Here is a 134,679-nt window from a genome sequence, read left to right as displayed (position 1 = left end):
GGCCTGATTCAGGGTCTCGGGTAGGGAATGTAGCAGATGCGGCCCAGCACATTGTGTCACCTGCAGTCAAGGTCTGTGTCAGGAGACTTGGGAGTCAAGTTGAATGAACTTCTACTGGTCATAGGAAGTTTGGCTTTCAATTGGGTTGCTACCTGTCTTTGGGGAGCGCACTCAAATGCTTTAATAACTACAAACTTTATTGTATCATTAACGGATCCATGCGCTGGATGAAATAAACCATTCAAGTGACTGGAGAGTTTGAACAAAGGAGCTGGAGAGGGAGACCAGCAGAAACTCCTTTGCTGCAGGGAGACTGGGGAGGGGTCCACAGGGATCTGATGGGACTGTTAGGGGCTTGGGAATGAGGGACCCAGCTCTGTACACACGCTGCATGTGAGAGGAGGCAGATGGCCCATAGGGATTCAGCACCTCGAGAGACAAGATTTTTCTAATTAAAGTGACTTAAAAAATAGGCTCTGACAATGATGGAAACTGAGCATTAAAAAAAAAATCCCTGGCATTTGTGAGGTGTGGGCTTGGAAAATGTCTGCTTTCCCTTGATTCAGAGGAGTGAGTTGGGGGGAAATAGAGCTGGAAAGGCAATAAGATGCAAATCAGCCGATGGTGACTTTGGCCTTAGGACACCAGGAATTGCCTGTCTCATTGAAGTGCATGTCCCCAGTCCTTGTCCCTGCAGCGGCAACCGGTGAATTATTTGGTTTTCAATCCAACTCTTATTTGTCAGCTTCTGTATTTTTCACCTTTAAAGAAAGTGGTTTTTGTTTTGTTTTGCTTGATGTTCATGATCTGTAGGAAGAGAGAAGGCAGAAGTAGAGGTGACTCTGGAAATGTGACTGCTTGGCATGGTGGGGTTCTCAGGGCTGGGCAGGGCCAATGATTTTGTCCATAAAATGGTTTAGCTATAAGTGGTTCATTTCATTTACACTTAGCTGTTACTTCCTGGCAATACTGGCATACTTGTGAATTCTTGTAACGTGAGAAGATCGAGCTTTATAAATGGTTTACAAATGTAGTGGGATTTTGATGTATAGTCAATTTAACAACTAATGAAGAATGAATATATAAATTAATCATTGGGTTTGATTTTGCTGTTTTCTAATTTGCAGCTTATGATGTTTTTTCAACCCTTATACATTGCATAGGTCCTTGAAACCCTGGGTAGGCCTCAGGCTCTGAGCCTCAGCATTTAAAAAATGAAAGGCATTCAGGCTCTCCCTAAGGAAAATCCCAACTCCATTATGTTGCTTTGCAGAATTCATTCTCCTTGGTGCTCGAAGTGGATTCTCACCAGAGGCCCAGGAGGTGGCGGCAGAAGTATAATTAATCCACTTTTCTAGGGGACTGACCAGAACTGAGGGGCCAGGAGCAGCATCCTGGGCCCCGTGCTGCCCCAGAGCTCGGGCCACCCACCTAACTGGCTCTCCGTGGGGTCAGAAGACCCAACCAGGGAAGTAGACTGAGTGGGTCTTGATGCGCTAATGTGCAGACTTCCCTGGAATGGTTGGGTTTTTCCAGAAGCCTTGTGGAGAGTTGGTATGTGACCCCACTAAGATGGAGCAGGGGTCCCCTACTTCCCCGTACTGAGATGGAGACAGCTGACCTGGGATAGAGGGTGGCTCCCTTCTGGGCACATGTTCCACTCAGTCACCACCCCACACCTCAGCTCCGTGCTCGAACCTAACCTGAAGAGGAGTTACCAGGGACACGACCAAGATGTCCAGACAATGGCACAAGGTGCCCTGGCTACGCAGTTCAGTGGGGCCTCGGGGACTCTGAGGTTGGGGTAACATTCTGGCTTAGATAAAAATGCATTTATCCAGTGCCTATTAAGCATGGGCCCTGTGGTGAGGGCTTTACAGCTCATTCAATTCTCACACCAACCTCACTCAGGGTATATCGTTACCTGCCTTTTACAGGTGAAGACACAGTACCTTGCCCAAGGTCACTCAGGTAGAAAGTGGCTGGGCTGAGCCTGAACCCGGGCAGCCTGACTCCAGAGCCTGGGGAGCATCTACTCTAATAAAAGGTAAAGAGGAATGTGGCCCTTGGGGATAGGACAGTAATGAGAGGGAGAATTCAGTTTTTGATTTTCAAGTGGAAATTGTATAGAATGGGCCACCTGCGTGGGACACTTGTACAGTGTTTGAGAGGAAGGTTTCATAAAAGAGTCTTTACCCAAGTGTGAGAGGGCTAAGGGGAACCCAGGAGAGAGGGTGCAGGGCTCTGGGCCAGCCGTGTGGGGGCTATATGACTGTAGGCCTGAAGGGGTAAGGGGAGCAGTCACTGGGGTTCAGAGAGACGGCTGGAGCTGGGAGAGGGCCCCTGGCAGGAGCTGAGGATTTGGTAGAGAGGTAGACACGCCTCCCCGCCCTGGGACCCCACAGGGAGGCAGCTGGGGGAAGAAATCAGGCCCCTCTCACTTGCCTCCGCCCTCTGAGATCCTGCCAGGGCCTCCTGTTGGCCAAGCACAACCCGAAGCGAAGGGCCTGATACAGAGGTCAGCTGCCTCAGGCTGGGGCAGGGTGGAGCAAGGAGAGGAATGCTTCGGGCAAAGAAGTGGAAAATATTCAGCACACAATCATCTGTGTGAAAGCAGGTGGGGAGATCCATATCTGTATCTCTACATATTCATACGTTCACTTATAGATGGGCAAGTTATATCTGGAATGATAGGCATACAAAAACTGGTAGAAACTTCTGAGAAGTGTCCTACTTTCCATTGTGTAACTTTATCTACTCTTTGATCTTTACCTCCTGCATTTATTATATATACAATCCATCCATCCAATAGGGACATACATGTGATCTAAGCTAGACCAATCATGAAGCCCCCCTCCTGGCCACAGTGATTTGTCCAAGGGGTGGGCACATGACCCACACTCAAGCCAATCAGAGCCTTGCCTGAGCTTATCAGTCTGGAGCTGGGAGGAAGAGAGGTCCTTTCCTGTGGTTGAGGATCCAGGATGTGGGTCTAGAGATGTACCTGATAATAGTAGCTAAACAGTTGTTTGATACTTACATTCCATTGAAACACATAAGTTAGTGTCAGTCTCCGTTTTTCATCCCCCAAAGGAAATTTCATCTAGTTCAACCTATACATGCCAGACTCTCAAGGAGAGGGGTTTGTACAGGGCATGTTCACCAGCAGGGTGGGAATTTGGGGGCTGTCTTAGAATTCTACCTACTTTATAGCAACCCCATAAAGCAGGTATTATTGTTATGAACCCCATACTATAAATGTCACAGTTGAGGAAGAGGGAAGTGAAGTAACTTGTCCAATATTGCACAGCGGGCTACAGAGGCCCCCAGTGTGCACCCAAGTTCCCCTCTGCCGTGTGCCCTGGTGTGGAGGAGCCTCACTACACTGGGGGTGGGGCATGCAGAGGAGAGGCGGAGCAGCAGGGACCGCAGGGGTTAGGATCCTGGTCCTAAAGGCAGTACCACCTCAGCTGGGCTCTCTAGTTACACTTAGCAGTCAAGGCCTCCGCCATGCTTTTGCAAGGTCAAGGAGAATATCGGGTCTTTCCAAGGATGTAACTGGATTTCTACGTCAATTCTTTCCCATGTGTAATTAATCCCTTCAAAAGATATGTCCAAGTCTTAACCTTGAAGCTATGACTGTGGCTTTGTTTGGAAAAAAATTCCTTTGCATATGTAATTAAGAATCTTGAGATGGAATTATCTTGGATTCAGGGTGGGCCCTAAATCCAATGGCTGGTATCCTTACAAGAGAAAGACAAAGGGAGATTTGAGATGTAGACATAAACACAGGGGAGAAGGCCATATGAAGATGGAGATGGAGTGTGGAGTGATGCTGCCACAACCCAAGGAACCTGGGAAGCCACTAGGAACTGGAAGAGGCAAAGACGGATCCTCTATTAGATCCTAACACCAGAATTGTGAGAGAGTAAATTGTTTTAAGTCACCCAGTTTGTGATAATTTGTTATAGCATCTCTCAGAGACTAATACACCCCCCTTTCCTCTTTTCTTGCAAACTGAGTACAAAGGGGAATAAAAAATGGAGTAGAGCTCTGGTTTGATCCAAAACAAGATATAGAGTTGGTTTTCTGTTGATCCCAAAGATGAAAACCCTTTGAGGATTCCATAGGTGAGGAAGGAGGGTTTGAGGATGTTGGAAGTTGAGGGGCAGCAAGGGAATCTTGGCTCATTTAGAAGATCAGAGAGATTTCTAGAATGGGAAGAAGATAGACGAGCTCTCAATACATTTTCTAATTTCCACAGACTTTCTGAGTTTCTATGGCAGGCAGAATTCTGAGACGGCTTCCAAGATTCTGCCCCTGCTTTGGCACCCTGTAGAATCTCCTGTCCTTGAGTGTGGGTAGACCTGTGAATATAATGGGATCGTTACACCTGTGACTGTGTACATTATATATGATCCAGCAGTGGCAGACTAGAGAGAGACTTTTCTGCTGGCTTTGAAGGACCCAGCTGTCATCCATCATGAGAGGCCAGGTGTCAGGACCAGTGGGTGGCCTCTGTGAGTTGAGAGCCACCTCTAGCTCATAGCCAGCAAAGAAATAGGAACCTCAGCACTATGACTGCGAGGACCTGAATCCTGCCAACAACCTGGTTGACTTGGAAGTGAAGCCTGAGTGTCAGATGAGCTTGCAGCCTCAGCCCACACCTTGATGTGGTGCCTCTGCCACGTGGGCAGAGGACTCGGCTTGGCCTCCCGACCACAGAAACTTTGAGATAATGAATGTGGAGTGTCTTAAGCCACCAAGTTTGTGGTAATGTGGTATGTGACAGTTGCTGAGCAAAGGTTCTCCCATATTGTAAATGAATGTAGACCACTGAGCTTGATTTTGTGACCCAATAATAAAAATTTGTGTATATTTTTGAGTTGTATTTTTAGATGAATCACACATTAGTTCAAAAAAGTTTTTGAAAGTCTCTAAAGAAAATAGACCCCTGGCTGATTTGGCTCAATGGATAGAGCGTCAGCCTGCAGACTGAAAGGTCCCAGGTTTGAATCTGATCAAGGGCACATGCCCGGGTTGTGGGCTCGATCCCCAGTAGGGGGCGTGCAGGAGGCAGCCAATCAATGATTTTCTCTCATCATTGATGTTTCTATCTCTCTCTCCCTCTCCCTTCCTCTCTGAAATCAATAAAAATATATTTAAAAAAAAAGAAAATAGAGAAGCCTGGCCAGAGTGGCTCAGTGGTTGAGCGTCAACCTATGAGCCAGGAGGTTGAGGTTCGATTCTCTGTCAGGGCACATGCCTGAGGTTGCAGGCTTGGTCCCCAGTAGGGGGTTGTGCAGGAGGCAGCCAATCAATGATTCTCTCTCATCACTGATGTTTCTATATCTCTCTCCCTTCCTCTCTAAAATCAATAAAGGTATGTTAAAAAAAAAAAAAGAAAATAGAGAAAAGATGAGCAAACGTTAATCGTTGTGCATAGATAAATGTGTCCTAAATGTCCTTGGTAATTGCCTGCTCATTGTTCTTTGTGTGGCCAGCAGCTTCCCCCATAAGCCCTCTGTGGTTGCACAAAGAGTGCCTCCAGTGTGATGTCTTTCCACAAACAGCTTTTCCTGACACCGCATGGGCAGATTCCCAGCAAGCCCTGCTGGCACAGCACCTCAGCCACTCCTCTGCCATCCCATTGACCACAGTCACACCCTCCCCAGTGAGATCTGGATCTCAGCTCTGGGGTGCACCATCCCAGTCCTTGGGAGTCATGGCTGCTCCTTAGGTATCTATCAGATGGTCTTAGAGTTCTCTTTACTTCTGAGCAGCCCATTCCTCGTACCCCAGCGCTGTTAGTTACTGATTCCTACTTTAAACTTTCCCCGTGTGACTTCCTGAGTGGTTTCTCTCTTGGACCGGATCCAGACTGAGGCAATGTTCCCAGCAGCATGTGGGCACCAAGTGCTAAGCACTGAGTGGATAACTGCAGAGACCTGAGGTGACACAGCCTGTCTCCAAAGGGCAAACGTGGTGGCCACATGAAGTGGACAGAGCATAGGACTCTGAGGTGAAAGGCTGTTTCCAGACCTGGTTCTACAGATGACTGTGGGATTAGGGGGATCGCCCAGCAACTCAGTTCCCTCCATCTGTGACCTGAAGGTACTGGACTCTATTGCCTAGTGTTAGTGTCCAAGCTAAGCTTCTGTGACCAAGTGACTTAAAGAACATAGCTGTTTAGTCTTTCTCAAATAAGTGTCTTTTCATGTTGGGTCCAAGGTGACAGGTTGCTCTGCTCCACATAGTCATTCAGGGACCCAGGTTCTGTCCATCTTGTTGCTTTGCTATCACTTAGGTATCTCCCTTATCCATGTGGTTGCAGTTCTGGGGAAGGTGGAGGCATGGAGGAGCATGAGCTCAATGCCTTAAGGCTCAGACTGAGAAGTGGTGCCTGCCACCTGCATTTGTATTCCAGCAGGGTGCACTTAGTCACATGACCACGCCACACTGCACAGGAGGTTGGGATATGGAGTCATGCCCAGCACAATCGATTACATGGAAGAAGTGAGAGGATGGAGGGGGATAACGATCAATGCCGACCATGCCTGCGCCAGCTCTACCAGACGCCTCCACACATCACCCCAGCCACCGGCAGTTGAAGAAGGAAAATATCCTTGTCCACATGGAAAATCCTGGCCTCATTGTTCTGCTTTTGCTTTTAGAGTCAAGATTCTTAGAACTTGCAGAAATGTCTTTAATGCTGAAAAGTGAGGAAGGACGTGGCAGGTGTGACTAACAACACAGTCCTCGTGCATCTGCTAGGGAATACAATTTTTTTCCTCCAACGTAACAAATTAGAACCCAACTGGGATTTGAGAAGTCTGAGCTAAGGTTTCCTGGGTCTGTTTGCCTATGAAGCAATAATGAAAAGTGAAGGAGATGAAGAAAAGTGAAGAAAATGATGAGTTTAAAGAACCCTTGTGTGTCAAGTGGAACAAAGGCTTGTGAATTTTTATACATTTTACTCTGGTGTAGTACAATGCTTTTTAAGGATTTGGGGAGACAGAGGATTAAAATAAAGACCTGAAAATAATTGGACTCACCTCTAGAGCTTCTATTCTAAAACATTAAATATGATAATTCCTCTAATCCCCACAAAAATATTTTGAGATAAAGACTATAATACCCATCTTGGATTTGTGGAAATGGAGGCAGAAGGAGGAAAAATAACTTACCCCAAATCTCACAGCTAGTGGATGTAGGATTTGAAGTCAGGTAATTTGGCTCCAGAGCCTGTGCCAGGGCCACCAACCTTTTTCAGTAAATCATCAGCTAAATCTTTAGGCTCTGTGGGTTGTGCAGTCTCTGTCACAGCTGGTCAACCCTGCTGTTGAAGGGTGAATTCAGGCAGCCACAGACAATGCGGAAACGAATGGGCTGCCAGCAGTTTCCTTGGCTTGTGGCTGCATCACTCCCATCTTGGTCTCTCTTCACATGGCCTTTTCTCTCCTCTGTGTGTATTGGTGTGTCCTCTCCTCTTCTGACAAGGACACCAGTCATTGGATTTAGGGCCCACCTATTCCAGGATGACCTCACCTTAACTAACTATATCTGCAAAGACCCTATTTCCAAATAAGGTCACATTCAGAGGTTTTGGATAAATGTGCATTTGGGGTGATGGGACACTATTCAATTCATATATCTCTCAACTCAAATATTACTAGGTTTTCATGCCTTAAAAAGTATTAATTGTCTCCCTGGCTAGTGTGACTTAGTTGGTTGAGCGTCATCCTATGCACCGAGAGGTCGCCAGTTCAATTCCTGGTCAGGGGCATACCCAGCTTTGGGCTCGATTACCAGTGGGGGGCATGCAGGAAGCAGCTGATGACGATGGTTCTCTCTCATCAATGTTTCTCTCTCTCCCTCTTCCTTCTTCTCTCTCTCAAATCAATAAAAACATTTTTTTAAAAAAAGTTATTGATTGGGAAAAATAAGAACAGTTTTTTTACTTATTTCATGAGTGAGAAAAGATGATAAAATGACATATTCAATTTTGTAAAGACAACACAGTGCATATTAAAAATACGTGATGAAATTTATATTTACACTAATATCAGCCACTCCCTGTTCTCACAGAGGCATTAGGAAGATGAATGCCTTGGAAATCTATATATTTTAGTAGAGCATTATTATTGTCATTATTATGCTTATCCTGGTGTTTCTATTTTGAGGTGGCTGCTATCATTATAGTAACTTGTATGGATATATTAGATTTCCCAAATGATTAAGCTATAAATTACTCACTCGGAGTGTGCAAAGGTTTTTCAAGTCCCAGGAGTATATGTGTGTGTGTGTGTGTGTGTGTGTTACACTTACGATTCCTGCGTCGATCATGGAGAAATGGAGACCTAGAGAATTCAGACTTGCCCATGTTCCTCCAGTGAGTCAGAGCTTGGAAAGTCTGGAGCCCCGGACCCCAGTTGTGCGGGTGATCCTATTTCAGCTGTTTTTACAGGAGTACAGTGAGGGCTCGTGCTCAGCTCACATGCCCCACATTTTCAGTGAGTGACCTACTAACGAGCACTTGGTCAAGTTCACTTGGCAGAGGTGCAAAGGCAGGGAGGAGACTAGAGTCCACACCCAGGCGTTCCTCTCTGGAAGTGGAGAGAGCACAGGGTGGGTGGAGGTGGGGCCCTTCCTTCCTGCTCCCCAGGGACAGCAGACTATCCACAAAGGCCGGAAGCGCTGGGGCTTGTGGGGGGGCTGCTAGGGGACGGCCTTGCTGACTCAGGAGCTCTTGTTCCCATTTCTCCTTGTGGATATTTCCTGGGGAGGGAAGGCCTCTCCCCTGAGCCGCTGCCCGCACTGTCTCCTCCGTTGAATGCATGAAGTGATATGATTGGGTTTTGCAGTTTAAAGGTGGGAAATGTCAATTACTTTTTTAAAAAAAATTTTTATTGACTTTATTGGGGTGACATTAGTTAATACAGTTACATAGGTTTCAGGTGTACAATTCTATAATATACCATCTGAATATTGTACTGTGTGTTCACCACCCCAAGTCAAGTCTCCTCCCATCACCATTTATCCCCCCTTTACTCCCTTGTACCCCCCCTACTCCCCTTTCCCTCTGGTAAAATAGCTGAAATGGTAAATTTTATGTTATGTGTATTTTACCACAATTAAAAATAAAAACACATTTGTGAAAGACAGACTTTTCTAATGCTTGTTATTCTCTTCTGTTATCTGGTAATCACTATACTGTTGTCTGTGTCTACCAGTTTTTTCTTTGCTTAATCCTCTCCCTTTTCACCCAGCCCCCCAACCCCCTCCCCTCTGACAGTGTCAGTCTGTTCTCTGGATTTATGAGTCTGTTTCTATTTTGTTTGCTAGTTTATTTTGTTCATTAGATTCCACATATAAGTGAAATCATATGGTACTGGTCTTTCTCTGACTGGCTTATTTCACTTAGCATAATATTCCCCAGATCCGTTCATGTTCTTACAAAAGGTAAAAGTTTCTTTTTTTTCCACAGCTGAGTAATATTCCATTGCGTAAATGTAAATGTCAAGTTTTGAAGAGAGCTTGAAGGAAAAAAAAAAAATCCATGCTTGCGTATGGGAGGTGCCCCAAATAGAAACTTCTTAGCTTCCAGAAGAGCAGATAAATGAACAAATAGACCATAAACAAATGTGGTTATTCTGCTGGGAGTTTTCTTTCAATTGTCCCTGGGAGCTACAAAATGCACAGATACAGATAGATTTTTTTTTTAATTCAGAAAAACATTTCTTAGACCCCATCTACGTGCAAGGCGGTTGATGCAGCAGCCAGATCTCGGAGAGGCTGGAGGTTGCTTGTGGCACACGCTCCTGGGAATGGAGACAAGGCCACTCGAGAGCCCCACCTTCTGTTCTGGGAAATTCCCGAGGTCCCCTGCGAGTCATAGCCTCCAGCGGCCCATTTTGGTTGCTGAATTAATCCACACTTTGGGACTTCTGACCTCCAGTCTGTAAAAGAATAAATTCCTGCTGCTTGAAGCCCCCCGGTCTGTGGTAATGTGCTAGGGCGGCTCTGGGAGACCAATACAGGCAAGCGGACAAAGTGCGGATCGTGGGCCAGGGTCCGGGGAGACAGGAAGGCGTGAAGAAGGGGAGGTGGCTTGTTGCACGGTCAGGAATCCTGGCCTAGCCAGTTGTGCAAAACAGGGAATTTGTTGGCTCCTGTACCTGATCTGGCCAGCGGGTGACAGCTTCAGAAGCGGCTGGAACTGGCCATTCCGGAAAAGTCATCTAGAACCTTCTTTTCTCCATTTCTTAGCTCAGCTGGAGGGTCTGGTCAGCTCAGGAGCCGCTCTGTAGCCTAACTTTGGGGACCTGCTCTCCAGGGTGATCACAGCAGGCAGGAGGCGGGGCCTTTCGAATGGCCAGACGTGGGTCCCACTCACATCCTTGGATGGACACAGGGACAGAGGCCTCCCCAAGGGAAATTAGGATGCTGTTACTAAGAGAAGCATATAGGAATAAGGGCAGGCAAAAATGCCACAAGCATGTAACCAGGAGGTTCTCCATATCTCCGCTGCCTGCCTCTCCCGATGGCAGCCCTTTGCCTCCCCGAGTGACAGCGCTAAGTGTTGTTTTCAGTGCTCAGTGTGGTGACATTCAGCAGAATGGCCCAGCTGTGTAAAGCAATGTTCTAGGTGTGCTGTCTGCTGCTGACCTCGGGGTCCACCGGGAGGGACCCCGCCCGGCCCAGTGCCCTGACTCAGGGGTCCCGGGGTGACAAGTCAATGACCCATCTGGCCTCTCAGAGAGCAAATCCAGATGGTAGCAGTGACTACTCACATGGAAATGCTTACTAAGTGGATCTGTCTGGGGGGTACAGTCATCAGAGCAAAAAGATACTGTGCAGAAGAAAACACATCTTTTCACCTTTCCAGGGAAGATCTCACGCAGGGGCCAGGAGGGCATCCTGAGCTGACTCCCGTGGACACCGCAGCTGCTGAGCTTCTGCCACAGCGTCTTAGCCTGGCCGTCGCGGGGATAGACCAGGATTACGTCTAGAGGATAAGGGCATCAGCACCCCAGGCCACCTGGCTGGAAATAGGCTCTAAATAAGGATCATGGGGTGGGGATGGACTGAAGCATGCAGAATGGACAAATAGAGTGTGGGGGTGCTTTTTCCTACTTGGGGAGCATCTCAGCAGATCTCAGCTGCCAAACAGGCAGCCCCCAGCATTGCCTGTGGCAGGGACAGGTGCTCATGGTGCTAGTAACCTCCTCTGCTGAGAGACAGGGAACGGGCGTGAAGAAATAATAGGAGAGGTGAGAAAAAGGAAGAGGAATTGTGGGGAAGAGAGAAAATGTAAATAATCAAGACAATTCCGAGGGGCTTACAATGGATGCCAGACAGCATCCTGAGGCTTCATGGGCACATGCTGACGAGCCCATGATGTGGAACGGTGAGCTCCCCTATTTATAGATGTGGAGACTGAGGCACAGAGGCTTTTAGAGCCTGAGAGTATTCATGAATGTTCACTGAAACGCAGTGTGTTCACAGACATGGAGTTCAAAAGCCACACCTGGAGTTCAGCTGTTCCATCCACAATATTTGCTAAGCATGTTCTGTGATTCCAAAGTCCATTGGCTCTCAGGGCTACAAGGCCCAGTGTTCCTCTGGGATGTCACAGCCTCGGGAGAGGAAACACAAGTGCAAATTACTGCAAATCTGCTGTCCAGGTGCAGACACTGCAAGACTGGGAGGAACAGAGGGCCTGCAATTTCCCTTCACATGCCTGAGTTCCACGTGCAGGAGCTTAGCTTTCATGGGAGGAAGTGACGGGCATGGAGGTAGATGGGAGGGTCTCTGACTGCCAACATGAGGGCTGTGATGGGAATGTGTTAGGTCTCTTTCAGTTGCAAAGTACAGAAACCAATTCAAGCCAGTTTAGACAGAAAAACGAATGTGGCTGAAACCAGTTTGGCTGCCGAAACCGGTTTGGCTCAGTGGATAGAGCGTCGGCCTGCGGACTGAAGGGTCCCGGGTTCAATTCCGGTCAAGGGCACGTACCTTGGTTGCGGGCACATCCCCAGTGGGAGGTGTGCAGGAAGGCAGCTGATCGATGTTTCTCTCTCATTGATGTTTCTAACTCTCTATCCCTCTCCCTTCCCCTCTATAAAAAATCAATAAAATATATTAAAAAAAAAAAGAAAAAAAAGAAAAACGAATGTGGTAGAAGGACTCTGGGGAAGTGACTCCAGTGACCTCAGGACTAGAAGGGGGCTTTGGATGGAGCCAGGAATCCCTCTTCTGTTCTGACTCAGACCCAGACTTCTCTGTGCCTGCCGCACTGCAGGTGGGCACTTTCCACGTGGCAGGGACCCTCTGTGAGGCAGGGTACCACAAGGCAGGCAGACCCATGTGGCTAGGTGCCAGGCGACAGGTACCTCCCCATGGCAGGCTGCCATGAAGGAGCACCTCAGTGTGGCAGTACTGACCGACATCATTCCAGTTTAAAGATCCCTGAAGAGCAGAGAGAAACTCTTTCTCAGCTTCAGCATGAAAAGCCCCAGGGAAGGACTTTGATTGGTCTAGTTTTTGTCACATGACCAATGCTGGACCAATCACTGTGGCCAGGGTTACAGGGTACTTTACATCGGCAGGCCTGAGTCATATGACTACCATGTGACCTGCGTCATGTGATGGGTGGAGGGAGGGGGGTGAGCATACTGTAACTGGCAGCTCCCTCCCATAGTGGGAGATCTTTTCTAGAGAAAAGAAAAGAGATACTTGTGGATAAACAACAGATGTTCCCAGCAGGGAGGCTGGAATCAGATTGCGCAGGCGGGAGGCTGAGTCTGCTGCTCCCAGAGCCTGCATGCACGCAGTCAGGAGAAACTTCTCTCAACTTGGTTAAACACAGGCACACCTGCCTCACCCCTCCCTAAGAATAACCACCCAAGCCAAGTTTTAGAATGCAATTTGACATTCAAAGTGTCAGGAAGACAAACCAAGTGAGCACCGCTTTGCTTCCAAACCCCACACCACTTCCCGAGGGAGCCAGCAGTCCACACGCTCCCGCTCTGAGAGAAAAGACCTGGAACTTGTGAGAAGGGAACAATCCCAGGGTTTACACCAGTGCTTCTCTCGCTGTAACTTGCTCAGGAATCCCCTGGGAATCCTGTTAAATCGCAGATTCTGACTCAGGCTGTCTGGGGCAGGCCTGAGATTCTGCTTTTCTAGCCAGCTCCCAGGCGATGGGCCCCACCCCTCACGGTGAGCCTGAGGACTTGGAGTGTAGCATCATGGGCCTGAATGAGAGTTGGATGAAGCTGTGAGCTGGCTCTCCTGGAAGCCACCAAGATGGCCAGCTCGTGGTCCACCTGATGGGGGGAGATGGGAGTGCTGGATCCAGGCGATGGGTGGACTTTCTCTGAGCATGTGCCAGTCTGAGCCTGCTGGGCCACTCAGACCCCCTCCTAGACACGTGGAGAGCTTCTGGAGAGCTGGCTGGGAAGGAAGGTGATCTACTCTCACTCTTGGATTAGAGTCTCAGTGGCCCCCGCCCCCACCCCAGCTACCTTGGGAGGGTCAGAGCAGCCTGAGCTGCTACCTGTCAGCTCTTCCTGGCATCGAGGATGAGTGCCCATCCCACTGTGGGAGGGTGAATAATGATCCCGAGAGATATCAGGTTTTAATCCTTGGAACAGGTATAAATGTGACTGTATATGGCAAAGACTTTGTAGGTGCAGTTAAATTAAGGATCTTGAGATGGCGAGATAATTCTGGATTATCCAGGTGGGCCCTGCCATCACATGTATTCTTAAAAGAGGAAAGCAGAGGGACATAGGCCTCTATGTTCATAGCAGCACAATTCACCATAGCTAAGATTTGGAAACAGCCTAAGTGCTCATCAGCAGATGAGTGGATTAATAAAACTCTAGTACATCTACACAATGGAATACTACGCTGCTATAAAAAAGAAGGAACTTTTACCATTTGCAACAGCATGGATGGACCTGGAGAGCATTATGCTAAGCAAAATAAGCCAGTTGGAGAAAGATAAATATCACATGAGCTCATTCATTTGTGGAATACAATGAACAACATAAACTGATGAACAAAAATAGACCCAGAGACAGGAAATACCAAACAGACCGTCAAACCTCAGAGGGAAGGCAGGGGAGGGTGTGTGTGGGTAAGAGATCAACCAAAGGACTTGTACGCATGCATATAAGCCTAACCAATGGACACGGACACTGGGGTGATGGGGGCTTGTTTTTTTTTGGGGGGGTGGGAGTGGCTGGGGAGGGGTTGATGGGGGGAAAAAGGAGACATGTAATACTTTAAACAATTAAAAAAATAAAAAAAACAAAAAGGAAAGCAGAGGGAGATTTGATACAGAGGAAGCAGAGATCAGGGTGATGTGGCCACAAGCCAAGGGATGCAGGCAGCCACTCAAAGCTGGAGGAGGCAAGGAACAAGTTAGGTTCTCCGCTAGAGCCTCTGGAGAACCTCTGACACATTGCAGACTTCTGGACTCCAGAATGATGAGAGACTGTATATCTGTTGTTTTAAGCCACTCAATCTGTGGTACTTTGTTATGGCAGCCACAGAAAGCCAATGTGGGTGGTGTCAGCCCCTTTGTTGCCAGCCCTCCACCACTTGCCATAGCCAATGCCCCAGGGGTGACCCTCTCTTCCTCCTTGGCACCCACAACAGCCCCATGTACTGTGCCTGAGAATGAGTGATCACCATTAGCAGATCGAGGTGAGGGTGGGCGTTAGATAAAGGAAACATGATAATTAAGGACCTGCTTTTTGACAGAAACACTTTGCCCTTCGAAAGAGACGCCTGAGAAACTCCAGGCTTTTCTCAATGCTGCTCCCCCTGCTCAAACCCACACTAGGACTTTTGTAAGGAACCGCCTTTAGAACCAGGTGACAACCATGTGAGGAAACCAGGAATGCCACCTTGGGGCCACGTTTTGGATTTGTCTCCTAAAGTGAAACTGAGTTTGGTTACCCACCTCAATCACCTGATTTGACTCTGAGTAACTTTTGACCACTTCCAAAAATCAACTCCAGGCTGCAAAGGTGAAGGGTGCCCTTTAAGAGACATTAAAAAAGTGATCACATTTTTTCCGATGGGAGCCACCACCTCTGACTAATCAGCCTCAGCTCTGTCCTGCACCTCTTTGTGGTCTTAAAAATAGAGGAAATGGGCATTTCTATTTGGTTAACACTTTTCTCCTGGCCAGGCTGACACTAGCCCATCCCCAGGGAGGCAAAAGCAGCCCATGTCTTTTTTTCCTGGGCTGGACTAACTTCCTGATCATGCTTCCAACAGGAATGACCCAAAACTTCCCACTGAGCTTCCCCCCGTCTGTGTTTCTTGAGTCGCCGTACCTGCAGGCCTCCAGTTAACAGGGCTTTGTAATCAGAGATAGGTGAAAAACACACTTTGCTTCCTCCTGTTTTTATGTCTTCCCATCCCGTTTTTGCTCTGTCCTTCCTACATTTTTGGGTTTTGTGCCTGAATTAAGTGCCTATAATAGGAGAGAAAAATTTTATACATTGCCCGAAATCATAGTTGTCAGAGAAGTCAGCACTCCCTATGAGATCATCGCATGCTGGGATGGCAGGCAAGCATGAGTCCCTAGAACATTTTTGCATGACGTAGCTGTGGGGAGTGAGCCCTACCCTCGTCCTCTCTTCCCCATTAGCGAAGACAAGCTTTGGGTTGGAGCAGACTGTCTCGGACTTGAGCGTGCCCTTGACTCACCTGTGCCAGGTTAAATGCAGATTCTGATTCGTAGGTAGGTCCTGAGCAAGGCCTGAGACTCTGCAGGTTTAACCAGCTCTCAGGTGATAACCATCCAAGCATTTCACTTTGCTCCAAGCTCGGGAGCTGTCTAACATGAGGCCCACCCCAACCTCCTGACTCAACTTGCATTTTCACCAGATCCCTGGGCCATTTGAATGCACATTAGAATGTGGGGCTCAGTGCTAGACCACAGAGGAAGAAGATCCCTGCACGGTGACATCCTGGAGAATTGGAATGCTCTGATGCCTGGGTCCCACCACTGGGGTCCTAACTTAATCTGTGAGGAGTGGCTTGGGTGTCAGGAATTGTCCCAGCTCCCAGGTGACTGAGTGGGCAGCAAAGTTTGAGGACCACTGGATTGGAAGGTCCTTAGGCTTCAGCCCATGATGCCTCACTTCAATGAGGCGATTCTGCCGCCCAAAATGGGCCAGGAGGCACCTTGGCCATAGAGAAGTGTCTGTGGAATGCTGCTTCTGAAGTCCCCACTCCCTCAAAATGGGACTGGGTTACAGCAAATAAAGGGCCAGCCCTTGGCAATACCATGAAATACACATGTACTATCCCCAGTTCCCTCTGTCTGTGGTTCCCTTCAACCTTCAGGGGTCCAATGGTCCCTGCTCTGTGCTCTAGCCTGACCTCAGGAGACACTCTAGCAGAAGAGAGTCTCATGTCATCTGTTTACAGGATAGTGAAAATAGAAATTAGTGAGTTATTCTACTGGTGTGTGTGTGTGTGTGTGTGTGTGTGTCCACATTTTATTGTCTCTCATTGTAGAATTAAAGAGGGCAGAGTGGAAATCAAGGGGCTCTGAAACCTGCTACCATTTGGATGTTTATAACATCATTTGGGGGCCATACAGGTCTGGAGATGGCTCTACATCCTTCTCCATGCAGTTCTCCCTTCTTTGTGAAGCAGGTTGGTACAGATTCTTATTCTTCATTGACATCCAATCTTGGAGACACACCCACAGGAGGGTTGCCGGATAGAATGCAAGACATCCAGTTATATTTGCATTCCAGATAACTAATTATGTCACCGATGAATCATGGATTTTTAGTGTAAGTACATCCCAACTATTGTATGGGACATGCTAAAAAAGGATTTATTGTTGATCTGAAATTCACATTTAACAGGTGTCCTACATTTCCAGCTGCTAAATCTGACACTTCTGCCCACAGGGCGTTCCCCCTTCCACAGGCCCCTTCCACAGGCCCAGCAGACACACACATGGGCAGAGGGAAGACTCTGTGCTGGAGGAGCAGCTGGTGTCTGGGCAAGTCTCTGGGGCCTTGGCATTGTGGCTGTGTCAGGTCAGCTCACAGAAGTCACTGGGGCAGGGTGGCCTGTGATTTGGTGGGAACCGCAGCGTCTGTTTAGTTGAATCCTGAGAGGTACGTCCTATTTCCTTTCCAATTTTCAAGTCACTGTAGAGTTGGAAACATTGCCCAGAACAAAAAATGTGCCTGGAGCTCGAGCAAATGATCTGATTTCTAACTGCAGAAGAACCCATTATGTCATTCACATCATGATGATGATAGTATAGGGGTCCAATCCCTTATCCACGGTTCTGAAATCCAAAGCACTCTAAAAAGACATTTTGGTGAGGTTGACGATGAAACCCATCTACTTGCTGCCTGGGCTGACGAATGGGCATCTACTCACTGGATCGGGTTCTCAGAGCAGCCACAGTGAGGAAGAGCAGATGAGTGTGTCTGGCCTTTCATGAAGTTCATCTACCAGGCCATCCCTCCCTCTCACCCACCCCACAGACCACTGCAGAGGGCAGCCAAGCTATCTTCAAGGGCAATCAGACCTCGCTGGTAGCCTGCAGACCTTGGCAGAGAGCTTGTCTGCCCTGGAGTCTCCTGGCAACCCATCCCAAGGGATTTCTCTGGAAGGTTGAGAGGAGGAGGGGTCTGTGTGCACATCCTCCAGCTGGAGGCATAAACTCAGAATGATGGCTTCCTAAGAGAACATGGCTCAGAACTGGGCTAAAAATAGTACAATTTCTTGAAATTTCACGATGCTTTGATTACAGAGTATATTAGTTTACGTGGCTGCCGTAACACAGTACTACAAGCTGCGGGGTTGGGGTGAGGGGGCGCGCTAAAACAACAGAGATTTATTCTGGCACAGTTCTGGAGGCAGATGTTCCCAGTCAAGGTGTTAGCAGAGCCACACTCCCTCTGAGGGGTCTCAGAAAGACCCTCCCTTCCCTCTTTTAATCCTGATGGCCTTGGTAGTGCTTGGTGTTCTTTGGTTTAATCTGCATCAACCAGTCACTGCCTCTGTCTTCCCATGGCCTTGTCTTCTGAGTGTCTGTCTCTGTGTCCACATTTCTCTCTTTTCATAGGGACACCAGTCATGTTAGATTCAGGGCCCGCCCTCATCCAGGAGGAGCTCATCTTAACTTGATTACATCTGCAAAGAATCGATTTCCTAATAAGGTCTTATTCCGAGGTTCCAGGTGGGCATGAACTTTGGGGAGACATTATTCAACTCCATATACAAAGTATCCCCTGTTTTGAAGTAATTTTTTCTCAATTAAATTTGCCACATTGAAGAATCTTCTGCTCCACTGTCTTGAACTTGGATGGTTTAGAAATTCAGGGAACGTATACACATTAGTTGGGGTAATCTCTGTATCCTATGGCTCTACGGAATGTAAGTTTATTTCACACACATGTGAATTTCAAAATGAGTGATCCTGACCAGCAGGTGGTATCCACTTGAGCAGTGACTTGGGGACTCAAGGTCCCTGCAACTCCCACATGGGGTTCCAAGGTCCCTGAGCTCATATGTATCAGTCCACAGAGGGGAGGAGCATGGAGACCATGTGGGCAGTTCTACGGGCCAGGCCTGGAAGCCTTGCCCGTCATGTCCACAAACATCCTCCAGGCCAGAACTCTGGGGCAGGCCACACCAAATAGCAAGGGAAGCTGAAAGTGTGGGGTGGCTGTGGGCCTGGAGGAAGAGGAGAGGGCAGCGAGGAACGATGGCGGGACTGGCAGTTTAAGATGGTGCCCGAGGGAGACTCATCCCAGAAGGAATTTTTCTTTAGCTTCTTCTTTCCTTTGTTCTTCTCTCCATCTTGCTAAGCGCCAGCCATTCTCTAGCCAGACATTTGAGTATTCATCGCCTTAATGCCAAGAAGCAGACAGAAAGGAGCATCTCCATTGTAAGGAGACTCTGAATGGATAAAACCCTGAAGGAACATGTCCTTGGAATTTGAATGAATCTGGATGACCCAGCCCTAGTGAATCAGAGATGGGCTTTATGAGCTTCCTGCTACTGCCTGTGGTCCCCATCTGGAGCCCCATGACTCTGCACCTCAGGACTGGGATCTTGGGGGAAAAGCTGGTGCTGGGGGAGCTGATGCCCAGGTAAGGCGTCCAGGTAACCCAGAGGGAGTGCTGAGGACCACGTCCGGGCAGGGCTGCTCAGAAGGTGACACTCACCCTCTCACTTGCCTGGCCAGTGGTTTTCAACCTGCCACACCAGGCCACATTGAAACCAGCTGTTAAAAATAAAACAAAATAGAACCGAATAGAAAAACACCAGGGGGCATAGACCATAGTAAGAGAAAGTCTTATTTCAGGAAATTTTGACTCCATTTTTATACAAAGATGTTCCAGGTTGTGAGGTAAAATATTTCTAAGCAAGGTTTGCAATAAAAAACATTTGAAAGCCAGTCTTTGTGGAAGACTTGATGAAAACACACCAGGGAGGTAATAAGACGGTCTGGACTTCAGAAAGGCTTTGTGCGGGCGAGATGGTGTGATGAGGAGGAGCCTGGCCCGGTTTGAATGGTGGCCAAACCATGCTCCCTGAGGAGATGCCTGGCAGGGTTACTTCATTTCCCTGAGCCTCCATTTTCTTATCTGTGAAATGGGCCAAATAACTACCTTATGGAGGAAGAGAAAGAGGGTGAAATAGCTGCTCACAGTTATTGAGTGCTTCCCACCAGGCCTTGTTCTGAGCATCTGTGTGTCTTACCTCAGTGCTTCTGATCCTTCTGATTACGGATTAGTGTCACTGGGTTTATTTGTACAGATGGGAAACCGAGGCACGGAGAGGCCAAGTAACTTGCCCAAGTGAACTGCTGTATGCGAAAATGCCTGATCTAGTCCCTGGCACATAGTACTGAACACATTTTAATTCCCTAACCATGAACTTGTTTCAAATGCCTTAAAGGATCCTTAACCATGGGCAGATCGACAAGCTGGTGGATGACAGTGTGAGACGCTGGCGAGCGAACTGGCAGAAAGCAGCAACGAGTGGGTGGTCCCGGAGGTGTGAGTTAGATCTCCCTGGGAGGGATGAGAACAATGTCTGCTCACAGCAGGAGGGCAGAGGGTCCCTGCTGCCTGTGGGAGAAGCCTGGTTTCCAGCATCAGAGGAAACCTGTGGACAACTGGGAGGAGGGGCCCCTCCCCTCTGGCCCTTAGTGGAAGAGTCAGCAGTGGCTACCAGAGGAAAGGCATAGTGGGCATGGCTGTCAATAAACTGGTTTATTGCAGGGTTGTAAGATTGGAGACCCAGTCCTACTCTATGCCCTGAAATCAGCACTTCCTCGAAGAAATCAACACCTCCTCGAGAAGTCAACACTGCCTCTAAGCAAAAGCTTGCATACCAAGGCAGCTTCAGAGGGTCCTTGCCCTCCTCTCGGCCCAGTGGCCACCCCAGCTCTTCCTGGGGAGACTGCAGGCCTCCAAGGGGACATCAGAGTGGGCCTCCCTCTGGGGGCATCAGTGAATAATTAGACCAAACTGCAAGAGCCAATTATGTCTTTGTTCCTCAGAAATTATAAACAGAGAGCAGAGTCCGCATCCAGTGTCCCAGGGGCCCTGGGACATTTGCTCTGAAAGCAGCAGCTGGGTGGCATTTAAATCCAGGCGGGACCGGGAATGGCTCATGGACAGCCACTGGTGCTGTTCAGAAGAAACCTCTGAGTGAAAGGCTTCCATGCAAGCTGGCCCCTCCTTGCCCGGTTCCAACACTGGCTTCTTCCAGATGGTCTTTCTATGTCATTTGATTATAGAAGGCACTTCATGCCATATTTTCATACAGTTGTTGTTTAGTATGTAAGTCATGACTTGGTTTGGCTTCATCAGCAAAACTCAATACTTCACCTTGCTTTAGTGCCTGACAAATATGGGGCATGAAATGAATGTGGAATAAAAAGTGATGATAACTATAATAACATGCATAATAATAATAATAATAATAATAATAATAATAGATCAAAGATAACTAGTTGAGCACATTCTTCTGCCTCCTGTCTTGCCCGTGGGAGCATCCACTGCGTATGCCTGTCTTGAGAGGGCTGCCTCCCCGGTTAACCCGGAAGGAGTATCACTGCAAATAGCACAGCCTGGACACCAGGGCAGGTGGAAGTGGAGGCTGGATGGGGAAGGAAATCTAAGGAGCCTCCTGTGCACCCTGAGTCTGTGTCTCAGGGAAGAGAAGGGCGGGGGTGCTGGGCCCGAGGCCCATGCCCCCTCCGATCCCCATGGAGAAGAGCTTTGCTCCCCAGCCCCCAGGGCCCAGGTGCACACTAGCTGCAGCAAGACCACAGGCTCCAGAGATGGAGCCCAGGGTCCCTAGATGTGGAATGCAATGCACACACTCATCACTGAGGGAAGTGGGCAGGCTCCTTGGGGCCGGACATAGGGACCCAGGCCCGGCTGAGGTCGCAGGAAAACAAGCTCTCCCTCTTTGCTCACCAGGGGCACTGGTCCATCCTGGCTGTGACAGTCCCCTCAGCTGCATCTACCCTCAGATGGGAGTTTATATATCCTTTACCACTTCATGTAATATTATCAATTTACATAACGATAGTCCAATGCTCAAACCCAGGAAATCAACCTTGGTCCAAGGCTATTAACTACGCTACAGACTTATTTGAATTTTACCTGTTTTTATCCCCTTTGCAGTAGAGGGTTAACTCAGCAGGCTTGAATGTGTTCAAGTCCTGTATTTTCCAGAGAAAGGACTGGCCCTTGACCAGGATAAAAGGGTCTTTTGTCCTCCACCACACCCCTCTCACACACACCCCAAATCTCCCAAAAACTGGAATCCCTCACTTCCCTGGGCCCCTCTTGGAAGCCAGTGCCTCATCTTTATCTTCACTACTCAGCTGGGCTGCGAAATCCCAGATGAATCCGTCCTCGTAGCCACGTGGTAAAGACAAGTGCTCACGCTTCCAGCTAACAGAAGGCCTTTGCTTGGCCTGTCACTCCTCACATTGCTAATCCAACTCCCTCCCCAGGCAGGCGGGGAGGTTGCTGGAGCAGGGCCCGGTTGGCATCGGCTCTTTTTCTACTGGGAACAATATGCACCTTCTGAGAAATGTGCCTTCTTTCTACCATAACTACGAGGTACCAGTGGGAGTTATCACAATCTTAACAGACTCCACCCACATGACTACCACTGATGGGTCAAAATTGGACACCTGATCCCAGCTGGGCCAATCAGAGTCCTTCCCTGGGACCGTCTGGTGGTGAGCACAGTGTCCTGGTTGGTGGAAGAGCCTGGCCTGGGGTAGGAGAGTGACCTTGGAGGCTGAGATAAACCCTGGAGAGAGAGTCTCAGCTTAGTTTTAGATGCCTGGGAAGTCTAGCTACACCCCTATACCCTTCCTGGGTGATGATATGAGCCTTCCCTTGGTTTTCTTTTATGTTTAAGACCATATTTCTTCCTCTCCACATCTCCAACTGGTGACAAAAGGCCTGGCACACATTACATCTCATATGATTATCAAATGAATGAAATTCTAAGAGATACATTGGCAACACCACAGTTTTTCTCAGGGCTATTCCTGCCTTTATATCCCCATATATGGAACTTGGTAGACCAGAACCCAATCACACTTTTTTGCTTATGAGTCATTTCAAACGTATTGAGTGATATTCATTTGAACCGGCACCTTCAAGAGACTGTTTAGGTGATTTGCAAAAACAGTCTGCTGGCCTAATGAAATCAGAACAGCCTGTGTTTTCCACCCTGAACTCAGGGATTAGCGAGGAAAAGCCTGTGTAAGCAGGGCACTGGGTTCGCACAGCTGTGGAGATGCGCAGCGAGCAGATTGCAGGGCTCAGCACAGCCCAGGTTCAGGCAAGTCAGCTAGGACACAACCCCAAACGGAAAAACAGAAAACAATGAAGTCCAGATTTTATTTCCCAAACTCATCTTAATTTTATTTTTCAGTTCATCTTAAAAACGATAAAAAATTCTAGACAGAATAAATTGGTTGGACAACAACCTTATTCCTACTCTATGGCTACGGCCACCAGGGATAGAAATTGGCAACTGGTGTATATTTTGGCAAAATAAGAATATATGGTTTGTTCATTTAAAATAATTTTTTGTGTGTGTGTGTGTGTGTGTGATTATAAAACATAGAAGTGCATTTATGGAAAATTTACAAAATATGGGAAAATACAGTGTCCAGGACTGGGGCATGTGAGGAGGGTTAGGGCAGGAAGCTGTGTGAGGACCGTGTCCATGGGGACTGGTAGGGTGGTCAGAGGGGGTGATAGGTGGAGGGTCCTGGGGAAGAGAGCCTTACACAAAAGTCTGGTCCTTAACTTCCCTCTCATTGGAGCAGTGAAGAGGCCTCGGTGAGCCTGTAGAGCAGAGGGCAGCAAGATGCCATCATGGGAAGGGGATTCCAGCTCTGGTGGTGGAGAGTAGTCCTATGGGACCTCACCAGGGGATCAGGGCAGCACCCATGTGGCAGTCCCTCAGAGGAGAGACCTGGGGCTGTTGTTTTATTTATTTTATTTATTTATTTTTAATTTAATAAATCTTTATTGTTCAGATTATTACAATTGTTTCTCCTTTTCCTCCCCATAGCTCCCCTCCACCCGGTTCCTACCCCACCCTCTGCCCTTACCTCCCCACCACTGTCCTCATCCATAGGTGTATGATTTTTGTCCAGTCTCTTCTTTAATATTCTCTCTTTGTCTTTTGCTCTTGGCATTTTAATTATGATGTGTCTTGGTGTGGTCCTCTTTGGATTCCTTTTATTTGGGGTTCTGTGCACTTCCTGGACTTGTAAGTCTATTTCTTTCATCAGGTGGGGGAAGTTTTCTGTCATTATTTCTTCAAATAGGTTTTCAGTATCTTGCTCTCTCTCTTCTTCTGGCGCCCCCATAATTCTGATGTTGGTACGCTTGAAGTTGTCCCAGAGGCTTCTTACACTAACTTCAAATTTTTGGATTCTTTTTTCTTTTTGCTCTCCCAGTTGAGTGATTTTTGCTTCTTTGTATTTCAAATCTTTGACTTGATTCTTGCATTCCTCTAGTCTGCTGTTGGGTCTCTGTATAATATTTTTTATTTCAGTCAGTGTATGTTTAATTTCTAGTTGGTCCTTTTTCATATCCTCGAGGGTCTCATTGAATTTATTGGCCTTTTCTAGGAAATTCTTGAAAAACCTTATAACCGTGGTTTTGAACTCTATATCCAGTCATTTGTTTTCCTCCATTTCTTTCATTTGTGATCTGTTTCTTTGTCTCCGCATTTTCGCTGCTTCCCTGAGTTGGTAGGGTGACTTTGTGTGCTAGGTGTCCTATATGGGCCAGTGGGTCGGCCTCCCAGTTACCTGAGGTGGACACTCTTGGTGCACCCCTTTGTGGACTGTGTATACAGTCTTGTTGTAGTTAAGTCTTGATTGTTGTTGGTGTCACTGGGAGGAATTGACCTCCAGGCCAATTGGCTGTGATGACCTGCTGTGTCTATAATGGAAGAACTGCTGCCCTGGAGACATGCTTATGGGGCAGAACTTGCTTCAGTGGGGCTTTGGTGCTCACCGAGTCTGCGTCTTGAATGTGTCACTTATGGATGTGAGTAGTTGAAATCTGGTGTCATCTCACACTGACCACTAGATACACTAGCTTCTGGATCTCTAATGGAGTGCAGGTCAGCTACTGTCTGAAGCCACCCAATAGGAGCTACGGTGAGAACTACAGTTTTCTCCTCTTTGCTTGGGGTTTGAAGGTTTTGGAGCTGTCTGACCAGAGCTGCAGTTTGTTTGGTTAAGCTGTGATAGGGCAGGCCATTTATGTGCAAAAGCTGCTGTGTGGAGCTTGGGTGGGTTTGTAGATTGTGCAGGGCGGGGTCTCAAGGAGTCACTAGGCTAGGGCGTGGCAAACAGCGATGGCTGCCAGTCAGCCATCTCTGCATCTCCATGTTTCCAAGTCCCCGTGCCCCACGCCCCAGTGCAGTAAACAGTGATTTCTGGGCACACCTCTGCAAGAAAGCCGCCCTCACTTTCCAACCCGATGGCAGACAGTCCAGCTTCTTCCCGTAGGAGTTTGGGTCCCCAGTTTTGAAATTGTTGTGCAAGGCAGCAGTTTAGGTGTTTACCTATGCCGCCATCTTGGTTTCTCTCTGGAGGGGCTGTTGTTTTAGATTATCACCCAGCTTTGGCACATTAAGGCTCTGGCCCAGGTCCTAGCAACCACAGGTCTTGAGGTTCCAGGCCCTGGTGGCCCTAGAAGGCAGTGTCGGTCCCCAGAGTGGTTCTGTGGGGGCACCAGAGGCAGCGGTTTGGCGTGGGGGTGTGTGTGTGTTGCTGAGTATACAGCCCTCCATTAGGAGTCTCACGGCACCTTTATCTCTCCCTCACAGCACTGACCACAATTCAAATGAGTGATTAACTGTAAATTCATTGTTTAGTATCTGTCTCAGTAATAGGGTGACCAACTGTCTGTGACTAATCTGTCTAGTTTGTCTAGGACTTCCACAATTTTACACTGAATACTTCATCACAGGAACCCTCAGTCCCAGGCAAACCAGGAAGGACATTTGGTGACACTACTTAGCAGACAGATGGAAATCTCTATGGCAGGACCCAGTATCTGTCTTTATCCACCTCTGCTGTCCCTACTCACACACAGTGCCTTGCACAGATCTGCATCCAATAAATATTTGCTGAACATTAATTCTTATTATTACTGGAAATATTCAGCAAGTATTTGCTGAATAAATGACCCCCTGCCAATAGGTGGATTGTTTTTTATAGACTATTCCAAAAAGCACTAAAGGTTTTTGTGCTAAGTTTAGCAGAGAGAAATCCTATAAGAAAGGTCAGCAAATGGCCTTGAGGGGTTTGGTGCTGATTCTTGAATCAGTCAAGTGGGGTTTGATTTCCAGATCCTCTCAGATATGAGAGGCCAGCAAAGACAGATGTTGGATAAATGTGACAATTAGTAAGAGTAAGAACTTATATGGCATGTCACTTAACAGTCATCTCACAAACATTCCCTTGGTTGGGACACATAAGACTGTTGGCCTGGAGAGGTGACATGCTTTTCTTAAGGACACACACATAGTAAAAATTTGAAACCACGCCATCTATGTGCTGTTTTGGTGTTGTTCTCCCATTTTCTATGGTCCAATGGCCAGTAAATGTTTCCTGAGGCTCTCCAACCCATCTAGATGCACCTGTAGCTGTAGGCTGATGACCACGCAGACAATGTTAAATGTGTGGAAAGGTCTGGTTGCTCGCTCCTTACATGTCTCCAAGGAAACTAGGAGGCATGACCGACCCCTGGCCAACCCTTGGGAATGTGGCTCGAGGAAGGTTTATTACGTCAGTGATTGATGGTTTTGTTGTGTACACCTGGGCAATGGGCCACGCCCTACTAGCTTGCAGGATGGCTCAGCACAAGTGGCAAGACTGATAACGTGCACTGGTTCCATTGTTGGGGTCTTGAGTTTTGGGTGCTGTGGTTGATTGATAGCGGATGTGTCTATATGACCAACTCCCCATAAACACCTGGGACTTTGAGACTCACGTGAGTTTCCCTGGGCAGAGGCCTTCCACCCATGACCTTGTAGTTGTCTGCCAGAGAAAAAGCACATCTGATGGGCTCAGATGTGGGGGCACAGCAGGGGAGCCTGGGCTGGGCTGCTCTGCATTGCACCGACACATACCTTTTCCTGCTGCTTTTACTCTGCATCCTTTGCTGTTATAAATCTTAGCCCTGAGTACAACTCACAATGGGGTCTTGTCAATCATTCTAGCAAATCACCAAAACTTATACATAAAAGGAAATGATGTAACCTAGTTCCTCTTGAATCCTGCTGGCTGCTGTCCAACCCCAAGATCCAGACCATCCACACGCTCTCTGAGCCCAACTCCTTCCAGGTTTGAATGACAGCTGTGAGAAACAAGTGTTAGAATAGCTACAGGCGAGCAAGGCGCTCAAATTATAATCCCATTTGGAGGGGATATGTGGCAGAGAAGCAAGATGTGTGGACAGAGAGGGGCAGGGAGGGTGAAGGTCCCTGGAGGGCAGAATTCAGGGTTGAGTGCCTTTTGGAATCTCTGGGATTTGTGCACTCAGTTTAATTTACATAACCGAAGTCAAAGCCATGAGGGCTTCCCTAGGCCTCTGTTACTTATTACTGATTCAACCAGGCAAGCAGTTTGGCTCAAAGCATTCTCCAGCCCTGTAAACCCCTCCGTGTATGCACATCTCTGTTACACAGTCCAGAAGCACATTATATATCTTCTATCTGTTATCTATCTATCTATCTATCTATCTATCTATCTATCTATCTATCTATCATCTATCTATCATCTATCTATCCATCTATCTAAACTGATGAGTACAATCATAGACACAAACACCAATCAAGTAATTAAAAAGTAAAATACCTGAACAATTACACATACACTTGTTATTCAAAGAAAGTTTGTTTTGCATAAAAAATGAATGGTAATCTAGGATAGCCAAAGCAATCTTAAAAAAGATCAAAATAGGAGGACTCACACTTTCGTATTTCAAAACATACCATAAAGAATGGTGATCAAGGCAGTGTGATTCTTGCGTAGAATAAACACAGAGACCAATAGAATAGAACTGAGAGTCAAGAAATAAACCTATGTGTCTATGTCAACTGATTTTCAAGAGCATTCAATGGGAGAAAGAATGTCTTTTCAACAAATGGTGTTGAAACAAATGAATACTCACATGTAAAGGAATACATTTGATCCTTACCTATACAAAAAATTAACTTAGAATGGATCAAAGCTCTAACCCTCTAACACTCTTAAGAGAAAACATATAGGAAGATCTTCATGATATTGAGTTTGGCAATATTTTCTTAAATGACACCTAAAGCACAAGCAACCACAGGGAAAAATTAGATCCATTGCACTTTATCACAATGAAAAAGGACATCACAGAGAAAGTGAAATAACCCACAGAACGAGAGAAAATATTTGCAAATCATATGTCTGAGATGAGTCCAATATCGAGACTATATAAATTTAAAAATGGGCAAAGGGTTTGCATAGACATTAACCCAGAGATAACATACAAATAGCCAACAAACACATGAAAAGATGTGACAAACTTAAGTCAACATTATAATAAATGGGACAAAATTCACATAATGTGCCACCAGATGGGGGTACTGAGACTGTCACATAGGTGTATATTCTTACCCAAAATGCATAACCTGAATCTAGTGAGGAGGAAACCTCAGATAAACCCAAACTTCAGGGAATTTGGGTGAAGGGTATATGAAAGTTTTTATATTATTCTCTTACAACTCTTTGGTAACAACTTTTGTGTCCCTTTCAAAAATATCAATGTCACTCAAGACAAACAAGCAAACAAAAGTGAATAAAAGATGTCAGATTGTAGGAGACCAAAGAGAACTGGCAGATAAATAGGATGTGTGCTCTAGGTGTGGATCTTGGACTGGGAGAAAATGCAATAGAGTCATCATTGAGGCATTTGGTAATTAGTAATTGGCAATACATTTTGGCTCAGATAACTGCACTGTGGTTACGTGAGAGAATGTTCTTGTTCTTAAGAGATACATGTGGGAATATTTAGAGGTAAAGGGGCCTGGTGTCAGCAACCTACTCTTAAGTGGGCCAGGCAAAAATTGATATGTATATTTATCTAGAGAAAGAAAGATATGTGGCAAAATAGAGCAAAATGTTAACAATGAATATATGAGAATTTTAAAAATACAATTCTTGCAATTCTTCCGTATGCTTGCTATAATTTAAAAATAAAAAGTTAAAACAAATTAATATAGCCCTGGCTAATGTGGCTCAGTTGGCTGGGCATTGTCCCATGAACCAAAAGGTTGCTGGTTTGATTCCTAATTAGGGCACATGCCTGGGTTGTAGGCCCGATGATCCCTAGTGGTGGATGTGCAGGAAGCAGCAGATCAATGTTCAGCTCTTACATAGATGTTTCTCTCTCCCTTTCCCTTCCTCTCTCTCTCTAAAAATAAAAGATAAAAATAAAACAAGTTAATATGTTATACTACAAAAATAATTTTAAATCTTTTAATAAAAATAAAATGACAGAAAAACAAAAGAACCTCTAGGTGATGTGGGGTGGAGGAAAGGTGAAATGGGTAAAGTGGTTGACTGTAGGGTGATGGATGTAAACTAGACTCTTGGTGGTGAGCGCAGTAGTAGTATATACAGATGTCAAGTTATAATGTTGCACATCTGAAACTTATCCCACAGCCAATAATGAGGAAATATGCTAATTGACTGTCCCACCCTCAAAGATGGTGGTGCCCACAGCCAATAAGGAGGGAATATGCTAATTACTGCCCCACCCTCAAATATGGCAGTGCCCATAGCCACAAGATGGCAGTGCCCAGTCTCCTCAGCTCTGCCTGGGCTGCAGGCTTGCGGCGCGGCAAGGCCAGGTCCACCCCCAGGTGGGCTCGTCTGCTCCGCACACCTGCCTCCAGAGTCTCCCAGATCCCTCAGCCCCCCAGCCACCCAGGGCCGCCCAAGGCTCAGGTAACCAGGGCTGGCCAAGGCTTGCTCTGCCAGCAGTGGCAGCAGCAGAGGTGTGATGGGGCATCGCCTTCCCCTGATCTCTGGGTTGCCTCTCACTCCTGAGGGCTCCCAGACTGTGAGAGGGGGCAGGCCAGGCTGAGGGACCCCCTCCAGTGCATGAATTTTCATGCACTGGGCCTCTAGTATAATATTAAAAACCAGTGTTACCTCAATTTAAAAAACAAAACCACAAAACTTTAGGGACAAAATCAGCCCCTAGGAGGTAGTGCAGTTCCCAGCTGTCACTCAACCCTGCCAGGTGGGCTGTGAATGGAACAAACAGCTGGTTGGCATCAAGTGACAGTCCCTGAGGCCTAGAGTCTGTCTAGGAGAGAAGAGCATCACTTACTGGAAGAAGATGAGGAGGAGCAGAAAATCACTTCTGGGAATCCAAGATCCCAGAGGCTCCACATGTGTCCTCAGTGTTAGCAGGCCAGCTATGACCTTTCCTGCCTCCAGGTCAGACAGGGCCCCCAGAACACTCCTTCCTGCCTAAGTGATCAGAGCCACAGTATCTCAAGCCAAGGCACATGGGTTGAGCACCCACTGTGTGTAAGAGCCTGTGGGAGTGAGGAGCCCACCAGTGGAGGCCCATGTATGTGTGCGTGCTAAAGGTGGGGTGTGGGAAGCTGCCAGAGCTTTATAGCAATGCCGTGGATTATTACTCAGTTGGTGGTGACATACAACCTCATTACCCTGAAGAACCCATGTAATGGTCATTTCCATTGCAAAACATGGGAGGGTTGTTAATTTCACCCACAGTAACTCTTTTTTTAAAATTTGATAAATCTTTATTGTTCAGATTATTGCAATTGTTCCTCTTTTTTCCCCCATAGCTCCCCTCCACCCAGTTCCCACTCCCCCCTTTGCCTTTACCCCCCCCCGCAACTGTCCTCATCCATAGGTGTATGATTTTTGTCCAGTCTCTTCCCCCACCCCCCACACCCTTTCCCCCTGAGAATTATCAATCCACTCCCATTCTATGCCCCTGATTCTATTATATTCACCAGTTTATTCTGTTCCTCAGATTTTTAATTCACTTGATTTTTAGATTCACTTGTTGATAAATATGTATTTGTTGTTCATAATTTTTATCTTTACCTTTTTCTTCTTCTTCCTCTTCTTAAAGAATACCTTTCAGCATTTCATATAATACTGGTATACTGGTTTGGTGGTGATGAACTCCTTTAGCTTTTACTTATATGTGAAGCTCTTTATCTGCCCTTCAATTCTGAATGATAGCTTTGCTGGGTAGAGTAATCTTGGTTGTAGGTTCTTGCTATTCACCACTTTGAATATTTCTTTCCACTCCCTTCTGGCCTGCATAGTTTCTGTTGAGAAATCAGCTGACAGTTGTATGGGTGCTCCCTTGTAGGTAACTAACTGTTTTTCTCTTGCTGCTTTTAAGATTCTCTCTTTGTCTTTTGCTCTTGGCATTTTAATTATGATGTGTCTTGGTGTGGTCCTCTTTGGATTCCTTTTGATTGGGGTTCTGTGTGCTTCCTGGACTTGTAAGTCTATTTCTTTTGCCAGGTGGGGGAAGTTTTCTGTCATTATTTCTTCAAATAGGTTTTCAGTCATTATTTCTTCAAATAGGTTTTCAGTATCTTGCTCTCTCTCTTCTTCTGGCACCCCCATAATTTGGATGTTGGTACGCTTGAAGTTGTCCCAGAGGCTCCTTGCACTATCTTCATATTTTTGGATTCTTTTTTCTTTTTGCTCTTCTGGTTGAGTGTTTTTTGCTTCTTTGTAATTCAAATCTTTGACCTGATTCTTGCGATCCTCTAGTCTGTTGTTGGGTCTCTGTATAATATTTTTTATTTCAGTCAGTGTATGCTTAATTTCTAGTTGGTCCTTTTTCATATCCTCGAGGGTCTCATTGAATTTATTGGCCTTTTCTAGGAAATTCTTGAAAAACCTTATAACCGTGGTTTTGAACTCTATATCCAGTCATTTGTTTTCCTCCATTTCTTTCATTTGTGATCTGTTTCTTTGTCTCTGCATTTTGGCTGCTTCCCTGAGTTGATAGAGTGGCTTTGTGTGCTAGGTGTCCTATAGGGCCCAGTGGCTCAGCCTCCCCAGTTACCTGAGGTGGACACTCTTGGTGCACCCCTTTGTGGGCTGTGTGCACAGTCTTGTTGTACCCACAGTAACTCTTAACCCGCACAAGAACCCAGGGGTAAGTATCCTCATGGTCTCCTATTTTACAGATAAGAGGTTGCATAACTTGCCTAAGGCCACACAGCCAGTGACAGCTGCAATCAAGATCTGACACTCTTGGTCAAAGCTTAGATGGCCTGCCTAGCACTTGAACACACAACTCTTTCTGATCTTCTGGAACATAAGTTGAGTTACTCATAGGCAGCTGCTCTCAGGAAACAATGAGGGTGTTCTTATCAGGCTGGGCAGCAAGCCAACAGTTTTGAAACAACATGGTGTGTTCGTACACGAGTTATGGCCCCATCCTTTCTTGTGCAGTGGGCTTCTCTTGATATGGTTTATTGCTCAGTTATGAATAAAGTGCTTCAACTTGGCATTTGTGAGCTTCACACAAAATTGGAAAAAAAAGATTGGTTCAGCCAGTTGGCATTTTAGGAGTATCTAAAATATTTAAATGTACTGGTTCAAGCTTTTGTGCGTTCTCATTAAAAAAAAAAAAAAAAGGTGTTGCCAAACATAGTTTCAGCACCATTTGTGAGGACAAATTGTCCTGCCCATGCTGCCTAGGGCCAGGGAAAAGAAGTCAGAGGGGACTTCCTGCTGGAGCATCATCTGAAGGCAAGTAGTCCTTTGGGAAATGCTCTGACCCCCTTTCTTGAGTTATTATAAAGAATCATAGCCACATCATGAGTCTGCATCTTGGCCCATCTCCTACTGGCCACCATAAAGGAACATAACACCTTAACAAGTTAAATGTACTCCCCCACCCCCCAGCACAAATAGCTACTTGTCCTTGATCGATGGGCGAGTGATAACCTGGATGCCCAAATTCTTTAGAAAGAGCATGTTGCATCCAGGAGCCAGTGAAAGCATGATTCACCTGCTTGGCTTCTGGAGATGGAAGGTAGTCTAGCCCAGTGGTCACAAAGGTCTTCATCAAATGCAGGTGTCCTCAGACTCAGATGCACGATACCTGGGGACCCCGTGAAAAATACCAATGCTGCCCAACCTCAGACCAATCCAACTGAACTTTGTGGGCAGGATCCTGGAACCTGTGTTCTCAACAAGCCTCCCAAGCAATGGCAGTTGGAGAATGGATTTGGATCAGAAATGCAGTGTTTGTGAAAGGCAGTGGCATTGATGTCTCCCATCACCCAACTACTAGGAAAGACGCCAGGACAACGCAAAAAAGAAGCCACTGCCAGGAGCAGTTGGACCCTCTGATTAGGACCCACTTTTGTTCCCAGAAGATAGTCCACCAGAAAGTGCTCATATGTGACCCTTCAGTGGTGGTTTCCCATCACAGGGACAATGAGATAATAGAAGTGAGAAGTTAATACCTTGGGAGCTGAAGGTGAACTATAATTAGAGTAGGCAGGTGTGTGACAGGTTGTGTTTTCTAAAGATGGCCATAATGCTCCCTCCCAATCCTTATGCTCTTCTGCAATGTGATCTTGTCACTCCCCTTGTCAAGAAGTGAAGTCTCTTTCTCCATTCCCTGGAACCTGGGCTGCCTATGACTCACTTGTGACTAATAAGATGTGGCAGAATTGAGGTCACATGACTTCTGAGACTAGGTCAGAAGCTTCTGATCAGTTCTCTTGGAATGTTTCCTTTCAAGACGCTCCTGCTCAGATCCCAGCTTTTATGCTGGGAGAAGCCCAAGCCACATGCAGGTGCTCCCTACACAGATGGCTTTCAAGTCATCCTCACCCAGGTGTTGAGAGTGGAGAAGCCTGCAGATGACCCCAGCCCCAAGCCATTATGTCTTCCCTGCTGAGGCTTCAAACAATCTCAACTCTGCCATGCCCAAATTCCCGACCCACAGAATCACTGGGCATGATAAAATGGTTCTTATTTGATGCCATGAAGGTGGGGATCTTTGTTACCCAGCATAAATAACTAGAACAGCAGGGCATATCCAGTGTCGTGATGTTTATTGGGTCATGGAGGCCTGGGAATGGGGACTCTTGGTAAGGCAAGGCCCACCAGGGTCTGGTTAAGAGACTAGGCTCTAGAGCTGCCTGGGTTTAAATCCAGTTTTTGCCAACAGCTCTGTGACCTCAGGAAAGTTACTTAACCTCTCTGTGCCACTCAGTTCTTCATCTTCGTAGTGGAAATAGTAGTATCCACTTGAGTGAGTTGTTATGAAAATTAAATGTGCTAATATATGAACAGCACTTGGCTCACTGGAGTACTCTGTAAGGTTTTATGATCATTTCTGATTTGCTCATGCCTCTGCCCAAATTTGATCACAGAGGATTTTGTTCTAATCTAGAGGGCACTTATACTTAGAAAGCAATCCCGTTTCTTTGGCGCAGTGCCTCAGGGTTGAAGAAAGACAGGTTACTGTCTCCCATTGTCTATGTGTTAGGAACTTGGGGCACAAAGAAAGGTGCTGTATTTGACTGGAAGGAGCTGGAGGATTCCTAGGAAAAAGCATGCTGGAAAACGTGAGAATAAAATCAAGCAGTACACAAGCAGGTGAAGAAGCTAGAGAGGAAGAGAGCCTGGCCTCGGCCAGTGGTTGGTGTTGTTTTAGTAGTGAGTGTGTGTGTGTGTGTGTGTGTGTGTGTGAGTGTGTGTGTGTGTGTGTGTGTGTGTGAGTGTGTGTGTATGTGAGTGTGTGTGTGTGTGTGTGTGTGTGTGTGTGTGTAGAGGACCCCAGGACCAGGTGGGAGATTCCCCTGAGGAAGTGAGCAGGCTTAGGCAATGAAGGGCCATGTAGGGCATGCTAGGTGTTAGGGATGCCCCCTGAAGTTTATCAGTAAGGGATTTGGAGCGAGGCTGTGGCAGGGATTGTGGTCAAAAGCCCATCTAGAAAGGGTCTCAGGCAGCGGGGTGGAGGAGGCAGGGGAAAGGCACAGAACGAAGCGGAGGCAGGACAACCAAGATTGTTCCCAAGAGCACGGTGGCCTCCTAGTCCTCCACTCATGCCAGGAGGACCCTCTCCATGTCTTGCAAGATGAAGGACCGAATCCAATTCTCTGTACATGGATATACACGAACAAGTGACTCAGTTTCCAGGTTAATTTTTCTCTTGGCCTCTCTTCTGAGTGAGTGAGCTGGCTTCACTTTCCTGGTTACCAAATCACAACAGTCCCTGTAGCCCAGGGCTCCTTTAACATCTGCTCATGGCTGACTGCACTGGGCACCACGCAAGCCTTATTCAGGTATGCGAGCTGCTGAACCAGGGGCTGTTGCAATCGTTTTAAAGACCTCAAAATTCCTTGGATGCCAGTGCTGCTTATGATAAACTCATTATCAGGCTGCAAATCTGTCCGTGTCATCTGCCTTTGTTAAAGGCGGGCGTTCGATGGTATTCCCATAAAGGTCCCCGGCTGCACTCTGTCTCAGCCCGAAAGGAGATTTATGTTACCATCACATTGGTTCCCAAATGGGTACACATCACTGTGCTAGTGGTTGGCACATAGTGTGTACTTAATAAATGTTTGTGAGAGGAGAGTGAATAAATAACTGAATAAGAGGCACTGGCAGTTATGAAGACTAATTAAAATCTTTCTAATTTGGCTCTCTCCGCCTGGAGCAGCTGTGACTTCCAACGCACCCATGCAAGGCGCATGCTTGCTCAGTACCCAGATTTTTACAAAAAGGAGGAAAAAGACCAGAACAAGGAACAGAGGAATGCTGGCCATCTCCCTTAACAACCAAACCTGCCTGTCCTGGCCGGCAACTGCCAACCTCATCATTATCATTGGCAGGTCCCCGTGTGTGGGCCAGGGACTCTGATGGTCTCGGAACGTGACTGTGGAACAACAGAGAGAACTCATGCACCTGAGACAGCACGAGAGTGGCAGACATGGCGTCTTGGGGGTGCTACCATGGTTGACCTTTCCAGGTCATTGGCCCCATGCGCTGGCAGCCTCCGACACCAGGTGGGCCGTGTTGCCCAGCCCCATTGTACAGTGAAGCAGTGTAGTCATCATTTTCCACCTTGGCGCCAGTCAGCACACAGCCTGCTGACAAGGGTGCTCACTTCTTTCAGGTTTCATTTGGGAATACTTTTGAGCCTCCAGGCACCGATTCACGCTCTGACTGCTTCTCCTGAGAGAGTGCGAGGCCTCCTCTGCAGGACAGGCAGCCGCCTCCTCCAGACCGGAGGAGAAATCCTAGTTACGCAAGGATTCCTCACTGCCTCCGGGTCTCCGGGTCCCCAAAGGCGTCACCTTGTGAGGCAAGATGCATGTTTCAGTGTCTTTAATACTTGAACTGCTTTCGAACGTTAAGGCAGGTTGTTTTGAATATATCTCCATTAAAAATATAATAAAAAACCTCCAAACTCTGAGAGTTGATTTGAATGCTAGAAAAAGCTGTGTCATTCAGGCTGGGTCTGGAGAGGAGTGGTCAAATTTAGATAAACAAGGCATTTTTAGGTGAAAAATCAGGGCTGCCTTTAAAGCAATCAAACTTACTTTCATATATGAATATTGACCTGAATTTTGTAAGCACCACATAGATATCCTGGGCAAAGGCAGCTGAGTTATTGTGAAGTATTTTTTCCTAAGATAGCCATGATGACCTTCATTTAATTGGACAAATCTAGGCATGTTTTTTTTTTAAACAAAAACCAGTTGAATTCATTTATTTTAACAACTAATACTGTTTAAAACACAAACATGAACACACCAGAATGACCAAGGTAACATCCCCCACAAAGACATCAGACTATTTTGTGAAGATGTCTTTGCTTTAGAGAGTAATAGATTTTTTTTATGTGTATGATGACTATAAGGACAGAAAAAGGGCCTTTCTTTTTCTTTGCTGTGGTCTTCCACAATTTATGAGAAGCATCTGGTAATTAAGCCCCAAAATTGTTAGCTCCTCTGATTCAAACTGCTTGGAGGTGGGGTGGGGTGGGTGGGTGAGGGACAAAATAAGCTACTCTCAAGGCTACATTCTTGCATCCCCCTCCTTCCTGCTGTTTTCACAATTCTGGGATAATTCTCACCAAGGAGTCTCTAGTTAGTAGAAAGTTCCCTTCCACCATCCTCTTCAAACAAACCTCTTTTGAACTCTTCATGATTTTTGCTCTAAGCATGTTTTACAGGTTTGGGAAAAATACTGATAAGACACCTCCTTAGGACATCTGCCAGACTGTCTCCTGGAAGGCAAACAAACTGTGACTTTTCAAGACAACCCCAGATATCTACTCAGCTTCAACAGAATTCCTCCACCCCCTTCATTGTCCCTTAGCAACAGCTTCTGCTTAAAAGAGCAGGCTACTCTTTATTGCCTGCCCTGTATTGACTAGCATACAGCCCTTTCCTGTTTTGGAAAGTAAAATAAACTCCCTCTCTCTGCGTCTCTTCTTTTAGCTGTGAATTCTTTCTCAGCCTGAGTCACCAGCCAAATACTAACAATGACTATTTCCCACTTTCACAAAGACACCAAATTAGACTATTTACGACCTCTCTCTAAAATGGCTGTACTCAGGTCACTCTGAGTTCTATGGCAGACTCATTAGCAGCCCACCTAACATCCACCTCTCCCCTCTCCCCTATTAGCGGAGATCCACCATTCAACCCCGTTAAATAATATTCCTTGCAGTTGGAGGGCTGGCAACGGCAAAATCTTTAGCTTTCCTGACAAAAGGCACAGATGTGGCCATGACCTCCTTTTCTCACCCTTCTTGCTGTCTTGAAGGTAAACATGATGTCTGGAGCTGCAGCAGCCCCTTTGAAACCAAGAGGAAACAAGACTGAGCAGGAAGGGCCAACCTGACAAGGGCAGGGATGACCCTGGGTCCCTGGGGGCGCTGGCCAGCAGTGGAAGCAGGCCAGAAATCTCAGACTTCTGGGCTTCTTAGCAGAGGGGAACCAAGACCATTTGCTAAGGCAGTCAGGCTCTCTGCGCTAAGCGGCAGACACAACCTGACCCCACACACCGGCCATTCCTTTATTCAGCAAATACATGGCAAGCACCGCTGTGCAGCAGGCAGTCAGGGTAGGAAGAACCATGGATGGAACTTTGAGGCAGATGAGTCTTGTCTTGAAAAAATTCTGGAATCAATAGTTGTAACAATTTTTAGTTTCTTATGTAAAATGCACTAAAGCAATTATATATGAAGAGTTGGAAATTTTCAAATAACTCATGTGCTTGGGAGGCCACAGTCTTCTCATGGGTAGCTGGGCAGTGAAAGGACGTTGATGTTTAGCATTTGCCAGCTCTGTGCCCATGCTGAACAAGAGACTCCACCTACATCACCTCATTTAATTCCCACATCCACCTTGATAAGGAGGTCTTAGTCTCTCTCTTTTATATATTTTGAATATGAGTCTCAGAGACGTTGAGTAATTTGCTCAAAGCCACACAGCAGGTAGAGTAGATCTCGCCAATGGCCCCAAACCCATGCCTCCTGCATGACTAGACTTGAGTCATAATTTTTTGATTGAAATCTATCAGAGAAGAGCCCAATCCCAACCTTAGAAGCATTTTTGGAGAATAAGGGGCAAAATTCATAACTTTAGAGGCTTTTCTCCTGGATGTATTAGCTTACAGAAATTGCTGTGTTGCTCTCTAGAATATTTAGGGAGACTGTGAATTAGCAATGGTTGAAAGAGACATTAATAGATGTGAAAATTTCATCATGATTACACTAATGCTGTGTTCATGAGAAACAGACCAAAGGGCCCATCTGTTTAATCCCCCTCTCTTCTTGAGAGGCTGTAGCAGAATTACGATTAAGTCACACGAGGACAGTTCCTCCATAGTTTTTCTTGTGGTAAATGTATGGCAAGATAGCTGAAAGCCAGAGTCTCAGCTACTGCATATAAATACCCATGACCCTGTCTTTTAAATTAGCTTCATTCTCTCTCTCTCTCTCTCCCTCCCTCTCTCTCTCTCTCTCTCTCTCTCTCTCTCTCTCTCTCTCAATCCTGCAACCTATAATGTGGCCAAGGGAATGGACTTGGAGTGTGTCTGTAAGATAGTTGTCGAGCAGATAAGAGCTGAGCAAGTCTAAACTGGCATCTTCTTAAGTTATTATCTCAAATGGCATGCCTCAGCAGCAGCAGCAGGAGAAATCAGACTAGATTGTTTCGTGTTATGGGTTGAACTATGTCTCCCCCAAATTTATATGTTGAAGTCCTGACCCCCAGGACCTAACTCCCAGACATGACATTTGGAAACAGGATTTTCGCAGGTGTAATTAATTCAGATGAGGTTCTACTGGAGCAGGGTTGGCCCCTTAGCCGGTAAGACTGGTATCCTTACAAAAAAGGGTATTTGGACACAGACATACACACATACACAGGGAGACTGTCATGTGAAGATGAAGATGGAATTTGGGGTGGTGTCCACATGCCGGGGAACATCAAATATGGCCAGCGAACCCCTAGAAACTGGGAGAGTGTGGACAGGTTCTCCCTCACAGCCCCGGAAGGCAGGAACCAGCCCTGCTGAGAATTTGCATGGAAAACGAACCCTTTCAAACCAATGTGGCAGGCCACCCTGATAACAGGTGATCCCCTCAACTCACTGCACAAAAGAGGAAGAAGGAGAAAGAAAAGAAGCTTAATTCGAGAAGCAAGATGCTAACTTAGCAGGTCTTTGCTTGGGTCAGTGGGAGGATGGCTGGGCTGGCGGTGCCCACCTGCCTCTCTGAGGCCAGTCTCTGTCTCCCCAAGTTCTCCCCCTCCGCTCCCCCGGCTGGTCAGGGATGATCCGGACACTGACGTGAAGCCCTAGCCCAGCAGCTTAGTAGTCACTTCAGAACTAGACCAGCGTGAGATTAAGGGTTGCTAATTTGGAACCAGGGACTGATGTTCTATAAAAAGCAGAGGCTTTGAGATCTGTTTAGCTTTTTAAGAGTAAGCCATTTTAGAAACTCTTCCTACACAAAAATGATGAAGTCAGTGAAATCGTTTGCTTTGCTCACCGGTTCTTCTTTTGTGAATCCTCTTTTCCAGCTCCCTCCCCCACCCCTTCCCCAGATGCCCCTGCCTGGAGCTCAGGCTGCAGCAGGGACAGCCAGACACTTCCAGGCCGCTCCCAGTGCTCTCAACAGGTCAATGTCCTTAAAGAGATGCGCCCAGTCCTTCTAGGAGTCTAGGGGCCAACGGAGAGAAGGAGATGGGAGGAGGAGTGGGGCCAGGGTTCCTGCAGGGACAGAAGGTGACCAGCCCAAGGGCCTCTGTGAGTCACAGCTTCCCTGCCAGGAGTGTCTGTATTTCAGAAAAGGCTGAGGGAGAACCTGGGCATCAACCGCTCATGCTGGAAGCTGAGCCCAGCGTGGGGAGAACCTGTGGCCGGGAGCCTTCCTGGGACCCCTGGCGTTGTGCTGCAGAGGCCTGGAGAAATCACCCTCAATTCTGGCTCAGGATGCACAGGGGATCTATGCCTTTCCAGGGGTGACGAGGCCTGGGCGGCACCCCAAATCCTCCCTGACTTCCCTTGCTACTGAAATCTGAAGCGGAGGCAGCTCCATGCTGCAAAAATTCAGAATGTGGAAGCTGGTTAGGAAAAGCAGCTTTCCTGACTTTCTCATCCGTAGCCACTTGCAGGGGTCCTCAAACTACGGCCCGCGGGCCACATGCGGCCCGCCGAGGACATTGATCCGGCCCGCCGGGTGCCGCTGCCTGTCCTGCTTAGCAGCCGACTCGTCCTGGGCCCGCAGTGCACATAGGAATTTGTTCATAGTTTTTTTTTTTTTAAACTATAGTCCGGCCCTCCAACGGTCTGAGGGACAGTGAACTGGCCCCTGTTTAAAAAGTTTGAGGACCCCTCTCTAGTGACTAGAGAGCACGTCAGAAGCAAGGCAACTCTGGAAAGCAGCTGTGGGAACACGCGGCACACACACGCACATGCCTCTGAGAGAAAATGCGTGGTTTGCTCAGCCCCAAAGTGAGCAGGTGAGGGAGAATCCGGAGCCCCAAGTGAGCCAGTTTCAGCTCCTCTCTGCTGGCAGAAACGATGAAGAGTCATTTTTTTTCCTTCTTGTTTTTGAGAGTCACAGGGAACTTGTTTGTCTGCCCCATCATAAGACAATTCACACATAAGCCAAACCTCCCCCTGTTAGGCTCAGCCACGGTGAGGAGGCCTTCGTTTTCTCCGTGATAAATCCCAGGAAGTTTTTTGGGGGCATAACTTCTGCTGTGTAGCTACTGAGAGAAAATATGAAATTATGAAAAGCCCTCAGGGCCGGAGGAAGCAAAGGCGAGTGAGGAGGGAAGCCGAGGCACAGAATTCCGACAGATCCTTCCAGGTTTACTCCAGGGTAGTCCTCAGCATCATCGTAGCTAGGAGCAGGGACTTGGGCTGGGGCCTCTGTGCTCCCAGACCTCATTGTGGTAGAAGCGCAGCTGCAGGATCACCCTGCCCCGGGCCAGCCCGAGACTTGAGGCTGTGCTTTACTCTCCCACCACAGGGTGGGCACAGGAGGCCACAGAACCAGGACAGGAACCCAGCACAGTGTTTGACTCTCAGAAAAGGCGCCACGCTGTGCCAGCCCACCTTCAGCTTCTCATGTCTGAATTTAAAAACATTTAAAAAATATTTTTATTGATGTCAGAGAGGAAGGAAGAGGGAAAGAGATAGAAACATCAATGATGAGAGCATCGTTGATTGGCTGCCCCCTGTGCATCCCCTACTAGGGATCAAGCCTGAAACCCGGGCATTTGCCCTGACTAGGAATCAAACTGTGACCTCCTGGTTCATAGGTCGATGCTCAACCACTGAGCCACACCAGTCGGGCCTGATGTCTGAATTTACTAAGTCAGTTCATTGAGTTCAATCTAGTTATTCTTTGTGTGATATCATGGAATTTATAGAATCCTAATAGTATTCTCTAGTGTTGTGCATGGTATAATAATTACATAGTATAATTTATAAATATACAACACATATTTATATGTAGCATAAATATAGAGTATAATAATTACATAGTCTAGGGTAATTATAGTATTATATAATGTATGTCATAAGCTAGTCTATGATTTTTGACAAATGTGTATAATAAAGTAATCACCATCGTAATCAAGCTATAGAACAGCCCCCTCACTTCCCAACCCCCTGCATAGTTACCCCATTGGAGGGCGGTCTTCCCCACCCCATCCTCCCAGCCCCTGCTCAGTTTCTGCCCCATCCGAACCGCCTTGGGAGTCTGCTTCCTTCACCGCCTGGAGGCAAGCGAGGTCGCCCTGCTGGTGTGCCCGCTCTCCAGCGTGTGGCTTTCTCAGTGCACCTGTCCCTCCCCTAGTGGATTTTTAAGAAAAAGTTTAAACATATTATTTATACCCCAAACCAGATTTTATTTAAATTTTACTTCATAGGCTTTAAGAGAAGCAAACTTAACCATATTTGAAAATATACATCTGAGCTTATCGAGTTTTCAAGTGGGAGAACTGCCATGTTTGACAATTTGTCATAACCTGGTGACCATCTTAAATAATTGCTAATGCCTTTCAGTTGGCGGAAATGTGTTTTGCAGGGCTGTTCCGTGAATGGGATAATGAACACCATTGAAGTCCACTTCAAATTTAGATCAGACCACACTACACAAAATTCCCGAGTGGCCTATTGTCTTTTCATCCCAGACCTGACACCCATCACAGGAATTTGTCCGCCCCAGTAACCATTGCTGTAACGGAACAACCCCCTCCTGGAGAAGGGCCCCCTCAGCCACGTGGCGAATGTGGGGAGACCGGGAGGGATGAGGGTGCATTACTGCTAATTAAAGATTCCACATGTCACACCAACTGTACCCGAAAGGCATGGCACATCCATCCCCGCTGATGCTTCCCTCCCTGTCCTTTTTAAGCAAAAGCTTATATAACGCAGCCTGCTCTGCGCCCGGCCCTGTTCTGAGCTTTTCTCAGCTCAGTCATGAGTCCCCATCAGCGAAGCAGGTGACAGCTCTCCGGGGCTCCAGGAGGGACGGAGGGAAGCACACAGCCTCTGGGATTCTGACTTGGCTGTGGCCTCATACAAGGTCCCAGTGGGAAGTTCTTTTTAGTCCAAAGTCTCCTCCTGGGCACCCTAGGCTGCCACTCCTGCTGCGCCCAGGCCTGGGAGGGGTCGCTGGTTGTGGGGTGGAGCCAAGCCCATCTGCTGAAGGAGGGGCCAGCCCGAGATGTGCTGGGCCGGTCCCTGGCTCTGTGCTGCTGCTCTGGGTGAGGACACCCACATCCCAGGATCTGGCCCGAGCCCCTCCTGCAGCTTTCCCACCCCAACCGGCCTGCTGCTGGAGTCCTTCCCTGGCGTCCTGCTGTCTTTGCAAACCTGAGCTCAGCCTCTTCCTGTCCCCTCCATGTCCCTCCTGGAGCCCGGAGCTGGGCCGACAGGAGGGTCGAATTTTGGGTAGTGAAGCCTAGAAAGAGAAATTCCAGGTGGAAGGAATGACAGACGGGATTGTGGGGGGCGGGGGAGCGGGGGGAGAGAAAAGACACAATATGTTCAGATGCTTGTGACTCAGGAAGTTTGGCGGGAGCAGCCTGAGGAGGAGAGGGGAAGGGAGGTGAGGGGACAGGAGGCCATTGCTGTGAGCTGGGCTAAGTGGGAGGGAGCTCTGGGGTGGGCTGAAGAGTTGGGGTGTTGATCACCTCTGTCCCCTACTCCCGAGGCTTCCTTTATTTTCTATTTTCTAATGAACTCAGTGGTGTTTTCAAGAGGTGGAAGGGTTACAGGGGAAGAGCCCAGACCCTCGAAGTCCAGTGCAGAAGGGCTCAGACCAGGTGGTGGCCATGAGAATGTTCCAGAAGGATCAGAATGTTCCAGAAGGAAGCATTGACCCACCTGGTGATTGCCTGTGATCCTGCATACAAGATCCTAGAGACAGGGTCTCAGCCGTGTGTGTGTGTGTGTGTGTGTGTGTGTGTGTGTGTGTGTATGGGTGTGTGTCCAGTGCATGGATTGTGAGTGTGGGGTTCTCCAGGCCTGGGTCAGGGTCAGGCGTTGGGCTGTCCTCACCCCCCGGGTCAGGGTCAGGCATTCGGCTGTCCCCACGTTGATTTGGGAGAGCTGGCTGCTCTCTAGCACTTTCCAGGTCTCTCTCCAAGGGGAGGGAGCAGGAGGTGGGCACACTGACTCCACTGCTGCCCCCACAATGATCCCTGTTCTAAGATGGGAATAAATTACTTGTGGGAGAACATGCTGTGCAAGGTGGAAAGGAACAAAGAGGCGCTCCCCCGCCCACACGGCACTGCGGGGCCTCTGGCAGGGAAGGGGGTGACGGAGGCTGAGGCGGAGGCATAGGCGGGCGCTGAACAGCCCCCATCCACCACCGCACCGCATGTCACTGAATCAACGTGTTACTTATTACTTTCTATCTGTGCCACCTCCGAGGAGTCTCTGTAAACAGTGACTTCAGGGTTGCTTTGTGTCCCCCACCCCCACAACATGTAAAACAACTCACTTAAAAATAGACGGATAAAACCAGTCTGGAGAAAGACAGTTGACAATGAGCATTGGTTAACTTTATAAAAGCTTACTCTGGTGAATAAGGCTGCCCTGAAGTTGAAGTTTACATACGGAAAGCTGAGTGGGGACGGGACTGGAGGGGAGGCATTTGCAGGCAGGACCTCAGCAGGTCCCATCTGTGCTGCTCCGAGATTCCTTCCTGGCCGGGTTTCAGCTGCAAGTTAGGCAAGCCTGTTCCCATGTCTTTGGGGTGACACCCAGATCCTGCTGCTGGGCGTGCCACTGCCCCATCTTAGGAACTTACTCCACTCCCAGGCCTGCTGGCTGCTCTCTGGGCCTCAGCTGAGATAGCCAAGGGTGGCTGGACTCCCAACCCAAGAGACATCCATACAGTAGCCTGCAAAAGGGTCTGGCACAGAGCTTCTTGACCAGTAAGGAGAGTACTGGGCCAATCCTTGTCCTAGTTTGCAGAATTCATCAGGTAAGAGCAGAAGGTAAAGTCAAAGGCATCATTTGCAGGTAAAGCAGGGGCCACGATGGTCACTGGCTTGTCGGGGTTCTGTGAGTGGAAGATTTGGTGACCAAGATCAAGGACATAGGGTAGAGGGCAATGCAGCCAGCCATTGGGCAGCCACAGAGAGACCAGACAGAGGTGGCCTAACGTTTAGCAGAGAACTCCCCTAGTCCAGATCACGATGTCCTAGCCTAGACCCATGGGATGCTCAGTTCCAGTTTTGCCAAGACCTGGCCCAACCACGTGTCATGGTCTTGAACTTCCAGGACATCCTGTCATCCTAACACTGCTGTGACAATAAATTCCACCCCCCTAACTTGAAGGCCCTGGGAGAACCTCTGCCACTTGGAGGAAAAAAAATCCCAAAAAAAACCCATGTGACTGAGTCAGCCTCTGCCAAGTAGATTTTTAACATTCAGAATGAGACAAGGTCAAGATCAGATCCCTGGGACCTGGCCACTCCTGGGGGTGGGTGTTTAGCAGCCAAGCCACTCTCCCTTCTATAGCCTTTATTTACCCCCACTCTCCTACCAGCATCCCACGGCTAAGTTAGTTAACTATCAGGTGAATCTCAACTCTATTCCAAGTCCTTAAAAAGTTACCAGGTGCCTCCTGCGTGCAGGGCACTGTGTGTGGCTGTGGAGGATGCATGCATGAGGGAGATAAGATGCCCACCTTCCAGGGAGGAGGCAGCAGGGGACGACCAGGAGTCCCTGGGGCTGTTAGTGATCACGACCGCATGATCTCTGCAGTTCTCTGATCTGCCACTCGGGAAATAGACTAAATAAAAACCTGGCAGCGCACGGTGGAAAGGGGACGGCAGTCACATTACAGTGGAAAGACCTGGCAAGTGCTATCTTCGCCCAATGATCAAGGTCAACATCAACAGGGGTAAGTCATGTTGGTAAGGTGGACCCTTGGTAGGATGTGATGGACATAGAATTTACCTCTATGGTCTTCCTCCCCAAAGCCATCATCCTCATCTAATCACGAGAAAAGCAGCAGGCAAATTCTGACAGAAGGGCGTCCTGCAATATACCTGACATTTTCCTCAAGGCTGTCAAGGTCATTAAGAACAAGGAGAGTCTGAGAAACTGTCACAACCAAGAGGAGCCTAAGGAGACATGACAGCTAAATGCAGCGTGGAGGCCTGGTGGGAACCCGAAACAGAAAATGAATGTTAGGCGAAAACTGAGGCACTCTGAACAATCTAGGGACTTTATGACAATAAAGTTAATAACAAGGGATCAATTTGGGTTCATCGTGTGTAACAAATGTACCACACTAATGTCAGATATTAATAATCAGGGAAGCTGGGCACTGGACGTATAGAAACTCTCTGTACTGTCTGCTCAATATTTCTGTAAATCTAAAACTGTTCTAAAAATAAAGTCTATTAAAAAACTCCCTGCAGCAATGAGGTTTGGGGTGGCCAGCCTGTGAACCCAACTCTCTCCGGCTCCCAGGCATTTTGGTGAGCCATTCTATGCCTTTTAACTACTCCCTTTTCTGCTTCATCTAGCTGCAGTGGGAGTTCTGTTGTTTGCAAGCAAGAGCCCAGATGGATACACCACACACCTATTTACATACAGCATTTAGAGAAAGAGCTGCAGGAGATTTGGTGTCATTGTCATTTTCCATTTTGAGTTCTAACCATTTTACAAATGCAGGATAGCTCGCACCAAGTATCTGGGGGATAGAATCAAGAATAATGAGACAATATGTGGAAAATGCTTTGAGCTCCCTGGAGCTCCTGAAAAGCAAGGTACACGCATTATCCTCATTAGACAAAATACGCTTTGAAAACTTTGGCAGGAAGAAGGATATAAGTGGAAATCAGTTCAATTACTTTTGCCTTTCAAAATAGACAAGTTCTATAGAAGTTAGTGATTTTTTTTTTTTGGTAAATTAAATTCCTCCTTACTTTCCCTGTCAAACATTACTGTTCTGTAGTCTTTCAATTATTTTCAGTTGGGGTCCCTTTGACAATATATCCCAGTAGCTTCCAGATGCTCCAGAAGAATATTCTCAAACTTCAAAATCTATCCCAATTTTTTTTTAAAATATATTTTATTGATATTTTACAGAGAGGAAGGGAGAGGGATAGAGAGCTAGAAACATCGATGAGAGAGAAACATCAATCAGCTGCCTCCTGCACACCTCCCACTGGGGATGTGCCCGCAACCAAGGTACATGCCCTTGACCGGAATCGAACCCGGGACCCTTCAGTCCGCAGGCCGACGCTCTATCCACTGAGCCAAACCGGTTTCGGCTCTATCCCCATTTTGAGGAAAAAAAAAACCCACGCTTGTCTTTAATGTTAGCGGGGCATTTCAAAAACAAATAACATGGTAAAAAAACAGGTCAATAATAGAAGAAAATGATTTTTTATTGTTAAAGATACATTTAAAAAACTGTCAGCTCATAGAAACACTGACTGAGCTGGAAGTTGACATCTGTCCCTTGTAAAGAGAAGGCAGGATGGAGGCTACCATGACCCTTCCAACATCTGGTTTGTTCGGCTGTTTTGTTTTCAAAGTTGTTTTAAGATGAGGTATTTTGCCTAGAAAGTCTCCAAAGTGATTGTATCCGTTAAGGCTCTGTCACGGCAACAGGGATTATTAGCTCTGGTTTCTCCTGGCCACCTTTTTTTGGTTTTTGCTTTTTCTTTTAAAACTTTACACAAGACTATAAAAATTGGCCAACATATTGCAGAACATTTCCTACAAAGTCCCCAATACTGTCTTGGTGGATACATGGCCTGTTTCCTAAGATGTCGTTGAAGACAGCTAAATTCATCATTTTGCAGGCATGTAGCAAGAACTGCCAGTTTCAAAACTGGGCTAATGGGGTCCTCACTGTTCTCCAGGTAGGTCAGCATTTTAGGGTTTTTTGATTCGCCACACGCACCTCTGGGCACCAAATTCAGATTCAGCAAAGATTTCTTATGTGGCAAGTAATTAGCAATCCAGCTTCAATGACAGAGAGGGTGCAGTGGCTTCCACGATGGGAGTCTGGAGGTGGGCAGAGTCCCCAGAAGGTCGGTGCAATGACTCAGATGGATGATGCAGGAACTCTGGCTGTCTACCTTTTGTATGGAGAGTTTTACCCTGACGCCTGTTCCACTTCACATCCAGTAGGAGACAGAGAGGAGGTCTGTCTGCAAATCCCTGAGAAGTCGGAGGGTCACTTGATTGGCCTGCTTCCATCATAACATCATCGCTGGACTAGTGCTGTGACCAGGGCACTGTGCTGAGTGGATGAGCAAAGGCAACTGCAGCCCACCACTGACACTGGAGGTGGTGCCTCCCCCTCCAACACTGGTTCCCCAGGGCAGAGGGTGTGCACCCACGGAGAATTTGCTTGCCCCTAGGCAGCGGGAACCATCAATAGCTATGCTCAGCAGGAATTCTGCAGTGATTTTCTAGAAGTTTCTTTGGCAAAAGCTTGAACTGTAAAATTTCTTTTTGGAGACGTTTTCCGGCACAGATTGAGTATTAGGGGGAAGGAGTTTCTTGATAAGCTCTGAATAAGATTTTCCAGCCACGGCATCTAGGAAATAGGTCCTAAATTCAGCCTGTGCCACACTGGATACACACTTGTTTTTTTCCATGAAATTCATTGTAAGGACCCTGTCTTTGAAAGTTTTAATTGAAAAAATGTACAAAAAGACAATGAATGTTAGCAATTTAATTTGGGCTCTAAATATTTTAATAAAGGGTAGTTTATATTTAAAGTTTCAAATATAGCTGTCAACTATGGAAAGCTTTGCTGAAAGAGATCATTTTAGGACTTTTAACGCTGTATGTCTTTTTTCTAGTTTCCAAGAAAACTACCTCATGCTGCAGGGAAAAATGCTTATTTCCCTTTGCCAATCAACACATCTCAGGGCAGTGGAACCTTCTGGTGGGCATTCAGATCTCACACACAGCAAGTGGGTGGGGTGACCCACAATAGCCTTTCTCACAATTACCATTAGTTGAGGTTTTTCTTATCAATTCCCAGGCAGAGTTTTCAAAGGTACCACTGATGAGGCATGGCAAAGCAAGTTCCAGAAATGAGTATTTTCCTTTGATTTTTCACTCAGTACCTGCAAAGCCCAACATGTTTGGAACACCACAGGCACAACCCCATCACTCCTTTTCTCCTATCCGCCAATTAACTTTGAAGAATTTTCACATGGTTTCTAAAATACCATCAGCTTTGGTGATGCTCTCTGAGACCTGAGAAAACCACATTTCTTTTCTGCCAGTATCTTAACCATTGTGCTCAGTCAGATTATTAGGCTTAGTTTCTTCAACTGGTTTATTACAAGTAACAGAGAAAAGAGGGGTGTTAAACCTTTTTTTTTTTTTTTTTTTTTTTTTGCAAAACTGGAAGTTTGATGTCCTAAGCTAATTTAGCTAATCATTATTTGATTGATTGAAAAATTGGACTGGCTTAAACAACAACCTGGGTTTTTTTTTCTTTCTTTTTCTTAGATTCTTCTCCAAAGGAAACTTTGGCAGTTGGTGAATGCAAATTTTCACATGAGTTTCTCCACCATGAGAAAGGTTGGCTTTTGCTGGTGTCTTAATCATGCTGATGGAAAAAGCTGACTCATACAAAACCTTCAGCACTTGGTAGATTTCTGATATTCTGCCCCATCCTATAGGCAGGAAAAACAAATATATAAACATACAAAAGTGCTGTAAAAATATTTTGACTAAAATGTCATTTAAATCAAGAATTTCTGTCATGATTCCAAAATAGTTTTGGAACTTCAACATACTGAAAAGTAAACACACCATCTTTTTTGGCATGGATCCATATATGACATTGTCAAAAAATTTTGATGCCATTTTTAACCACCCCGAAAGAAAAACAAGGTAACTCAAAATGAAAGGTTTTGACATAAACACTTGGTCCCACACTTGTGGAGTATGAAGGCTGTGGTGGCTGGTCCAGGCCCCCAGGTGTGTCTGAAACTCGGAAGGCTGAGACCACCTTTGACTTCCAAACACCGTGTCTTTGGCCTAACTTCAACACATTCTGGGAAGATTTACATCATCTTTCTTGACAACAGTCTAATGCCACCCATACAGGGTAAAGGACAAATGCTAACCTATGCAGACAGAAGACAGCCCCTGCTGTCTACTTTTATACTTTATTACAGTATATATAAAATTCAATGTTATTTTAAAAATATATGCATATTTTTATTTAAACAGAAAGCTCATATACTGTGCAGTAGGACACAGCAGAACAAATTAGACTTTATAGCCCAGGAGAACATAATGCATTACCTTAATGTATGCTTCCACGAAAGGCTTTCTTGCTTTATTTTCTGCCTATACCTACCATTTAGGGGACTTGTTATTTATCTTCTGGAGTTTGCATTATAAAAGAAATACATGTTTTTAATTTTCCAAATATAACGTTAGAATAGGATAATTAATGTTTCAAATTTTTACACACCTGCTATCCATATTCTACCATCCTCTCTTGCCAAATCTATAATAATAAAAGGGTAATATGCTGATTAGACCAAACGTCCTTCCGGGCATCATTCCGGACATCATTCCAGACGAAGCCGGGGCCAGAGCAAAGCCTGGGTCCCACGTGCCGGAGGGAAGCTGGTGCCGGCAGCTGGAGGAAGGAAGGCCTACTCTTGCATGAATTTTTGTGCATTGGGCCTCTAGTACTTTCATAAGAAGAGGTGCTTAACATGAAATGATCCAGTAATGAATCTCAAAGAAGCAGGAGTTATTTTGTGAATTTCATCTACGCTGACTTCCTTAAATGAATGTAAAACCAAAATATTAAAATAGGCAGTCCTCAGGTTATGAATGAAGATGTGTGTTAAAATGCTGTTTGTCAGTCATTTAGAATTGCGATTTTCAACTCTTTTCATCTCATGGCACACATAAACTAATTACTAAAATTCTGTGTCACACCAAAAAATTTATTTTTTTGCTGATCTGACAAAAACAATAAATAAAATTTTGATTCATTCACACTGGATGGCTATTGTGTTGGCTGTTGTAATTTTTTTTATTTGACAATCTAAGGGAAAAGAGGGCAGTGCCTCTGACTAAATAGTCATATATTACATGTCTTAAATTCTTGTGGCACAACAGTAATCTGTTATAATTGGAGGCCATACAGAGCAAAGGAGGACCATAGCGCATCCATCAAGACAGTTGCACTGGAGAACAATGTGCTGTTTTCTAAAGTAATGCCAATTACTACACTTCTGTAATGCTTATTATGTGCCAGCCTCTCTCTTAAGCATTTTACATAAATTAGCTAATTTAACCCTCATTAACCAAACTATGAAGAAGGCACCATTACTTTTCCCATCTTTACAGAGAAACAGGAACAGAAAGAGGTTAAACAGTGGCTGAAACACTATTCTACTGGCCAAGAAAAGTCCATGTGTTCCCTATGAATTGGAGTGGAAGATGGGCATGAGGGTTAATAATAACCCTAAAGAAGGCTTGTTGGGGATTGGATCTCCTGGGCACATTCTTCATCATTCTTTGGGTTAAAATGTTCAGTAATAAGTCTGAGGGACACACAGGGTGGGCATTCCCCAGCCAGTGACATGGCCAAGGGGAATTTGGGATAAACAATGGTATGTGTAATTGTTAAGCTCCTGAGCCAACAAGAAATGCCTGAACCATGAGTAGTACTGGAAACAGTCCTGAATTCCAGGGCAGTGGTAGAGGGGGATGGGCTCTAGTACAGAGGGTTCCCAGGATGCCTTTGGTAAGGGAGGAGCCACAGATACAGAGATTAAAGGAATTTCTGGGGTAGGGAGAAAGCTGGGACTCTGGGGTTAGCCTTTTTTCCACAGACATTTACTGAGTGCCAATCCTATCTAATAAAAGAGTAATATGCAGATAGACCGTACCTCCACTACACCCATAAGCCACGCCCACAAGCCAATCAGGAGCGAATATGCAAATAAACCCAACCAAGATGGCTGTGGCCACTGAGAGAGCAGGAGGGAGGCTTGGGTTTCCCCGGCAATGGAGGAAGCCAAGTTTTCCACCTGCCCTTGCTGGCTTAGGCCTCCACTCAAGGCTACAAAGTTTCAATGATAGAAGATACATAAACCCAAACAGATATGGCGGCAGCCACGGAGCTGGAGAGACCAGGGGGCTAGGGTTGCCCCCCACTATGGAGGAGCCAAACTTCTGCAGCGCTGGCCTGCCTTGGCCTCCGCTTAAGGCTACAAAGTTTCAATTATAGAAGATAAATAAATCCCAACAGAAATGGCTTCGGCCACGGAGCGAGCAGGAGGCTTGGCTCTGCTCCAGGCTACAAAGTTTCAATTGTAGAAGATAAATAAATCCCAGATACCAGGGCCTCCTCTTGGGTCGCCGGGGGGCGTGGCCAGCCTGCAAACCACCACAGGCTCCTCGTCCAGGGCACCCCATTCCCCAAGGGAACCTCCACCCTGATCTGGGACACCCTTTAGGGCAAACCAGCTGGCCCCCACCCATGCACCAGGCCTCTATCCTATCTAATAAAAGAGTAATATGCAAATTGACCATCACTCCAACACACAAGATTGCTGCCCCCACGTGGTCTAAGATGGCTGCCCCCATGTGGACACAAGATGACCACCACAAAATGGCCAGCAGGGGAGAGCAGTTGGGGGGGACCAGGCCTGCAAGGGAGGGAAGTTGGGGGTGACCAGGCCTGCAAGGGAGGGCAGTTAGGGGCAATCAGGCTGGCAGGGGAGCAGTTAGGCATCCATCAGGCTGGCAGGGGAGTGGTTAGGGGGTGATCAGGCTGGCAGGCAGAAGCGGTTAGGGGCAAATCAGGAAGGGAAGCAGGCAAGCAGTTGGGAGCCAGCAGTCCTGGATTGTGAGAGGGATCAGGCCTAAACAGGCAGTCAGACATCCCTCGAGGGGTCCCAGATTGGAGAGGGTGCAGGCTGGGCTGAGGGACACACATGCCCCGTGCACGAATTTTGTGCACCGGGCCTCTAGTCTATATATAAAAGCCTAAGTGACCATTATGACCGAACAACACAAACAACCAGTCAACCAAGTCGACCAGTCGCTATGATGCACACTGATCACTAAGGGGCAGACGCTCATCGCAGGAGCTGCCCCGTGGTGGTCAGTGTGCTCCCACAGGGGGAGCGCCGCTCAGCCAGAAGCCGTGTTCACTGCAGCGGTGGCGGGAGCCTCTCCCAACTCCATAGCAGTGCTTCCAAGCTGCAGCAGCAGGCACAACAGGCCTGGGTGGTGCCTGGCCCAGCTCGGGCTCCTCCCTGGCTGCCAGCTACATCCCTCGGGAGATGTCTGACTGCTGGTTTAGGCCCGATCCCCGCGGCAGCTGGGCATCTCCCAAGGAGTCCCGGATTGCAAGAGGGCACAGGCCAGGCTGAGGGATGCCCCCTCCTGTGCACAAATCCATGCACCAGGCCTCTAGTTAATAATAATAGCTAATATTGACTAAGTGCTTATTCAATTACAGGTTCCATGTTAAACTTTTCCGTGTGTTGTTTTTCGAAATCTTCTCTTACAACTTTGTAAGGCGGATGTTGCTATCCCTAGAGAGGGATATTTAGTCCTAGAGAAGTTGTATCTTACCCAAGCTAAAAAGAGCTGAGCTTCTAAAACACTTTAAGCAAAGGGCCTCCAGGTAGTGTTATCCAGGGCGCTGTCTTGTTGTGCCCTTAGAGCTTAACTCAGGAACGCTGCATGTGACGAAGGCCAGAGATAGGATGAGAGGGCCAGGGGAGGATGGACACAGAGAGAAGGGCCCTGTGGAACACTGAAATTGGAGTCAGGTTGCCTGCTAAGACCAAGTGGGGTGGGAGGAGGTCAAAGTGGCGAGTGTCTAGAACGGCAAGAACCAAGAGCAGGTACCAGACTTTCTGACTAGGTCTAAGAACCCCTGAGTGTGGAGATCACACCCATCTTTTTAGGAAGTTCTTTGTTAACAGACATTACTTTCCAGGGCAATAGTCAGTAGCCTGGGTAATAGTGCCAAGGAGTGGAGTCGTAGGCATGACTCCAGAGAAGAGGTTAGCTGGCTGTGGGTGATGGCAGGTCAGGGGTAAGGCCTGGAGGCAGAGAAGAATTTAGGTGAGATCTCATAGAATCTCCCTGAGAAAGAGTAGGAAAACAGAACCTGAGCATGTGATGCTGGATGAAAAGAAGGGAATGAAGGATTGGGGATTTGGCATGGCCTAGGGGCAAGGTCAAAAGGCACACAGATCCACTAAGAGTCTGCATCTTGATGAGAAATGTGTGGTCCAGGAAGCTGCCTGAATCCCCGTCAGATGGAGCAAAATAAACATTGTCTTTTCCAAATTCACAGCAAAGTGCCAGATGTATATAGAATTCTACCATCACTATTTCAAGCGTCATTTACTTGCTACTGTTGAGTGGCAAATCCTCACTGGTGACCATAAGGGTGAACGAGTGGCAAGTAAACATTATTGGCAGTCCTTAAAAAGACACAGCCATGCTTAATTTGCGAGCTCTCTACATTTGTACATCGGATGGGGGTGGGGGACACTTGTGATTTGATGGTGTAGGGATATAGTCATATTTTTTTTTGCTGGTGGAATTAGATGAATGCTTAATCAACAGTGTTCCAGTGAAGGCACCATGAAGTCTGGGAAATCTGAAAAATAAAGATGGGAGGCTGGTAAGGAGGTGCTGAGAGAATGCCAGAGCCCCGAGAGGCCTGGTTTGAGGAAAAGAGAAACTAAGTTCATTTTGAGACATTTTTGGGATTTAGGGAAGACCTCTCAAAATTCAGAAATCAACCTTCTTCTCAGGGTAGATGATCTGAGCGAGTTGGAGAATGAGTTGGTCTCATTCCTCTGACAATCAGTTATGAGACTAATGAGGTCCGTTTGCTTGCACACATCAAAGCCCAATGAAAGGGGAAGAGGAGTTTGCAGCAAAGAAAGTAGAGGTTTATTTAAGGGAATGGTGCCAAGCCTGGAGACACAGGTAAGCTAGTGCTTTCAGACTTGGCTCCCCGATGGCCTGCACAGGGGCAGACTGTGTACAGGAAAAAAAATCATTCATCATGGTGACTGATGGAGTTGGGGTCATGGGCTCTACTGATAGGTTGGGCCCAGGTAGGAAGTCATTGATCGTTGTATCAGGTCCTGATGTCAGCCATCGTATCCTGTCTGGTTTCCCAAGGTTGTGGTTGGAAGGTCATCCTGCTCTCATGGGCCCGGGACTGAAACACAACCAAGGCCAAGATTTTTTTTTTTTTTTTTTAGGCTTTTAAAGTAACATTTATTTTTTTAAAGTTAACATGTGCATATGTAGGAAACTGAAAAACACAAGCAAAGAACAAAGCCATCCATAATCACAAGCAGTTTACAGTCTGATGTGTCCTTCTAAGTCCTGTGTATCTACACAACTAAGCTTCCATTTTTATGTAATTAAGATGGTACAGTTATGTATCATGCTTTCTCACACATCATGAATATTTACCATTTCCAAGTCCCAAAGCTATGAGTATTTTGATAACCAAGACCCTATACCAACTCAGTCTGGAAGAAAATGTAATCCTGCCTTACTTAGTGACCAAAATTTCATAAAGACAAAAATAGCAACAGACCTCTAGATAAAAGATATTCACAAAGTTACAATTAAAATACTGCGTTCCCTTAATGTTCCATTAAAAATGAGACCCATAGCAAGAGTACACAAAGTATAATGCTTCTAAGAGAATTATGATTTATACTTTAAAATATTAGCAAGGTGGCAAGTTTTGACTGAAGTACTTAACAACATATTCCTATAGCACAGTCTAAAGAGATGCACGCACATCAGTGGTTATCACCACCATGTGAATATGAACACATCCACACACACCCCTCGCATGAACAAGTCCTGATGTCCATTTCTCAGATGGTTCAACAACTCCATGTCCAAGATGCCTCTTTTCTAACAATTATAACAAAAAGATATTTACAAATTGGTTAATTCACTAGCTCTACTTTTTATCAGACATTGTCAGCTCAGGACATTTAAAAAGCTCCAATGTTGCAAAATAAAGAACCTTGTCCACAATAAACACAGGGACTTTACAAAAATGCATATAGACCTATAGTTATAACCTAAACCTTTGTTCTAGGTATGGAGATATTAGCAAAGAGCTTCACCCTTCACCCTTCCTCTTCTCACTCCTCCACCACGTCAGTGACTAAATACAGAATGCCTGGCTCTAAGGGGTGGATTAACAAAGACACTCCCAGACGACAGTCCTTCCTAAAAACTAACAAGGGGGCTTTTATAAAGGGATTATTTTACTACCTCTACTTTTAATATACTTCGGGCATTATCCTTGAGTACACAGCAATATTAACTAATATGCACATATATAACAATGGTTAGATAATTTTAATTTCTCTAAAGACTCATGGGCACAGAACCCTTTTTTCTGTACTTCCTTCCCTCCCCCTTCCCTTGTGAACAGTCAGCATACTCTCCAAGACATCAAATTTAACAATTCCATTCCTCAAATACCACCATTCCTATAAATTAACAAAAAAAAAATACTTAAAGGGTGTCATTTTAACTCTTTTAACATATGTTGTGCACTTCCAAACATCTAGAAAGACTAGCCATCTCACATAAGGATTTGTTTGATTAAACTGCACATAGAGGCTATAATCTGAAAGTGTCTTCTGAATAGGAAGGAACTTTCTGGTCTAAAACCCTTCCCCTTTTCATCTCTATCAACACAGTGGACAGTACAATAAGCATCTGTAATGCTTAGAGAGGATTTTAATAATTTTACTTCTCATGTTTTCAGAACAGTTCTTCTTAGGAATCTAACACAAACTGTATACCATGTATTTGTTTACTAACTACTTCTGTCATACACTGGCACCCTCTGTAACATCTAAAAAGGCTAGATGTTATAAATTAGAACAGTTTGTTCTTCACATACAGTATATACACAGCTAAGTGAAACAATGCACAGGCAAAAGGGAAGATGGTTAATCTTGCCTAACTATAAATATATTGGTATAAAGCCCTTCACACTTTCATCTCCTTCCTCCCTGAACCAGTACAAATATAATGTGTACTGCTCAGAGATGTGGTTTGATCGTCCCATTTCTAAAACATAGTATTTGAAATGAATTTAATAAAATGATATATACAGAATGTGTTATTTTACTACCTCTACTTTTAACATACTTTGTGCACTTCTAAACATCTAGAAAGACTAGATGTTTCAAATAAGGACTTAAGTTTGTCCACTATATACACAGTAGTGTTGAATAAACTACACACATGTAACAATGGTTATATCTGAAAGTGTCTTCCATATAGGAACATTCTAGTCTGGAACCCTTCATTTCCTCCTGACCACCATCAACTCAATGGGTTGAGTAGGCACATGTATCAATTACAGGTAGATTTCACAATTTGATTTCCAAAGTCCTTTTCGGAAGACAGCCTTTTGATGAATTTTAACACAAAGTGTACAAAATGTGTTAGTTTACTAACTCTACTTTTGTCATACATTGGCAACCTCTTTAATATCTAGAGACTAGATATTATAAAATTTGGACCTATTTGTCCAGTATATTCACAATATATACAGTAAAGTTAAATGAAATGCATGTAACATATAGGGCGGCATAGGATAAACTAAAATTTTCTATCACACACTAGCAATACATCTTTTTGCAATTTCTTCCCTCCCACCTCCCTCAACCTACTAGTGAACAGAGTACACTGTTCGGATAGAATTAACAATTCCATTTCTAAAGACAATATTTTCTATCAGGTTTTAAAAGCTATTTACAAGAAGCATTATTCTACTACTTCTACTTTTAAGTACATCAAACACTTCTAAATGTCTAGAAAGACTAGATATTTCATATAAGAACTTACTTGTCCACTATGTGCACAGCACTGTTAAAATTGCACATACTAACAATGGTTATAATCCGAGGTATCTACTAAATATGACCATGTTGGCCTGAACATTCCCTCTCACTCCCTTCTCTTCACCACCAATCCAGTGGACAAGTACAGGTGTGTGTAATATTTAAAGATGGTTGAACAAATTCATATCCAAAAGTCATTTACACAAGACAAGCTTTCCTATGAATTTCAACACAAAGTGTACAAAATATGATAATTTTACTAACTACTTTGTCATATACTGGCAACCTCTTTAACATCTGAAGATGAGCTATTGCAATTTTAGGACTTATTTGTCCATTATATACACAGCAAAATGAAATGCACATAACATATAAAAATGGTTTTATCTGAAAATGTCCAAATATGAACACACTAGCATATTACCTTTTGCAATTCTTTCCCTCCCACCTCCGCCAAACTACTGAACAAATATCGACTATAGTATATTGCTCACAGAGGTGGTTTAACAAGTCCATTCCCAAAAGATAGTATTTCCTATGAATTTTAGTAAAAAGATATTTACAAAAGTGATATTTTACTACCTCTACATTTAACATATGTTGGGCACTTCTAAACATCTAGATGGACTAGATGTTTCAAAAAAGGACTTAATTTGTCCACTATATATACAGCAGTTTGGAATAAACTGCACACATTTAACAATTATAATCTGAAAGTGTCTTTGAAATATGAACATTGTAGCCTAGGACCATCTTTCCCTTCTTCCCCTCCTCCACCAACCATGTAGGCGATAATGCTCAAATATTCAGAAGACAATCTTTAGCACAAATGTAAAAAATTCATTAGTTTACTAACTACCTTTGTCATTCACTGGCAACCTCTTTAACCTCTAGAAAGACCAGATGTTGTAAATTAGGACTCATTTGTCCATTATATACACTATATACACACCTAAGTAAAACTAAATGCATGAACATAAAGGACAATGGTTAATCTGCCTCATTTTGAAACACACTGGCATCTAGCTCTTTGCCCTTCCTTCTCCCTTGAACCAGTGCACAAATGTGTACTGTCAAAGAGGTGGTTTGGCCATTTCCCCAAATAAGAGTATTTGATATGAATTTTAACAAGATATTTACTAAAGTGTCTTTTTTTTTTTACTACCTCTACTTTTATCAGTCACTTCAGAACATATAGAAAGATAGGTATTTCAAAAAAGTACTTGGCATTGTCAACTATTATACAACTAGAGGCCCAGTGCACAAAATTCGGGGGTTGTCCCTCAGCCCAGCCTGCACCCTCTCCAATCTGGGACCCCTCGAGGGATGTCCGACTGCCCGTTTAAGCCCGATCCTGGTGGGATCGGGCCTAAACGGGCAGTTGGACATCCCTCTCACAATTCAGAACTGCTGGCTCCCAACTCCTTGCCTGCCTGCCTTCCTGATTGCCCCTAACCGCTTCTGCCTGCCAGCCTGATCACCCCCTAACCACTCCCTGCCAGCCTGATTGATGCCTAACTGCTCCCCTGCCAGCCTGTTTTCCCCTAACTGCCCTCCCCTGCAGGCCTGGTCACCCCTAACTGCCCTCCCCTGCAGGCCTGGGTCCCCCCAAACTGCCCTCCCTTGCAGGCCTGGTTACCCCTAACTGCTCTCCCCTGCAGGCTTGATCGTCCCCAACTGCCTTCCCTTGCAGGCCTGGTCCCTCCCAACTGCCCTCCCCTGCTGGCCTGATCGCCCACAACGGCCCTCCCTTGCTGGCCATCTTGTGGTGGCCATCTTGTGTCCACATGGGGGCAGGATCTTTGACCACATGGGGGCAGCCATCTTGTGTGTTGGAGTGATGGTCAATCTGCATATTACTCTTTTATTAGATAGGATAGAGGCCTGGTGCATGGGTTGGGGCCAGCTGGTTTGCCCTGAAGGGTGTCCTGGATCAGTGTGGGGGTTCCCTTGGGGCGTGAGGCCGGCCTGGGTGAGGGGCCTGTGGTGGTTTGCAGGCCGGCCACACCCCCTGGCGACCCAAGCAGAGGCCCTGGTATCTGGGGTTTATTTATCTTCTACAATTGAAACTTTGTGGCCTAGAGTGGAGCCAAACCTTCTGCTTGCTCCGTGGCGGCAGCCATTTCTGTTGGGATTTATGTATCTTCTATCATTAAAACTTTGTAGCCTTGAGTGGAGGCCTAGACCAGCCATGGTGTGCGGAAAGCTTGGCTTCCTCTATCTCTGGGGAAACCCAAGCCTCCCTCCTGCTCTCTGTGGCCGTGGCCATCTTGGTTGGGTTTATTTGCATATTTGCTCCTGATTGGCTAGTGGATGTGGCTTGTGGGCGTGCCTTGTGGGTATAGCGGAGTGATGATTAATTTGCATATTACTCTTTTATTATATAGGATAGTGAGGAATAAAATGTACACATAAAACAATGGTTATAATATGAAAATGTCTTCTAAATATGACCAGTCTGGCATAGAACCTTCTTTTCTTCCTCCTCAAGGTCTTCTCTCCAGGTCTAACCACGGGGCAAATGTGGATGTGTCACTCCTGACAGCGCATGCCGTTTCTAGACGAAGTCTGACAATTCCATCTCAAAGTCATTTCCAGAAGACATTTCTTTTGATATATTTTGTTTAAATGGGTGTTTGCAAGACGTGTGATTTTCTAACTCTCCTTTATCATCTGGAAGGCCTGGATGTAGCAAAGTTCTCTTCAGAAAGGTTCGGGGGAAAGCTGAGAGCAGCTTTTTCATATCATACACACAGGCGCCTATAAAGGGCCCGTCAATCTTCGCCAAGGGTGGTGGGCACTTCCTATCAGCCAAATGTGGCATTTCTTCTGCTCTTTCTCTTCTGAAATCAAGGTTTATATAACGAAGACCAACCGCCCAAGGCCCGCTAGCCGCTCCACCCGCCACGGGTGGGGCTCCGCTCACCTTCGGTCCCTAAGGCCTTTGTCCATCGTGGTCAAGACAGGTGAGGTCTCCTCCACCCTGGACGGAGGAGTCACCCCGGGCGCCCAACCGCGCCGCTTCAGGCCTTGAGGCTGGGCGAGCTGTGTCCACGCAGACCGCCTCTCGGCCTGAGGCCCTGACCGCCTCCCTCTGCGCACCGTCCTGGGGCTGCTCACGGCGGCTTGGCTTGGCGGGGGCTCCGCTTAGACCCCGGAGGGTTAGGCCTGGAGACCCTGCAGTCCACAGGAGGCGCCCTGGGGAGGCCCTGGCCATCAGGTCCCGGAGATGGAGGTGGGGCTGGAGACAGAGGTTCGCTGCTGCTTCCGAGCTTGGACCTGGGCAGTGGGCACCGCAGGGAGGGCTCTGGGTCTGCAGGACTGAGCCTGCTGCCGTTCCCGGGGCCCCCCAGTTCACCCGCCGGGCCCCCCCAGTTCACCCGCCGGCCGGGCCCGGAGGAGCCCAGAGCAGAAGGCCGCGCTCCACTTCTCGCTGCGCTCTCTGCAGGAACGCCGAGATGTTATTTTTAATTTGACTGAAACTCTGTTCCTTTGATCAACGGACCAGAGGCTTTATTCTTAAGTCAGTTCCACTCTGACCAGAACCTAATGTCTTAAGGGCTTGATGATTAAGGGAGTGGACGTGCAGTATGTCATGGTGCTATTAGACTGGACACAGCTAGCTTTTCGCTTAATGAAAAAGTTATATCAAAGAACTGAAGTTCCTGTTTAGTTACAAATCGAAGGAAGGGCTATTTGGGCCCAAACATCTGGGGCTCAAAGAGAGAGTGGGGAGTGACATGGTAAGCAGTGACAGCTATAGGTGGTAGAGAGCTGGGGAATATTACAGGTCAAACTGCTGTCATTCTCCAGGTGGGACATATTCCAGGCAGTTTGGCACTAAAGCCTGTGGAGCTACAGCCGGGGAGACACAGATTCAGGTAACAACGTGAATTGTATTCCCCCAAGACAAAGGGGAGGCCACCTTGTATAGTGAAAGTTCCCACCCAGGTTTCCAATTAGGTCCTTTTTATAAAAACGAGGTATTTAGATCGTGCAGTTCTGATGGGATAGGGCAGGTCTAAGTTAGTTGGTAGCACACGTGGGGCAGAGTGCGGGAAGCTGCGAGTTCAGCCTGAGGTTCTGGTAAAGGGAGTGTGTGAGGAACCCCTGTCAGCAAATGGCCACTAGACTCCTATTAAAAACTTTCGACTCTCAGTTGACCGTCGGAAGTCCATCTCAGAAGATAAATTCCTCCTCAGGGTTCACATCAAATAAATCTTTCTTCTTGGGGTCCACAGTAACAAGACAACAATGATCTGGGTAGCCTTGACTGCACCCCAGCACCCCGATGCACACACATCATCAGGCTTGAGTGAGAGCTGAAACGAGTTGAAATGTTGACTTTTATACGTTCTTCAGGTTCTACTGCTAACACATTCAACCAGCCAGCAAGAGCCACTGTCCATCCAAAATGCCTCAGGTTTTGGGTCATAAAGACTCTGGTCTGGCTGCTCCCCTCAACAGAGGTGTTCTTTCTGTGTCACTGTCTAAATTTGAGAACGTTACTGATGTCCTGCAGTGTTCAGTGACATTGTTTAAACCTTCCGATTTGAGTGGTCTGTAGCCTCAATGGTTGGCAGCTCTCGGGACACGCATGAGCACGTGGGCAGGCACAGGTGTCTCATCACTGAGAGTAACTGCCAGCTTTTCAGAGCAGGACCGTGCTGAAATGCTTTCCTATCCCTCCATGAAATTAATGCTTCATTCAAAAACACTGTCGTGGAGAATGTCTTTGAGGGATGGGCAGGGAAGAGGTCTGTGCTGAGAGAGAAGAAACCAGAAGCCAGGTCACAAAGGGGAGATGATGCCCGAAGCCTCTTTGCAGTCTGGTGAGGGGGACTCAGAAGGCAGCTGCCACTGCAGAGGACGTGGGCATGAGTCAGTGGGGGGAGGATTCTGTGGAGGAAGTCTGTGATAAAATGTACATATTGAGACATGGATTGTGCATCTGGGGTATTTTTGGTCCAAAAATAAAATGCCAAAATGTTCTGGTGACTTGTTGAGAATCTGTACCCGTACAGGCATGGAACCAGAGGCAGTCATGTTCAAGTGCTAAAAAACGTGTCAATGAAGGAGTAACTGTTGTCTCAGCCATGGCTTGTGTTGTAAAGGGTGGATATAGTTCCCACAAACGCTGTGCCAGGCCTGGTCTTCAGGACTTATGAGCTAATGGCTTTCAGCAGGTTGAGTAGGATGGGCAGGGTGCTTTAGATTTAGGATCACGGGGAAGCTGGGATTGCTCAGGCGTCTCCTCCATTGATTTGTTCAGTAGTGTCTCCTGAGCGTAGTTGGGACCACCTGCTGTGGTAGCCCACAGCCCAGCATGGTCTCTATTCTTGAAATTCAGTTTAGTTCACAGGCCTTCAGCCTTGCCCCTCTGTAGTTTGTGTGGGCAGAAATCCCACCTCCTTTCGCTCCTGGAACCTTAGGGCCTGGGGGTATGGAATATGGGATGGGGGGGTCCCAGCTTCCAGCTCTGCACTGGAGAGCTGGGTGGTTACAATATGGGCAGCCAGGGTGAGTCCTATGGACTGTGTCTCTGTCTCCTGCAGATGGTCACTGCTCAGGCAGAGGATGTGGGTCAGGGCTGGAGATGTCCATTGAATTCCATAGAAAAGAAGCCTCCGCAGACCCTGGGAGAGGCAGTGCCAAGGGTGTGGAGAAGCAGATGACAGAGATCCAAGAAGCAACAGGGAAGATAGCGAGGGGAGACACGGCCTTCTCACCTTACAGACTCAGGGCTTTTGGGGGTTTGTCCAAGAAGCATGTGCTATTTTTGTAACTTACCCCCCCCCCCCCACACACATATTTTTAAAATGAGTAAATGAAGGATGGAAAGTGGAGTTATTAAGGGAGGTCTTTCTTGCAGAAGGTTCGGCTGTGAAGGCAAGGTGGGGTGTGGGGTGTGTGTGTGTGTGTAGGAAGGTTTGGGCAGCAGAGTGTGCTTTAAGGTGGAGATCTCAGTGAGGCAAGTGCCAGACAGTGAGGTGAGGACGCTGAGCGGAGGGGTGGGGGTGGGGCATCCAGAGTCCCCAGGGAGGAGGGCTCGGTGTGGGGGGGGGGGGGGTTTACCTGTGCTTGATCTTGTATAAACCCAGAACTTCGGAGAGACAGCGGGGCCTGGTCCAGCAGGCCGCGCCTTCTCCTTCCTTTATGTGTGGAGGATCAACCAAGATGGTAAGCTCTCCTCCTAGGTGCTGGGGATGAAAAAACCCTAATAAGACCTGGTTCTTGTATTTGAACTTTCAGGTTATAAGAAGGAAGGTAGTTTTGAAAAAAAAAATTTGGAAAACAGGGTAATAAGAGCTATAATCAGGGCATGGACAAAGGGGCAGCGATGGGAAAAGGGTGCCCTGTACTTGGGGTGAATCACATCGCATATGATTCCCTAGATGGGCCTTAAAAAGCCATCTTTATTCCGATGAGGACCCCAGGTGCTTTGTCCTTGGAGTAAACATGGGTTCTCTAGTTATACCACATTATTGCGAATTCCATCATAAGCAAGAAAAAGGCAGAAGAATTGGCAGTTAGGTGCACCCATGCATATACTCCTCCCAAAATACTTAACCACGAGGGCAGAATGAAGTTCTTAAATGGTTACACCAATTCAGATTACACTAGCAGGGATCTAGTTGCTGTCAACTGAATTGAGTTAGGGCCTAACAGCAGCTAATCTCTTTAATGGGGAGATCCAAAAATACACACAGACACTTGTCTTTGTATTTCTAAGGCGGTCAGACAGATAAACTGACCAGCAATTCTGTAGACTGACTTCAGGATGCTCTAGGCTGCTTCCACCTTTTGCAATCAACTCAGGAAAATTTGCAAAGACTCCAAATCAGATAATTTTAGTCTACTTAAAACTGTTTAAAAAATGGGGTGACTACTCACTTCTCATTTCTTCTGTAGGGAGCAGGAGAGCTGAAGCAGCCTGCTGCAAACCTCACAACGTAGTAAGCTTCCCCAAACTCCATGCTTGAGGATGATTTCTGAGGGCAAGTGGGAGCGAGGAAACGAAACATCGATGGTAGGGCTTTCTCCATTGATTCGTGTCTCTTTTCCTCAGAACAGTTTGTATACATTTCTTGAGTTTCTTTCCCCAAGACTTTGGGTTACCATGTGAACACAGCAATGAAGAAAATACTGGAGTTTAAAAAGTCCAGGCCACTTGACATGGGTATTTCTTCTAAGGAAATACCTGGACAGTGTGTACAGTAAGAAAATGCTGGAAATAGCCTAAATATCCAGAGTAGGTGATTGGTTAGATAAACACTGGTATACCCACAGCAATGGACTTACTGTTATGGTTGTAGCTCAGCAGTGGTGGAGCCATAACTGGAAACCAGTTCTGACACCAGACTGCTCTTTAGCCCAAGACACACTGCCTTCCATACGGAGGAAATGAAAGGCATTTCTCAGTCACCTCATAGGGCTGGTTTCCTCTGCAAGTAGGAAAACAAATCTGGTGAAGCAGCTTCTGCCGAACAGTTTATATCATCAAGGTGAATGGATACTTTAATTTTAATAATAGCAAAAGTTAACACTGATGGTGTGCTCAATTCCGAACAGTGTGCAAAGGTTTAAAATCACCCTCCCATTCAATTCTCACTCTAGCCCAGCAGTCGGCAAACTCATTAGTCAACAGAGCCAAATATCAACAGTACAATGATTGAAATTTCTTTTGAGAGCCACATTTTTTAAACTTAAACTTCTTCTAACGGCACTTCCTCAAAATAGACTCGCCCAGGCCGTGGTATTTTGTGGAAGAGCCACACTCAAGGGGCCAAAGAGCCGCATGTGGCTCATGAGCCGCGGTTTGCTGACCGCGGCTCTAGCCCAGGAGGTGGGACCCTGGTATTTATAGTGGGGTGGGCTTGGGTTTGCTCCACTTTGCTTTCCAAACAAAGTTTGGGGGGGTCACCACTACAGGGGTGTTCACGTTTCAGTTCTTACCCACTGCTTATAATTCTGAAAGACCCTCTCCTGTTATAGGTAGTAAGTACAATTAAGTGGCTTGCTCCAGAAATGTAACTGAAGTAGTGAATTTTTTAAATGGCCCACAGACAAATTTTCCAACTAACTCAACTAAATTGTGTAAGTGAGATGTATGAGACTTCTAACAATCATTAAAATTAAAATTATTCATTGAAACTAAATATTCTTGGATAAAATACAGTTTTTCAAAATGTTGTTGATTTAAAAGTTATCCTGAGCCCAGCCAGCGTGGCTCAATGGTTGAGTGTTGATCTATGGACCAGGAGGTCATGGTTCGATTCCCGGTCAGGACACATGCCCGGGTTGTGGGTTCGAACCCTAGTGGGGGGGCGGGGTGGCATGCAGGAGGCAGCCCATCAATGATTCTCTCTCATCATTGATGTTTCTATCACTCTCTCCCTCTCTGAAATCAATAAAAATCCATTTAAAAAAAAGTTATCCTGCGTATTTTGGCAATTTTGACAAATTACTTTTTCCTCCTATGTAGATTTTGTACACATCATGAGTAAATGTGGACTTGACCACATATGCCTGCTTTTGTGTTCTTTTAGCAAGGTTGAAAATCTATTGTTTTTGTGGTAAAAATACCTGGGATGGTTGAGAAAGTGGCCAGAGGTGTGAACTTCGAGGTCTCTTGAGCCTCTGGTGTTACAGGGTGCTGGGCAGGGTGGTGGGGAGGTGGTTGGGTGGCCACTAAGTGCGTTTCTAAAGGACAGTGATCAGCTTGGGTTTGGAGTCGGATCACTCACAAACCACTAGCTCTTATTTGGAGAGGACTGTTCCAGAAGTTTATCTCTAACGGGGAAACCACATTTGGCCTCGAGTTTCTAAGAAGGAAAGGAGGAAGTGGTGCACTCTGAAGATAGAACCTGAATCCCTTTGTCTAATGACTGGGCCAAGAAGACGAAGGAACTGGGCCGTGCTCCACCCCAAGGCGAAGAGGCCCAAGGGACCCCAGCCCCATCCCCTGTCACTGCCACCGAGGTTCTCACTCAATGCCACACAGAGTGTGGCTGGCGGGGAGGGGAGGGGGGTAGCAAACCCAATGGTGCCCTGGGAGGGGGGCACTTCACCTGGTAAATCCCCTGACTTCATTAACAGGCCTCTGGAAATGCTAAAACCGCGGTCAACCTTGAAAGGGGGAAATTCCCAGTGGGAATTTATGCAAATGTGGTCCGTCACAGAAAAAAGTATAAAAAGCAAACCATGATTTGGGCTATTTTTGGCTTCGGAAAGAAAGCCCAAGTACAGCAGGAAGCCAGTGCGCCCAAGTTCACCTCCAGCTCAGGGTGCGCTCAGGCATGGACGTGTTTTCACAAGAAATCCTGTCCTCCTGAGCCCTGCGGATGCCAGGCTCTACGCCGGCCCCGGGGGGCACTGGAGGCCCGAGTGGCCATCACGCTGGGCCGGTCCAGCGCCAAGTAGAGCCAGAGGCCGAAGAGGCCTCGCAGGCACTCGTAGCATCCTCTACCCCAGCCCGGTGGTATATTTTTGATCGGGTTTCCCACTGTGCCCCTCAGCTTGCCCACCAAGGCCTATGTTCCTCCTAGTTTGTCCCAAGAGGCCCGGTTGTGTGTCCCTTTGGGTCCAAGGGTTGGCAGCGGGTGGGCCTGCTACCAAGAGCTGCGGGAGAATAGGAAGGAAAGAGGGAGAGGGGACAGAAAGGGGTGGTGTTTTCCTGTGATTTCTCATCGCCCCTGGACGGACCCGCGATGTTTCCTGCTATCAAAGATCCAGCATCCCCGTCCAGGCTCGGGTGTGCCCTCACCACTGCGCCTCCATGCACAGTCTTTCCACGAAGATTTGGCCCGCAGGTTAGGGGGTCCCCGCGGCAAATCCCCACCCCAGCTCCGGGGCAGACAGGGAGAAGCCACGCTCCAGCCAGGGGCACCGTGGAGCCAGCTCCCTGTTGCAGCCTCGCCCAGTTAATCCTTCTCGACTTCCAGTCCCAAGCGCGGTGACACTGGGCAGGGGTGGGGAGGGGACCGTCACAGCTCTGGCGGGTAGCAGACTCTTCCCACGAAAACACCCTCTAACCCCCCCGCCCCCCCGCCGCCCGAGGCCAGTGGACAAGTCTCCGGGGCCGATCTTTCAGGAGCAATGTGCCAACCACAGTTGGTCCGGGTTCTGCGTGACTTGGGGACTCTGTGGACTTTCTCCTCCGAGTTGGGACTTCGCCGTGGCAGCCGGAGCTCCCAGTTCAGAGGGGCACGTTCCGCGGCGCATCCCCGGCCGCGGCCCCCACGGTGATCTTTCCTTCCCCCGCAACGACTTGTCGGCGGTGCGTGCTCCCCCGGGGTTCCCGGCCTTAAGCCAGGGATGGAGATGGCCCCGAAGCCTAGACTCCTGGGGAGGACAAACGGGCTCGCTGCTTCCGACGCCGAGTAACTAACTCCCCCGCCCTCTCCGGGCGGCCAGACGCCCTGGGCGGCGCCGGCCTCCGGGTGTGGATGTTCCCGACGCGCAACGCGGGCTCAGCGCGCGGCGACCCGGGACCTCGCCTGCGTCCTCCCCCCGGCGGCCTCTGGAGCGGCGCGGGGCGCTCACCGCCCGCGACACCGGCGTCCCGGCTCTTCAGTGACTGCTCTGCTTCTCCAGCGCGAGTCTCTCTCAGTTCCGGGCCAAGCGGCGGTGGCTCGGTCCCGGCGCTGCCGAGAAGCCTCGGTTCTTAACTTTTGTCGGAAACCGGCCGCGGGGCAGGGGAGAGGGCACGCGCGTCTCCCCCCGCGCGCCTCCCCCGCGCGCCTTGGCCCGGCCCCCGCCCGCCCACGGCGCCGGGAAAGCCCCCGCGCTCCTCCCACCCCCAGGGGTTCTCTCCAGCTCGGGTGACGGTCTGCCAGCAGCCGCCTGGCGCTCGCTTCCGCCGGCCCGGGACGCGCAGCGCCCTGCTTTTCTGGAGCCGCAGGGGACCAGGGGCGGTGGCCTCGGAGCGCGTCCCGAGTCCCCGTCGCCCAGCCCCGCGCCCCGGTCCCCGGCCCGCGCCCCGGCCGACGGCATGGTGCTGCTGGCCGGGCCCGGGCCGGAGGGCGGCGGAGCGCTCTGCGTGTCTTCGCAGCCGCCGTCCCCACCGCGGGATGCGAAGGCCAGGGAGGACCCCGCTGACTACGAGGAGTACGAGGACTTCTCGCGTCTGCCCGACACCCGCAGCATCGCCTCGGACGACTCCTTCTACCCTTCCCTAAGCCAAGAGGAGTACGGCACCGGGAGCGCCGAGAGCGTCTCGGAGGCAGTCTCCGAGGGCGTCCCGGAGGCGGCGACCCTCCTGCGCGCCGCCTGCGCCAACGACGTGGGGCTGCTGAAGGCGCTGGTGCGGCGGGGACCGCGCGTGGAGGAGGTGCAGGAGACCGACCCTAACGGCCGGGTAAGCGGGCGTCTCCGCAGGTTCGGGTCTCCTTCATCGTCTCCCCCGCCCCGATTCCCCGCCCCACGCGAATCCCGACTCTGCCCAGGTCCCGCGGAGACTCGGCCACTATAAAGAGCGCCCTTTCCTCGCTCTCGGGGCGAGAGGCGCGCGTGGAGCCCTGGGTGGTCTGCCCGTCCTAGGTGGGGGCGGGGAGTGTGATTTGTCCGAGGTCACATCCGCGCGGGAGCCGCACCTATCCCGCGTCCTCACAGGACTAGGCGCGCTCCCATTCCCCGCCCCCGGGGTCCCTGGGCCCTGAATTCCCCCTGGGCTTGAGCCGGATGCGGGTCGGAAGCCTCTTATTGGCCTCTTTCACCCGGGTCCCCTCTGACCGTCCCTTTCCTCTCCTGGAGGGACAACCCTTCCTCCCAGCGCCCACGGAGCGATCTCCGAATTGGTGTCACTACCACTAGCCAGGGCCATCTCCCGACCTCGTCCTCCCCCTCCTCCCTCTTCCGCCTCCCCGCCTGGGGACCGCAGCACAGGGCTGGCACCCCAAGGGTAGGGCAGGCGGGGTGGGGGTCGGGGTGGGGCGAGAGGCACTGGGTATGTATCCGTTAGTCAAGACTCAGCTCCGGCAAGAAACGTTTAGAAAAGGAAAGAAAAAGTTTGCTTGCACAGACTTGAGGACTGGCTCGCCAAACACTACCCACCAAGCACTTGGAGGGAAAAACCACAGAGTGACCACCGTGGCCACGTGCCCGCGTGTCTGTGCTGTGTGGACACGCGGCGGTTTCACCGGCGGGTCACATTCCCAGGTCCCGAGGGATGGCTGGAGTCAGCCTCGCACAGATCAGGACTGCAGGTGCTTTTGCTCAGGAGCCACAGCTGAGAGAAGATAGGGGCTTTTACCTGGGCCTTGGGTTTATCTCAGGAGGGGGGAGTGCGGTGGGAGGGGGGAGTGCGGTGGGAGGGGGAGTGCGGTGGAGAGGGGGAGTGTGGTGGAATGGGGGAGTGCGGTGGGAGGGGGGAGTGCGGTGGGAGCGGGGAGTGTGGTGGGAGCGGGGAGGGAGGGAGGTTTGTCTCCATCTGTGGTCTGGGCAGGGCTTTAGCAGGAGGAGTTGGGAGGGTCACCCGTAGGTGTCCAACATGAGCATGGGGAAGGGTCTGTGCTGGTTGTAACGTGTCAGACAACGCTGGCCCCAGGTTTCCTAGGGCTGCAGGGGCCAAGGGGGGGCCCTCCGGGCAGCATCGCCTGGGTCCTGCTGGGACACCAGGCAGTGCCACACCCTAGCCCTCCCTCTGCCCTTGCTGGCAGGTGACTGGGATTTTGAGCTTCTCTTTCTCCAGCTCTACTTTCACTTTTTCAAGGTGAGTTTTCACATGCAGATGTTTATATCAAAGACTTCTTTCCAGAAGCCCACCAGGATCAGAAGAACAGAGGCAGAGTAGGTCTCTCCCATGGGCTGGGCAGCCCTGGGTCTCCAGTGGGCTCTAGGGAGGTGAGGGGGGTGGCACAGGCAGCGCCTGGCTTGCCTAGCCCCCACCCTGAGGCTCCACTGGGATCAGATTTATTATGTTCCCTTTGGGGGTAAAAATATAAAAGTTTGAAAAAGGCTGCCTCAGAGCCAAATGAGAATAATGGAAACCACCCCAGGGGGGCTTGGGCCTCTCAGACCCAGTTTCTGGGCAACGTTTGCAAGCCCCTCCCTCTGCACAGAGTGAGGAGAGGGCAATGGGATGGAGAGGCTGGCTCAGCCTCTGGAGGCTCTGTCTCTGTTTTCTCCTTGTAAATAGATCCCGGCGCTGCTGTGAGCGTGAGATGCCCTAACACACAGCACTCCGTGGCCCTTGTTCACCTTCACTGACCTGCCTGCTCCTTGCTCTGAAAAGTGCATTCTCCACCTCGTTTTGTCTTCTGCCAGGCAGAGCTTGTTCTCTTGGCTTTTCCCGTGGTGGAGAGCTCTTTGTTTCTCTGCTTTGTATCTGCTCCTCTCTGCTCCCCACCAAGTCCGGATGGAGAAATGACATACTGTCGGCCAACCACATGGCTCTGGGGGTCTTTTATCTCCTGGTCAGAAGGAGCAAGTCCTGTGTTCTGTGCTCTGAGTAGGGCAGGAGAGAGCTTCTGATCTTCCCATGACTTCTAGGTGCTGTTGCCCAAACAGTCTCCGTCTTCCTGAAAAAAACCCCGAGAGAATAAAATGTCCCATGTGCAAATGCACGACCCTATGGCGCATGGAGTTGAGTCACTGCGCAGGGGTTCACTGCAGACTGACTGTGTGCAAGGCACACGTGTTAGGTACTCTAGGAGACTCGAAGATGAACCAATCTCTGCCTTTGAGAGTCTTAACCTTTTAGATAAGGAGAGAAGAACTCAGAGAGCTCCTCCATGCTTAGAGACAAACCTCCCTGGCCCCTGAGATAAACCAAAGGCACAGGGTCCCACCAGTTTCTAAGTAAAATCACACATCTTCTGTCAGCTGTGCCTAGTCCAGAGGCAGGATGGGAAAAGGTACGAGGGACAAGTGTCTTGGATGCAGGGAGCTGAGAACACTCCTGGAAGCCTCGTAAGGGGAGACTTTTGGAGGCAATGGCAGGCAGGTGCAGTGTGGTTGGTCGTGGTGTGGCACAGAGTGGGGAATGTGGGAGCTTAAGCTGGAGAGGCTGACCTGGGCCAGGTGATGAGGGGCTGGCTGAGAAATAGGAAATTGGAAACAAACTGGTTTCAGGCATGGGAGTGTCCAACCTTGGGGCCACTCACGATGCTCACTCACTCACTGCCTTCAGGTTCTTATGGGAGGGTCACCTTCTTAAGGAGGTCTTTCCTCTTACTCTATCTGAGCCAGTAGCACCTGGAGCTGGGTAAGGGCCATCTGGAGTTTGAAGGTGGTTATTTGAGATAGTAGGTGGCATTTAAGTAAAGATATAGAGAAGATATCTGGGGGAAAAGGAATGGCAAATGCGAAGGCCCGGAGGCAAGAGGCCTTTGGGCCTGGTCTACACGTTACCAGGGTTAGTGACAGTAAAAACCTCACAGAAAGCCCGAGAGCTTTGGTGGAGTAGAGGGGTCATTAATTGCACTAATACAGCTCACAGGTGCAGCCCACAGCCAGCTTCCTGGAGGAAAAATGTCTCTAAAGGCTTTTCTGAGCCGTGTTTGTGGAGCTGCTGGTCTCTGGTCAGTTAAGAAGGGAGCTCTGCCTTATCTGACAGATGTTTCATTGGATTTAAGTAACTAAGGATCACATGTGTTTTGCATAAGAATATATGGTCTTTCCTGGCTCCTGAGATTGGGAGAATACTGGCTGTGGCTCAGCACACAATTTTGCTTCTAGAATATTTATTGCTCTAAAAGGATTGCATAATTTAAGGTGCAACATGTAAATATTTGTGCAATAATTCTCTCGTAACAGTCCAAGTGTGCTCTCGCTGTCCTTTAGATTGATGGTTGTTTTGTTCCCCTGGAAACAGGGACAGTGAAAGCTGCCATGATTCTTTTTCTTAATTCTTCTCTTGTACTTATTATCTCCGGAGGCTCACCTTTACGGTGACGGCACTGGAGACAGGACTGCAACCCAGGGAAGCGTGCGAGCTGTCTTCACTTCAGAAGGAGTGTCAGAATGCTCTTGAACCAAAATAGGCAATTATGCTACGTTGAGAACATTGCACTCCTTTCTTGATGTCATTCTTCTCAGGCATGTTTAGGTTCCAGGGTCTCCGTGACACTTCTCATAGGTCCCTCCACCCATTTGCTCTATCCACTAGCTCATCACACACCCAGTATGGGGGTGTCTCCCTTTCCTCTTAAAGGGTTTCCATGCTTTGTTGATTTGTCGTGGTGATCGGGACCTTTATCTTGACAGATACATTTGGTTGCTGGTGGTGGTGTTTTGAAGGCTACAGAAGATGTAGAACTTTGGACTCACCTTTCCCTAAAATGAGAACGAAGTTGTTTGGAGTTCACACCTGGCCCTCCTGCATTTTCCAGGCCTCAGTCTTGATGGCCTGCATGTACACTAGTGAGCAGACAAAGTGAGGCCTCCAATACATATGTTGAGGGCCATCAATCACAGAGAAAGGGGGCTGAGAAGGGAGAAGGGGGGTCCAGGGGCTGGTGCGGAGAAGTGTGTCAGCTGAAGTGAGTCTGGAAAACCTGGGCTTGGTGGCAGGCTGACAGATGTCTGCCTCTTCCTCCTCCACTGACCATGGCCGGGGTGCTCTGGGCCCCATAGCAGTGGAAAGGCCCCTGTGTGTGTGTGTGCTTTTAAAGGACTTAATTTTTTTAGAGCAGTTTTAGGTTCACACCAAAATTGAGGGGAAAGTACACAGATTTCCTATATACCCTGCCCCCACACATGTACAACCTCTCCCATTCTCAGCAGCCCCACCAGTGGTCCATTTGAATCTACACTGACCTGTCATTATCAACTAAAGTCCATAGTTTGCATTGTGGTTCACTCTTGGTGTTGTATATTCCATGGGTTTGGACAACTGTATAATCTATATTTATCATCCTATCTAATAAAAGAGTAATATGCAAATTGACCATCACTCCAAAACACAAGATGGCCACCCCCATGTGGTCAAAGATGGCCGCCACAAGATGGCTGGCAGGGGAGGGCAGTTAGGGGAAACTAGGCCTGCAGGGGAGGACAGTTGTGGGGGACCCAGGTCTGCAGAGGAGGGCAGTTGGGGGGGACCAGGCCTGCAGGGGAGGGCAATTGGGGGCAACTAGGCCTGCAGGGGAGGACAGTAGGGGAGGACCAGGCCTGCAGAGAAGGGCAGTTGGGGAGGACCAGGCCTGCAGGGGAGGGCAGTTAGGGGAAACCAGGCCTGCAGGGGAGGGCAGTTGGAGGAATGAGGCCAGCAGGGGAGAGCAGTTAGGGGCGACCAGGCTGGCAGGGGAGGGCAGTTAGGGGTGACCAGGCCTGCAGGGGAGGGCAGTTGGGGGGGACCAGGCCTGTAGAGGAGGGCAGTTGGGGGGCAACTAGGCCTGCAGGGGAGGAAAGTTTGGGGCAACAGGCCTACAGGGGAGGACAGTTAGGGGCAATCGGCTGTCAGGGGAGCAGTTAGGCATAGATCAGGCTGGCAGGGAAGTGATTAGGGGGTGATCAGGCTAGCAGGCAGAAGCAAGTAGGGGCAATCAGGCAGGCAGGCAGGCAAGTGGTTGGGAGCCAGCAGTCCTGGATTGTGAGAGGGATTTCCGACTGCCCATTTAGGCCTGATCCTACCGGGATCGGGCCTAAACAGTCAGTCGGACATCCCTTGAGGGGTCCCAGATTGGAAAGGGTGCAGGCTGGGCTGAGGGACACCCCCTCCCCCTGTGCACAAATTTCGTGCACTGGGCCTCTAGTTATATCATAAAAAGTATTCCATGTGTTTTCATATAAGTCTATCAGTTATCTATGGCCACAGCAATACTGCATAACAAGTAACTGAAACCTCACTAATGTATACAACAGCAGACATTTTTCTAAGTTAAGCATGGCCCAGCTCAGTTGATCCTGCTGGACTTGCATTCAGCTGGGGTCAACTGCGGATGCAAGTCCAGCAGGATCAGGAAGTGCTTGGCTGAATGCAAGTCCAGCAGGATCAGGAAGTGCTTGGCTGAATGCAAGTCCAGGAGGACCAGGAAGTGCTTGGCTGAGGTCACTGCTCCATGTGGCCACTCATCCTCCAGCAGCCTGGCCTGGGCTCATTCTCCATGGCAGGCTCAGGGTTCCAAGACAACAAGTAGAGCCAATAAGGTTCAATGTCACTTCTGCTGAAGCAAGTCCCAAAGCCAAGTCCAGATTTATCCTGTTAAGTATGAATTTGCTTTTGTTTGTATAGGATGTTATTCACTAACCATGTGTTTGTTTATTCATTTTAAACTTATTTTTATTAAGGAAAATGTTAGATAGATAGTCGAGTGAGTAGGGGCACCAAGACCCTCCCTGTCCCAATCATCCAGCATCAACAAGCAGCTGCTTCCACAGGCCTGTTTTGACGAGAAGGTTACACTATACACTGCTTTTTGTGTGTTTGTGTGGATGAATGTTTCAGACGTTTGGAAGGACCACGGTCACTGGATTTTGGAGCTGGGAGGGTTTTTAGGGGTCACTTGCCCCTTCATTTTGTAGTTGAAGAAAGTGGGGCTCAGAGAAGAGGGCATCTAGAGTCTCAGGAGAGCTGTGTTCTAGAACATGATGCTCCTTTAAACGCACATGGGTCTCTCCCAGGGGCTTCTGAGCTTTCCACCTTTGCCTCCTCAATACACCTGAGAAATGGGCTAGCTAGATATTTGGTGGGGTGTTTGGGGCGATTTTGAACATCCAATTTCTTTTCCATCCTATGCTCATAAAGGAGAGGTGTTATAAAAATCTAAAACAATAATAGGTTATATGAACTTTTCTGGACTCTCAGTTACTCATCTAACATTCCTATCAATATAATACGCAGGCTATTATTCAAAACTATTTTGAATGATAACTTCTGGTAGATGTGGCTACAATACAGGAAAAGCTGCAAGTGTTATTTAACTGATTATAAATGATTAAAATTCAAACCTTCCTATCAGAGCCTTAGGTCAGTAACTCTTTAATAGTTACAGGATAACTCAGATTTTCTCTTTCTTCCTGAGTCTGTCAGGATAACCTTTATTTTTCTAGGACACTGTCCCATTTTTTTCCTAAGTTTTAAAGGTTAATAGATGACATTTTTATAGTTCTGTTTTTTAATGTCTGCTATAACTACATTATATCATGTTTTTTGAAATTGTGCTGTTTTTCTTTTATGACAAATATTGTAAAAAATATCTATTTTATTCAACTTCTGCTTTAGGTCTGTTTCTTTTTATCCTATGTCATCGATTTATGCCTTTTTATTATTTTCTTTCAGGTTAATTCTACCCATAATGTTTCTCAAAGAATCACTTCTGTTTTTCCCACAGGTTTTGACATGCCGTATCTTATTATTATCCTGTACTAATTTATATTATGATTTCCTCTTTTTTGACCTAGAACTTACTTGGAATTATATTTAAAATCATTTTATTAAAATGATTTTTTAAAATTAATCCTCACCAGAGGATATTTTTTTGTTGATTTTTTTTAGAGAGTGGAAGGAAGAGGGAGAGACAGAGAGAAACATCGATGTGAGAGAGACACATCGATTGGTTGCCTTCTGCACGCAGCCGATCCGGGCCGGGGGACTTGCAACTGAGGTATGTGTAGGCCCATGGGCTGATGCTCTATCCACTGAGCAAAACCGGCTAGGGCTATTAAAATAATTTTTAACCTGATTCAGATAATATAGTCTGTGTGATACTTCTTTGATATCTCTTGATACTTTATAGCCCACTGAGCCAGTGATTCTAAATCTTAACCATATGATATTCTGTAATTTCTCCAAATTAAGTCAAAACAGTTATATATGTAAAACAATATGTAATTCCCTTTAATTAAATAAATAAGAAGGATGTAGATAAATTATTAAAATATGTTTCATTCAAGATGATTGGGAAGTAACTCATTTAGGTAGCCTTATGGTGCATGTGTGTGCATGTGTGTTCAATGAGGTTAGATTTTACAAAAAAATTTTAAAACATTTTTTTATTGATTTCAGAGAGGAAGGAGAGGGAGAGATATAAACATCAATGATGAGAGAAAATCATTGATTGGCTGCCTACTGCATGCCCACCCACTGGGGATTGAGACCACAATCCGGCATGTGTCCTGACGGGAAATCGAAGCATGACCTCCTACTTCATAGGTCGATGCTCAACCACTGAGCGACACCAGCGAGGCACAATGAGGTTAGATTTTAAAATGAAGTAGGATATGAAGAATCCTTGATGTCATTCAGTGTGTGTGTACATAAAGAATTTGAAAGAGGCTATTTTTAAATGGTATTCCTGAATTTGAAAGGCAGTTGAAGGAGGATTTTACTTATTTCTACTAAATCAGAGATACAGAAATTAGGGTAGATATGAAATCCCAAGTGATGGTTAGGTTGACGGCAAAATTGGATTGGGGTGGTGGGATTTGAGAGCAATTTCAACGTAACATAAAAACAAATGTATGCTTCCAAAGTCATATTGTTGTCAGCTCTGAATATTCAGATCCCAAGTTGATATGTAATGGGATGAAGAACTGAGCATTTGTCTTTGGTCTCTGATTCTGAGATGTAACTCTTGAATGAGAGACCACACCTGGTGAGGGACTGTCCAGCTGAGAGGCATAGGCAGGGGATGTGGAGGGAGGCTGTTGAAGAGGCAGAAGCAGTGCTCATGGGAGGTGCCCAGTAAAGGGCATTAAATACATTTACAGTAGCACATTTTCTGAGACAAGGGAGGGTACATGAAGTTGGTTTAAAAATAGAGGAAGACAAGAGAATTAAGCTGAGTGAAAAAAAAGTGCACTTCAAAGGATTATACACTGTACTAGAGGCCAGGTGCACGAAATTTATGCACTGGGGGGTGGTGGTTTCTCAGCCCAGCCTGCACTCTCTCACAGTCTGGGAGCCCTCAGGGGATGTCCGACTGATGGCTTAGGCCCGCTCCCCACAGGGAATGGGCCTAAGCCATCAGTTGGATATCCTTGGCGCTGCCGTGGAGTCAGGAGAGGCTCTTGCCACCACAGCTGCGTTTGCCAACAGTGAGCCCGGCTCAGGGCTTCTGGCTGAGTGGCGCTCCCCCTGTGGGAGCACACTGACCAACAGGAGGCAGCTCCTGAGTTGAGTGTCTGTTCCCTGATGGTCAGTTCACGTCGTAGCAATCAGTCATTCTGCCGTTCAGTTGATTTGCATATAAGCCTTTTATATAGGACTAGTGACCCGGTGCATGAAATTCGTGCACATTAAAAGGGTATTAATTAGAGGAAATAATTTAATATTGCTATTTGCCCTTTCTCTATAATAGAAGTGTCAGAGATGAAAGAAAATTAGTAAAATGTATATGAAAACCTTTCTCCTGTCAGAGTCTGGGGCTCACCACGGGACCCAGAGTCAAGTCCCCACCCACCTACATGCACCTCAAAATCACGTGAGACCCAGACCCGGCCACCCCCCCACCCATTGGGCTAGATTCAGACCTGGCCAGTCCCACTCTTGTCAAGCCCTGCTGGGCAGGGGGCATAGCCTCAAGTCCCCTGGCCCAGCGTCAGGATGGGGGGGCATGGCCTGAGGTCCCCTAGCCCAGACCGAGGCCGGTGGGGGGCATGTCTTGAGGTCCTCTGTCAAGCCCCACCAGGTGGGGGACACGGCCTAAGGTCCCCCGTCAAGCCCCACTGGGTAGGGGGCATGGCCTGAGATCACCTGTCAAGCCCAGCCAGGCAGAGGGGCGCAACCTCAGGTCCCCTGGCCCAGTGCTGGGGCCGGGGGTGTGGCCTGAGGTCCCCTGTGAAGCCCCGCCAGGCAGGGGGTGCGGTCTGAGGTCCCCTGGCCTGGCGCTGGGGCAGGGGGAGCAGCTTGAGGTCCCCTAGCCCAGCACCAGGACGGAAAGCGCACCTTGAGGTCCCCTGTCAAGCCCTGCCGGATGGGGGTCGCAGCCTGAGATCCCCTGTCAAGCCCTGCTGGGTGGGGGAGGGCATAGCCTCAGGTCCCTGCTGATTGCTCGTTAAGGCTCCTTTTGGCAACTTGGCCTCAGCTGTGTGTGCAGCCATCTTTGTGATGGAGTGATGGTCAACTAGCATATTCCCTCTTTGTTAGATAGGATTTATTAGATAGGATGATTCCATTTGGTAACATTCTTGAAATGAGGCAATTGTAGAGATGGAGAACAGATTGGAGGTTGCCTAGGTTAAGGCTTTGGGGAGAAAAGGGAGTGTTAGTTACTCTAATAGGATAGCAGGAAAGGAGGGGGCAGAACAGCCCTAAATCTAGATTGTGGAGGTGGTTACAGGGAGCTATACCTGGGTTAAAATGGCATATAGCTGTGCACACGCATGCGCATGCGTGTGCACACGTGTGCGCGCGCGCGCGCACACACACACACACACAAGAGGTAACTTCTGAACAAGCTCTGGACCACAGCAATGTCCATTTCATGGCGGTGCTCTTGTGCTGTTAATTATGCAAGACACTGGCATTGGGGAGGATGGCTGAAGGAGGCAACTTTTCATTGGTTGCTTCTTCTATGTGCCCTGACCGGGGATGGAACTGGCAACCTGGGTGAATCAGGACCATTCTCTAACCAGCTGAGCTACCTGACCAGAGTGGAAGGTAACTCTTAAGAATGGTTAAGATGGTGAGTTGTATGTTATATGTATTTTACCACAATAAAAATATTGGAGGGCATGTATTACCTTTTATCTGTAGCCTTACCATCATGAATAGATCCCTTTTTGGAAACTAAAGCAGGATCATACCTGGTTAATATGTAGGACTGGAATCTGCTGGGAATACTGGCTGTCTGAATGAACGCTTGCTTCTAAGCATTACCCAGGAGCTTTCCAGAAATGCAGGATCCCAGGCCTCTCCCTAGGCAGACTGGACCAGAATCAGCACTTAACGCAGGGTCTGAGGCGATGGGCATGCACACTTGTTTGAAGAGCTTCAGAACGTTTCTTAGAATAGAAAACAGGTTTGGTGGCCAAAGATGACAGGCTTAGGTTGGTTACATGATCCTGGACAAGCCACATGATCTTTTGATCCACAGTTTCCTCTAGATTCCTATCTAGAAAATGACATGCTAATTATGAGGATAACAATACCTCACAGCAGTTCCAGGCAGAATAAATTAGTAACTTGTATATATAGTATGGGCCATGGTACAGGCACTCAGTGAGTGGAGCTGTTGTGTCTATGGATGAATTAATCTCGGGATAGTTTTCCAGTACTGCTCTTTCCATTTCAAGGGAAAAGGGAAAAGGTGGAAACCAATGTTTAACCAAAGAGGAGTCACCAAGAAAACGTCATGTCCACTTGCTGAAGACCCTTTTGTACCCATAAACATGGGTTAAGAGGTTAGATCTCATGTTAAGTGTATAGACTACAGTGAAAGTGGCTGTGGGTGCCATGGCTGCAAATGAAGCCAGGGAATGAGGAGTGGTGGGAGGGGGCAGAGAAGGGTGCTGGGAGGGGGCACATCTCGGTGCCTCTGGGGAGCACCTTTGCTTACCGTGGGTGGAGGCCAGGATGCTGCCTTAGGAATGGAAGCAGTCTGAGGCCTGGAGGAGAATGAGGAAGGTCCAGACTCTGGCATGATGAGGGAAGAAAGCATGTCAAGGAGGGGATGGATGGCCCTCAGGCCAGGGGTCATCACAAGCCTTTTTCCTTACAAGTCTTTTTTCTTCTTCAACATTTTCCATGGGTACACGTTAGTGCAAAGAGCCCTGGCGTCGGAGCCCCGGGGCACCCTGGGACTCTCAGGGACTGGCCTGTCACTTGCTCTGCTGTAAAGAAGCCAAGTGGTGGGTTCCCCATTTCCTATTTCTTCTTGACATTGGCAAGCCAGGCATTCCAAAGGGCCCGGCCCTCCTGCTCACACCTGGAAGATCAGTCTGTATGCCTTCCTTCTAAACCTTCCTTACAACTTTCGTATTTGAAAGCACCAGGGACAAGAGGTGTGTGCTAAAAATAGCAGGGTGACATAGCTCCTGGGTGTGTTTTTCAGGCTGGGAGTTAGGCTGTTTTGTTGGTGTTAGATAATGGGAGGATTTCTGGGAAGTGAATCCACGTACAGCAGGGCACAGTTGGACTGGGCTGAAGAGACTTGGAGGCCAGGTTTCTGCATCGTGGAGTCCCTTTGTTACCTGGAGACCGTCTCCCTGTTCTGACCATTATGCTTCAGAGGTTCCTGGTTGTTGGGGGATCTGTTTCATCCGCGGTGAAAAGGGACGTAGAGGCACCATGGGACAGAGGAACAAGCGACTGTCGTGTCTTGTCACCCACACATCCTCCTCTGTTGGAGGGTGGGCTGTGAAAGGCCACCTCCGAGGCCCCCAGGCTCACGTCCATGTGCTATGGTGACTGGGGAGGCACGTATTGGCCTTCGAGGGGCATCCACTTTCTCCGGCCTGCCCAGGACTGAGAGTCCCGCATCGGGGAAAACCCCTGTGCGGACCAGGGTGGTTGGCCACCCTACCCATGAAAGAGGCTTCTGTGTTGGGACCACACACCAAGTGTCCCCTTAGTGAAGCTGAAAGACCCACAGGCCACGGAATTCCTCCATTCGCAGAAGCCCTTCTCGGGAGGAAAGCTGTTGCTTTGTATCATCTGGGGGCATATCCACTGGGACAGAGTATTGGCCGTGGTTGCTTAGAATGGACTCTTTTATCACATGCAAGAGCCGTCGCTCATCACTGGGACAGACACAGGACAGACAACTCTGGGGGAAGGGGTGGGAGACAGGAGAGCACTTGCTCAGGGAGGGCACGTGGGGGAGGATTGGGAACGGGGGTTAAGTCTTCCCTGCTATACATGAAAAGTGGAATAAATACAGTTTTTTAAAAAAATTCAGTTACTTAAAATGCACCAGGGAAGCTGTGGTAAATTTGTTTTTAATAGAAATCATTAAAACTTTTTCTTCGGTGTAAACAAATCTAAATCCATTGGGCTGGTTTAGAATGAGGCACAAGTGTATTGAGTTAATTAAAAACAACAACATCCTATCTCATTTGTTAAAGGCAGTGACTTACAGTGACTCTACTAACAATTTTATCGGATCCAAAAATACTTGATACTATTAACTTAAAAAAATTCCTAATGTTAATTCAATGAAAATAACTGAAAACATATCAACCTCTTTTTTTTTTTTTTTTTTTTTTTGCATCTGGCAAATTTATCTACCAATTTGCAAATGGCTTGATTTTGAGAGTTTTTAGCAAATACATAGAAGCTGTGTTTTCTTATCAATAACATGAGTACTTGAGAAAAATGTCTCTGTAGAAAGGAAAAAGGCTTTTTTCCTCCAAAGAATGGATCTTCCTGAATGTTTGCTATTAAAACATATTGTAGTCCTTTCGGGGTGCTATGGCAGAATTCCGGGTACTGGGTGGCTTATGCACAAAAGGCATTTACTTCCCCTAGTTCTGGGGATTGAGAAGTCTAAGATAAGGGCGCTGGAGGTCCCTTGTCTGGTGAGAGCCAGCTTCCTGGTTCATAGATGGTCTCTTCTCTCAATGTCTTCAGACAGCAAAGAATTTTAAGCCATGAAGTTCTAAGTGATGGGAAATGCCCCAAATGCTAAGTGAAAGGAAGTAACTTGAAAGGAAAAGTAGTCCCATCACAGGGTTCAACCTCCACCACCCAATCAGCCTTAAAGGCCCCACCTCCTAACATCATCACATTGGGGTTAGGATTTCAACATGTGCATTTTGGGGGTGGAGAGGGGGCACAAACATTCAATCTATAGCAAAACAATGTCAAATGCTGAAGGAATAAGAAAGTTATGTATTTGAAATACCTTATTAGTTACAGAAGAGGCATATATAATTTTTCAGTATTTAAATAGAACTACATGTGCATGACTTTCACTAAAAAAAAAAAAATCCCAAGATTTCTACCTGGTAATTTGGATGGGTTCACATATAAATGATCTCCATCTCTAAAAATACAGAATTCTACTGTTCTGTGATTTAAAAAATGTATAAACGAATAAAATTAAATAATTAAAGTAAAGTAGTCATAGGATGCCTAGAAACAGAAAAAAAATGTTTTTAAAGAAAGCTAATTTAAGCCTTTAATGTTCTACAAGTGACAGGAAATACCCCAAATACAAAGCAAAAGGGACTAATTTGAAAGGGAAAGTTAAAAAAAAATAACTTTTAAAAACAGCTGTTTTGATATATAATTTACATACTATACCATTCACCCATTTAAAGTGCACAATTCAGTGGTTTTTAGCATCACAAATCGGTGTGAGCATCAGCACAGCCAATTTTAGGACGTTTTCATGGTCCCAGGAAGAAGCCTTGTAGTTGTCAGATATCCCCCAACTCCCCCCACCACCAGCCTCTCGGGCCCTGAGCAACCACAAATCTACTTTAGTTACATGATTTGTAACAGGATTTTTATGAAGGAAGCACTAGATCTCTCTAACTTCATGTCAACCTCTCTTGACATTTTACTCCACAAGTGAATAAATGCAACATTCACTTCACCCCAGGGAGTGCTGGCCATATGCGAGATAGCGTCACGCATGCCAGTTCTACCTGAAAGTGACTTACCATACATTTCCTATAAATTTAAGGAGTTAAGTTTTTAAGATAGTGTGTGGAGCTCCAAGCCCTGACCTGTTTCACCTTGAGTGCTGGGCCCAGGGGTACATGGGAACTCAACCCAGACCTTGAATCTGAAACCCTGGGGTGGGATCTGTTCAACACACCCAGCAGGGGTTCCGACGCAGCTCACCTTTGAGAACCTCCGGTGGATGGCATTGAGCTCAAGCGGGGAGGTTTTCCCTTCCTCCTGGGAGTCCAGCTTTCTGTTTTGAAGAGAAGGTGGAGGTCGGCATCCTCCAGGTTGTTTGCCCCTCGTTCTGTTCCAGTTCTGTTCCAGCTCTTGCCTGTGTTTTGGGAGTGGGGGCGGGGAGCTGCATTGGGAGCAGGCCTGGCTGGTTTTGCCCTTGATTTGGTCTTGGGCAGGGGGCTTGGGAAGTGCCCAGTAAAGGCTCTATATGTGCGTGTCTTCTGTTGCTCTGTCTCTCTGGAGAACCCTGACTCACTCCTTTGGGAATATCACCTGCTGGTAGAGCCCCGAAGCTGGTACAGCTGAGGCCGGCTCTTGGCCCTGAACCACTTTCCTGAACCTGCATTCGATGTCAAGTGCAGGATTTCCCCTGCTAACCTCCCAGCCTGTCATACTTCACATGTTAGAAGCATAGCTCATCACTCCCCCCTCCCACACACTTTTTGACATCGTCTCTGGCACCTCCAGGGCCGGCTCAGAGGGCATGCAACCTGTGCAGTCCCTGGGCCCTGGCTTAAGAGCACCAGCCAGGGGTGGGAAGCTCAGCTGTTGCTGCCTCGAAATGAAGGACTTTGAACTGGGGACCTGCACTTCCGTTTTGCACAGGGGCTGCAAATCATATAGCCCACCCCATGCCTCTAGTTGCCCCTATTTGCAACCCTGGAGTCAGCCCAGCCTCCCTCCTCTCCAGCATCCAGCCACTTTCCAAGCGCTGGACAGTCTCCAGTGATGGCCCTCACTTTTCACTGGGGTCTCACTGCCTTTCTAATCTGGGGCACTGAGATCTCTCACTTAAACAGACGCTGTACTTCCTTTCTGGTTTCCTGCATCTAGACGCATTCCAGTCTATTCTGCTACCACTTCTGGATTATTTCCACATGTGTGGCTTATATTACAGCAGTATCACCTTTGAAAACTCTTCTTCCCAGGCCCCCACAATAGTGCTCCAAATACCTACTTTACCACTCTTCCCTTGGCGTCGCAGAAGCCAGGTCATCTGCTGTCCCCACAGCCCTGGCAGGTTGTTATTATCCCTGGAATACATCCCTCTGCCACCCCCTTGCCCCCCCCCCCCTACTGCAAGCCTGTCTCAGATGTCACCTTCCCTATGGACTTCTCCCGTGCTCCTCTCTGCATATCTTCAGACGATTAAGTAAAACATGTAAAGTCCTTAGCAAGTGAGGGGGTGTTTGGTGCTGAGGAGAAGAGCTAAAGCTGGCCAGGCAGGTGGTGCCAGTGCTGGGCTGAGGCCGAAATGTCCCCTCCTGGCTGAGGAGAGCCTCTGCGTGGAGGCAGGAGGAAGTGAAAGTCTTGTCTTTCCCTGTGGCTGTCCGGGGGGAGAGCAGTCCAGACTGAGGAGCAAGAACAAAGGCCGTGAGGAGGGAGTGCCTGGAATGTTCTGGAACAGCCAGGAGGCCAGAGGGACTAGAGCAGAGTGAAGGGAGGGAGCTGGCAGAAGAGGTCAGAGTGTCTATCACTTAAAGAGAGAGGGACAGACTTGGGCAACGAGAGTCAGAGGGGAAGAAAGAAGACCCAATTCCACCAGGAAGTGAACGTTTTAGTGAGGTCTTGAAATTGGGTGCTCTTCCAAGCAGACAGGTGTTTAAGGCCAGAGGCTCTTAAGGACTGGCTGTGGTGAGCTCCTTCGTCTCTTTCATTCTACTTCATTGGACCAGTGCTTCTTCAATATCCACGTAGCTAAACCATCAAGTATTTCATGGATACATAGAGTGTTCGCAACCGAGGTTCCCCCACATTGCTCTCGGTTGACAGGTCCATATTTGGGGTGCTCATCTAGTGTCCTTAAGCTTCAGTGTTTTAGACCTGACTTCAAGCGGGGGTGCTCATTTCCATTTGATGCGGGTGATTTCAGAATGTGATTATGTGAGTCTACAGCACGGGAGGCTTTGTTCCAATGAAAGGGAACCCCGAGAGAAACCCCCAAACCAGAAAGCACTCCCTGGGGTGCTTGTAGCTTTCCTCTGTCAGCCCCATGGCCTGGCTTCTCAGAGGTTTGCCTGCCTAACAGGTGTGTGGGGTGTCCCCAGGGAAGAGGAGGTGCTAGTCTGTGACATTTGATGGGTTTCCATGTGGTGTTGAGGGTACCACGTGGGACACTCACAAAGCAGAGCTGTGCTTCTGGGGTCAGATACATGACTGTACCTGTGAGCTTCATGGCTATGGACCCTCCCCTCCTTCCTCACCTGGAACAGATGCCCCCATCCAGCCACCCTTCCCAGATCTTTACTGATGGCTTCTTCACACCTGGCTCCTACGGGAGAAGAACTGGGGGGCAAGCCCTGAGGCTCTGTCTGCAAGGAACTCGCAGATGGCAGCACAGGCTGTGGTCAAGACCCTGAATTCTGGGTCATGAGAGTTACTCCATCAGCTCTGCATGTGCCATGCAAAGTAGAGTTTCTTTCTTTTATCATCTATATATATAAAAGCCAAGTGACCAGAACGCCAGAACAACTGGAACAACCCGTCGCTATGACATGCACTGTGGCTGGCCAACCAGCCCAATGGGGGGGCGGCCCCTCCCCCGGCCAGTCCTGCCCCCAATTGGCCCCCCAACCCCAATTGGGGACAGGGCCAGCTGGCCAACTGCCTGCAGCCTTCCCCCTCCCCCCCCCGGCCAGCCCTGCCCTGATTGGCCTCCATGGGGGGGGGGGCGGCCAGACCCTTCCCATGCATGAATTCTTGCACTGGGCCTCTAGTGTGACAATAAGAAGTACAGAAACACAGTCCTCTATGAGGGAGAAAGGGCTGGTGCTGGTGTCCTAGCCAGCGGCTATTTACCAGGTTGGAAATCATTGTTTGAATCGGATGCACTAAAAATACAGTGTGTGTGTGTGTGTGTGTGTGTGTGTGTGTGTGTGTGTGTGTGTATGTGTGTGTGTGTGGTGGGGGGGGCCCTGTAACTCACTATGTATGTATATGTGTTTCTCTGTGTGTGTGTTTAGTGCCTTCTCTCTTTTCCATACTGTTCATAAAAACATTTAGGCCAACAGAACAGTTCTCCTCTTCAGTTTTGTCACGCTTAATTTTTCTTGTGCATTATCTTAATGCATAATTCAGGGAATTGTTATTGGTTCCCTGTAGTCAGAGGAGACTCAAATGGGGAAATATCTTTCCAGTGCAAACGTGGCCCTTTTCCAGCATTTACATGTCCCAGGTCATCACTCATTTGCTTCGCAGCTTTTAACTTGACAGCAATGCCAGTGCGGGCCTTGTGCAATGCCTGTCCATTATCAGGGCATTATTCCTGTTTTCTGTTTCAGCAGTGGCCTGTGGTCTGCTGAGAGGCTGTGGGGAATCTTTTCTTGCTGAATGTCGAGGGGCAATGAATTTGGGGGGTGTGAAGTTTTCACTGGAGCAGAATGTTTCTGGTTGGAGTGATTTGTGAGCATCCTTCTGGACAGAGCTCGATGTTCCCTGTGCACGATCATACCACCCTCCTTGGCTCTCCATTGAACAGTAATGTCCAGCAGATATTTTTTTCTTGCTTCCACTAGAAATATTTGTTTTATTTTTTTAATGGAAAAATGGACAAAAAATGGAGAGAAAGGTATTTAACTGCAATAAAATGGCCCCATGTGGCCCTGCCTTGTGAAAAAAAAGACACATTTAGGAAAATTAATTAAAAAAAGAAAGAACCAAGTTCAAAGAAGGAAATAAAAACAAGACACCTACACTGCTGGTAACTGGAGATTAACATTTGATGTGATCTGTCACTCTGTTTACCTATTTCTGAAATTGATCCTGTAAATAGAGTTTGGATTCTGTATATTTTTTCTCACTTATACGCATACTTTGAGCTCATTTCTGTGTTTAGAGTCTTGATTTTCCAAACCCATTTCTGCATACATCATCGTTTATTTAATAACTAGAGGCCCAGTGCACGAAATTCGTGCACGGGGTGGGAGGCTGTGTCCCTCAGCCCAGCCTGTACCCTCTCCAATATGGGACCCCTCGAGGAAAGTCCGACTGAATTCTGGGTCATGAGAGTTACTCCATCAGCCAGATGTCCACACATGTCGGACATCCCTCTCACAATCCAGGACTGCTGGCTCCCAACTGCTTGCCTGTCTGCCTTCCTGATTGCCCCTAACCACTTCTGCCTGCCAGCCTGATCACCCCCTAACCACTCCCCTGCCAGCCTGATTGATCCCTAACTGCTCCCCTGCCAGCCTGATTGCCCCTAACTGCCCTCCCCTGCAGGCCTGGTCACCCCTAACTGCCCTCCCCTGCAGGTCTGGTCACCCCTAATTGTCCTCCCCTGCAGGCCTGCCCCCCCCAACTGCCCTTCCCTGCAGGCCCGGTTGCCCCCAACTTCCCTCCTCTGCCTGCCTGGTCACCCCTAACTGCCCTCCCCTGCAGGCTTGATCACCCCCAACTGCCCTCCTTTGCAGGCCTGGTCCCTCCCAACTGCCCTCCCCTGCTGGCCTGATCGCCCACAACTGCCCTCCTTTGCAGGCCTGGTCCCTTCCAACTGCCCTCCCCTGCTGGCCATCTTGTGGTGGCCATCTTGTGTCCACATGGGGGCAGGATCTTTGACCACATAGGGGCAGCCATCTTGTGTGTTGGAGTGATGGTCAATTTGCATATTACTCTTTTATTAGATAGGATAGAGGCCTGGTGCATGGGTGGGGGCCAGCTGGTTTGCCCTGAAGGCTGTCTCGGATCAGGGTGGTGGTTCCCTTGGGGCATGGGGTGGCCTGGACGAGGGGCCTGTGGTGGTTTGCAGGCCATCCACGCCTCCCCCCCCCCCCCCCGTGACCCAAGCTGAGGCCCTGGTATCTGGGATTTATTTATCTTCTATAATTGAAACTTTATAGCCTCGAGTGGAGCCAAGCCTCCTGCTTGCTTTGTGGCCGTAGCCATTTTTGTTGGGATTTATTTATCTTCTATAACTGAAATTTTGTAGCCGTAAGCGGAGGCCAGGTTAGGCCAGGGCTGCGGAAGCTTGGCTTCCTCCATCACCGGGGGCAACTCAAGCCTCCTGCTCTTTCCAGCTTCGTGGCTGCCACCATTTCTGTTTGGGTTTATGTATCTTCTATCATTGAAACTTTGTAGACTTGAGTGGAGGCCTGGGCCCGCCAGGGTGTACTGAAAGCTTGGCTTCCTTCATTGCTGGGGAAACCCAAGCCTCTTGCCCGCTCTGTGGCTGCAGCCATCTTGGTTGGGTTAATTTGCATACTTGCTCCTGATTGGCTGGTGGGTGTGGCTTGTGGGTGTAGCAGAGTGATGGTTAATTTGCATATTACTCTTTTATTAGATAGGATTTGCTGGACATTTTGGTTGTTCCTGAAATTTTGCTATAGACATACTGCCCTGATGAAGGGTGCCCTGGTTTATCGGAACATTTAGGATAATTCTTAGAAGGTATATTATTGAATTTAAGAGTATGAGCCTTTTAAAGGCCATCTTACTTTTTAGGAGGATTGTACTAATTTCTCTTTCCATCAGCAGGCTATGAAATTGCCTGTTTTGCTGTATCCTCATCAACTGTACATTAATTATTGAAAATATTAAAATGGCTTTGTTGGTCTTTGAAACATTAAAAGCCATGCATGCTTACTGTAATATACTCAGTTAACATAGAAGGGTAAAATGGCAAAGATAAAATCACCTGTCTTAGAGATAATTTTTTTAGGTATAACTTCAGAGTTATTTGATATAATATGTACATGTAATTGCCTTTTTCCTTCACAACTTATTGAGGACATTTTTCCACATCAGTAAATACATATCATTATTTTTAATTATTTCAATACTAAGAGCCCAGTGCGCGATTCGAAATCGCGCAGCGCTGCCCACCCTCGAGTCATGGTCTGGCCCTGCCTTGCTCTCTGGACCCCACAGCAGCTGCGGCCGCTGCTGATTAGGCCTTCCCCCAGCACAGGCACGCGGAGGCCTCTGCCGCCTTGCCCCTGACGCTGTGCCCGCAACCTCCTCCTGTCCGGTCGACCTGTTATGGCGTCCTGGTTAATTAGCATATTTCTCTATTATATATATATATATATATCTCCTATTTTCTGGATATTTTATTTTATTTGACTTACGATTTATTGGTAGGCACTGAGGTTATTTCTAGTTTATGGGTAACACAGCAATTTACATATATCTTTGCATATTGACCTAATTATTAGGAAATTGTTGCATCTTGAGTTTGGATCCATGCAGTGAGTCCTATTATTTTCACAAATATTTCTGCTTCTCCCTGGAGCAGGAGTAGGTTTTCTCTCCATAGCATGACTCTTAGCCATGCCCCTTTCTCTGTCAAAGTCAGTGTGAGAAGTGACGTGTGTAACATTGGCTATGCTTTAAACCCCAGCTTGTGATTTTCCATACCCTCTTTTCCCTCTGTGATGAGACTCACAATATTCCAGGTAGAGGTTCCTCCATCAACCTGAGTCTGAGAGGGAAAACAACATGGAAAAGACCTGCAGCCCACCTGCAGTGGATGTGGCATGTGAGCAAGTAGTCATTTATGATAAGCCATTGGGGATTGCTTGTTACTGCTGCAAAAACTAGCTTATCCTGCCTGACATGATACATAGCAAATAACCCTCTAGGAAGAGTGAATCTACTTATGCTCACTAGAAAGGTATTGGAATGCCTTGCTTCCACACTTTGCCAATACTAGCTATTGTATATGAAAAGTTAAGGCAGCTCTAGATGGTGCTGTCTTCTTCCAGAGAGGACTTAATTGGCCTCTGGCAGACAGTGGGGCAGATAATAGTAGGTAGGCTGTAGTCTCTGTACGGTCTGGTCTGTTTCTGTCTTACCTGTAGGAGCTAGCCCTTTGGGTTCCCCACAGAAAAGTGGCATTTTAATAGGCCTTGGCAGGCCACGAACTTCAGTTTGTCTCCTTAATCCTGAGACGGCGATAGACTCTGTGGATGCCTCTGACCTTTATCTACTTGGCTTCTCAGTCTTTCAGCAGATAGCACGAGGAGGAAAGTGATGAGACTAGAGGCTCCTCTCAGGGCTTTTACCTTCTTTCTAGTATCTCGGGCCTGCAAATCCTGGTTATCTTCGAAATACCGTGCCTCCAAATAGATTAATAAAAAATCATTGTCTTCCTTGCTCCCAGTGGAAGAGTAGATGTGATTGAAGCTAGTTTTTTGTAGCTGAAAGTGAAAGTTACTATCATTTGTCTTTTTACTTTGTTTATACTATCGTTTTGCTGAGAAGGTATAGATTTTTGTATAGTCAGATTTATCTTTTTCTTTATGGTTTCTAGCTTTGCTATCGGGCTTCAAAATGCTTATTAAAAGGCAAGTTTATAGAAATAATCATCTAAATTTTCTTCCAGTGTTTTTATGGTTGTATATTTAATGATTCGTATTGGCATAAGACATGAGATAAAGATCCAACCTTACTTTTTCCCATATGGCTAAGGCATTTGTCCAACACCAGTAACTGAGTAATCCATCTTTTGTGAATATCTTTTTATAATAGATACTAGAGGCCCGGTGCACGAAATTCATGCAAGGGGCTTGGCCCTTGCAGCCGTGGCTTCATCTGGAAGGTCATCTGGAATGTCATCTGGCCATCCAGTCTAATTATCATATTATGCTTTTATTATTATAGATTATAATCTTTTATAGAAATATAATCTTTTTTGTTAAACACCTGGCGTCTCATTAATATTTTAATTTTCACTACTTTGCTTCCTAGTGAGGTTATATACATTTCACATATATTTATTGATTCGTTGTTTTTCTTCTTTAACTTATCTGATTTTATCCATTTAAAAAATCATGGTTGTGTATTTATGCTAATATATAACATTACTGTTGGTATTTAAATAATCCCGTGTATGTATCATTACTTTTTCACATTTGTTGTTTCAATGCCTTATTGTTTTGTGTTGTTCTCAGCTCATCAGTAGTGATGTTATATATTAGAAATGCCTGGGGCACTCACCTGGGCCTGTACTACCTATGGTGAGCCCTGGCCAGAGCCAATGTTGTGGTTGGACTGGCCCTATGGTTCTTACTTTAATTACAAGATGCACCTCAGCACCAACTATCAGGGAACGTTGGAAAAGCAAGATTTATTACTCATAGATTCTGGAAAGTACACTTCATACCTGGGGCCACACAGCAGAAGTTGGGGGAAGAGAGACAGAGAGAGGGAGAGAAAGAAAACTTGGGGTTCTGTAATGATGGCCATGTAGAGCTTGACTTTATCTGTTTATTTTTTTATTCTAACAGTTGAAAACAAGTAACACTTATATTACTATCACAAGGTAATTAATGTTAGTTGAAGAATCAACTAGTGTGCTAGGACTACCTTTTTCACTGAAATAGCACATTTAAAAATATTAGGGCATATAGTCACTCCTTTCCTTTTTTGTAAAGCTTTAGCTATTAGCCCATTATGCTCTTAAAAAGACAAAAAGGACTGGTCTTAGCTTTTATAGCTCTACTGTTGAAATTTGAATATGGCACAGGCCTTACTTTACTCTACCAGGGGTCCTCAAACTACGGCCCGCGGGCCACATGCGGCCCGCCGAGGACATTTATCCGGCCCGCCGGGTGCCACTGCCTGTCCTGCTTAGCAGCCGACTCGTCCCGGGCCCGCAGTGCGCATAGGAATTTGTTCATAGTTTTTTTTTAAACTATAGTCTGGCCCTCCAATGGTCTGAGGGACAGTGAACTGGCCCCCTGTTTAAAAAGTTTGAGGACCCCTGTAGTGAGACATCACTTCACATATTAAAACTTTGCAGGCAGGGACATCTCTGTACTTTCTGCTCAATTTGCTTTTTTTCTGTGAACCTAACGCTGCTCTAAAAAATAAAGTCTTATTAAAACAACAACAACGCAATTTTGCAACTGGATGTTTGGAGCTTTTGATCAACGTACAAACTGCTGATTTTGGAAAGACCAAGAGGCACATTGCCTCTACATAACATACCTGAAACCAGAATGAATCAGAGGCAGCACAGAGCAGTAGCTCTTCATTAGTCTGTGACTACGTGTGTAGTACGTGCCATGTGCATCTTCCTGTGGGCAAATAATCCTTGTGAATGTAAAAATCTCTTTAATTGGACATTAGGGGCCTGGAGTAGGTGAGTGAACTAAATGCCTACGAGCCCTGATCAGAACTAGTGTTTTAGAGAACTAGTGTTTATGATGGGTTCTCCCTGTTACAAATGTGGATGCTCTTTGATGGCGTTAGTTGTTCAGATGTTTTTTATTTTTTTATTTTGCATTTGCATTTAGTTATTTTGAAGGAACAACATTTATAGCACAGGGCTCTGTTTGTGGATTATTCATTCTGTCCACTTCCCTAATCAGATATATTCTTCCATTTATTAAAAGTTGAGGTGATGGGTGGCTGGAGGAATAAAAGGTAAGCAAATTAGCAGGCATTTTGAGTATTTTAGTGCACGGTACGTTTGGATCTTATTTTTGCACATGCATCAAACAGTACTTGCTACTGACACCACGGGTGTCAATGACATGATGCCCACTGAGGCTGGGACCGGGGCAGGGGGCAGCCGTGGGCTTTCTTCCCAAGGGTAACTGGGGAGCTGCAGGAAGGGGCATTTTTAATCAGAAAGGACACATGAGTGTGGAGGATGGACGGGAGTCAGGCCAAGAGGCAGGTGATCTGATGCGGGCTTTTGCTGCTATTGCAGGTGAGTGAGGGCCAGACCCAAGGGTGACATCCTGAGCAGGAGAGGAGGGAGAAGGGCAGGTGGTGGAGATGCCTGGAGGACATGGGGCGAGAGTGGTGCTGGGGTGTGGATATGTTAGTTTCCAAGGCTGAATAACAAGTTAGCACAGACTTGGTGACTTAAACAGTAGAAATTTTTCCTGTCACAGTTCCAAAGGCCAGAAATTCAAAATCAAGGTGAAAGCAGGCTTGTCTCCCTCCGAAGACCCTGGGGGAGGATCCCTCCTCCGCTTCCAGCCTCTGGCAGCCCCAGGTGTTCTTGGTTTGTGGCTGCATCAGTCTCTGCCTCCATCAGTATATGGCCTCCCCCTTCTGTGCGTCTGTATCTCAAATCTCCAAGATGACCTCATCTCAAGATGCTTAACTTAATATTTCTGCAAAGACTGTTTCCAAATAAGGTCACATTCACAAGTACCAGGGGATCGGGACCTGGACATATCTTTTTGGGAGGACACAATTCAATCCCTAGTAAGTAAGTAGGTAGGTGAGGGGGAGAGGGCTGTGGCTGAGACACCTGGGTGGAGGGATCCTTTTTTTTCAGAAGAGGGCTCTGGGGGGCAGGGGTGTGCGGAGGGGAGGCCCTGATGAGCTTTTGGAGATGAAACTAATCTTTAGAAGTTCATCATTGCCTGCGATGCTATCTTTCTGGGCTCATTCCTGCATCCCAACTGGACATTTTGTCTTGTCTTGTATTCACCACTGTCTGGGTCATTATGCCTCTGGAAATCTCTGGCCATTGTCCATTTTTTGCCGACCTGATGGATGGATGGGCGGGCAGATATGACAGGATGAACTGAAGAGGGAGGCAGAGGAGCATGCGGCGGGGGGGGGGGTGGTGGGGTGGGGATGGGGGTGGGGGGGTGGGGGTGGGGGGGTGGGCAGGAGAGGCCCTCCCCCCAATTCTGTTACTCGGTCAAAAGAAATTGATTGCATTCCTTGACTCATGGAAGAGTTCAAGAAGATCTTGTCTTGTGTGTGCCTGGGGGATAGATTGCCTTTGGCTGAAGCAAGGCAAACTGTTCCCAGCCAGAAAAAAACAAACCCAAACAAAACAGCCCAACGACTTAAATACACACCAGTACCCTTTAAAATGAACTGTACTTTCCACTTGAGCCTCTGGTTCAAGTTGAATCTGTCTAGTGTGTACCAGCGATTCTTCTTTTAATTGGTTTAGGTTTCTGGGCCTTCGTTCGTTTACCAAGAGGACTGGATTTTCTTGCTGCGTTTCTTTCTTTGGCGGATGACTTTGCTACTTTCCTAGGGGCCCATGTCAGAGGCCAATTGCCTCTTCTGACTTCACCCTGCATGCCCTCGGGTCTGTTCTGCTGAGTTATCTCTGGGCACCACTTGTTCAGTGGTGTTATCTCTACCCAGTGACTGATCTGACCAGAGCCTTCTAATTGGTTTCCCACCTCTGGCCCTGCTCTTTCCATACCCTTCACATCACTATCAACGCCTTGTTGCTTTTTAACCACATTTCATGGTGATAGTAATTCATTGCCCTATAATTTACATATAGCAAAGTGCACACATTCTAAAAGAACAGCTGGATGATTTTTGAGAAATTAATGCTCTTGTGCAGTCATCTCCTGCTCAAGATATAGGGCATTTTCATCCCCACGGTGAGTTTCCTCCTACTCCTTTCCACCTAGTCCCTGCCCATCAGAGGCAGCGCTGCTCAGATTTCTATGCCCACGGCTTCGTTTGGCCAGCGTTGGGACTTTGGTGGAGGCACACGATGCATGCTCTATGCCTGACTTCTTTCATGTGATGAAATGGTTTTGAGATCCACCCATGTTATGTATGTATCACTAAGTTGCTTTTTTTTTCATTTTTAACAGCTTCATTGAGGTATAATTCTAATGTCAGATAATCTGTCCACTTAAGATATAGAACTAAATGGTTATGGGCAAGGTGGTAAAATATATATAAACAAAAGTTCCCATTTTAACCATTGTGACCAGCATACAATTCAGTGGCATGCATTAAAACCACAGTGTGGTACAAACATCCCTGCTGTCTAGTTCTAAAACTTTTTCATCATCCTAACAACCTGTAACTGTTAAGCAGTAACTTCCCATTCCCTCCTCCCTTTAGAGCCAGTAACCTCTAACCTACTTTCAATCTCTATGCATCTGCCTATTCTAGATAGTTCTCATAAGTGGATTCATACACTATTGTCTTTTTGTGTCTGACTTCCTCACATAGCATAATGCCTTCAAGGTTCATCCATGTTGTAGTATGTGCCAGAATCTCATTCTTTAATTTAAAGAAATAATATTCTATTGTATGCATATACCCCATTTTGTTTATCTATTCATCTGTTGATGGATACTTCGGATGATTCTGCCTTTTGGCTATTAGGAATAATGCTGCTCCACATGGGCATGCAAATATCTGTTCAAGTCCCTGCTTTAAACTGCTTTGGGTATATACGTATTAGTGGTATATTGCTGCATCATATGGTAATTTTATGTTTAGCTTTTTGAGGAACCACCAAAATTTTTTCCATAGTGGTTGCACCATTTTACATTCTCACCATCAAGGCCTAGGGTTCCGATTTCTCCACATCTTTGCCAACACTTTAATTTCTGCTTAAAAAAAAAAATCCTCACCGGAGGATATGTTTATTGATTATTTTTGCAACCCAGGTATGCATGCCCCAACTGGGAATCAAATCTGCAACCCCTTTGTTATCATCATAATTAACTAGTTTACTAATATTATAATATTAGGAAGAGAGCAAAGGGGAGACCACCCATTATAAGCATGGTCATCTGGGCAGCTTCACCAGGAAGCTATAGCTTCATGCTCCCCAGGGAACCACCAGTTCATTCCCTGCAGATCACTGGGGGAAGGGATCGAACAAAGAGAAAGATGGGCACATGTGCAGTGAAGTTAGGGAGACTTAGGGGAGGCGCTTGCCTGTCAGTGTAGCCTGGAGACAATGGATTGGCTAGGGGGTGGACCCCATCAGAAGTGTGCAAAATCTTGGAAAGTTGATTGGTCAGTTTGAGGAAACTCCTGGTTAAAATCCCCAAAGAGTTCCCTCTCTCTCATTTGCTTGTGTGCTCTCTCTGCTCCATGACCTGCACTCACCGTGCGTTCCCCTGTTCTCTCTCCATGGCATGTGGCCTTAAGCAGCCGCATGGCCCATGGCCGTGTGGACCCCTTTTGTGTCTGCACCCAAAGAACTCCATTTCCACGTGCAATGGACTGCAGCTGGGAGCACCAGCTAAGCTAGCCAGATGCTGGGCTGGACTGTGCTTCGATGTGAAGGGGGAATTCTGGGCAGTGGCCTTTATTCTGGCCCCGCTGAAGACAAGGTTGGACTTCTTCCATGGTGAGATGACAGAAATGGGACTTTGGAGGGAACCCCCTTAATTTCACATCATCAATAAAGCTTTCCACAAAACCTCATCCTTTCGAGGGAGCCTCAGGGAATTCTTTTCCTTGCGGCACCCAAAGCACTCCACTTCCACCAACAACTCCTTGGTGTGCGGGACAACGCTCCACCCAACTGAGCCACCGGGTCAGGGTGCCTGCTATTATTTTTTTTTAAAATAAAAATTCTAGTAGGTGTGAAGTGATTTCTCATTGTGGTTTAGTTTAGGGTTTCCCTCTTGACTAATGATGTTGAGCATCTTTTCATGTGCTCATTGATCATTTGTATGTCTTTGGCTAAGTTGTTACTTTATCAGTACTGCTTTGAGATATAATTTACATTTGGTGAAATACATAACTCTTAGAAATCCAATGGATTTTGACAAATGAATATACACACATAAATATCACCCAGGTAAGACATACGGTGTTTCATTTACCCTAGAAAGTCCTCTCATATCCCTTTCCAATAATCCTCTTCACTTTTTTTTTTAAATTGCCATAGATTAACTTTGCCTGTCCTTGGATTTCATTAAATGGACTTAAACAGCATATTCTCTTTTGTATCTGGCTTATTTCATCCAGTGTAATGTGCTTGAGATGTGTGGGTGTTGTTGCAAGTGTCAGCATTCTGTTCTTTTTGGTTGCTGAGTAGTATTCCTAAGTTTGAGTTTAGCAGAGTCTCTCCCTAGTCCCTGGATGAATCTTTGTTTGTAACTTTCGGCTGTTATGAATAAAGCTGCCCTCAACATTCTTGTACTCGTCTTTATGTGGATATAGACTTTTCTTTCTCTCAGAAATATACCTGTGAGTGGAATTGCTGGGTCATAGGGAGGCATGTGTTGAACTTCATGAGAAACTGGTAAAGGGAACCGCCAGTTTTCCAATGTGGTTGTTTCATTTCACAGTCCCATCTGCCGGGAACATGCGCATTCCACACCCTCACCATCGCTAGCTATTATCAGTCTTTTTAATTTTAGCCATTCTGGTGGGTGTGTGGTGGTATGGGTTTAATTTGCATTTCCATGATGACTAATGATCTCAAGAGCCTTCACATTTGGAAAAGGTTATAATTTAAATTTTTACATTAAAAAAAAAATCAAGTTAGAAGACAGTAATGAGCACCTGGAGAACAGACCTTGCGAGGCCCAGAAGGTTCTGTTGAAGCCCTTGCCCTGACAGCTGTGAGTCAGACAGACAGATGTCAGTTTCAGTTTCATCTTAGGCCACAAAAGAATTGGCAAGTCAGTTAAAGGAGGCTGGGTGGGAGGGTGTGGGGGCACCCATATTTAACGGATATTTTGAAAATAGAGAGAGGAAAGTGGCAAGGCTCTCCCCTTTTACCTGAACTCACATCTGAGAGGCAGGATTTTAGAAGGAGAATCTGATAATAATGTAGCCAGTTGAAGACCCGCACTGGTTCTCTACTAGCTTCAGACACAATCCAGACTCCTTAGCCCCTCCATGCCAACGCTTCATGACTTCATGACCCATCCCTTCCTCTCTGAGCAGCCGGCTGCATCTCCTTCCCCACGAGTTGTCAGCTCCCAGTCTTTGCACCTGCTTGTCTGACTCTTGGAACACTGTCTCCATCTTCCCTGGCACCACTAAGGTTTGGCTAATGAGGCTCAGCTGGGTCAGTGCCAGCTCCTCCCCCAGACTCGACCAGTTTCCAGTCCTCATCCTCCCTGGTCCCCTGGGGCAGGGCTGGTTGCCCTGTTTATTTTCCTGTCTCCCTCCCCAGAGGGAATTTCCCAAGGGGAGGGGATGTCTGGTTTAAAAGTTCATCTTTGTCTTCTCAATACCCAGCCCAGATACCTGTTGACCATCAATACCAGCTCAAGGGCACCTGTGGACGTCAGTGCTAGTTGGATGGTGATGAATGCTCATGGGCTGGTGAAGGGAGGGTTCTAAAAGCATGAGTGACCCTCTAGCCCTGGGAACCTGCTTTCTGTTGGATTTGTTTTGTGTCACATATTGCTGGCTAATATTCCAAAATCTGTACGGCAGATACAAACCACAAAGTCTTGTGATCTCACCTACTCTCTGTGACTCCTCTGTCCTAGCCGTTCATCCCAGTGGGACCAAGGATGACTCATGATGAAGGATCAGGGAGCTGGTGGCAAATGAGACCAATTAGCTGTCATCTGAGTGGGTGCTGTAGGCACCTGGGCCAGGCTTAGGTAAGAGTATGATCCCTGAGTGACAGAGACTGGGCATGCCAAGAAAGAAGACGCACCTTCCCCTGAAAAGAAAAGCGAGTGAGAGCAAAAGTTACCAAGGAAAGCAAGCTGAGCTCTTTCTGGCATCTCCGCGGAGTAACTGAGGCTCCCAGCTACAGTGACAGCCGTTGATTGTCACTATCCCGCTGACAGCCCACCCTGCTGACAGCCCACCCTGCTGACAGCCCACCCTGCTGATTGGCATGCCTCACACTTTATGTCCCGTAGACCAGCTGGGGCTGGCAAAAATGCAGCATCTGACGCACCAGGTCTGGCCTGGGGCCCAGGGTTCTGCATTCCTAACACATTCCCAGGTGATGCTACTGCTGGCCCCTGGACCCCACTGAACCAATCAGAACACAGTAATGTTTGAGGGAATAATTACATAGGATGTTTATTCTCCATCCACTGCATTGGACTATGGACAGAGAATAAATTATACTAAATTCTGTCACACTACGTGACACAAATAAATAGTTGTGCCTTACAGGCCCAAGATTGGTGCAAATACTGCCCTAAAAAAAGTTGTAGAGTTGGATTTACACAAGAGGAACATGCAGCAGACCAGCTGGGTGGGAGCTCTGCAGAGGAGACACTTGGCAGAGTGGTTGAACATCCAACAAGGGTTTCAACCTTTGATGCCAATGTAATGGGCAACTTGGATGCCTTCCTTAAAACTTTACAGAGCGTTTTTGCAAGAAAATAATAAAGCTGATTATAATTTATAGATCATGAAAGGTCCAATTTGTTTTCCCTTTATTGACGACATACTTGATTGAAAATGTATACCCTCCTCAACTCCTTCCAGGAAAGGATAAGCATAGCTTTATCTTTTTTGTATTGTTTTCTCCCAAACTACGAACGTGTAGTCCTACTGCTTATGCAGCTGAACAAGCAAGAGACTGGGAAGCTTTATCTGAATTTTTCTTCCTTACATTGTTTAAAATTTCTGACTATTAAATAGAAGTAAGTGCTCACAAGAAGAAAAAAAATGGGACTTTTTACTACAGAAAAGTACAAAGAAAAAGAAGTCACCTATGATATCAGCATTCAAAATCAACCACTGCTGAAATCATGGTGCATCTCTTCCTAGTTTTCTTAATGCATTGTTGAGAGATAATTTTACAACCTTGTTTATTAAAGTGTCTATATGCTTCATTTTATATTGTAATTTAAGCCTTTTTTTCACGACTAAATGTCATATTCCTCTTTTTAAATAATATTTGATCACATATAAGGTTATATAGTAGAAAATGTTCTTTAACTTTTTTTTTCTAATTTCAAAAGGAGATTTTGAAAAAAGGGAAAAATAGCTTTGGTCTCATCCTTCTGAGAATATAGTGAGTCCTGGTTTAAGCCGAAAGGGGATATTTCCTGTTTGTGGCACTGTACCTAGCATATTACCTAGTAATTCACAATGGCTGGTTATTAATGAAATGCTAGGACATTTTATTTAATTGGGTGTTTTTTCGTATAAGCATATAATTAACCTTAATCTGAGGATCCAGTTGTCAAGACAGGAACATAAATTGTCTGTTAATATGTATGGGTTTCAGAAGATTGTGATTGGTGTTGTCAATAGTCTATCCCTATAGCTCATTGTTTGCATTATGTAATGTTGCATTTATTTTCTCTCACAGCTTTTGGCTCAGAAATTCAGGAGCAGCGTGGCTGGGCAGTTCTGACCAGGATCTCTCAATGGGTTGCCAAGTCTGAGGGCTGTGTGGTTTGAGGGCTTGACTGGGGCTGGAGGACCCGAGTCTGTACGGTGGAGACATGCCCCGTGCCCTTGCTGTGTGGCACACCCTGCACCAGCTCTTCCTCATGGGGGGGGGGGGGGCGTTCTGTTCCATTTGATTCTTCTGTATTTTGTTCTTCTAGCTATTCTCTCTCTTTAAAGCACTCTGTTGAGCTTTGTGAAAATATCCACCGTGGAAATTCCAATCTTCACTTCAGATAGGTTAGGTGAGTCAGTGGTGAGGGGAACATGCCATTATTATTGATGATCTTATTATTGATCACTGTCTTCAGGTGACTTGTTAGTAAACAGGGTGGTTTGCTATTTCTGAATGCTTGCAAGATAACTATGTGGAAACCATTGCTAGCACTAAGTTAGGTCTCTCTCTCTCTCTCTCTCTCTTTCTCCCTCTCTCTCTCTCTCTCTCCCTCCCTCCCTCCCTCCCTCCCTCCCTCCCTCCCTCCCTCCCTCTCTCCCTTCCTCCCTCTCCCTGTCTCCACACACACACACTAGATTTGAAGACAGACTGTAGTTGAACAAAGTAGTTTCTTAAAATGACAGTCTAAAATTACAAATCCAAACAAGGGTTTGCAGCGATAATAAAATTCACATTGTATGCAAAATATACCTTGAATTTACTAGTATCTATTCCTTGTCCAGACTTTGCTAGGTGAGCCTGCCTTATAAGAATTCTCCTGACATAGTGTATACAGTTTACCTTTCACAATGTACGTTTTTAAAATTTAAAACAAATTACTAGCCATCTCTTTATTTGATGCAGAAAAGCATGAATAAAAATATAAATATAACCTGTAACCCCATTGCAAAATAACTTTATTTGTATAATGAAAAGATGTCTGCACCTTGAAAGGACATTGAGACAGATCCAAAGTACACAGTTAACTCTCAAAGCCTCCTTTCTTCTGTGTCTTGAAGGTGGCCAGTTAAAATTTTCATCTCCCTTTAGAAAAATAAAAGATCTTTTATGAACTTAGCCTTTGCAGGAGCCATGCACACATTTTAGAAGTTCACACAAAAAGAGGCCCTATCATGTACACTATTCTCACCTGAGGTTATTAACTTTTAAACTTATCTTTATTGTTGAGAGTATTACAGATGTCCCCCCACCCCCCGCTTTTTTCCCCTTGACCCTCTCCACCCACACCCGCCCCTCCCAGGCCTTCACTATTGTCTGTGTCCATGGGCTATGCATATATGCATATAAATTCCTCAGATAATCTCTCTCCACGCCCCCGCCCCAACCCTTCCTTCCCTCTGAGATTCATCAGTCTGTTCCATGTTTTTATGTCTCTGCATCTATTTTGTTCATCAGTTTATTTTGTTCATTAGATTCCACATATGCGTTAGATCATGTGATACTTATCTTTCTTTAACTTGTTTATTTCGCTTAGCATAATTTTCTCCAGGTCCCTCCATGCTGTCTCAAATGGTAAGAGATCCTTATTTTTTACAGCTGCATAGTATTCGATGGTGTAAATGTCCCACAGCTTTTTTATCCACTCACCTACTAATGGGCACGTGGGCTGTTTCCAGATCTTAGCTATTGTAAATAGCACAGCTATGAACAGAGGGGTGCATATGTTCTTTCTGATTGGTGTTTTGGGTTTCTTAGGATATATTCCTGGAAGTGGGATCACTGGGTCAAATGGGAGTTCCATTTTTAATTTTTTGAGGAAACTTGGTACTGTTTTCCACAGTGGCTGCACCAGTCTGCATTCCCACCAGCAGTGTACTAGGGTTCTCTTTTCTCCACATCCTTGCGAAGAACGCAAACACTTGTCTGTTTGTTGATTTGTTGATGGTAGCCATCTGACAGGTGTGAGGTGATACCTCGTTGTTGTTTTAATTTGCATCCTTGGATGATTAGTGACTTCGAGCATTTCTGTCATATCTCTTGGCCGTCTGTTAAGTCCGCTTTGGAGAAGTGTCTATTTAGGTCCTTTGCCCATTTTTAAATTGGGTTGTTTGTCTTCCTCTTGTTAAGTTGTATGATTTCCTTATATATTTTGGCAATTAACCCTTTATCAGATGTGTCATTGGCAAACATGTTTTTCTGTGCAGGGACTCCCTTTTCATTTTGTTGACCTAACATCCAGCAAAGATCTTTTCACCTCAACGCCTGCATTCCAGCCTCATTCCTGTTGGGGGCGACACAGTGTCCCACAGCATAAATTCAGCCAGTCTTGGTGTATATTTGGGTTATTCTCAGGCTTTTGCAATTACAGATCTTTATTTAGATCTCTTGACATACTTTTGATGTCCCTAAAGGGAATTCCTTGGGATGGAATTCTTGAGCCCACTTTCGTGTTCTTTGCATCTGGCTGTTGCTTTCACATCTACATTATTCAGCCTCGGATCTGGCAGCACCAGCCTAGAATGATACTTACCACATGAAAGGCAACTTTCTTCTTTGAGGTTTTCCTGGGACCTTAGGTAATTTCCTGGCTTGAATATGGAAGTCAGATAAACAAGCTCAAAGCTCATGTGTCACCATATGTCAGCTCCTCAGTGTAGAGTAAGTTGAGTGCTGTGCGAGGTAGGGGGTACTGAAATGTTTCAGGGGCGTTTCATTCATCCAACACATGCTTATCAGAGTTTTGTACATGTCAGGCACGGGGGGAACAAGGTTAAAAAGATGTACTCACCTTCCAGGGAGCAGTGGTTTGTGCAAGGCAGTCCAATGAGGGCACCAGAAAATGGGTGAAAAGGGGCTTGAATCAAGACCTGCAGGAGGGTCAGACTCTACGATGAAGGCTGTGGGGTGGGAGGAAGGGCATTCTAGGCAGAGGCCACTGCACATGCGGAGACTTGGAGGCATGGAAAACTGACTGCGATTGGCACGGGGGAGAGCCCAAACCATGGAGGTGTATGTGGCCATGTTGGAATGATCAATGCAGATCGAATCCCAGTCCTGGGGTTTGCTTTCTTCTCATGGCGCTTAGTCGTAAGTGCGATTACTGAAACTATGCCCAACACATACTATCCAATAAATTGTGCTCATGGTAATGGAAATGCATGGCTGCCTTTCAGAAACACAGTGTCTGTCTTTGGAGTACTAGAATCCCTAAAGCCACATAAACGTTTCTCCTCCCTGTCAGTGGTATTATCATGGAGAAAGATGTTTTACAGAAATGGATTTTCAAGTAACTGAAGTTTATTCTCTTGATTACAAACTTTAAAAACATTACATGACGAATGATGGCATTTTTTCGCACATCTGAACATGGTAATATCCTCTCCCTTCTGGATGATCAGGACTAATTGCTCTGTATCGCACCATCTGCCTATGGGTTTGTGTGTGCTTCTTGGTGCCTCCATCTTTTCCCTTGGCTGTTAGTCAGCTTCCATTTCTTCTGCCCACCATCCTTCCTCTCCGCTCCACATTCATTTACATGGTTGTTATAAAACCATATGTCCTAATGAGAATGCTATTAATGTAAACATCATGTTTGCTTACTTGCTCTTCATTGTGAATTAAAATCATGCACGTTCCTTATAAATAAAGCTTTGTTTTAAAGAATTCTAACTGTACAGAAACAGCATAAAAAATGAAAATAGTTCTTCCAAAGTATTCCTTCCACACCTACCGTGTATGAATCAGGGGTCTCCAGAGAAACAACCAATAGAGTGTGTGTGTGTGTGTATCTCTAACTCTGTATATCTATAGGTATCTATAGATACACACAGGCACAGATTTATTTTAAGGAACCGGTTCATGCGATGGTGGCGGCTTAGCAAGTGCAAAATCTGCAGGGTGGGCTGGCAGGCTGGATACCCAGGGAGAGGTGTAGCTCACGTCCAGAGTCAGAATTCCTTCCCACGCTGTTCTCTTCAGGTCTTCAGCTGATTGCAGGAGGCTCATCCACAGCACAGAGGACAATCTGCTTCACTCAGCATCTCCTGTTTAAACGTTAATCTTATCTCCAAAGTACCTTCGCAGAAACACCTGCCTCACGGCCGCAAACCCCGGCGTTCCGTCCTGGCCTCCCAGGGTCTGTTGCTCACTCTGCTCCAGGGCCTCCTGGCTGGTCCCTGGGAGGGCTGGGCATGTCCTCTGCCTGGACCTTTCCCTCATGTTCCTTGGCTTGTTCCCTCACCTCCTTCTTACCCTCCCAGTGTCTCCTTGGTGGGTCCACCCTGTTTAAGACAGAGCTGTGCCCCCTGCACCCAACCACATCCCATGGCCCAGTGTACATTCTAACACTCTATCCCTTACATGTTAGGTCTACAGTTTATGTCATTGTGAGTCCTCCCCCTCCCCCATGAAGGCAGGGATCTGGGTTCTCTGGCGTTTCCCAGGCAGGGTGCCTCACTTGTAGTCCATGCTCAATGAACATTTGAAGATGACCTGATGAGGTCCTCCTTGTTCCCCTGCGGCTGGCTCAGCCCCTTGGACTCAGCTCCTCTGACCCACTTCCCTCTCTATTTCCAGACCGGCCTCATTGTCGCCTGCTACCATGGCTTTGTGGATGCTGTGGTGGTCTTGGCAGAGTGCCCCCATGTTGACGTCAACTGGCAGGACAGCGAGGGGAACACGGCCCTAATCACAGCTGCACAGGCAGGTAAGACCCGGCTTCTCCTTCCCCTCAGGCCTGAGAGCAGCTGCCGGTGTGTGTGGGGGCCCTGGACATGCCCTCAGCTCCAGACATGAGTGTAAGGAGGGAACCTGAGCAGGAATTCTGTCCTACTGCTCAGAGGTACAAGAAAAGGGCGATGGGTGTGGTGCACACCTTCTGTGCACTTGGGACCGTGCAGTTTACCCAGCAGTGCAGAACTCAGCACTGGGTAGAGCGAACCCTGAGACGCCCCAAAGCTCTGGAGGCTGAAGCTGCATTGCAAGCCCAACCTGGTGGTCACTTCACCTAGAGCAGTGGTCGGCAAACTGCAGCTCTGTTGACTAATGAGTTTGCCGACCACTGCGTAAGGCATTACCCTTACCCAGAAGTTTTGACTTCAGGTTAAAGACATTAGTACATTATTAAAATGTTTTTTAAGTGTTTTTCCCTAAGGCAGTGGCCGGCAAATTCATTAGTCAACAGAGCGGCAAACCGCGGCTCGCGAGCCACAGTTTGCCGACCACTGACCTAAAGCATCGCAACCCATGCCATCAGAGACTCGGGATCAGAAAGATTCGGGGGAACTCTCTAGCGGAAGAGACATGCCCTGTGCTAGTGATGGTATGATAGTAGACATAATCCCAAGGCCGCTTGCACTCGGCCTGGAGATGTAGAGCCGGAGCTACGTCCCAGTAAGTGTCCTTCTGCCCAGGCTCCTCTCCAGAGGCGTCTGCGTGCCCACACCGCCGGGCACTTCGTGGCCCTCCTCTCCCAGAACTGCATGCAGGCCTTTTGAGACAAACACGACAGCTGTGCTGGTGGCTTCAGGGCCGCACGTGGTTTGTAACCGCGGTCTTGACCGGTTTCGTAACTGACCACTTTCAAAACGCTTGGCTTCCAGGATGACAGCCATTGCATCAGGCAGGTTCTCAGTTGCAAAGAAGCGCTTCTGGCTGAGCTGGAAGGACCAGGTGGGGGCGCCTCGGGCTGGAGGGAGTTGTTGGGAATCCGATCCAGTCATGGCCCAGAAGCTGGAGAAAATGCCCCGGACCACACTGCATGTTGGTTATGGAAAGTATGGTAAACATCTGCTGCTGCCCCCAAAGAGAGGCCTACCTGCCTGTCCCATCTTGCACCTCCAGCTGGTATCTGAGTCAGCCTGGGTGATCGAGCAGGGAACGCCCGGAGGCTGGAGGATCCAGCGTCTGCAATGTCTCTCCCTCCCCCCCCCACCCCCCCCCGCCGTGGAAGCAGCCTGTGCTCATGCCTTTCAGTCAGGATGTGGGAGGTGGAGAAAGCCCTGACTTACAGAGGGGTCGGGCTGTGCTAGCACACGATCGCTTCCCCAGGTTTCGGGGGCCGGGGGGAGGGGGTGAAGCTTTACCACCACAGAGGTAGAGCTGCCAGGCTTTGAAAGCCTAGCTGCACAACTTCCTGAGCTGGGAAAGTGCAAATGGATATGGTGACCGGGCAGTGACCAGGGGCTCACATTCAGTACCTCCCACTGGCCAGGAGCTGGGTCGGTGCCCCAGCGGTGGGAGTCGAGGGCATTTCTGCTCTTGGGTAATTCTCCAGTTAAATGGCCATCTGATGGAGCTCTGATGGAGGGTGCCCTGGGTGCCGTGCGGTGAGAACACCCCATCTAGCCTGCTGGTTCAGGACAGGGGTTGTGAAGGAGGGAGCTTGACGTGGGTGGTGAAGTCAGAGGCAAGCTGGTCCAGCCAATACATCCCAAAGCCACAGGGCCCAGAGGGGGGCCGGTGCGTCTTAGGAATGGCAGGTAGTGTGGCTGTAGGACTGCTTGTGTCTGGAACAGCTGAGGAGTGTAGAGAAAATGTGAGGGAATGCATGTGAGTGGCATGGTCTGGGTGTGTGGTGACAGGGGCCAGATGACCTTGGTGGGCCCAGAGGCGGTTTCAGAGGCCGAAAGCTCGGGTCTCGGGTCTCAGTGGCTGTGATGGGGGCAGTGGAGAACAGGTGGGGTCTGGCACGGCTTTCAGCCTCTGGACCGCGGATGCTGCTGACCGCAGTGGGGTATGGCACAAGGATGAGCTCCCCTGTGCTCAGGCCTTTGAGGGGTTGAGGCAGCGAAGTAAGAGGCCTCCGATGGATGGTGGGTGGGGAGTGTGGGATGTTCCACGAGTTCACAGGTGACACTGAAGCTGCTGGTCTGGGGACCCCTCTTTAGAGGTTCTCATTTTAAATGGTGGCTGGGGCAGCCTCTCAGAGGACATTAAAGCTGGGAGCTGGGGGTCACAGACCTGCGTGAGATGTCAGAGGGACCTAGAGCCATCACTGACCAAAGTGAGAAGAAAGGAAAGCAACCACGGGGCTGCTCTTGGCATTCTGTGCTGTTGTACCAGAGTCTGTTTAGGCTTTCGCTGCTAGCATCAGGCGATGTCCCATTTTCATCCAGTTCCATAACCATTTGTACTTATTTGATGATTTCCGGTTTGATTCCTGGTCAGGGCAGGTCTGGGGACCCAGGGCTTGGCTGTATTTCAGAAGATGTCTAGTAATAGGTGCTTACAATAAAAAATCATTATTAAACAAAAAAGACCCCCTTTCATTCTCCCAAATGCTCCATCTCCCAAATTGACCAAGTTCTAACTACTTGCCCTTTCAGATTTCTCCTTTTGCAACACAGGGCGTGCGTCCACTTTTATTTAAATGAAGAGGCTAACACAGTTGAGATGGTGGTTTTAACTTTTTTCACTTACTAGATCTATATCTTTCCTACCAACATGCACAAGATTACCTTGTTCTTACAGGCACATTCCTGAGCGTGATTGTATGTTCCTGGCTGTGTCCCCCGTGTCCAATATCTGTGAGACCGTTCAGTAAACAGTGTCTCACCCATTCTACACAAGATCCTGCTATAAAACAAACACTTATTTAGCAATTACTTCATGCACACCGGCTGCGCTAAGTGCTGGGCCTACCACAGTGAACAGAAGCACACCTACTCCTGCCTCCCAAAGTCTAGTTCATGCGGGGGAAGGGAAGGCATTTGTGTCTGGGGGGTGCAGTTCTGAGGAGGATGTATCTGGCAGGGTCCTGGCTGGGACCAGGCGGAGCAGCAGGCATGCTCAGAGGGTAAACTGATGACCTCATCAGGGGACTGTTAGTGGGGGCGGGGCAGAATTAATGGACAGGACCCTGGAGAGAGTTACCCTGGCAGAGGGCTTGGCTGCCTTTCAGGCACTGTAACCTGAGCAGGCCCCTGGGTGGGAGGCAGCGGGGGAGGCTGGGGTAAGTACCCCCTTCTGTTTCCTCCATCCAGGTCCCTGTGCTGAGCCACACTGGAGACTTTAGGGCTAAGGAGCAGGGCAGATTCTGGAGATTATCTTCCCTGCAAAGCAGGGCAGAGGAGGAAAGAGAAGTGCATGGATAGCTTCTTAGAGCTTATCACAGGGCATGTACATTTAAAAATTTTTTTCTTTTAAATATATATCTTTTTTATTTCAGAGAGAGTGGAAAGGAGAGTGAGAGAGAGAGAGAAACATCAATGAGAGAGAAACATTGATGGGCTGCCTCCTGCACACCCCCTACTGGGGATTGAGCCTACATGTGCCCTGACCAGGAATCAACCGGTGACCTCCTGATGCATGGAATGGCACTCAAGCAACTGAGCCGCACCGGCGGGTGGCATGTACATTTATGTGGCTGCTGCCAACTGGCTTTTAGAAAAAACTGTACCAATTCATATTTCCCAGCGAGTTCCCAAAGGTGTTCTTGCCAACTGTGGACATGATTACTTTTCAGTGTTTGCCGATTATTGTTTGCAGTTGTGTTTGCCTGATTCTCATCGGAGTCTAGACTCTGCTGTGACGTTTTGGGTGCAATTTGCGGAGTACCCAAGGAAATGGCTTCCACAATGAGGAAATTGCCTTCTTTTGCAACTTGACACGTCTGAAGGCGATAGCTGGAGGGTTGTTTCATTGGGTGGCTCTGTGATGTCAGGACCTGGGGCGGCTTCTCAGAAATGCTCTTGACCTTTCCCTCATGATCTCAAGAAGGACCTGGCATGGCTTCCTGTTGCCACACACAGAGACCTCACAAAGGAGGAGCAAATCCCTGTCGTGTTTCGTTCTCTAAGATGGAAACACATTTCCAGAAGCCTCCAGCAGTTTCGTTTACATCTCATGGCCGCGTCACGTGGCCCATGCCAAAACAACTGGCTGGCAGGGGAGGTGGAATGACCTCAGTTGACTTGGTCTAGTCAACACCGGTCCCAGCAGAATCTGTGTGGTTAAGGAAAACTTTAAACAACCACATGCTAATACTGTTTGCTACTGCAACTGTGTTGGATGTCTGAGAGTTGGCAGTCCTGGCTTTCTACAGGACTCACTCAGCGTCTGTGAGAATAAATTAGGATGCAAATGCTGGGATCTGCCTGCCGGGTGTTCTCTCCAGTCTAACCTCCGTGGCTACGGAATGCACAATAAAAATACAGCCGAGTCTCTATTAGGCCTTGCAATGGAGAGGAGAATGTATGACAATAAATTCTCAAATAATCCCTAAATCTCACTTAGCCAGTGATTTCCATTTCTACCATACCTCCCCTCACGAAAATACAGTACAAAATCAGATAAGCAAAGAAATGAATAGTGAGTCCCAGGGATGGAGTTATGTGTTTCTCGTTCCTCCTTAGCAAATGGCAGGAGTAAGGTGCAGTGAGTAAGCCGAGGGCTCTTTTTGATAATACAGCGTCAGTTGGGTATAAGGAATCTTTGGTGCATCCTTGAAACTTGCTATTTCTTGAACTTACTTTAAAATTTTGGAAGGAAATCTCCCGACATCCAGCCAGCCTGGCATTATTCCCTCCTGCTGCTGGGGACACCGTGGCAGCAAGGCTCCCAGGGGTGACCGGGGCGAGCTCCGACTGCCTGTACCAGGCCTGGCTCTGAACTGGATCTGGGGAGGGTTTCACTTCAGGGGAGAATTTGTGACATGGCCAGAAGCCAGGAATAAATGCCTCTTCATTCTATTTGTCATATTTGTTATCACTACCCACGATCATAATTTCTGTCTGACTTCATTGTGATTTTTTTGAGATGTTTTCCTTTTCCTTGGTTTCTGCTCTTTCACTTAAGAAATCAGGACTTGGTAAATCTCTGCAGTTTCCTAGCATTTCCTTGCCCTTTCCTGTGAAATCCAGTTTTGGGAGCCTTTTTTTGTGTTCATTGCAGTGCTGCCCCCTCCCCGCTGGCCAGGCTGGAGTGAGCCTGGGCCAGAGCCAAGCTCACCCTGCCCCTCAGTCAGACACCTGCTCTCCCCACAAACCAGGAGGGAGGCCTGTCTGAGTGGCCCCCCGCTGCTCCCTGTCTGCATCTTCCTCTTCAGGATGGGGCCAGTGCATTCTCCCTGTAGGGCCTGTGGGATGTGATATTTCCGAAGTCAACACTTCCCTCTGCTGGCCTGGTTTGGAAAAACTACATTTTGAGTACCTGGTGTCAAACCAATCAAGTTTAGACAACCAAATTCTGTAATATCTTTCCATTTTCAGAGCAGTACAGGTTTATTGTCTATTTTATTCCTTTGAATATAGGGGTAAACAAGATTCTTAGCCCATAATTGGTACTCAAAAATGTTTGATTAATCAACAATTGATCATTGTGATGGCCATTTAGTCTCAGATAATATAGATTATGGCTTGAAAGTTAACAACCTTTATGATAAGTGTACTTTTTCCAAGAAAGAAGTAGGAATCCTTTGGCCTTTTTATTTAGTAAATATTTGGTGAAATTGCAGTGAATTGGAAGTTTTGGACTCATGAACAGACTCTTGAGGACTGTGGTGACATGACATCATGGTTCAGTTGCCTAACCCACCCTCGGGGGACCAGGGAAGAACTTGCATCAGAAGGGATAGCTCATTAGGTAGCTGGGTAAAAGGGAAAGAAAGAAGTTCCAGGCAGAGAGACTAGCATGTGCAAAGGCCACCAGATTGGAGAAAGAATGGCACACAGGTGAATTAAAAGGAGAGTTGAGTGATTGCAAAGTCTACCAGGGTGTTGGTGCAAGAGTTGAGGGTGAAGATGGGATTTAGAGGAGAAAAAATAATTTTTCCTCTACCCTTCTGAGTTCTTGACTGAGAACCCTATAATAAAAGGCAGATTAACAAGGGAAATCAGACTTCTATAAACACGTTTACATGGGAGGCCTTGAGGAAAAATGAGTGACTCAAGGAGGTGGCTTAGATCTCCAGCTTATAGGGCATCTTCACCAAAGAACAATAAATTAATGGAGGAATTTCAGGACAAAGGAAAGCACTATTAGGCTTCCAAGGGCAGCAAATTATGGGAAGGGAAACTAATGGTAGATAAAGGCTAGTTAGTAAATTTGTTATGTAGATTCCTCTGGTGCCACCCCCAGGCTGATAGTCTCTAAAGACAAACATTTTTCCCTCTTCTTTTTGTACCTATATGAGATAATGGATGTTAACTAAACTTACTGTGGTAATCACTTCACAATATATGTAACTCAAATCATTATGCTGTACACTAAACTTATACAATGCTGTACGTTAATTATACCTCAATAAAACTGGGGGGGGGGATAAAAATTAAATTAAAAAAATTGATGTCCTACTTTTAGACAAATGGGAGAAGGCAGTGCATCTTTCTTATGTCTACTCTTTCTCAGTTGCCTTCAGCTCTAAATTATCCTTATGCCAAACTGGCACATTTTGGGGTGGCATATTCTGCTACCCTTTAGAGGGCAGAGCCAGATAAAAAGGAGATAGCTCGTTAAAGTGCTGAGAATTCATCTAAAGAGTAGAAACCACTCAGGGTTTTAAGTGGTAATAGTGCTGGTTAACAGAGTTTCTTCTTTAAATTATGATGCTGGTAGTGTGGAGAATGGGTGGAGGGGCAGAATGGGACCAGGGAGAATAGTTAGGAGAGGGATTGTACCTTATTTGGATGTGGTGGCCTGGATGAGGGGTAGAAGAGGGTGTGGAGAACCAGGACAGGTTTGGAAGATATTTAAGAGGTGAGATTGGCAAAACTCCATGATAGCTTGGATGGGGAAAGGGTAGGTAGAGGGCTGAAGACAATGCCCAGATTTCTGGCTTGGACACCTAGGTGATTGGTGGTGTTCATCACTGAATAAGGAATGTGGGAGAGAGGAGCAGGTTTGGAAGAAGCATGTGTTGAGTTTCTTTGTGGGATGCCCGAGATGAAATATCCAGCAGACAGATGTTTAGGTAAGAGATTCAGGAAGGGAGACTGAGCTAGCGATAAACAATCTGGGACTTTTAAGGTGATGATTGGATCCATGAGAGTGGATAGGATCACCAAGAGAGGGTGTATAGGATGAGAATCTGGCTTGGTCACACATGCGAGGAACAGCAGCATTTCGGAAGGAAAGGATAGAAGAGCTCATAAAGAAAACTGACAAGGAGTGGTTAGAGAGGCAGGTGGAAAATTGGAATGGTCAACTTTCAGGATATCTGCGGAAAAAGAGGTTAAAAAGGATAGAAGACATAGTGCTAAATATAGAAGTGTCAAGTAAGATGAGGACTGACTAGTAACCATTGGATTTTGCTGAAAGACAGTCACTGGGGGCCATTGGAAGGCAGTTTCAGGACAATTAAGGGAGGGTCAGTAGCAAGAGTGAGAGTAGATGATTCTGGGACTTAGACTGGAAAGGAGACAAATGGTTGATGGTGGGTGGAATGCAAAGACAGGTCCACAGGATCATTGTCAGTCGTTGCAACAGACCGGATACTTATGCCCCCCTCCAAATTCATGTGTTATATCCAAATCCCCAAGTGATGGTGTTAGGAGGTAGGGCTTTTTCAAAGTGATTATGTCAAGAGGGTGGAGCCCTTATGAATAGAATTAGTGCCCTTGTGAGAGACTCCCCACCCCTTTTGCTATTGAAGACACAGCAAGAAGATGGCCACTTAAGAACGAGGAAGCAAGCCCTCACTGAATCTGCAGGCATGGACTTCCCAGCCTCTAGAACTGTGAGAAATGTTTGTTGTTTAAGCCACCCAGTCTATGGTAGTTTGTTATAGCAGCCTGAATGGACTAAGACATAGATGTAGATATAGATATAGATTTAATTTTCAAAATTGAGCTATCAGTTGTTAAAGTGTGAATACGTTTTTTGGGGAACACTAAGCATACATATCAGCATATTGTTGCACAACAAACAAACTTCAAACTTTAAAATATGTTTATTGTTCATGCATCTGTGTATGGGCTGGGGACCTGGGGATCTCGACTGCTTTTGGTTGTGTGTCTGTGGTGAGCTGGATCCTGTTCTAGGGTGTGTTTAGGTACCTCAGCTTTGCTCCATGCATTTCTTGTTCTGTTCTCAGGACCATCAAGTTAGCCTTGACATGATTAGGAGATAATTGAGGCACAAGTATGACAGGGATTTCAGACAAATAAGTGCATTTCAAGGTTCTGCTTGTATCACACCGCAAACGTCCCAGTTCTTGACAGAAGAATTTTGAAGTTACGTAGAAAAGAGCAAGGTGAAGAATTTGGGCCATGAATGCAATCTGATGGATTTGCAAGGAAGCAGAGGTTGAAGAGAAAGAGGAGGTAATTGGTAGCACAAGTACTGGAGAGAAGGAGAGATTGGCATCTTTAGGGGAAGCATCACCCTCCCTTTTCAATAGGAGGGAAGGAGAGACTGCTGTGGATGTGGGACGTTGGCGGGGCTATTGGGGAAAGTTGAGGGAGTTTCCTTCTTGTGGTTTCTGTTCCCTCTGTGAAGTAAGAGGTGTGTCATCTCCTGGGAAGGGGTTTGCTGTGCGGCAGGGGACTTAAGAGTGGGAAAGTTTTAAATTTCCCACATGGGGATTGAGAGTCCACCGTAAACACAGCAGTGTTGTTGGGCCTGGTTGAAAATCCAGTCAAGCTTGGCTACCATGGATTTCTACCCCATACACTCTTAGCAAAGATGCCATTGGTCATCCAAAGTGGTACCAGGAACCGAGACTGTGGTGGTACCAGGGGTCATCTTTGACTTCTCTTTCTGTTATATGGCTCAGCCAAACAATCACCGAGGCCTGTCCATTCACTTCTAAAGGAGCTTTGTGAATCAACCACTTCTCTCCATCCTCCTGCTCTCCCAGGGACCCGGCCACTGTCTTCTGTCCATTGCATGCCCATCACAGCCTCTCAGTGAGCTCCCCTCATCATCAGTAAGGGATGGGGACGGTGTAGAGGGAGCCACACCTGGCAGCCAGCCAGAGTCATCATCCCTACCTTGTATCTTGTCAAGTGGCCCTATGCTAGATCTCCCTTTTATAAAATAAACTTTGATTTTATAATAGTTTAGATTTACAGAAAAACTGCAAAGATTATATAGAGAGTTCCTGTTTACCCTGTACCTGGTTTCCCTGTTCTTAGGATCTGGAATTAATATGATACATTTGACACAATTTACACTAATAAAAGAGTAAGATGCAAATCGACTGTACCTTCGCAATTCCCACCAGCCAATCAGGAGTGAGTATGCAAATTAACCCAACAAAGGTGATGGGTTAATTTGCATACACAGGCGCCTCTGCACCGCCCCAGCCACTCTGGGCCTCTGGGCAGCTTGGAAAGGTGGAAAGGCGGCTCCGGGCCAGAGTGAAAAGGCAGCTCTGGCCGGAGCAAAGGCGGTGCCAGTGGCCAGGGGAAGGAAGGCCCATTCTTGCATGAATCTTTGTGCATTGGGCCTCTAGTCCTAATATATAAAAAGCCAGGGGCCGTCATGACCGAAACAACTGGATGGACAACTGAACAGCAGGCTGCATGGGGCAACCAGGCTGACGGGGGGAGGGGGGGACAGTGGGGGTGACCAGACCAGCAGGGGTGGCAGTAAGGGGTGACCAGGCCAGCGGGGGGGGGGGGGCAGTTATGGGTGACCAGGCCAGTAGAGGGGGGTAGTTGGGGCCTATCAAGCCATCAGGGGGGGCAGTAAGGGGCAACCAGGCCAGCGGGGGGGGGGGCAGTTGAGGGCAATCAAGCTGGCAGTGGGGGCAAGTTAGGGGCGATCAGGCTGGCAGGCAGAGGTGGTTAGGGGCGATCAGGCAGGCAGGTAGGTGAGCAGTTAGGAGGCAGTTGTCCTGGATTGTGAGAGGGTTGTCTGGCTGCCGGTTTAGGCCCGATCCCAGGGACATCCCCCGAGGGGTCCCAGATTGGAGAGGGTGCAGGCTGGTCTGAGGGGACCCCCCCTCCATGCATGAATTTCGTGCACTGGGCCTCTAGTGAATTAATAAATCTGGGTGCATTTTTATTATTCACTCAAGTTTATTCTTTATTCCAGTGTTTTCCTAATATCCTTTGTTGTTGTTCCAGGATCCCATGTAGGACTCCATATTACATTTAATTGTTACATCCCCTTAGGCTTCTCTTGGCTATGAAGTTTCTCAGACTTTATGACTTTGACAGTTTGGGGAGTACTTGTTAGGTAGTTTGTAGAATGTTCCTCAATTGGGATTTGTCTGATGTTTTCCTCATGATTAGACTGCAGTTATGGGTTTTGGGGAGGAGGACCACAGAGGAAAGTACCATTCCCATTACATCATATCAAGAGTGCTGTTAAAAAAGATATTCAATGGCACTTGTTACTGATGGTAAGGCAGACCCTCGTCAGGATCAGCTTGATAGGTATAGGGACCACCACACTGGGGTTTTGCAATGGGGTAGAGGCATGTGGCCCGCCAGCCGCGAGTTTGATATGCTTGAGGGATTGGGTTCCACTCCAAATACAACAAGGAAATGTGGGTCTTATAGCCCCCACTATAAGGAGCAAGGGGAAAATCAGTAGATGGAAAATTCGGAGAAAACATCAGGGGTAAGGGAGATTCTAGCTAAACCAACCTAACAGGATTGTTGCTTAAGACAGGCCAGGGTGGTCAGTCATCACCTGGGGATGGTGGGGGTGGAGGAGCTTGGTGAGAGATCAGGGTGGGGGTTTTTGGTTAAAACTAGATGTTACAAGGAAGTGCACTGATGGACCTAGGAGAAGGTTCAGGAACCTGACTAAAGTTCGGTCAAGCAGACTCTTTGTGACTACCTGCTATCAATGGGATTTGTCAACAACAGGTTGATGTTGTTGTGTCTGCCAGGTTTCTCTATTGAGAAGTTCTCTCCCCTCCCGCCTTTCCATTTTCTACTCTCTGGACGGAACCCACAAGTTAAGGGGTGCATTGCTGTGCTCCACCTCCTTGAGAGTGGAGCGCCTGCATAAATTATTTGGAACTCTTCTGCCCAGAAACTTGTTTATTGTATCAGGCACTTTTTATATAGCACATTACCTCTTATAATTTTCACAATTGTGAGATTGATATTATCTCTTATTTTCCAGATGTAGAAATAGGGACTCAGTGAAGTTGACTCCCCTTTCCAGGGTCACTCAGATTTTAAGTGGCAGGTTGGGGACTTGAACTTGAGTGTTCTCAGAGCCAACTCTCTCAAGTGCTAAACTCTCTACACTGTTATTTAATCACCCCACTGAAGGTATTTCACATGAACTTATTCCTTGGGTCAACTGTGTCTTTCTCTTAGGCAAGGTAAGCATCATTGGGGGAAAGGTGTTCTTGGGGTCTGCATGATGAGTTCGCCCTTTAAAAGGGCTTTTTCTGAGGACTTGAGGGAATCCTGTTCTATAAATCATATTCTAAGTTGGACTAGGCTCAAACTAGATTTCAATATGGTACAAGTTTGGGTTTTGTTATGCAAGGAAGGCTGTGTTCTATCTATCTATTTTTCTCTCTTTCTCTCTAGAAAAGGGAAGCTCCCTTTCGTTAATTGGCCTGGTTTTTAAGAAAAATGTTAATATCTACACATTTTTAGAGGCATCGGGTCCACCCTGATCTCATTGAATGAGGTCATCTGTGGGATAAGAGGTACTATATTCCGCTACTCTGGGAAAGTCAGTGGGGAGCCAGTAGTGATTTTACAGGTTGTTGAAAGCTCACGCCTTTAGTCAGAATGAAGTGGCCACGTGTTGGTTTTTCTGAGCTCAACATAATATGCAGAATGGATCTGTATAATGGGCTGTTTGCTTTGTGGATTTTCAATTTTTCCTCTCCCTGCCTGTTCAAAGTGTTTAGAATATGTCAGTGCAAAGGGCATCATGCTGAAAATTGTGGCAGATACGCTCTTTCACGTCTTTAAAGAAATGGCTCGAAACAAATTGCAGTTGGTTTCACTAGGACCCTGGCTAAATCTGACTGGCAGGTGCCACAGAGCATTGAACTGGACAACCAACCTGAGACTAGAGGGCCCTTTCCCCACCGTTTGGAGCAATTAAGGTGCTGCGGGCACCTGCCTGCTAGCGTCACCGCCGCCCCTGGCACTGTCAATGACAGTGGAGGGCCACGTGGCTGAAATGAGTCAAAAGGTATCAGATGCGGTGGAACCTGTGAGTCACAGAGCCAGAGGGTGCCCCCCCACCCCCGTTTCTGGCTTGTTAACCCACAACACAGTCATATTAGTCAGTGTTTCTCTCCCAGAAAAGCTACATGTTTCTCTTTTTAAATTTTGCAGTGAGTTCAGGAGATGGACTGAGGTCAATGGCAGGCAGACAACAGTGCTTCTAGAAGAGTCCGCAGTCTTGTTTGTTTTTAACTCAGAAGTTGATGAGAAGGATTTGATATTACTTGGGCAGCAGCCCTGCAAGGAAGGAACCTGGGTCCCAGTCTCTGTCTGGGGGGGATGGGAGGGCAGCAACTCCATGCTGCTGTGGGCAGAGATAATGTTGAGTGATGCTCTCTGCTCACAGCCTTGCCACCTGCAGGGCAGTCAGGTGAGCCCCAGGGAAGCACCTGTGTCTTCAGGCTGACCATCCTCAGGAGGAGGCCTGTCCTCCTGCCACATCCCAAATCTCACCCAGTGCCCTTCCCAAAATCAGTTGGAAGGAGCCTCATGGTCCTGGCTTCTCCGTGGTGCAGAGGCCTCCTGGGGGCGGGAAGGGGGGTGCCCGGTTAAGGACAGAGAGTGACTGCCATGCCCATGAGGCCCCATACCTGCAACTCTACAGTGTCAGTTCCAAAGGCCCATGTACATGTTAGGGATGGATGGAGCATTTCAGAGAGCTGGATCTTCCGTGTATAAGGATGCGGACTGGGCACCCAGCATGGCCAGCTGGCCAGGAGAGGGCTTCCGTAGTCCACACCCACTCCCCAGGTATGTTAGCCATCACCAGTGGGTCCCGGATGGAGATGCAGCTGAGAGGTGGTCCTCGGGGTCGGAGGCCGAGGGAAGGTGAAGAGCAGAGGAAGCTCTCTTCCACCTTGGTGTGGTCAGTCCTGAAACAATGAGGTTTGACCCTCTAGGACAGTGCTTCTCAGTGGGGTGATTTTGCCCCACAGGGGGCATTTGGCAATGTCTAGACACATTTTGGGTGGTCACAGCCAGGGTGGGAGGAGGGGTGTGGTTGCTACCAGCAACCAGTGGTTGGAGACCAGGGGTCTACAGTACACTGGGCAGCCCTACACTGAGAATAATCTGGCCCCAGGTGTCACACAAGGGCTTTAGAATAATGGCCAGTGGGCATCGGGCTGCTCAGCCCTTTGACCCAAGAGCCTGTCTTTGTGGCTCAGGGGGCCCTGTTTGAGGAAAGCTCCCAATCCATTTTGTTTTTTTTTGCGGGGGAGGGGCCTGGAGACCCCTGGGAACACTTCTTTTTATATCACATTTTCCTTTTCCACTTCTACTTAAGAGGGTAAGAGTGAGCAGAAAATCAGGTCTCTTTTGGAAGTGCAAGACAATAAAGGGGAGAACTCTGTATTCTCAAATGAATATTCTTACCTGCTTGGGTTTCTGGCTGAGGATATTGGTAGCAACACTGGCTGTGTTCCCTGCATATGTGAGTGTGTGTGTGTGAGTATGTGTGTGTATGTATGTGTATGTGTTCATGTGCTTGTGTATGAAAGACAGGGACCGACACTTCGGAGCAGTAACAGAGGGTGGCAGTGTGCACTGGCATATCCTCCTGCTGCGAAGACGGCTTTCTCCTCCCTGAAGCCTGGGAGCCCTGGGAAGTGGCCCTGAGACTCATGTTTGGGTTTGCATCTGGGCACGGGTGTCTCCTGCTGGGAGCTGACAGCACCAGGACCTTCCCCGACCAGCAGGGTCTGCTGAGGCAGCTCAGCACCTCTGCACGCCACCCCGCAGCATCCTGGCTACTCCCATTCCTCCTTAACGTGTTACAGGACAGCTGAGCTCCCAGTGGATGGGCGAAGGGAACAAGAATAAAGCAGCAGAGACAGCCATGCGTGCCTGAGATTTCTTTCTTGCTGTCTGAGGGGCAAACTCACACTCCACAGACGGGCTGGCCCGGGAGGTGGACCAGGCGACGTTCCTCTCTCTCTAGGGAGACCACCCTGGAATGAGCGGTCTCCATGGCGTGCGATCCGTTCACCTGTGCCAATCTCTTTGCAGGGCATGCCACCATCACCAACTACTTGTTGAACTACTTCCCTGGTCTTGACCTTGAAAGGAGGAACGTGTTTGGGTTCACGGCCCTGATGAAAGCGGCCATGCAGGGCCGAACGGAGTGCATCCGAGCCCTGATGCTAGCAGGTACGTCTCCACCATCCTGCGCGTCCCGGGCACCTGAGATGTGGATGTTGCTGTGTTGAAGGGTAGTAACAGAGGGTGGCAGTGTGCGCTGTAGGGATGAATCAGTCCTGTGGAAGCGAGGGCTAATGGGTGCAACAAAGAACAGTTTCTGTGAGCTACATGGCTATCACCATCCGAGTGAAACCAACAGAACAAAGGTAGCCACCTTCAGGGTGGGGCGGGAGGTCACGGCACTGGTCACCCAGCAGGACACCCCTCCTCGCTCCCTTCTCTGGTCTTGGCGCTGAGCAGCAAGTCTGTCCTATTGGAGGTGGGCGCAGGGATGGTGGGTCAGCCCCGTTGCCATCCCAGATCCCTGCTTGCTGGTGGTTGGAGCCCACGGTGGGGTGGTGTGTGGCGGCTTCCTTTTCTCTGAGGAATCAGAGTGGAAAGGTCTGTGTGTAGCTCTGGATCAGCAGGGCACCCCCTTTGCTCTTTATGGCGCCGCCATCTTGGAGGAAGCACTTTCTTCTCTGAGCCTCCCTGTGTCCATCTGTGAAATGGGAACAGTGACTTCCTTCTCACCCCCCTGAGCATGAAATAGGAAAATACTTTGCAGACTCTCCGGGGCTACGCATGTTTCATGAACTAGTCAGCTAAATTCCACGCGACAGTCTCTAGTTCTTTCCCCCACTCTAAAATGGAATCACAACATCGTTAGACCACCTCATTGGGTTATTTTGAGAATTAAATTAGAAAAAATGTGTGTAAAGCACATGCCCAGGGTCCGGCACAGGGTGAGTCAGTCAGTATGCGATGCTGCTGTTGACATTATTTAATTTCATTATTTTAACTTATTTTGTTCTTGGCCCTGGGCTCACCAATCCCGCTTGGTGCTGTGGGTTCCCCAAGGTGGCATTTCCCTGCCAATCTTCATATTTGAGGACAGCAGCCAAGCTCTCTGAGCTGTCAGCCCAGGCTAGTCCTTCTGTTTAGACAACTTATTTTTAAGAAATAAACATTTATTTTGGAATCCTTTCAGATGGATGGAAAAGTGACAAAGGTAGGACAGAGAGTTCCCATACAGCCCGCACTCGTCTCCCATGTTAGCATCTTCCTGAGAGGCCGACATTGGTACATGACTATTCACCAAACGCCAGACTTGCTCAGATTTTACCAGTTCTTCTTCTGATGTGCCCTTTCCATTCCAGGGTCCCATCCAGGCTCCCACATTCAGCTGTCATGAGTTCCCATTCCCCCTGGTCGTGACAGTTTCTTAGTCTTGCCTCCTTGTCCATGACTTGATCGTCTGCATACTGGCCACAAGGCAGTGCCCTCCAGTCTGAGCCTGTCTGTCATTTTCCTTGTGATTAGATGGGTTATAAGATCTACAGCTTGATTTAGATTCTTCTTCCTCTTGCCTGAACCTGAGTGTTTCCGGGGATGCTGCGAGAAGAATAAACTCAGTAAATGAAGACAGAGGCTTTGAAGATGGAAATGTTCTTGGAAATAAAAAAGATCAAACTTACAATGAATCCCATTGACTGTGCTTTGGGCTCAGTGACAGTTTCCAAAGTGAGACATCAGTCAACAGAGTGTAGGCCCTGCCTGTCCCTTGCCAGGGAGAGACGCTACTTCTGGTTAAATGGCGGTCAAGCGCTTCATCTGCTTTTACTTTGGATCTAGTTATAACTTCGGGTAGATCGTTAGCAGTTTTCTTTTTCAACCAAAAGTGTGTGGTGGTCAGTCACATCTGCGCATTCTTCCCAATGAATTTATTTGAATCACGCGCCCTTTTGTTTATAGGTCAGTTGCCTGGGTGCCGCTGTTGTTTCTCTCTCCTCGTGGCCAGGCGGAGGTTTCAGGCATTGGCCACACGGTCACAGGATAACAGCAACGCCTTTCGGTCTCCTGAGTGATGGGCCTGCTTACAGGCAGCCTGCTCATCGCTAGTGCTGTTCTTTTCCTGCTCAGTGATGTGGATAACACACTTGGCATCGGTCTTTCTGTACTCTCCTTTTCCTGTTTCCTCCTCTGTGAGCCCTGCCCCATCAGTCTAGAGCAGGGGTGGGCAAACTTTTTGACTCCAGGGCCACAATGGGTTCTTAAACTGGACCAGAGGGCCGGAACAAAAGCATGGATGGAGTGTTTGTGTGAACTAATATAAATTCAAAGTAAAGGAGCGGAGGGGAGAGCAAGAGAACCCTCCGCTCTTTTGGCTCCACGGGCTGGATAGAACAGCCGAACGGGCCGGATCCGGCCCGCGGGCCGTAGTTTGCCCACGGCTGGTCTAGAGTAATCCGCATGAGCACAGACCCTGAGGGTGTGCATTCCTGACCAGTATGTGGTCAGAGAAGAATGGTTAACAGAACATACTTGGAAGCCAGGACCCCTGGCTTCAGATTCTAGCTCCTCCACTTACCCTGTCCATACCAACAATCACCTAGTGCTCTGAGCCTCAGTTTCTCCTTCTATAAAATGAGGCGAAGGACAGAAGCTGCTGCAGGAAGTCAGGGTGGGGGTTGAATGAGTTCCCGTGTGGGCACCCTTGGACTCGTGCCTGGGATGGAGGAAGCCTTCAGTCCGTGTTGGTTATTGTTGTTATGACTAGAGGCCCGATGCATGAAATTCATGCAAGGGGCTCGGCCCTCACAGCCCCAGCTGCCTCGCAGCCCCGGCCAGCCCTTGCAGCCTCGGCCAGCCCTCACAGGCCTGGCTTCGACCAGAACGTCATCCGGACGGTTGTCCTGCTGTTTGGTCTAATTAGCATATTAGCTCTTTATTATATAGGATTATTATTTTTGGTGAATTCATGTATTTAGTAATTATCAGTTCCATTCATGAAAAAATATGGTATATTTTTCCCTTTAAAATATATCCTTGTGATGAGATACTTAAACTTTCTTATTGAGAGCAACAGGCATGTGACTCAGGGTTTCTTAATCTTGGCATGGTTGGCATTTGGGGCCAGGTGATTCTTTGTGGTTGGGAGCTGTGCTGGGAATAGTAGGAGGCTCAGCAGCATCCCTGGCCTTTGACAACAGGTGACTGCAGCATCCCCCAGGATTGACAATCGAAATTATCCCCAGACATTGGCAACCATCCCCTGGGGGATATAGTCGCCTCCTGATGAGAACCACTGATGTAACTAGTGTAAGTGCGAAAAGATGGAATTCCCCCCTCTTATATTCTTTCTTCCTTCCATCTTGTCCTATATTCCTTCTTCAAATAAAAACCTGACACCTTTCTTGGGGAGCTTTTGCCCCACTGCTTGGGGGTTTGGTTGTAGTATTTAACTTCCAGAATATTTCCATGTTCTACTGTTACTACTAAGTTAGTTTACAGTTCTTTTCCCCTAGGTAAGTTTCATTTTCCTCTTCTGGTAGATGCGCATGCATGCTTTAAGAGAAAAAAATGTGATTGAATGTCTTTCCTGGGTTTGGTGGACAGCAATAAGGATACCTGTTAAATGAAAGGTACTTTAAAAACTTGCACAAGTATTTTTGTCTTATTTACATTTAATATATCAAATTAGGAAAAGTTAAAGCTTTTAAAGGTCTGAATGCCTGAGTATTTCTTTAGGATTGGCATTTATGTGCAGCTGCAAAATGTACCTTGAGAGCTGGTCACAGGATGGCCGCCCTGGGGCCATTTCAAAGCGAAAGGCATCAGCGTTACTACACATTCAAGGTTGGGGTAAAAATGTGCAGCTCGTCCTCATTTTGTCAAGGGCAGTGTTCCTCTGTGACCGAATGAATTTCCGAGTTGCAATTTCATTATATTCAATAGGATCTATTTTCCTTTTAGACATGATGAGTCATTGAACTGGATGCCCCCCCTGAACTGTTTACCTTTTCCAATAGTTTGGAACTTATCTAATAAAAGAGTAATATGCAAATTGACTGTCATTCCAAGACACAAGATGGCCACCCCCATGTGGTCAAAGATGGCTGCCCCCATGTGGACACAAGATGGCCGCCACAAAATGGTCTGCAGGGGAGGGCAGTTGTGGGCAGTTAGGGTTGACCAGACCAGAAGAGGAGGGCAGTTGGGGGAACCAGGACTGCAGGAGAGGGCAGTTGAAGGGGGCCAGGCCTGCAGGGGAGAGCAGTTGGGGGGACCAGGCCTGCAGAGGAGGGGAGTTGGGGGGGGGGACCAGGCCTGCAGTGGGGGGAAGTTGGGGGGGACCAGGCCTACAGTGGAGGACAGTTGGGGGGATCCAGGCCTGCAGGGGAGGGCAGTTGGGGGTGACCAGGCCTGTAGGGGAGGACAGTTAGGGGCGACCAGACTGGCAGGGGAGGGCAGTTAGGGGTGACTAGGATGGCAGGGAAGGGCAGTTAGGGGCAATTGAACTGGCTGGGGAGCAGTTAGGCATCAATCAGGCTGGCAGGGGAGTGGTTAGGGGTGATCAGGCTGGCAGGCAGAAGTGGTTAGGGGCAATCAGGCAGAGGCAGGCAAGTGGTTGGGAGCCAGCAGTCCTGGATTGTGAGAGGGATGTCCGACCGCCCGTTCGGGCCTAAACGGGTAGTCGAACATCCCTCTAGGGGTCCCAGATTGGATAGGATGCAGGCTGGGCTGAGGGACACCGGGCCTCTAGTAGACACATATCAGCTCTTACCTTACCGTGTCAGGCAGAATAAAGTAATGTTAGAACGATCAGAACCTTGGATTTTAATAACAATATAACCAGGTTCTGAAAAGCTGATATATTGGCTCTTTGGTTTCTGGCTTCCCAAGGAGCAACGCCAGCTCTGCTGATGAGAATGGCAGGGCAGTCTGTGGCACCTTGTTAATTCAGTGGAATATTAATGCCCCACGGTGACAGGCCTGTTGAAGTAAGTGGCTCTGGGAAGCCATATGAAGGGCGTGATCGAAGAGAGACAGACTCGGCAGAGGCCGGCAGGTTCCAGACTTGCTTATGAGAACCGAGAGGTGGTGTCATTGCTGCTGCTCCTGGGAAGCGAAGCCAAGCAAACAAAAAATGTAGAGTTGTCTGTGATGCCAGGGAACAAAGCAGAAGGTGGGAGGCTTGCTTCATGAGGAAGAGGAAGCAGAGGCACTCACATGACGGCATTGACCGTGTGGTCACGCTGTCCTAGGCTGGCCCTGACTGTGGACTTCTGGAAAGCCAAAGGTATGATAGCACAAAGGGCAGGCTATCACTAAGAGGTTTCTTTCTGTTTATAAGGGAAGACTTTCCCATCAACAGAATTTGCCCAGTTGGAGTAGTTTCAAGTTGTTAAGCAGAAAGAGGGCTAAAAACTAGGCATTCCATATCATCCAGGGCAGTGTCTTAGCTTGGATACCCATGAAAGCAAACCCCGAGACAAGGACTTGAGGCCAAGTCCTTTTTCTGGAGGATGACCCTGGGAAGTGGTGTGAAGGAGAGAAAAGTGAGACCAGGACGACAGGAAAGCTAACAAATTGTGCTGAGGAGCTGGTGACCCTTGTGGGCAGCCGGGAGTCAGGCCTTCCTAGAACCTCGGAAAGACCTAGTACAAGACATCTCAGAAATGCCTCTCGGGGTGGGCCAGGGAAGCCAGGGTATTTATCCTCCTACGGGGGTCCCTCAGGGCAGGGGAGCTCTTGGGCACATTAAATCTTCGGCAGTCCCCCCCATGCAGAGGGCTGGAGGGCAGATGATCTGATGCCTGCTGGGGGTTCTTTCCTGTGACCCTGCATCCTGACTGGTCATAGTGATTAGACCTTGAGATACAGGCCAGAGGGGCCAAGGAGGAGGCCTGTAGGACTGGTCCACAGTGGTCCTCTGTGGCTGGAAAGGCCTGTAGGCAGAAGGGAGACAGGGCTGGGCTTTGAAGCATAGATAACGTGGGGATGGGGGTGGGAGAAATAGGGAAGGGAGTGATGCCTCCTGGACCCTACCCGTTTCCTGCTGGTCCCATGGACCTGGCCATGACCAACTGGGAAAAGCATCCTCAGAATGAGTGACGGAAGGTAGCTCATCTTCCTTTAGGACCTGCTTACATTGCTTTCTGCTGTGAGGAACAGAAATCCTGATTTGACAGTGGTTTAAAGAAGATGGGCATGTATTTTTCTCATCTCTAGAAGTTTTGAGGTAGGCATTCACCACACAGAGCTGGTCCGGGGCCCTGAGAACATCACAGACCCAGTTCCTGCCTCTTGTTCGCCCCAAGCTGCTTGTCTGGTCACCTCATGATTGCAGGATGGTCATCACAGCTTCAGGCTGCAGATTCCTGCTTTAGGCATAAAACAGCAGCCCAACCACATTGGTCCTTCAGCAGGATGCAACGGCCTTCTCTCTGGGGCTCAAATGGGCAACAGGATTGCACTGGGCCAGGTGTGGGATGTTTTTGGATTTCACAACTGGTGGAATGCTCCTGGCATCTAGTGGGTGGAGACCAGGGATGCTGTTACAAGCCCTACAGTGCACAGGACAGCCCCCACAAATGTCAATAGTGCCGAGGTTGTGAAACCCTGGGAAAGACCAATTATGGCGCATTGCTTGGAGCTGAGCATGTTGCTCCCTGAGTAAAATAGAGGATTTTGTGTAGGCATCTCACAGCACTCAACATGGCAGCAAAAGGGCCCTCTGGCAGGAGCCCTACTCTTGTCTGAATGGCTGGCGCCCTGGGCAAAACAAATTGGGTAAGAGGTGAGGAGACCAGTAGTCTCATGGGGAGAAGATGGATACAGTGGAGTTTCGGAAATTTTCCATATTCTCTGAAAGGTATACTGTATGTATAACGTGTTAATCATCAGTACTTGTCTCTCTTATGATTTAATCACTATGTCCAGGACATTAATAGTATCCTTAACAGTAATTTCTTAAGGAAGTGATTCCCTGACTTATCACAGGAATCAGATTATTGGGCTGTATTACAGTTAGAATGGCCTTTGTCCTTTAGAATGTTTGTATTTTTCCAGGATCCTCTCGAAAAGGTACCTGAGGAACAGGAAGAGGCATGCTAAACTTTGGACAGCTGCTCCTTTAGTTTTCCATTAGCATTTGAAAAATGTCTCTTTCAAGCAGTGTTCATTAAGATTTTAATTTTGCAGTTTGTTCCTTTTTAAGTGACATGCAATTAATTAAGGTTTAATGTGTCATCTATTTTTTGCAATGACACTTTTACTGCCCCCTTTTCATTTCAGTCCGTTTATAAATTGTACTCTAGCTAATGAGTTCCACCCTGATTTCCAGTTCCAAATAATTACCACTCTTCTAATATGGCTATTCTTTAATGTGTCACAGGATTAGGAGCATTACCAGGTGAAACCAAGGGAGCTGGATCTGCCTGGGCCATGGGCCACAGGGCCGCCGGGCTCCCCTGCTCTGCTCGGTTCAGCACATGTTGACCAGTCACCACAGTCAGACACCTGGGTCTGCGTGGGATGGAAGTCTCAGCCAGCCTGGTCCCTGGGGAGCTCGCAGACGAGATAGTCACCCCACTTCTCCGCATCGCTTTGCCTGTGGAAACATGACCAATGGGACTTGAAATCCTGAGTGATTTTTAACTGTATATGGGACTGAGATTGGACCAAGATGAATTGAACAGCAATTCCTTATTAATTCTGAAACACATGAAGTATTAGGAGGGCCCAGTGGGTGGTGTGGATTTATTAAGGAAGTGACTAGTGTGAGACTGTGAGGATGTAGGAGTCAGGGTTCTCCAGGGAAACAGAACCAATGAGAGATACACTAGTATATTAAGACGTTTATTTTATTAAGAGGTGTAAGGAACTGGCTGGTGGGTGGGTGGTTTGGGAGTTGGCAAGCTTGAGGTCTGCAGGGCAGGCCAGTGGGCTAGACACCGGTGTAGGAGCTGATGCTGCAGTCTTGAAGCTGAATTCCTTCTTCTCGGGAAATTCAGGTTTTGTTTTTAAGACCATCAGCCGATTGGACAAGGCCCACCCACATTATCTCAGGCAGTCTCCGTGACTTCAAGTCAACCGATTGTGGATATTAACCACATCGACAAAATACCTTCCCAGCACACCTGGTTTGTGATTAATTAAATCCCTGAGTCCTAGAGCCTGACCATGCGGATACAGAAAACTGTCACTGAGGAAGGGCCTGCTCAGTGTGTGGGGGCGGGGGGAAGTGCCTGGGGCTGAGGGTCATGGACTTCTCTCTTACCAGCTTTGAGAGTTCAGGCAGGTCCCTCGTCCACTGTGACCACCGTCCATCCTGGAACAAACCTTTATTAAATGTACGCCTCCCACCAGCAAGTATGCTATGTGGTGAGAAAATAAAAGTGAGGTGTGGCCTTGATATTGGAGGAGCTCAGTCTGGTAAAGATGACAGAGCCACCATCAACTAACCACTCAGCGTGAGAAGTGAACGGCCTTCCATTTCTGCAAGATCACAACCATACCATCCTCACAGAGACCGTGGTGGGAAAGGGAGGCAATAAGTACACTGAGTGGCCAGATTAATTATGATAATCTGGCCACTCAGTGTATATCCTATATAATAAAAGGCTATATGCATAATAATCTGGCCACTCAGTGTATATCCTATATAATAAAAGGCTATATGCAAATTGTCCCCTCGACCAGGAGTTCGACCAGCAGGCAGGCCGGCCAACCGCCCATGTCCTCCCCCCTGGCCAGGCTGACCGAACCCCACCCATGCACCAATTCATGCACCGGGCCTCATATATAAATACACACACACACACTCACTCTCTCTCTCTCTCTCTCTCTCTCTCTCTCTCTCTGAGTGGCCAGATTATTATGCGCTCAGAGATCATCATAATCTGGCCACTCAGTGTAGATGCGAGGGACCAGTACTGTTGGATTTTTAGAACATTCTAGCGGCAACAGTCGCCTGTTCACAGAGCACCTGTGTTGTCTTCATCTCTCCATTGCTGGAAAGCCAAGAAATCTCATTTCTTCAGAAATTCCAATGTTTCCGTGCCGAGGTCAGGTGGTTTTATTTAGGAAAGAGAAGCCATTAAATGGAGCGTGTCAAGGTGGGTTGTGTTATAATAGGAAACTCAGCAGGGGACGGCCAGAGGCAGGTTCATCCACCTGGCTGGGGCAGAGTCTGCTATTAGGTTTTGGAAGTTTGACCTTGGTTTCATTCCACTTGCTACCTCCATCATAACTGTCTGTGTTTTTCAGGGGCGGATATCCACGCCAGGGACCCCCACCGCGGGATGTCGCCCCAGGAGTGGGCCACCTACACGGGGCGGACGGAAGCAGTGCGCCTCATCGGGAGGCTGCTGGAGCGCCCCTGCCCGGAGCAATTTGGGGAAAAGTACAAGCCAGAGCTGCCGCTGCCCCTCGAGGGGGTTCTGAAGCCAGGGAACTCCAAAAACTGCTTGCAGAGGCTCGCGGAGTTTGTGCGGTCCACGCTGACCTCCCGCTCGCGCCAGGGCCTGGAGGATGGGGGCGTCCTGGACCACATGGTCAGGATGACCACGAGTCTCTACAGTCCTGCTGTGGCCATCGCCTGCCAGACTGTGTGCCCCGAGAACCCCCCCTGCGTGGGGAAAAGGCGGCTGGCGGTACAGGAAATCCTGGTGGCTCCTGGGGCCCCAGACACCCGTGCCCAGGAGAGGGACAAGGTGGAGGACCCCGAGCAGCAATTCCGGACCTCTCAGTCTGTGGGTGCCTCCAGAGAGGGGGCCCCGAGAGCCAGCCTCGCGTCTCCGCAGCCGCCGGGTGCCCCACGGAAGGCCAGCCTCCTGGCGCTGCCGCTGCGGAGGAGGAGCAGCGTGCGGCCGGGCGTGGCCATCCCCAGGGTGCGCATCACCAAGGCGCCCACGCCCACCTTCCAGCCCGAGCGGGCGCCCGCGAAGGGCGGCGCCAAGGACAACGCGCACCTGCAGCTCCCCAAGTGGAGGTACAAGGAGGCCAAGGAGGAGAAGAGGAAGGCGGAAGAGGCGGAGAAGCAGCGGGTGGCAGCCGCGCAGAAGGGAAGGCGGGCGGCGCCCTGGAGGAAAAGGACGTGAGGGGAGCTGGTCGGGATGCTGCGCCCTTGGAGCCGGCAGCGGGGTGGGTACGTGGCTGCGCATAGGGAAGGATGAGCCTGCTGCTCGCCCTCGGCAATCTGGGCCCCACTTTCTCCTGCGGGACAGGATCCGCCGGGGGCCCCAGAAAGCAATCCATGTTTGTTCAGGCTGCACCCAAGAGTGAATTGGTCACAGCACAAATAGCTTTGCCTAAAACCTGTTCTCCTAGCCATCAATACACCTGGCGGGCAATTTGCCTAAAAGCCTACCTTTAGAACCTCAAGAAAAATTTAAGACCAAGTTATCAAAGGGCATTTTCTGTATCATTTTGTATTTCAATCACTATCAAATTTGCAGCATTTTACTGGTGGTAGGGCTGTTTGTATTTAAGACAGTTTTAATGCATTTACCTAAAGACCCTTTGTTTAAAATACTGTTCCTAGCAATAATTATATGTGATATCTCTATGATTTCATACGGAACTTAGGAAATTCTCCCTCCTTTTTTGCTGTTTGATTTTGATCTTGCTTTCCATTCTCATTGTGGGTAGCGCTGTATATTCTTACTGATTTGAATAAGTGATGCCAAATATTTGTTTCTATTTGATGGAGACATTTTTTTTTTTTACAGCAAAATGATCAAGTCAGACAGGAATCAGATTTCCTTGTATCTTATTTGTTAAAGCTATTTTCACACAGGAATAACAATGAAGAAAAACCTATTGTCAAAGTATGAGGCAGTGCATAGAGAAGCATGTATTTATTGCTGGAACTAAACTCATTTTAAGCAAGGGATTTTAGATAAGCTGATACAAAATCTTTAACATATCCCAAAACAGATACAAGAGGCAAAACTATTTTTAATAAGATGGGGGCAAATCTAATACATTATTATTATTATTAGAAGAACAAAAAGTAAGTCATACATACTCTTTGATAAATTGAGTTCAGATGTTCTTAAAATATTAGAAAGATGCAAAACGGATAAGGACCCCAGAGTGAAACCCCTGGAATGGAGGCGGGTAACTGGTAGAGGAACAGGGATTAGAACTGACTTTTAGGCAAAGTCTCCTCCAGAGGGCTGGGCGGCGCCCTCCTCTGACTCAGTGCCAAAGATGCCCCGGTGTGGACTGCCTTTTCCTTTTCCTTTGATAACTGCCCCGATGCTCACTTTATCCTCACACCGACTGTGTAGAATTTCCAAGATGTGGGGACTTTGGCAGCACAGATGTGGCTTGCCCTGGGCCCTGAACTCTCAGTGGGAGTTTTCTGTCCATACTTTTTTTTTTTTTTTAAACCTGCCAGGCACTGAGAAACTCTAATCTCCGGCCATCTGGGTTGTAGAGTATGGGTCACGTATGCACTACTGACAGCACTTTATTTATGTCCTGCTTGGAAGCTTAGATTTAAAATATTACAGAGAGAGTGAGAAGCTCTTCATTATCCTCCTGGATTCACAGGTCAAATCGTGCTCACTGGCTACGTCGGGACCCATGCCCGGCTGTCTCATGCTGTGGGTGGTGGTGGCACTGGCCTCTCTATTCCCTCCCACTCAGCACCACCAGGCATTGAGCAACCAGGGGTCTCGTACTCACTCCCCAACACCCTCACTGTTGCACATTGCGCCTGAACTGGTGGGGAACAGGTGTGGTGATAATTCCGCTTTTAAAATCAGATTGTAGTGAGTTCCGCCTGCACTGCAGAAAGGCGCAGGAAGGATGGCACAGAGGGCTGGGCCCACTTTGAGCATCACTGGTAGCAGCTGGCTGCAGGTCACCTTGGTGCCTAAGAGGTGGGATTGGCCAAGTCCCCTTGGATGAGATGAGGGCTGGTCCCCAAGGTGGTAGCATCCCTGGTCTCTCTGACGGTCTGGCACCCTTTCAGATCCCTTTTTTGGTGTTTATGTATTTTTGTTGCTTTGAGTGGCTGGCTGCAGTGTCTCACTCAAGGGCCAGTGTCAGGGCAGGGGCACGGATGGCCCTTCTGATTTCCATGTCTCCTTGGCGTTGTCACATTTGTTCCCTGCCATCCCCTTCGCCTCCTCTCTTTTCCCTCACTTGCCTTTTCTTCCTCTGCCCGTTTTCTTCTCCAGATTTGGCTAACTGCCTTGCTCATCCCTAGCCCCACTGCTCGGAGGTCTAAACAGGGCAGGAAAGCAAGGCCATTCAGAGAGGCAGTGTGGTGTCCCCGTCATGACCTCCAAACACATAATAGTGAATGAAGGGCAGATTTTTCCAGGGTCTGTGCAGGTGGTTTAGAATCCCCCCCACCTCCGCCCCGGCTTTTAGGGAGGGAGCCCTAAGTTTCTCTCCTGACAGATGACATCCCCCCTCAATTGATGTACAGAGTGGGGAGGGTCTGGTGTCTGCTTGCACCCGGATGTTTATGAACTATAAATAGTAAATTTCAACTTGACAGGTACCTTCTCAGGGATTTATATATAAACATAGTTAGGGGCAAAGTGGAAGTATGTTTTAATACTTTTTAGTGTTTGTGTGAATTACGATTAAACTAGACAGCGGAAACGTGTCTCAGGCAACGTCAGTGCTGCTGTTTCCCAGGGAGATGTCTGGGAATGCCTCGGTCGAGATTTCCTGGTTATTGGAAACCCGGGACCTGCTGCCCCAGGGCTCTGGGGTGGACATGGAGTCACTTCAGCGCCTCTCAGCGGCCTCTGTGGATGCGCCCTTTGTGTGCATAAAGAGAAACTCACCCGTGGGAGCAGCGGTGGCGGTGATAACAGATGGACCCTTCATCGCTGTGACCTTCAGAGCTGGCTCCTCCCTAATCTGACATTGGGGTGTGGTGTGAAATGACTCCCTCTTCTATGTGCTCATGTGATCAAGGGTGCTACCGCCAGCCCAGCGCCAAGCTCAGAGCGGGAGCAGCAGGGAACACGGGGCGGTCGTCTGGGATGGCCCGGGCGTCTGGGATGGCCTGTGTGTCTGGGATGGCCCGGGCGTCTGGGATGGCCTGCGCGTCTGGGATGGCCTGGGCATCTGGGATGGCCTGCGTGTCTGGGATGGCCCGGGCGTCTGGGACGGCCTGTGTGTCTGGGACGGCCTGTGTGTCTGGGACGGCCTGTGTGTCTGGGATGGCCCGTGTGTCTGGGATGGCCTGCGTGTCTGGGACGGCCCGGGCGTCTGGGATGGCCTGGGTGTCTGGGATGGCCTGTGTGTCTGGGATGGCCTGTGTGTCTGGGATGGCCTGTGTGTCTGGGACGGCCTGTGTGTCTGGGATGGCCCGTGTGTCTGGGATGGCCCGTGTGTCTGGGACGGCCCGGGCGTCTGGGATGGCCTGGGTGTCTGGGATGGCCTGTGTGTCTGGGATGGCCTGTGTGTCTGGGATGGCCTGGGCGTCTGGGATGGCCTGGGTGTCTGGGATGGCCTGTGTGTCTGGGATGGCCTGCGTGTCTGGGATGGCCTGGGCGTCTGGGATGGCCTGGGTGTCTGGGATGGCCTGTGTGTCTGGGATGGCCTGTGTGTCTGGGATGGCCTGGGCGTCAGGCCGCACGCACCTTCCAGGGCTTTGGCTGCGCCAGGGAGACACCCACAGAGCATTAGGGACCTCTACCGTTTTGACGCGGCTCCCGATGGGCAGCATGCGGGAATATGAAGGCGGGCAGTACAGTCCCTTCGTCATCTCAACTGCGGGCCCCCCTAAGGCCCGAGGCTCACTTTGCCGAAAAGGCTGGATTTCGTGATGTCATTTGGAAGTGGGACTTGTGGCTCGCAGGGACCATTCCAGGCGGCCTCTGCGGGCCGTGGGTGACCAGGTCTCTGGCCGTCCGGCTGAGTGGAGGCGAGGCTGCTGTCTGTGAAGCTGAATCGCATGAGTGGAGCCAGACCCTGGTCCTGCAATGGATGGGAAGCCTGCTGTCCCCGGGGAAGAATCCTGGGCACCGAGGTATGAAGAAACCTCTCTGAGGCATAAATAAATGAGCCGAGACGAAGGAGTGGGTGTGACTGGGCTCCTGCAGCCTCTGGCAGGAGCAGGGTCTCCGCCCCGTCCACACTACAGGGGAGAGAAGCCCTCTTTCCAGAACCTCGCTAAGCTTGCTCTGTGGGATGAGCTAAGGCCCTGCTGCTAGTCAGCTGTCCCTCTCCCCCCCGGGTCACCTGCAGATTCACGCTCGCTCACTTTTCCATCCTCATACAACACGGTTGTTCCCGGGAGTATTAAGATTTGTCACAAACGATTGGAAGCTCCTAGTCACAACCAGCCCTTTATATGTGAAAACGCTAGCACTTGGTCTTGTTTACAGTGTTGGAAAGGGCTGACATGCTCAGGACCCTCTGCTCCGTGGTAGGGAACTGTTTGGATTCTGCACCTGGCCCTGGGCCCACGGGCCTGGGTCTCAGTTTACCCTGGCTCGCTTTAGCTGGGTCCCATCCAGCAGCTGCCGGGAGGGCCAGGGTCATCTGGGGAAGGAAGGGTGGAAGGTCAAGCACAGTCACTCCTTATAAGACAACCGGGTCACGTTTATGACAGAAAACTGTCCAGCAGAGTTGTCGGCTGCCACAAAGCACTCAACACAGAAACGGCTCTTCCCAACTGAGGTTGCTCTCTCCTCGAAGTGCACCTCCATGCTTTTAAAACTTATTTGGGCATCTGTTCTGTGTGCCTGCTGAGTCAGCTGCTCACCTCGGTGCCCTTGAATTCACATGGTTCTTCATTAACATTTAAAATAAGTGGCTAAAGACCTTCCTCTGGAGGTTATTTTTTCAAAGAAAGAGGAAACCCTACAACCACCAGGACTGATGAGCTGATTTTTGAGTGACTCGGACGAAGGTAGTGCCGCGGACGGTACACAACCTCCTCGCTCCGACCCAGCCTGAAATAAGCCGATGTGACAGGTGTGGCCCCTGTAGTGCCGTGACAGCCCTCAGCAGCAAGCTGTGCCAGAGTGGACAGTGGGTGATAAGGTGTGAGTGTGCCCATGCGTGCACACACACACGCACACATGCGTGCACACACGACCTGAGAGGAGACCTGGCTTTGTGCTCACAAAGGTGACTGCTGCTGTGGCTTCACTGTGGCTCCCGGGGAACGTCAGGGTGACCTGCTTGGACGGTGTGTATTCAGGAGGCCCGGACAGCCCAAGGCCACTGTGGGCACTCAGGCCAACACATGTGTAACACAGCCAGTGTGTCATGACACAGGACTTTCTTTTCAGAGGCAGTGTGGCCCGGGGGACTAATATAGGAGCTCCTTGGCGAGGTTCCATAGCCGGGTATGGCTCATTTGACATCCTTGGCACGGAGGGACCCTGACTCAGAGGACTCTAGTTGGAGAGTGGCCACCGGGAGGGGGCTGACTCCCCTGAAATTTGGCACCAGGC

The 134,679-nt window shown here is 47.8% G+C and overlaps 1 protein-coding gene across 1 annotated transcript; it reads left to right on the top strand.

The window, feature by feature from the left end:
- Positions 1–68,401: 68,401 nt before the first annotated feature.
- ANKRD33B (ankyrin repeat domain 33B) lies at positions 68,402–129,812 on the top strand. The gene is made up of 4 exons (XM_080682795.1): positions 68,402–68,893; positions 104,757–104,886; positions 119,282–119,422; positions 128,507–129,812. Exons 1-4 carry the CDS (start codon positions 68,528–68,530, stop codon positions 129,337–129,339), a joined length of 1,470 nt encoding a protein of 489 aa, XP_080538921.1. The 5' UTR covers positions 68,402–68,527; the 3' UTR covers positions 129,340–129,812.
- Positions 129,813–134,679: the final 4,867 nt, after the last annotated feature.

This window comes from Plecotus auritus, assembly GCF_963455305.1.
Source record: "Plecotus auritus genome assembly, chromosome: 7".
Classification (NCBI taxonomy): Eukaryota; Metazoa; Chordata; class Mammalia; order Chiroptera; family Vespertilionidae; genus Plecotus; species Plecotus auritus.
Note: the sequence above shows the minus strand (reverse complement) of the source record. Positions and strands in the feature narration are given on the sequence as shown.

What these genes read in the sequence shown, in the direction of transcription:
- ANKRD33B (XM_080682795.1), top strand. Translation starts at nt 68,528, where the DNA reads ATGGTGCTGCTGGCCGGGCCCGGGCCGGAGGGCGGCGGAGCGCTCTGC. An exon ending in AGACCGACCCTAACGGCCGG is followed by an intron (nt 68,894 to 104,756) that starts GTAAGCGGGCGT and finishes CTCTATTTCCAG; the next exon opens with ACCGGCCTCATTGTCGCCTG. An exon ending in CCGAGCCCTGATGCTAGCAG is followed by an intron (nt 119,423 to 128,506) that starts GTACGTCTCCAC and finishes TGTGTTTTTCAG; the next exon opens with GGGCGGATATCCACGCCAGG.